Source organism: Cyrtonyx montezumae, unplaced genomic scaffold, assembly GCF_038088225.1.
Source record: "Cyrtonyx montezumae isolate F1298 unplaced genomic scaffold, pur_monq_1.0 scaffold_109, whole genome shotgun sequence".
In the NCBI taxonomy this organism is placed as follows: Eukaryota; Metazoa; Chordata; class Aves; order Galliformes; family Odontophoridae; genus Cyrtonyx; species Cyrtonyx montezumae.
The window spans coordinates 1-105,000 of NW_027071836.1; the positions used below are offsets into that span (position 1 = coordinate 1).

General features: G+C 63.5%; 13 protein-coding genes across 24 annotated transcripts; 9 read left to right on the plus strand and 4 right to left on the minus strand.

Annotated features, from left to right (window-relative positions):
• Positions 1-1,484: 1,484 nt before the first annotated feature.
• Positions 1,485-14,069, plus strand: MAST1 (microtubule associated serine/threonine kinase 1). Its single transcript, XM_065729150.1, is given in 29 exon segments — positions 1,485-1,547; positions 2,053-2,141; positions 2,601-2,620; positions 2,622-2,677; positions 3,076-3,154; positions 3,634-3,797; positions 4,055-4,130; positions 4,980-5,207; positions 6,139-6,240; positions 6,866-6,896; positions 6,899-6,994; positions 7,228-7,254; positions 7,257-7,294; positions 7,414-7,499; positions 8,393-8,601; positions 8,710-8,848; positions 8,954-9,086; positions 9,255-9,420; positions 9,633-9,734; positions 10,058-10,180; positions 10,420-10,529; positions 10,615-10,742; positions 10,910-11,067; positions 11,145-11,306; positions 11,428-11,657; positions 12,091-12,213; positions 12,892-13,028; positions 13,110-13,279; positions 13,480-14,069. Coding segments are annotated over 29 exon segments (3,825 nt in total). The 5' UTR covers positions 1,485-1,494.
• Positions 14,070-15,127: 1,058 nt separating this feature from the next.
• GCDH (glutaryl-CoA dehydrogenase) lies at positions 15,128-17,998 on the plus strand. The gene is made up of 11 exons (XM_065729173.1): positions 15,128-15,143; positions 15,279-15,365; positions 15,682-15,816; positions 16,197-16,259; positions 16,513-16,683; positions 16,759-16,888; positions 16,960-17,179; positions 17,247-17,350; positions 17,492-17,617; positions 17,683-17,843; positions 17,915-17,998. The coding sequence occupies exons 2-11, from the start codon at positions 15,284-15,286 to the stop codon at positions 17,995-17,997; spliced, it is 1,275 nt and encodes a 424-aa protein (XP_065585245.1). The 5' UTR covers positions 15,128-15,143; positions 15,279-15,283; the 3' UTR covers position 17,998.
• A 369-nt stretch (positions 17,999-18,367) lies between these two features.
• Positions 18,368-20,730, minus strand: SYCE2 (synaptonemal complex central element protein 2). The gene is made up of 3 exons (XM_065729172.1): positions 20,621-20,730; positions 19,209-19,386; positions 18,368-18,590 (listed from the first exon to the last, which is right to left on the minus strand). The coding sequence occupies exons 1-3, from the start codon at positions 20,728-20,730 to the stop codon at positions 18,396-18,398; spliced, it is 483 nt and encodes a 160-aa protein (XP_065585244.1). The 3' UTR covers positions 18,368-18,395.
• A 1,714-nt stretch (positions 20,731-22,444) lies between these two features.
• On the minus strand, positions 22,445-25,094 carry FARSA (phenylalanyl-tRNA synthetase subunit alpha). Its single transcript, XM_065729153.1, has 13 exons — positions 24,939-25,094; positions 24,727-24,864; positions 24,539-24,637; positions 24,330-24,448; positions 24,167-24,259; positions 23,968-24,096; positions 23,772-23,887; positions 23,615-23,699; positions 23,422-23,521; positions 23,164-23,332; positions 23,019-23,096; positions 22,634-22,748; positions 22,445-22,551 (listed from the first exon to the last, which is right to left on the minus strand). Exons 1-13 carry the CDS (start codon positions 25,092-25,094, stop codon positions 22,446-22,448), a joined length of 1,503 nt encoding a protein of 500 aa, XP_065585225.1. The 3' UTR covers position 22,445.
• An 870-nt stretch (positions 25,095-25,964) lies between these two features.
• CALR (calreticulin) lies at positions 25,965-28,703 on the plus strand. Its single transcript, XM_065729151.1, has 9 exons — positions 25,965-26,129; positions 26,755-26,856; positions 26,939-27,142; positions 27,219-27,313; positions 27,391-27,600; positions 27,679-27,792; positions 27,873-28,016; positions 28,092-28,184; positions 28,341-28,703. The coding sequence occupies exons 1-9, from the start codon at positions 26,033-26,035 to the stop codon at positions 28,530-28,532; spliced, it is 1,251 nt and encodes a 416-aa protein (XP_065585223.1). The 5' UTR covers positions 25,965-26,032; the 3' UTR covers positions 28,533-28,703.
• A 397-nt stretch (positions 28,704-29,100) lies between these two features.
• Positions 29,101-32,086, plus strand: RAD23A (RAD23 homolog A, nucleotide excision repair protein). The gene is made up of 9 exons (XM_065729154.1): positions 29,101-29,187; positions 29,323-29,484; positions 29,574-29,764; positions 30,158-30,213; positions 30,551-30,678; positions 30,755-30,830; positions 31,125-31,255; positions 31,326-31,481; positions 31,660-32,086. The coding sequence occupies exons 1-9, from the start codon at positions 29,116-29,118 to the stop codon at positions 31,771-31,773; spliced, it is 1,086 nt and encodes a 361-aa protein (XP_065585226.1). The 5' UTR covers positions 29,101-29,115; the 3' UTR covers positions 31,774-32,086.
• A 39-nt stretch (positions 32,087-32,125) lies between these two features.
• Positions 32,126-33,269, minus strand: GADD45GIP1 (GADD45G interacting protein 1). The gene is made up of 2 exons (XM_065729174.1): positions 32,952-33,269; positions 32,126-32,575 (listed from the first exon to the last, which is right to left on the minus strand). Exons 1-2 carry the CDS (start codon positions 33,263-33,265, stop codon positions 32,245-32,247), a joined length of 645 nt encoding a protein of 214 aa, XP_065585246.1. The 5' UTR covers positions 33,266-33,269; the 3' UTR covers positions 32,126-32,244.
• Positions 33,270-34,800: 1,531 nt separating this feature from the next.
• NFIX (nuclear factor I X) lies at positions 34,801-49,613 on the plus strand. 5 transcript variants are annotated; one of them, XM_065729170.1, is made up of 11 exons: positions 34,801-34,919; positions 40,272-40,803; positions 43,474-43,536; positions 43,630-43,704; positions 43,907-44,027; positions 44,525-44,658; positions 44,980-45,102; positions 45,282-45,469; positions 46,011-46,134; positions 47,084-47,172; positions 47,935-49,613. In XM_065729170.1, the coding sequence occupies exons 1-11, from the start codon at positions 34,893-34,895 to the stop codon at positions 47,947-47,949; spliced, it is 1,491 nt and encodes a 496-aa protein (XP_065585242.1). In that variant the 5' UTR covers positions 34,801-34,892; the 3' UTR covers positions 47,950-49,613. The 5 variants fall into 5 exon arrangements, with proteins under 5 accessions (XP_065585242.1, XP_065585240.1, XP_065585241.1 ...); XM_065729168.1 differs by lacking the exon at positions 46,011-46,134 and having other exon boundaries at positions 45,389-45,448; XM_065729166.1 differs by lacking the exon at positions 46,011-46,134 and having other exon boundaries at positions 34,802-34,919; positions 45,282-45,448.
• Positions 49,614-50,147: 534 nt separating this feature from the next.
• ACP5 (acid phosphatase 5, tartrate resistant) lies at positions 50,148-52,602 on the plus strand. Its single transcript, XM_065729171.1, has 5 exons — positions 50,148-50,266; positions 50,355-50,600; positions 50,923-51,050; positions 51,410-51,761; positions 52,284-52,602. Exons 2-5 carry the CDS (start codon positions 50,355-50,357, stop codon positions 52,518-52,520), a joined length of 963 nt encoding a protein of 320 aa, XP_065585243.1. The 5' UTR covers positions 50,148-50,266; the 3' UTR covers positions 52,521-52,602.
• A 581-nt stretch (positions 52,603-53,183) lies between these two features.
• Positions 53,184-53,764, plus strand: ELOF1 (elongation factor 1). Its single transcript, XM_065729156.1, has 3 exons — positions 53,184-53,352; positions 53,447-53,517; positions 53,602-53,764. Exons 1-3 carry the CDS (start codon positions 53,237-53,239, stop codon positions 53,664-53,666), a joined length of 252 nt encoding a protein of 83 aa, XP_065585228.1. The 5' UTR covers positions 53,184-53,236; the 3' UTR covers positions 53,667-53,764.
• A 449-nt stretch (positions 53,765-54,213) lies between these two features.
• On the minus strand, positions 54,214-56,848 carry CNN1 (calponin 1). Its single transcript, XM_065729155.1, has 7 exons — positions 56,639-56,848; positions 55,808-55,929; positions 55,650-55,716; positions 55,423-55,560; positions 55,004-55,114; positions 54,764-54,910; positions 54,214-54,663 (listed from the first exon to the last, which is right to left on the minus strand). The coding sequence occupies exons 1-7, from the start codon at positions 56,699-56,701 to the stop codon at positions 54,433-54,435; spliced, it is 879 nt and encodes a 292-aa protein (XP_065585227.1). The 5' UTR covers positions 56,702-56,848; the 3' UTR covers positions 54,214-54,432.
• An 867-nt stretch (positions 56,849-57,715) lies between these two features.
• Positions 57,716-60,142, plus strand: ECSIT (ECSIT signaling integrator). Its single transcript, XM_065729157.1, has 7 exons — positions 57,716-57,775; positions 58,179-58,533; positions 58,617-58,840; positions 59,155-59,209; positions 59,290-59,438; positions 59,564-59,666; positions 59,762-60,142. The coding sequence occupies exons 2-7, from the start codon at positions 58,191-58,193 to the stop codon at positions 60,013-60,015; spliced, it is 1,128 nt and encodes a 375-aa protein (XP_065585229.1). The 5' UTR covers positions 57,716-57,775; positions 58,179-58,190; the 3' UTR covers positions 60,016-60,142.
• A 130-nt stretch (positions 60,143-60,272) lies between these two features.
• On the plus strand, positions 60,273-68,794 carry LOC136044088 (ELAV-like protein 3). Of its 8 annotated transcripts, none has more exons than XM_065729159.1 (10): positions 62,077-62,219; positions 62,729-63,050; positions 63,121-63,220; positions 65,582-65,834; positions 66,117-66,220; positions 66,346-66,499; positions 66,998-67,214; positions 67,458-67,496; positions 67,601-67,890; positions 68,220-68,794. In XM_065729159.1, exons 1-10 carry the CDS (start codon positions 62,162-62,164, stop codon positions 68,279-68,281), a joined length of 1,599 nt encoding a protein of 532 aa, XP_065585231.1. In that variant the 5' UTR covers positions 62,077-62,161; the 3' UTR covers positions 68,282-68,794. The 8 variants fall into 8 exon arrangements, with proteins under 8 accessions (XP_065585235.1, XP_065585230.1, XP_065585231.1 ...); XM_065729161.1 differs by having other exon boundaries at positions 67,622-67,890; XM_065729163.1 differs by lacking the exons at positions 66,117-66,220; positions 66,346-66,499; positions 66,998-67,214; ... (1 more) ...; positions 67,601-67,890; positions 68,220-68,794 and adding exons at positions 60,273-60,720; positions 60,989-61,032; positions 61,113-61,328; positions 61,538-61,966 and having other exon boundaries at positions 62,042-62,219; positions 62,729-62,840; positions 62,936-63,050; positions 65,582-65,667.
• Positions 68,795-105,000: the final 36,206 nt, after the last annotated feature.

A 105,000-nucleotide genomic window follows, 5' to 3' on the forward strand; every position in this document is an offset into this window, starting at 1 on the left:
CACAGCAGTGATGGGGGATGGGGCAGAACCCCCCCCCCCCACGCACACATTATGTTCCTGTACCCCCCCCCCCAGGGCTGATGATGAGGACCCATCCCAGGACCCCTCTGCTCCCCCCTCGGTGCTCTCCTACTTCGCCCGGAGCCACCCCCCCGCCGCCCCCCCACCGCTTCTTCCAGGAGCGGAGCCTGAAGGCCCTGACCGAGCTGTGACCCCCCCCCCAACCGCCCCCCCCCAATACGATCTGCCCTCAATAAGAGCGTTTTCCTTAAAACAATCTCAATTTCTTTTTTTTTTGGGGGGGGGGCAGTGACAAAGGGGTTGGCTTCTGGGGGGGCGGCACTTCGGACTCCCGGGGTGTAGGGGTGCGTTGGGGGGGGGGGGGGAGGGGCTGCACATCCCCCCCCCCCCCCAACATGTTTGACACCTCCCCCCCCCCCCCACCATGAACCCGAGCTGGCGCTGGGCGCCCGGAGTGCACCATGGCCTCAATCCGGGGGGGATTACGGCCGTAATCCTGGGGGGGGGTGTCGGTGAGGTGGGGGGGTGGGGTCCATGTGTGGGGGGGCATTGATGTGGGGGTCCACGCGCACCGCCGCCCCCCCCCACCCCCCCAATACCCGCGTCCCTTTCGGGTGCGTTTTGGGGGTTTTTTGCAGCGCAGTGACGTCACCGAAGAGTGCTGAGCTTTTTTGGGGGTGGGGGGGCAGTGTCGCACAGGTTTGGGGGGGGGGGCTTCGCTGAATTGCCGCCCGGGTTAATTAATTATTTTGCGGGAGGGGAGCCGTGGAACAGCGAACGCTTCAGCACCACGGACAGCGCCCGGGCGGGCGGGGCGGGGGGCGGGGCCAAAAGGTGGGCGGGGAAAGTGGGCGGGGCCTCGCGGGGGGTCCCGCGCGGCGGAGGATTGCAGAGGGCGGCCCGGGGGGGGGACGGGGGGGCGGCAGTGACCCCCCCGGAGCGGCCCCACCATGGACGATTCGGGCGTGATCCGGCGCGGCGGCTGCAGGTACGGGGGGGGGGGGGGGCAGGAATTTGGGGGGGTCCAGGGGTGGTCATTCCTGTGGGGAGGGGTGTAAGGCAATGCAGCCCCGATATTCCGGGGGGGGGGGTGGGAGCAGAAGGGATGATTGAGGTTTCTTTTGGGGGGGGGCGTCGGTTGCCTATAGGGACTGATGTTTTGGGAGGGGGTTGGGGTCTGCCCCCCCCTCCCCCACGTTTTGCAGAAGGAGCTGCCTCTGCCGAGGAAGAGCAGCAGGTGAGGACCCCCCCCCCCCCCACCTCCATCCCCCCCCCCACCTCCATCCCCCCTCCTCGTGTCCCCCCCTCCCCCCCCCTCCTCTGCCGGGTGGGGCCGCACGCGCACGGAGCGCACCCCCTCCCCATCCCCCCCCAAACGGCCCCGCCCCGGCCCCGCCCCGCGCGCTGCGGCCGCTGCCGCGTTGTCCCCCCCCCCCCCCGCGGCGCAGCGTGGACCCCCCCGGCCCCCCCGCGATGCCGATCCCGGTGGGCAGCGGCAGCGGCACAATGTTCCGCCGCACCAAGAGGTAGCGCGGCCTTCATCGCCATCCTCATCCTCACCCCCCCCCCCCCCCCACCGCCGCATCCTTCGTCCCCAGCCCCCGCCCTCCGCGGCCCTCCTCATCCTCCGCCTTCATCCCTCATTCCCGCCATCCTCACCCCCTCCTCCTCCTCATCCTCCGGCCTTCATCACCGCACCCTTCATCCCTCCTCATCCTCAGCCTTCATCCTCGTCTCCGTGTCCCCCCCCCCCCCCTCCTCCCCCCCCGCGGCCTCAGCCTTCATCCTCCCGGTCCCTCCTCATCCTCCCCGTCCCCGTCCGCCGTCGCTCCCTTCATCCTCAGCTTTCATCCCTCCTCCTCATCCTCCATCCCCTTTTTCCCCGCCCCACCCCATTGCCCCCCGATTTTTCCTTTTTTTTTTGGGGGGGGGGGGGGGCTGTTGTGCGCACGTTTTCCGTACGGGAGGGGCCCCGCTCCGCCCTCACGCCCCCTCCCCACGGTGTCCCCCCCGCCCCCCCCCCCCCCCCAGCTGCCGAACCAACAACCGGAAGAGCCTGATCCTGACCAGCACATCCCCCACCCTCCCGCGGCCGCACTCACCGCTGCCCGGACATATCGGTGAGACCGGACCCCCCCCCGAGACCCCCCCGGACCCAAAGGAGTGCCCCAAATCCCCCCTACAATCACACTGACCCCACAGCCCCCCCCCCCCGGTTTGCTGAGACCCCGAGGGACCCATTGTCCCATCCCAGAGCCCCAGTTGTGACCCCCCCCCCCCCCGAACCTCTGCGGGACACAAACCCCCCCATACCCAGAAAAAAAATCGATGTGGGCCCCTCCAAGACTGCTGCCCCCCCCGCCCCCATCAGAGGGACACATCTTCCTCCCCCCCCCCCAAATAAACCTACTTAGGGACCACCCCGACGCCATCATAGGGCTGAAGAGGCCCCCCCCATTCCGCGGGGTCTCTCCTGATGCCCCCAACCCTTTTCCCGTGGGTGTGGGTGGGGTGACTGTCGGGGTGGGGGGGGGGGGGTGATGTCATCCCCATGTCCCCCTCCGTGTCCCCCCCCCCAGGCAGCAGCCCCCTGGACAGCCCCCCGCAACTTCTCCCCCAGCAATCCGGCGCACTTCTGCTTCGCCTCATCCCGCAGGTGGGGGGGGGTGGCAAGGCGGGGGGGGGTCCTCGGGTGGGGGGGGGGGGCAAGGCGGGGGGGGTCCTCGGGTGGGGAGGGGGGAAGGCGGGTGGGGGGGGGGCAAGGCGGGGGGGTGGTCCTAGGTTGGGGGGGGGGTGGAAGGCGGGGGTGGGTCCTCGGGTGGGGGGGGGGGCAAGGCGGGGGGGTCCTCGGGTGGGGGGGGGGGGAAGGCGGGGGGGGGTCCTCGGGTTGGGGGGGGGGAAGGCAGGGGGTGGTCCTGGGGTGGGGGAAGGGCCCACGGCTGGGGGGGGGGCACGGTGAGATGGTCCCCTATTGGGGGGTGGTCCCAGGGTTGGGGTTCGAAGGGTCGGGGGGGGTGGTCCTGGGGCGGGGGGGCTCACTGAGGTCGCCCCCAGAGCCGACGGGCGCCGGTGGTCCCTGGCCTCACTGCCCTCCTCGGGATATGGCACCAACACCCCCAGCTCCACCGTCTCGGTGAGTGCGGGGGGGTCCCTCGGTGCCCCCAACATCGGGGGGGGTCCCCTCACCCCCCCGTGTTTCCCCCCCTCCGCAGTCGATGTTGGGGGCCCCCCCTCTATGAGAGTCCCACCAACGTCGGGGGGGTTGGAGCCTATGGGGGGGGGGGGGGAGGGGGATGAGGTGGTCCATGGGGTCTGTGAGGGGGTTCGTGGGGTGGGCGTCCGCTGGAGGGATCCACGCGGGGGGGGTCCGTGAGGGGGTCCACGGGGGGGGGGGTCCATAAGGGGATCCACAGGTGGGGGTCCATAAGGGGATCCACGGGGGGGGGGTCCATAAGGGGGTCCACAGGGGGGGGTCCACGGGGGGGATATATGAGGGGATCTATGGGGGTTCCACGGAGCGGGCCCATAGGGGGAGGTCCTTGAGGGGGGGTCCACGGGGGGATCTGTGGGGTGGGCCCGTGGGGGGGCCCTGGGGGTGACGCGGGCGCGCAGTCCTCGTGCTCGTCCCAGGAGCGCCTGCATCAGCTGCCGGCACAGCCCACCCCGGAGGAGCTGCGCTTCCTCTCGCGACACTTCGGCAGCTCCGAGAGCCTGGCTGAGGAGGAGGGGGGCGGCCGGGGGGGCACGGCCCCCCGCCCCAGGTCCCGCAGCCTCAGGTGGGGCCGGGGCCGGGGTGGGGTCGGGGGGTGATCCGGAAGAGATGGGGGGAGTGGGGGCGATGGGGACCGCGGGAGCCACTCGGAGGCGATGCGGGGTTGGGGACACCGTGAAGGGACCGTGGGGACAAAGCGGGAGGGATTGGGGTTCCGGGGGGGGGTGGGGACATCGGGGGGTGGGCGATGTGGAGTTGGGGCATTTTGGTGCTGGGGGGGGGATGCTGGGGGTCCTGCAGGTGCCGGCGTTGTACCCCCAGCCCCGGGCGCTCGCCCTCATCCCACGACAACGAGATCGTGATGATGAACCACGTGTACAAGGAGCGCTTCCCCAAGGTGGGGGGGCTGGGGGGGGGCTCAGGGAAATGGGATGGGGGGGCTGGGGGTGGTCCAAAGAGGGGGGGTCCTGGGTCCTGGAAGGGATTTGGAGGGGGGGAAACAGGGGTGGCTGGACTTGGGTGGTTGTAAGGGGAGTCTATAGGGCGCTGGGGGGCATATGGGCTCCTAAGGATCTTCTGGGGGGGGCTATGGGGCACTGGGGGGGGTATATGGGATCTTTGGGATCTTCTGGGGGGCTATGGGGCACTGGGGGGGGGTATATGGGGTCTTGGAGGCCTTCTGGGGAGGCTATAGGGTGCTGGGGGAGCATATGGGATCTTTGGGATCTTCTGGGGGGGGCTATGGGCACTGGAGGGGCATACGGGCTCCTAAGGATCTTCTGGGGGGGGCTATGGGGCACTGGGGGGGGGTATATGGGATCTTTGGGATCTTCTGCAGGGCTATGGGGCACTGGGGGGGGGTATATGGGGTCTTGGAGGCCTTCTGGGGAGGCTATAGGGTGCTGGGGGAGCATATGGGATCTTTGGGATCTTCTGGGGGGGGCTATGGGGCACTGGAGGGGCATACGGGCTCCTAAGGATCTTCTGGGGGGGGCTATGGGGCACTGGGGGGGGGGTATATGGGATCTTTGGGATCTTCTGGGGGGGGCTATGGGGCACTGGGGGTATATGGGATCTTTGGGATCTTCGGGGGGGGCTATGGGGCACTGGGGGGGGGGCATATGGGGTCTTGGAGGTTTTCTGGGGGGGCTATGGGGCACTGGGGGTATACGGGCTCTTGAAGTTTGTGGGGGCCGCGGCGGGGCAGCCGCGGGGCTCTGGGGGTCCCGGGGGGCGGCGGGGGCAGCGTGGGTCCCGGCCCCGCAGGCGGACGGCGCAGATGGAGGAGCGCCTGGAGGAGTTCGTGCGGAGCTGCGGCCCCGGGGGAACGCCGCTGGCCGACGGAGCGCTCAGCTTCATCCAGCACCAGCTGGCCGAGCTGGCGCGCGACTGCCTGGCCAAGGCGCGCCACGGCCTCATCACCGCACGCTACTTCTGCGAGCTGCAGGACAACATGGAGCGGCTGCTGCAGGACGTGAGCGGGCCGGGGGCCGCGGCGGGGGGCGCGACAGCCGGGCACCCAGCGGGGACACGACGGGGGTGTCAGCCAGGGGTGTCAGCCGGGCCACCCAGCGGGGACACGACGGGGGTGTCAGCCGGGCACCCAGCGGGGACACGACGGGGGTGTCAGCCGGGCACCCAGCGGGGACACGACGGGGGTTGTCAGCCAGGGGTGTCAGCCAGGGGACCCAGCGGGGACACGACGGGGGTGTCAGCCGGGGGTGTCAGCCGGGCACCCAGCGGGGACACGACGGGGGTGTCAGCCGGGCACCCAGCGGGGACACGACGGGGGCAGTGTCAGCCGGGCACCCAGCGGGGACACGATGGGGGGCAGTGTCACCCAATGGAGGTCAGTGTCACCCAATGGGACCCAACAGAGGTCAGTGTCACCCCAACAGAGGTCAGTGTCACCCAATGGGACCCAACGGGGGTCAATGTCACCCAATGGAGGTCAGTGTCACCAATGGGACCCAATGGAGGTCACTGTCACCCAACGGGCACCCAATGGGGGTCAATGTCACCCAATGGAGGTCAGTGTCACCCAATGGGACCCAACGGGGTCAATGTCACCCAATGGAGGTCAGTGTCACCCAATGGGACCCAACAGAGGTCAGTGTCACCCAATGGGACCCAACAGAGGTCAGTGTCACCCAATGGGACCCAACGGGGGTCAATGTCACCCAATGGAGGTCAGTGTCACCCAATGGGACCCAACGGGGGTCAATGTCACCCAACGGGCACCCAAGAGGAGCCACTGTCATCCAGCGGGACCCAGCAGGACCCAATAGCACCCAGTAGTTCTCATTCGGTCCCAAGAGGCCCCAGTGGCACCCCGTGGGCGACCCAACAAGTCGCCCCACCCCTGGGTGCCACCGGGACCCCTCAGCACCCTTTACACCCCCCAGGCCTACGAGCGCTCGGAGTCGGAGGAGGTGGCCTTCATCACGCAGCTGGTGAAGAAGCTCCTCATCATCATCTCCCGCCCCGCGCGGCTGCTGGAGTGCCTGGTGAGAGCCGGGACCCCCACCCCACCCCAAAGAGCCCCCAGACGCCCACCCCACCCCACCCCAAAGAGCCCCCAGACGCCCCCTCCCACCCCACCCCAAAGAGCCCCCAGACGCCCACCCCACCCCACCCCAAAGAGCCCCCAGACGCCCCCTCCCACCCCACCCCACCCCAAAGAGCCCCCAGACGCCCACCCCACCCCACCCCACCCCAAAGAGCCCCCAGACGCCCCCTCCCACCCCACACCACCCCAAAGAGCCCCAGACGCCCCCTCCCACCCCACACCACCCAAGCACCCATGGGACCCACCCTTCCCCGCTCACCACAGCGGCACCCCCGCCAATCTGGATGGGGAGGCGGGGCTTCCGTTGCCATGACGACAGCCGTGATGTCCCAAATACCACTGCAGGCAGAGGGATGGGGCACACGGAAACACACGCGTGTGCACGAGGCCATCGGTGCGAGCCGGCACACGGCACACGCACACACACATGCAGAGCTGAGTTTGCACACGCGTGTGCACACTGGCGCACGCTCTCCCTCCCACGCAAGACCCGGTGGCATATCGGCGTGCCAGGGCGTGCGCACACGCGTGACACACGCGTGACACAGCCCACGTGCCCGCAGGAGTTCGACCCGGCCGAGTTCTACCAGCTGCTGACGGCGCGGAGGGGCAGGCGCGCGAGGGGCTGCTCAAGGCCGACATCCCGCGCTACATCATCGCGCAGCTGGGGCTGGCACGCGACCCCTTCCCCGGTACACGCGTGTGCGAGCGTGCGTGGGGCGGCGGGGACACACGTGTGCCTGCTGCGAGCGCACCGCGGGGGAGCACACGCGTGGGTTTTGTGTGGGGAGCACACGCGTGGGTTTTGGGGCCGTGTGGGGAGCACACGCGTGGGTTTTGGGGCCACGTGGGGAGCACACGCGTGTTGCAGCACGCCGGGCGTGCAGAGCCGTTGCACACGCGTGTGACGTCCCGTGTCCTGCAGATGTGGTGCACCTGGAGGAGCCCGACAGCGCGGCTGCAACACGCCGGAGCCCGAGGAGGGGGCTGAGGTGGGCACAGTGTCCCCACGCGGCCCACGTCACCCCGTGCCCCACGCGGCCCCACGTCACCCCCCGCCCACGCGGCCCCGCTTCACCCCCGCCCCCCCCGTGCCCCCCGTGCCCCCCAGGCCCGCAGTGCTGTGCTCAGGCCCAAGAAACCGCCGGGGGAGGGCGACTTCGAGACCATCAAACTCATCAGCAACGGCGCCTATGGGTGAGAGCCGTGGGGCAGGGGCTGGGGGGGGGCGGGGGGGGGCCCGGGGAGGTCCCAGAAGGGGGTCCTGGAGGGGGGTCCAGGGATGGGGTCCTGGGGGGCGTTCCAGGGGGGCCCGGGAGGTGGTCCTGGAGGGGGGTGGCAGAGAGGGTCCCAGGAGGGGGTCCTGGGAAAGGTCCTGAGGGGGGTTCTGGAGGGGGGTCCCGTGGGGGGTCCCGTGGGGGGTCTCGAGGGGGGTCCAGCTGGGGGGTCCCAGGGGGCGGTCCCAGGGGTTCCTGGGAAGTTCCCGAGGGCGGTCATGGGTGGGGTCTTGGAGGGGATCCTGAGGGGGGTGCCGGAGAGGGGTCCCGGGGAAGATCCCGGGGGGGGTGTCCTGGGGTTTTGCTGGATGGGGTTTCGGGGGGGCGTCCTTGGAAGGGGGACCCGGGGGGGTCCTTGGAAGGGGGACCCGGGGGGTGTCCTTGGAAGGGGGACCCGGGGGGGTCCTTTGAAGGGGGTCCCGGGGGGGTGCTTGGAAGGGGGTCCCGGGGGGGTCCTTGGAAGGGGGTCCCGGGGGATCCTTGGAAGGGGGTCCCGGGGGGTTGTCCCGGGCTTTTGATGGAGGGTGGGTCCCGGGGGGGTCCTTGGAAGGGGGTCCCGGGGGGGTCCTTGGAAGGGGGTCCCGGGGGGGTCCTTGGAAGGGGGTCCTGGGGGGTCCTTGGAAGGGGGTCCCGGGGGGGTCCTTGGAAGGGGGTCCCGGGGGAGTCCTTGGAAGGGGGTCCCGGGGGGGTCCTTGGAAGGGGGTCCCGGGGGAGTCCTTGGAAGGGGGTCCCGGGGGGGTCCTTGGAAGGGGGTCCCGGGGGGGTCCTTGGACGGGGGTCCCGGGGGGTCCCGCCTGACAGCGGTGTGCGCAGGGCGGTGTACCTGGTGCGGCACCGCGCCACGCGGCAGCGCTTCGCCATGAAGAAGATCAACAAGCAGAACCTGCTGCTGCGCAACCAGGTGCAGCAGGCCTTCGTCGAGCGCGACATCCTCACGTTCGCCGAGAACCCCTTCGTCGTCAGCATGTTCTGCTCCTTCCAGACCCGCCGCCACCTCTGCATGGTCATGGAGTACGTGGAAGGTGCGGCGTTCTGTCGCGATACGGCCGGGGCTGGGATCCGCGCCCCAGCCCGGGCTCCTCATGTCACGATATCTCGTTGGCCACGCCCCCTCCCCTCCCCCCACGCAGGCGGGGACTGTGCCACGCTGCTGAAGCACATCGGGGCGCTGCCGCTGGAGCTCGCGCGGCTCTACTTCGCCGAGACCGTGCTGGCCCTGGAGTACCTGCACAACTACGGCATCGTGCACCGCGACCTCAAACCCGACAAGTACGGGGGTCCCGGGGGGGGGGGGAGGTCCCGGGGCGGGGGTGGGAGGGCAGCGGGGCGGTCCGGGGCTGTCCCATCCTCCCCCTCCCCCTCCCCCCCCCGCAGTCTCCTCATCACGTCGCTGGGCCACGTGAAGCTGACGGACTTCGGGCTGTCCAAGATGGGGCTGATGAGCCTCACCACGAACCTCTACGAGGGGCACATGGAGAAGGACGCGCGCGAGTTCCGCGACAAGCAGGTGGGCGGGGCCCGGGGGTGGGCGGGGCGGTGGGCGGGGCTAACCCCTGGCCCCGCCCCTCAGGTGTGCGGCACTCGAGTGTCGCGGCAAGCAGGTGGGCGTGGCCCGGGGGAGGGGGCGCGGCCAACGGGGCGGTGGGCGGGGCTAAGCCCTGGCCCCGCCCCTCAGGTGTGCGGCACTCCCGAGTACATCGCGCCGGAGGTGATCCTGCGCCAGGGCTACGGGAAACCCGTGGACTGGTGGGCCATGGGCATCGTGCTCTACGAGTTCCTGGTGGGCTGCGTCCCCTTCTTCGGGGACACCCCCGAGGAGCTCTTCGGGCAGGTCATCTCGGGTACGGGGGCACGGGGACGGAGCACCCCGGGGACATGGGGACGCGAGGATGGGGTGCGGGGTGGGGGTGGGGACACCTCCGGCTCAGGGACGGGCGTGGGGCCACAGGGAGGGGGCTGCTCACCACGTGTATGGGAACGTGGGGCGGGGGCTCACGTGTCCCCGTGTCCTCCCGTGTCCTCCCGTGTCCTCACGTGTCCCCGTGTCCTGCAGATGAGATCCTGTGGCCGGAGGGGGACGAGGCTCTGCCCCCCGACGCGCAGCACCTCATCTCCTGCCTGCTGCAGACGGACCCCCTGCGGCGCCTGGGGGCGGGTGAGACCCGGCCCCTCTGCCCCCGTGTCACCCCCACTTCACCCCGTGTCACCCATGACCGCCACCCACTGTCCCCACACCTCCTCATGTCCCCACTGCCCCCACGTCCCCTCGTGTCCCCGTTGCCCCCACATCTCCTCGTGTCCCCGTTGCCCCCACGCCCCCTCGTGTCCCCACTGCCCCCACGTCCCCTCGTGTCCCCACTGCCCCCACGCCCCCTCGTGTCCCCACTGCCCCACGCCCCCTCGTGTCCCCACTGCCCCCACGCCCCCTCGTGTCCCCACTGCCCCCACGTCCCCTCGTGTCCCCGTTGCCCCACGCAGGCGGAGCGCAGGAGGTGAAGGCTCACGGCTTCTTTGCGGCTCTGGACTGGACCGGGCTTCTACGGCAGAAGGCCGAGTTCGTCCCCCACCTGGAGTCTGAGGAGGACACGAGTTACTTTGACAGTGAGAGACCCCCCGGGGCCCCCCCGGGGCACTCATGGCACCTCCCGGGACCCCCCCCCATATACCTTTCCCCCTTCGGTCACCCCTGGGAACCCTTAGAACCTCCCTATGCTTCCCCACAATGGGAGCTTCCTGAGGGACCCCTTCCAATGGGAAATTCCCTGCCCCCCCCTTAAGGACACCCCCCACATCCTCCCCCCCTCACCTTTGTTCCCCCACGCCCCCTCCCCACCCCACAGCGCGCTCAGACCGTTACCCCCACGTCACCTCCTATGAGGACGAGGACACAACGGAGGACGAACCCGTGGAGATCCGGCAGTTCTCATCCTGCTCCCCCCGCTTCAGCAAGGTGGGGGCACGGGGGGGGCAACGAGGGGGCACGGGGAGTCGGGGGAAGCTGGCACGATCCCGCCGCCCCCGTTCCCCCCCCCCAGGTGTACAGCAGCCTGGAGCAGCTCTCGCAGCAGCCGGAGCCGAAGGCGCCCAAGGGACGGCCGCGGGATGAGGGGCGGCGAGAGGGCATCGGCCGGGAGCGGGGCTGGCGCACGGCGTCCCCCGAACTGTGAGCCTGGGGGGGACGGTGGTCCCTGGGGGGGTACACCTGCGCCCTCGGGGGACACCTCTGTTCCCAGAAGGGGGGGACGTGGGTCCCGGAGCCGCCCCATAGGGTGTTCTGCAGGGGGGGTCTGCAGGCACTCCCCTCCCCCCTCAGCTCTCCACTCTCTGCAGGAAGCGCCCACCGGCGCCTGAGCCCCCCCCAGCAGAAGGGGACAGCAGCCCCCCACCGGGGGCCCGGCGCCGCTTCTCGGCCCTTCTGGAACCGGGACCCCCCCGCAATGGGGTCGCACCCCGCGACGGCCCCACCGAGAGCACCCCCGAGGAGCCAGGTGGGTGCAGGGGGGTCCCTGTATGTCACCTCCCCTCCCCCCCCCCCCCCCATGTCACTGCCACGTCCTCTCCCTAGGCGACCGAGTGCAGCCCCCCCCCCGCACGGAGCTGGGCCTGCGGCGGCCGCGACACCCGGGGGTGGCCCCCGAGGGGGGGGGTGACAAACGCAGCCCCCGCGGCCCTGGGAAGGTCACCAAATCGGCGTCGGCCACTGCGCTGTCCGTCATCATCCCCAGCGGTGCGTGCTCCCCGCGGGGCAGTGTCCCCGGGGGGGGCGGGGGGGGGGTGGCGGCGGTGGCGTCCCCGGGGCGGGGGTCCCGGTGTCCGCCGTGGCGGTGACGGTGGCACCGCGGGCGCAGGGGAGGCGGCGGGCTCCTCGCCCCTGGGCAGCCCCATGTCCCCGCGCTCGCTGTCCTCGGACCCGTCGTCGCGGGACTCGTCCCCCGGGCGCGAGTTGGCCCCCGCCGTGGCCGCGCCCCGCTCGCCCATCGCCATCCCCCGGCCCGGGAAGAAGTTCGGCTTCACCCTGCGCGCCATCCGCGTCTACCTGGGGGACAGCGACGTGTACAGCGTGCACCACGTCGTCTGGGTCAGCGGGGACGGGGGGTGTGGGGGGACGGGGGGGGACGGGGGGAAGTGGGGGGACGTGGGGAAGTGGGGGGGATGTGGGGAAGTGGGGGGACGGGGACAGCGGGGGGATGGGGGGAGTAGAGGAGACGGGGGGGGTGTGGGAGTGTGGGGGGATGGGAACGGGGGGGTGTGGGGGTGTGGGGGGGATGGGGGGAGTGGACGGGAAGTGGGGGTGTGGAAGGGACGTGGGAGGAGGCGGGAGGAAATGTGCGTGGGGGGGATGTGCAGAGGGGACGTGGGGGATGAGGAGTGGATGTAGGGGGCACACGGGGGACGTGGAGGGCCACGCGGGGACACAGGGAGGGTGGGGACGTGGGGACGCGTGGGCACTGCGGTGTTTCGGTGCCCAGGGTCCCCGTGGGGGCGATTGGGTGACGGTGCTGTGGGTGCAGCACGTGGAGGAGGGGGGCCCTGCGCAGGAGGCGGGGCTGTGCGCCGGGGACCTCATCACCCACGTCAACGGGGAACCCGTGCACGGGCTGGTGCACACCGAGGTGGTGGAGCTCATCCTGAAGGTCAGCGGGAGCGTGGGGAGGGGAGGGGGCCGGGGGGGGAGGGGTTAGGGGCGTGGATGGGTTAGGGGCGGGAATGGGTTAGGGGTGGGAATGGGTTAGGGGTGGAATGGGTTAGGGGCGTGGATGGGTTAGGGGCGGGAATGGGTTAGGGGCGGGAATGGGTTAGGGGCGTGGATGGGTTAGGGGTGGGAATGGGTTAGGGGCGGGAATGGGTTAGGGGTGGGAATGGGTTAGGGGCGTGGATGGGTTAGGGGCGGGAATGGGTTAGGGGCGGGAATGGGTTAGGGGCGTGGATGGGTTAGGGGCGTGGATGGGTTAGGGGCGGGAATGGGTTAGGGGCGGGAATGGGTTTAGGGGCGTGGATGGGTTAGGGGTGGGAATGGGTTAGGGGCGTGGATTGGGGGTCGTGCGGGTTGTGCGGGAGAGGGTCGTGGGGTTATGGGATGTGCGGTCACGTGGGTTCGTGGGGTGTGAAGTTATGGGCTGTGAGGGCGGGGTTATGGGGTCTCGGGTTGGGAGGGGGGGCAGTGGCTGTGGGGTCACAAAGGTTACAGAGGCCAAAAGCCGCCAGGGGTGAGGAGGCAGGGTGGGGTCAGAGGTCGCGGCTGGCTCGTGGGTCGCGGTGGCGTTGCGTGGGGTCACGGTGGGGTCAGAGGTCACAGCCCCGTCGCCCCACAGAGCGGCACCAAGGTGCTGGTGAGCACCACTCCCCTGGAGAACACCTCCATCCGCCTCGGTCCCGCGCGGCGCCGCAGCGCCCGGGCCAAGATGGCGCGCAGGAACCGCCGGGGCGGCACCGGGGGCGGCCACGAGAGGTGAGCACGGACACGGGGGGGAAGCGCGGGGGGGGGGCCCGGCACGGCGCAGTCCCTGCAGTGAGTCCTCCCCGCCGGCAGGCGGCGCAGCGCGCTGTTCCGGCACCTGGCGCGGCAGGCGTCCCTGCTGCACACGAGCCGCTCGCTGACGTCGCTCAGCCGCTCGCTCTCCTCGTCCGACAGCCTGCCCGCCTCCCCCACCCACGCGCGAGCGCGGGACCCCGCCCACCCGCCTCGCGCCGCCGACACAGGTACCGGGGGGGGGGGGAGCTCCGGCGGCGGGGCGGAACCGGAAGCGGGGGGAGCGCCGTACCGCGGGGTGGGCGGGGCTCCGGAAACGGAGTGGGTCCGGAGAGGGCGGGGCGGGGAGGGGCTCAGGGATCGGAAGTGGGTCCGGGAGGAACCGGAAGGGGCGGGGCGAGGGCCGCGTAGCGACGCCCGGTCCGGGCAGGGCCGTCCCCGCCCAGCAGCTCCCCGGGCTCCAGCGCTCCTCCGTCGCCGGCTCCGGGCCCGCACCTCCGGCCCAGCTCGCTGCAGGGGCTCTCCCCGAAGCTGCAGCGGCAGTACCGCGCGGCGCGCTGCAAGTCGGCGGGCAGCATCCCGCTGTCGCCGCTGGCCCACACGCCGTCGCCGCCCGCCGCGTCGCCGCCCGCCTTCCCCGCCAAGCTGCACGCCAAGCCCGCGGACTCCCCGCGCCTCGCCCGCCGCCCCGGCCCCGACAAGGCCGCCGCCCGCAAGCTGGGCCTCGAGCCCCGCAAGGACTTCCCGCCCGAGCCGTCGCTGCACAGCTTGGCCGAGTGGGACGGGGAGAGCCCCGGCGACGCCCCCCCGCCGCCCGCCCCCGCCCGCCGCCTGGGCCGCCAGGAGCCGCCGCTGCTGCTGGGGAGCGCGGGGGCCGAGGCCGTCCCCAAAGCGCTCAGCCCCGTGCAGGAGCACCGCGCCGTGCCCCCGGTGCCCATCGTGGTGGTGGGGTCCGGGTCCGCTCCCCCCGCTGCCGCCTCCGCCCCCGGCGATGGGGAGCGGACCCCCGCGAGGCGCTGAGCCCACCCCCCCACCCCCTGCAGCCACTGTACATAATGGGCCCCCCCCACCCCCAAGCGTCGCAGGCACTTCTGCACCCCCATGTACACAAAGGGTTAATACTGTGACACCCCCCCCCCCACAGCCCCTGTGCTTCCCCAGAGTGTTGCCCCCCCCCTCCCCCCATTCTTGCTATGCAAACGACCCTGGGACGCTGCGGCCCTCTGGGATGTGGGGCTCAGGGGGCGCGGGGATCAATAAAGTGTACAGATCCGCACGGCCCCACTGTGCAGGTTGTGGGGTGCTCTGGGGGACGGGACCCGGCTGTGTGTGTGTGGGGGGGGGGGTTACAGCGCAGGCGCTGCCATGGGACCCCACCCCTCCAGCATCTCCCAGCTCCACTCATTCCTCCGAATCCCTCCCGAGTTCCCGAGGACGTGAGGTGCCCCCCAGACCTCCAGATCCCCCCCAGACCCTCAAATTACGGCATCCGTAGACCCTTTAAGGACCCCGAGACCCCCACGTCCAACCCACGGCCGCCCCCACCGAGCTCATCCCCCATTGCCACATCTCCGCGTTTCTCAGTCCCCCCCGGGGGCGGTGGCGCCCCCCCCCGGTACCCAATGTCCCACCGCTCCTGAGAAACGTTTCCTCGTGTCCCACCTGATCCCCCCAATCCCATTAGCGCGTAATTCCCATTTCACACAGCGTTCCAGGTGCAGCTGCACAGCGATGGTTTCCTCACCCCCCCCCGGCCCCCCCGGACCCCTTTGGGGTCCAAAGGTGACTCTGTATTGTTTCAAACTCACAAATCCTTTCAGATGTCGGTATCCCATCGTGGGTCCGGGACCCGTGAGCCATCAAACTTAAATCCCCCCCAGAATCCCCCCCCGGCACACCGTGCCCCCCCCCCCCCCCAACTCGGTTCTCCATTTCGTGTAACGCGGTTCGGGGGGGTCAGGATTTGGGAGTGAGCGGTTCGGTCCCCGCACTGTGGGCAGGAGGGGGTTAATCCCGACGTTGCTGCCAAGCCCTCCTCCCCCCCCACCCCCTGGCAGTCCCTCCCCCCGTGACGTCACACCGGTGCTCCGCGGGGTCCGTTCGCCGCCGCGTTGCTCGCACGGTGCGGGGGGATATCGGTTATCGGTGGCTCCGGGGGGGTCCCTGGGGGGCTCCGGCTCGGCTCCTTACCACGTTGTCCGCCCCCTCCCCCCCCCCCCCCCCCCCCAGGCCCCATGGCGCTGCGTTTCGCCGCCCCATTGCTGCGCTCAGCGCTGAGCGGTGTCCGCTGGGGGGGAACGGCCGCCCCCACGCGTGGTGAGTGGAGTTGGGGGGACGCAGAGCGTGTGGGGTGAGTCCTCCAAGAGTGGGGTCCCATTGGTGCTGACCTCACGAGTAGTTACTGAGGCTGAGGGGGTCCGAACTTTGGAGGGGTGGCAAAGCGGGGGGGGCACGAAGCGTGCGGGGGGGGGGGGGGGGTAATCAAAGGGTGCGATCCCCAGAGCGTGGGTGGGCCCAAAGCGCGAGGTGCCCCCGGTGCTGACCCCGCGCGTGGGGCTCCCCCTGAGTACTGCCCCCACCCACGCGGTTCCCACGGGGACTGATCCCCCCCCCCACACCCACCCCCCCGCAGCCGCCTTCCACTGGGGGGACCCCCTGGCGCTGGAGGAACTGCTGAGCCCGGAGGAGCGGATGCTGCGTGATGCCGTCCGCAAATACAGCCAGGAGCAGCTGCTGCCCCGGGTGCTGCGTGCCAACAGGCACGAGGGTACGGCTGCCCCCCCCCACTGCCCCCGAGGGTACGGCTGCCCCCGCCCCACTGCCCCCGAGGTCCCGTGTTGTACTCCAAAGCTGGGGGCTGGGAAACCGGCGCCCCGCTGCCCCCTTGGCACTTCTCTGACCCCCCCCCCCCACACACACCCTTCAGTACTCCTCTGATACCCACAGAACGTCCCTGATATTCCCCTATATCCCCCATTATCCTCAGGCTCCCCCGTAACGTCCCCAAGACCCCTCTCACTGCTCCCCTGTTACTGCCCACTGTGGGGGGCAGCAATGGGGGCAGCCCCTTGCCGGGGGGTCCCCGCTGCCTGCCCCCCTCCCATCTCGGCAAACCTCACGTCTTTCTGTCCCCCCCCACCCCAAAAGTCTTTGACCGGGAGATCGTGAATGAGATGGGAGCTCTGGGGTTGCTGGGTCCCACCATACAAGGTGAGGGGGGGCTGTGGGGGGCGCTTATGGGGTGCGGGGGCAGGTGGGGATAAGGGAAACTTTAGGGATGGTTGTGGGGTCTCCGGGTGGGGAAGAGATAAAGGCGTGGGGGGGAAGGGGAGTTCCAGGGGTGTTGGGACCACCGGGAGTGGGAGGGGCAGGGGTGGTCCCATGGAAATGAGTTCTGAGGGGTGCGGTCCTCTGGGGGGGTCCCTCGGGGGGAGCAGTGCGACAGAGGTGTGGGGGTCCACAGGGTACGGCTGCGCGGGGACCACCTCGGTGGGCTACGGGCTGGTGACGCGGGAGTTGGAGCGCGTGGACAGCAGCTACCGCTCGGTGCTCAGTGTGCAGTCGTCCCTCGTCATGCACCCCGTCCTGGCCTACGGGTCCCCCGCCCAGCGAGAGCGCTTCCTGCCCGCGCTGGGTGAGCAGGGGTGGGGGGCGTGGGGGGGGTTGTGTGGTCGGGGGGGCGTGGGACCCCCCTGACCCCTCCGTGCAGCACGGGGGGAGATGCTGGGCTGCTTCGGGCTGACGGAGCCCAACCACGGGAGCGACCCCGGGAGCATGGAGACGCGAGCACGCTACGACAAAGCCACCAAGAGCTACCGCCTGCGGGGCACCAAGACCTGGTGAGCACCCCCACAGCCGGCCGGGGGGACAGCCCCACCCGGGGCCCCGCTGACCCCCCCCACGCCCCCAGGATCACCAACGCGCCCGTGGCGGAGCTGTGCGTGGTGTGGGCGCTGTGTGAGGAGGACCGGCAGATCCGGGGGTTCCTGCTGGAGCGCGGCATGGCGGGGCTCAGCACCCCCAAAATCGAGGGCAAGTTCTCACTGAGAGCCTCCACCACCGGCATGATCGTGATGGACGACGTGGAGGTGCCGGAGGAGAACGTGCTGCCCAACGCCAGGGGGCTGGGGGTAAGGGCTCTGAGGGAGTGAGGGGGGAGACCCGGCAGTGGGGTCCCCATGGATGGCCGCCCCCCAGGGACCCTTTGGCTGCTTGACCCACGCCCGCTATGGGATCGCGTGGGGCGCGCTCGGCGCTGCGGAGGCGTGCCTGGAGACGGCCCGGCAGTACACCCTGGATAGGTAACGCGCTGTGCAGAGCGGGGGCACAGCTGCCCCCCCCCCCGTGCTGCCCCCCAGCTCCCCGTGCTGCCCCCCAGCTCCCCGTGCTGCCCCCCAGCTCCCCGTGCTGCCCCCCAGCTCCCCGTGCCCCCTGTGCCGCAGGAAGCAGTTCGGGGTGCCCTTGGCCCGCAACCAGCTGGTGCAGAAGAAGCTGGCGGACATGGTGACGGAGATTGCGCTGGGGCTGCACGCCTGCCTGCGGCTCGGCCGCCTCAAGGATGAGGGCAGGTGGGTGCCGGCCTGAGGAGGGCCGGGGGCTCCAGGGGCAGAGCTGAGCGCCCGCGTCCCCCCAGGGCCGCCCCCGAGATGGTGTCCATGCTGAAGCGCAACTCGTGTGGCAAAGCGCTGGACATCGCCCGGCAGGCGCGCGACATGCTGGGGGGGAACGGCGTGTGCGACGAGTACCACGTCATCCGGCACCTGATGAACCTGGAGGCCGTCAACACCTACGAAGGTACCCCCGGGTCAGGGCTGGGGGCTGCGCCCCCCCGCGGCCGCCCGCTCACGGCCCGCCCCACTCCGCAGGCACCCACGACATCCACGCGCTGATCCTGGGCCGGGCCATCACCGGCATGCAGGCGTTCACGGCCGGGGAGCAGCGCGGGTAGGGCTGGGGGCCACGAAGGACCGTGCAGGAGGGGGCCGTGTCACGCGGGCGGGACTCTGGGTCCGGTCCGCCACGGCGGCACCGGGCGCACCAATACAGGGCGGTGGTCAGCGCTGCGTGGGGCCGCGTGTGGGTCGGGGCCGCGTGTGGGTCGGGGCCTCGCGGCAGCACGGGGCACAGAGCGCAGCAGTGCGGACCTCCGCTGCGTTTGGGTCTTTTATTTTAACTGCATTAAAAACCGAACACCGACAGCCTGCAGCGGCTTTGCTGATATCCCCGCTTTCTGCTGACGGGGGGGGGGCGGCCGGCCCGGTGTATTGCTGGTGGCCGTGCTCCCCGTGGGGGGCTCTGGGGGCTCCCCGTGAGTTTGAGGGCTCTCCGCGGGGCTCGGGGCCGTGCTCACGTCTCGGGCCGCAGGCACAGCTCCCGGTAGGCCGCCTCCACGGTGCGGCAGACCTGCTGCAGCTCGTCCTCAGCCCGCCGGACGCGCTCCATCACCTCCGCCAGCTCCTGCAGCCGCTCCTGGATCAGCTCGTTGTGCACAGCGTAGAGCTGGAAGAGCCGCTCCTCCAGCTGCTCGGCCAGGTTGGACACCTTCGGGAGAGGGGGGGGAGGAGCGCGCTGCCGGGCGCGGGGGGGCTCGCGGGGCACAGCCGGCGCTGCCCCCCGGGGTGGGGGGGGGGGGGGGTGGCAGCTGCGGCCCAGCGCTGGCGCGGCTCCCGGCCCGGCTTGGCCGGCGCTGCTGCCAGCTGCGCCCGCGGTTGCTGGAGCGGCGGCCGCGGCACCGCGGAGCGCAGAGTCCCCGCAGCCGCAGCTGCCCCGGCCCGGCCGCCATCTGCGCGCGGGGAGGGGCGCAGACATCGGGAAGCCCCCCCCCCCCCCCCATCGCCCCACCCCCTCCCCATCTGCCGGCGCTGTCCCCTGGCTGCGGGGACGCCGGAGGAGCAAAGTCCAGCGCGGCACGCGGCCAAGCGGCGGCACGGGGACGGGGGGAGGGCACCGGGTCCCCTCTGCCCCCCGCAGCAGAGCTGGAGGCAGCTGCGGCCACCCCGGAGGGGCCCGGACCCCCACCCCCCGCAGCCGCAGCCGGGGTAAACGCACAGCAGGCCCTGCAGCTGGCGCCGGCGCCCCGCAGCACCGCGGCTAATTCGGTCGGAATAACGCGATTAAACGCGCGGAGCAGACGCGGGCGGCCGCGCTCCCCCCGCCCACCTTCAGCTGCAGGCTGTCGCGGAAGCCGCTCATGGCGGCGTGGTCCTCCTTGCGGCTCTCGTTCAGTCTGTCTATCGCGCCGTGCGCCCGCTGCCGCAGCTCCCCCACGCGCGAGTCCAACGCGGCGAAGTACCGGGACGCCGTCCCGTCCAGCACGGCCGCGCCCGTGGGGTCCGCCCTCGGCACAAACGCGGCGCCCCGTGTCACCGCCACGCGGGGACGGGCGGGGAACGCGGCTCCCGGCGCCGAGTCCCGCGGCCGGTGCCCAGCTGGGTTAAGGAGCTGGGAAATCACAGCGGGGACGGGGGAACCGCGCTGACCGTGAGACGTGGGTGGGTGGGAGACGTGGGTTGGAGGGCCCTGAGACGTGGTCCCGTTGTGTGCCACTGAGCACAGTCTGCCTGAGGGGCCCTCGTTCCTCACGCACAGTGTTTTCTCCTCTTTTTTCCCCGATTTTAAGTCAGGAGACAGCAGCGGGGCCGAAGCTGAGAAGCGCTGAATCGCTTCGTTGGAAAAGACCCCCAAGAGCTCCAACTCAGACCCCCCCCCGTGCCCACTGACCGTGTCCCCAAATGACGCAGTCCCTCCAGGGACGGGGACTCCACGGCCCCTTCCAACACCTCTCCATCTTTCTGCTGCGAATATCCAACCTGAACCTGCCCGTGCCCACCTGGGGGCCACCACTGTTATCCTGTGCCCACCTGGGGGCCATCACTGCCATCACTGTTATCACTGTTATCACTGTTATAACTTATCACTGCCATCACTGCCATCACTGCCATCACTGTTATCACTGTTATCACTGTTATCACTGCCATCACTGCCATCACTGCCATCACTGCCACCACTGTTATCACTGTTATAACTTATCACTGCCATCACTGTTATCACTGTTATAACTTATCACTGCTATCACTGTTATCACTGCCATCACTGCCATCACTGCCATCACTGTTATCACTGTTATCACTGTTATCACTGCCACCACTGCCATCACTGTTATCACTGTTATCACTGCCATCAGTGCCATCACTGTTATCACTGTTATAACTTATCAGTGCCATCAGTGCCATCACTGCCATCACTGTTACCTGGCAGCAGAGGCCGACCCCGCCCACCCCAGCATCCCTTTGGGTGATTGCCGGGAGCAGTGAGGTCTCTCTCCCCTGAGCCTCCTCCAGATGAAACTCCCCGCCCCTCGGCCACCGCCTCAGGGTTTGTGCCCCAGGCCCCTCCCAGCCCCGCGAGGAGGGCCGACCTCAGCTGCTCGGCCGTGGCACTCCGGGACAGAGCAGGACCCCGCTCCCGGCCCCCGGGGCGTGCTGCAGTGCCGCGGTCACGCCCGGCTCCTTCTGCGCTGCCCTACACCCGCGGAGCTGTGAGCGAAGCGCAGCTCAGCGCTGTGCTCCTACCGTGAGCCGTCCTCGGGGGCCGCATCCCCGCCCGCTGGAGGGCAGCCGGCGCTGTCTGTCGGGGTCTCCTCGGGCTCCAGCACTGCGGCCTCGTGCTCCCGGAGCGCCATGTGGGGCTGGGGGGACGCAGCACTGAGCTGGGGGGTGCAGCACTGAGCTGGGGGGTGCAGCACTGAGCTGGGGGGACGCAGCACTGAGCTGGGGGGGTGCAGCACTGAGCTGGGGGGATGCAGCACTGAGCTGGGGGGGACGCAGCACTGAGCTGGGGGGTGCAGCACTGAGCTGGGGGGTGCAGCACTGAGCTGGGGGGACGCAGCACTGAGCTGGGGGGACGCAGCACTGAGCTGGGGGGGTGCAGCACTGAGCTGGGGGGTGCAGGACTGACCTGGGGGGACGCAGCACTGAGCTGGGGGGGACGCAGCACTGAGCTGGGGGGGTGCAGCACTGACCTGGGGGGGTGCAGCACTGACCTGGGGGGACGCAGCACTGAGCTGGGGGGGTGCAGCACTGACCTGGGGGGGTGCAGCACTGACCTGGGGGGACGCAGCACTGAGCTGGGGGGGTGCAGCACTGAGCCGGGGCTGCTGTCCCACTCCGTCCTCAGCAGCCTGCAGGGAAAGCAGGAGGCATCCCGGCAGCGTTACTATTATGGGATGTCTGTGAGAACCGAGCCGTGGGGCTGCAGTGATAGTATTATGGGATGTCTGTCAGCACCGAGCCGTGGGGCTGCGCTGTTACTATTATGGGATGTCTGTCAGCACCGAGCCGTGGGGCCGTGACACCGTGGGGTTCCCTCCATGGAAGCACAGGGAGCAGCCCAACACCCGGGGCACAGGAGACCCAACGTCCCGTTGGGAAATTAAGGACAAACGCATTGAAAGAGGACAGGGAGGTGTCTGGGGACAGATATTGGGGTATTTTGGCCAACTTCTGCGGGGTTTCAGCCGCTATTCTGGTGTTTCTCAGCACACTGCCCTACGCTCCCACCCCACAAACAGAACTGCAAGGGGGGCTGACAGGGCCACGCGTGGGCACATCGCTCAGGGCAGGGCCCTGCCGCAGGCCCAGGGACGTGGGAGCTGCGAGGGCACATCCTGGGACGCACAGGGACGCGGTAATGGCACCGAGGGCCCCGGGCCTCGCACCGCCTCACCCCGCACCGCCGCCATTCTTCCCGCGGCCTCGCTGAGGTGAGCACGGTGGGCGGAGCGGCGGGTGACGGGCAGCCGCGCAGGCCAATGATCGCGCGCCTTCACCACCGGCTAGCCAATGGGTGACGGAGAAAGTAAAGGCGGGAAGGGCTGGGCTGTGAAGAGGCGGGGACGCGAAGCTGGCGGCCGGCCGGTCGCGGTGAGGGCCGCGATGGGAGGAGGAGGAGGAGCGGGGATCGGCTGAAGGAGTGAGGAGGGCTCCGGGAGGCGGTGTGAGCAGGGCCAGGGGCTTCGCTCAGGGCTCGGGAGAGGTGTGCGGCGCTGCTGGTGTCGTTTTGCAGGGCGGTGCTGCCGCTGAGGCCTGGCAGGAGGCAGGAGCAGATCCGCGGTGCTGCGCCAACCTGGTGAGGCCCGGAGTGTGAGCCCAGCCTGCAAATACAGAGCGGCCTTCCTCATCCGCTCAGCGGCCTCCAGCCCTTCTCCGACCTCACCCACGCTTCAGGTGCAGCTATCCCAAAACCGTGCGGAGGCCGTGGGGGTCTTTCTTCCCAAATCCAACTCCTAACACCGCATGCCACCATAAAGCCTTCCCTCAGCCGCCGTCCCCCAGCAAACGCAGAGGCATCCAGCTGCACAAAGGGAGTTTATTGGGTGAGGCTGCAGTGCTCCAGGACTCAGACGTCGAGGCGGCACAGGGGGTTGTCGTAGATCATCTGCAGGTTGACGCGGTGCCCCACCAGATCCCGGATGTTGTTGATGCCGTATTTGATCATGGTAGGGCTGGAGAAAGATTGGGGTGGGGTGGGGGGGTTCAGAAGGGCGTCCCCTCGGTGCTGGGACCCCCCTCTCCCTCCTGACTCACCGCTCCAGTGAGAGCCCCCAGGCGATGACGGACACGTTCTCAGGCAGCCCCATGGGCAACAGCAGCTCAGGGCGGAAAACGCCCGAGTTCCCCACCTCCACCCACTTCTTCAGCCCTACGGAGCGAGAAGCGTGGGGCCCCCACCCCACAGAGGGGTGAGATGGGGACTCCTCACCACTGGGGCACCCCAGTTGTCTACTGTGCACGCCTCTGCACACTATGTAGAAGGTCAGGGGCCAGGCCCCACTCCCCACAGGTGCCCATTGCCCCCAACCTCATGGGAGACAAAGAGAGAGAGAGAGGCCAAGCACCCTGCACCCCGAAAACACGCCCCAGAGCTCCCCCACCCCTTCCTGCTCGACAGCAGAACCCAGGGTCCCCGCACCCTCGTGGTAGCTGAAGACCTCCATGCTGGGCTCTGTGTAGGGGTTGTAGGCTGGCTTGAAACGCAGCTTGCTGATGCCTGAGGGGAAGATGGCAGTGAGGGCGCGCCCCAGCCCCCCGTCCCGCTGCCCCCAGCCCTCCCGTACCTAACTTGGTGAAGAACTGCTGCAGGGTGCCCATCAGGTGGCCCAGGGTGAGCCCGCGGTCGGCCACCACCCCCTCCACCTGGTGGAATTCAGCGAGGTGCGTGGCGTCCAGGCTCTCGTTGCGGAAGACCCGGTCGATGGAGAAGTATTTCACAGGGGTGAACTTACCCTGGAACAGGAGACGCGGGGAATGAGGTGAGGCACCGGAGGGGGGGAGGCGTCCACAGGACCCCCTGCGCTCCCCTGCCCTCGGTTCACCTGGCAGGCCAGGTGGTACAGCGCGCGGGCGCTGGCCGACGTGGTGTGAGTGCGCAGCAGGTTCTTGCGTGCCTCCTCCACCTTCCACTCGTATTTGTACCTGGTGGGGGGGTGCTCAGGTCAGCTTAGGGGCCCCCAAACCAGCTAGGGAGGCACAGGGCCCTGATCCCCCGCCCCGTCCCGCCGTGCTCACCCCTGTGAACCGTAGCCTCCCTGAGAGTGGACCTTCTTCACCCTGGCCACGTAGTTGGTGGGCAGCTCGGGGGCTTCGGCGGGGTCTGGGGGAGGATGCGGGCGTTAGGGGGTCGGTGGGGCTCGCAGCGTGTGCCCACCCTGGGCTCTGCACCCACCCCGCAGGAAGAAGGTGTCGTGCTGGTCTCGGGCTGGGTGCTGCTGCGGTTGGAAGAGGGCATCGAAGTTCCAGAAGGAGCTCTCCACAAAGTTGTCCGTGGGCATCTCCGTGAACCTGGGGGGGGTCTGCGGTGTCACCGGTGGGAACCGCTGTGCGTCCCCCCCCCCCCCTCGAGCGTTTCTCCCCCCACTCACCCCATCTCCAGGAAGATCTGGCGGAGCTGCGAGCGCACCTTGAGCAGGGGGTGCAGGTGGCCGCAGGCGGGCGGCAGCCCCAGCGCCGAGAAGTTGTACGCCTTGAAGGGGAGCTTCCTCCAGGAGCCCCTGCGGGGACGGGAGGGTCGCAAGGGGCTGCGGGGGCCCGGGGGGGGCCGCTGGGTGCCCCCACACTCACGTGGCGATCATCTCCGGCGTCAGGTCGGTCTCCTGCCGCACTACGGCTGTGCTGAAGGCGCTGCCCTTGCGGATCCAGTACGACTTGAGAGTGCTGGAGAGGACGCAGGGCTCAAGGGCCGCCCCCGACCCCCCCGCCCCGCGCCGCCCCTCCCCCCACGCACACTTCCAGCAGCAGTTTCCTTCTCTTCAGGTCCGCGCGCTCGCGCTCGGGCAGGTGATCGCCACGGCCGTCCTGAACCTGGCGCAGGCTGCTCTGCACCGCGTCCTGCACCGCGTCCACCTGCCGCATCCCACGGTGAGTCAGAGCCCGCTGCCGGCGGGGGGGGCGGGGGGGGACAGGCCCACGGCCCGGGGGGGTGGGGGCACTCACGGCACGGAAAACGCGCGGGCCGCCGGGTGCCCCCTTGTCGAGGCGCAGCCACTTGTTGGCCATGGCTTTGCTGAAGCCCACGTGGGCGCCGGGCAGCTTCTGTGGGGCGAGGGGGAGAGCGGTGGGGGCCGCGCGAAGACCCCCGGGGCCCCTCACCTCCCCCGCCCCCCGCCCGTCCCAGCGCTAACCATGGCGTCGCTCTGGGGCAGCCCCTCGGCGGGGACGCTGCGGAAGAGCCGCACCTCGGGGCTGCCGTCCCGCAGCACTTCCGCGCCCTCGGCGCTCAGCTCCCAGCGCGTGGTCGCCCGCGTCTCCGCCTCGATCACCTGCGAGGCGGCACCGGGCTCAGGCACCGCGGTCGGGCACGGAAACCGCAGCGCCGGGCCGCGCTCCCCCGCACCTCCCCGAGCGCCTGCAGGCTCTTGACGGCTCCCACGAGCGTCTGGTGGTCGAGGCCGAGCGCGGCGGCCGCCTCCAGGCTGCACAGCCCGCCCTCGGGGCCCGGCGCCGTCCGCTCCAGGCGCTGCAGGAGCAGCTCGGCCACGCTCGGCGACATCGCGGAGGCCGGAAGTGCTACGGCGGCCACCCGGAAGTGCTCCTGCTGCAAGGCTGCCGCTGGGGGCGGCGCCATCTTGAGTGCGGCGCGAGGGATGGGAAAGGGGGGGGTCCGTACGAGGGGGCTGTGACGTAATGAGGCCGAGGAGTGACGTCACTACTGGGTGCTCGTTATCCCGAGGCCCACGGCCTCCCGAGGCTCCCGCTCTTGGCAGTCAGGGGTTCCCGGGGTTCTCGCAGCCCCGTTACAGCCGCGCGTCGTCATGACGACAGCCCCGTTTCAGGCAGTGCCTAAGCCCCGCCCCCTCCCGTCACTCGGAGGGCATCGCTGGAGCCTCATTAGCGCCCCTTCATTTAACGCAGCCCGCGGAGCGGCGTGCAGGGCGGCATACTGAGGGCGCGCGGCATCCCCGCTCCGTACGGCGCCCCCGGGTGCTGTGACGTCGCCGGGAAGGAGGCCACTGCCGTTACATCGCAGATCCGTTCCGCGTCCCCGCGCGCGGGGCTGTCTCGCGGACCCCCTGCCCGCACTCCGCGCCCTTCCCCGCTGTCCCTCCGGGAGCCGCAGGCGCGCGCGCGCTGCCTCACGTGACCGCGCCGTCGCCCCGCGCTGAGGGCGCGCGCGAGAGGCGGAGGAGTGGGGGGGGGGGCGTCTCCCTCCGAACGCGTGGTCGCTCCTGATTGGCCGCCCCATTCAGCCAATAGGAAGCGGCCATCTGGGACGCAAACGTTCGGGGGCGCCGCCGCCGCCGGCCAGCGGGCGGGCGGCCAATGGGAGCGGGCGTAGCGCGGGTTTGGGCCAATGGGATGGCGAAGAAGGCGGGACCAAGGGCTGCGAGCGGATAAAATGGGGGTGCTGCCGCCGCCCCCTCCGCAGTGCCGGGCGCCGCCGGGCTGGGAGGGACCGTGTGAGCGCTGCTGGGTCGTGCGACCGCCGCCATGAGCCGCCTCTGCCTCCCGCTCCTGGTCGGTGCTCTCCTGGCGGTGACGGCGGCCGGGCCCGCCCAGTTCTTCCGGGAGGAGTTCTTGGATGGAGGTGAGGGGGGGATGCCGAAATGGGGAGGGGCTTGTGAGGTGGGGGGGGGCTTTGAGGCACCTTGTGGGGTGAGGGGGGATGCCTGGGGGAAGGAGTGGTTTTGGGGTGGGGCGGTCACGGGGGGGGATGGGGGGGAAATGGGGGAAAGCGCGGGGCTGTCCTCAGGGTTTGGGCGTTCGAGGGGGGGTGTAAAATAAGCGGCCTCTTGTGGGAGTGGGTCAGCTTGGGTCGGGAGACAAAGGGCTGCGGGGCTGCCGGGAGTGCCCCCTCCTCCCCACCCCAAAAGGTGGGAGCTCTTCAGCGGGGGCAGGAGCGCTGTGGATGAGCGTCCCCCTCCCACAACGAAGAGAAAGACGGGAAGAGCCTCGCGCTGCGAGCCCCGGGCCTGCAGCGCTACAGCACCGTGCACTCCTGCAGCCTCAGGGCTGCCCTTGGGGGGTCCCCAGGTGGAGGGGGCTCCCCGTAAGGGGGGGGCAAAGGGCTCCCCCTTAACGGCGGGGGTGGAGCCATGCAGGTGTCTCTGAGCTGCTCCGCTTCCGGCTGTGGGGAGGGGCAGAGCCGTTTCCCCTGACGGTGGGGGGAGGACAGCAGGGGGCACGGGCTGCTCAGTGCCTTCCTCCTGCAGACTCGTGGACCCAGCGGTGGGTGGAGTCGAAGCACAAATCAGACTACGGCCGCTTCGTGCTCACGGCTGGCAAGTTCTACGGCGATGCCGAGAAAGATAAAGGTGAGGACCCCCCGGCTCTGGGAGCCACCAGTGCTCGCCCTGGGGGATAGTGGCTCAGGGCAGTTTCTGGGTGCCCCTCCAGGGATCCAGACCAGCCAGGATGCGCGCTTCTACGCGCTCTCCTCCCGCTTTGAGCCCTTCAGCAACCGGGACAAGACGCTGGTGGTGCAGTTCACTGTCAAGCACGAGCAGAACATCGACTGCGGTGGTGGCTACGTCAAGCTCTTCCCCTCCAGCCTGAGCCAGGAGGACATGCACGGCGACTCTGAGTACAACATCATGTTTGGTGCGGCCCTGATCGCCCCCTGCGGCCCCCAGGCGCTGCCAGGCCCCCTCCATAACTTCCCTGTGCCCCCTCGCAGGCCCCGATATTTGCGGACCCGGCACAAAGAAGGTTCACGTTATCTTCAACTACAAAGGCAAGAACGTGCTCATCAACAAGGACATCCGCTGCAAGGTGGGTTGGGGGGCTGCAGGAGGGCCTGGTCAGCTGGGGGTCACGTCCCAGCCCCACTGAGCATCTGCTCCCTGCAGGATGATGAGTTCACCCACCTCTACACGCTCATCGTCCGCCCTGACAACACCTATGAGGTGAAGATCGACAACAGCAAGGTGGAGTCGGGGAGCCTGGAGGATGACTGGGACTTCCTGCCTCCTAAGAAGATCAAGGACCCCGAGGCCAAGAAACCCGATGACTGGGATGAGCGGGCCAAGATTGACGACCCTGAGGACTCCAAGCCTGAGGTGGGGGCAGCACTGGGGCCGGGGGAGCTGTGGGGGGGGCCGTGGCCGTACCCTGAACCCTTCTGCTGCCCTCTGCAGGACTGGGACAAACCCGAGCACATCCCTGACCCCGACGCCAAGAAGCCGGAGGACTGGGATGAAGAGATGGATGGGGAGTGGGAGCCCCCAGTCATTCAGAACCCCGAGTACAAGGTGCAGCCCCCTCCCCTGCGAAGGGGGTGTCCCTCTGGAATGAGGGGGCTGTTCCTCATCGCCCCCTCTGGATCCCCCAGGGCGAGTGGAGACCCCGACAGATTGACAACCCTGACTACAAGGGCAAATGGGTGCACCCTGAGATTGACAACCCTGAGTACACCCCAGACCCCAACCTCTATGCCTATGACAGCTTCGGGGTCATTGGCCTCGACCTCTGGCAGGTATTGGAGAGGACGGGGTGGGGGTGGGTGCCCCCGCGCCCTGAGGGCTGTCCCTGAGCACCCCCTGTCCTATAGGTGAAATCTGGAACCATCTTTGACAACTTCCTCATCACTGATGATGAGAAGTTTGCCGAGGAGTTTGGCAACGAGACCTGGGGGGCCACCAAGGTATGGCGGGGGCCGCTTTGCTCCAGGAGTGCGGGGGGAGGGGGGCCCTGTTACAGCATAGGGGCAGGATGGGGGTGGAGGCGATGGGCGATAGTAAAACATTGAGGGGGTGATGGGGGGGGCGGTGGGAGCTGTGCTGAACCCCCGGCCCTGCAGGAGGCCGAGAGGAAGATGAAGGAGCAGCAGGATGAGGAGCAGCGCCAGAAGCAGGAGGAGGAGGACAAGCAGCGGAAAGAGGAGGAAGGGGACGAGGACGGTGATGGGGACGAAGAGGAGGAGGAAGAGGATGAAGAGGACGAGGCTGAGAAGGAGGAGGAGGCCGGGGGGGCCCCCAAGGACGAGCTGTAAACCCCTCCCTGGCCCCGGCCCCGTGTAATGTCTCTGTGAGACCTGGACTTTGTTTTTTTACGGGCGTCCCGGCCGCGGTCCCTCCCCCCCCACCCCACTCCACCCCCCGGCGCCGGCTCCGCCCCCCGGGACCGAGGACTCAGGAACGGCACCGGGCCGGGGGGGGGGGGGGGGGGGGGGGAGGTGGTGGGGCCGGGCTGAGGGCCGGGCCCGGTGCCGCGGGGGGTGTTGGGAGGGGTGGGGCGTCTCCGGCGGCCGCACGTGACTGTACGGGAGACGCGTTCCGATTTCTATTAAATTAAAGCTCGTCCCGACCCCCGACGCCGCTGCGCTCCGTTCGCTCTGCGCCATTTCCCCCCCCGCGACCTCCGCGCCGCCATTTTGTGTCGCTGAGGGGGGGGCGGGTCACGTGCCCGAAAAACGGTCCCCCCGTCACGTGACGAAGGGCGAGGGCGGGCCCCCCTGCGGCGTGACGTCACTTCCGCCCGCAGATCACATGGCCGGAAGCAGCGGGGCGCGTAAGATGGCGGCGGCGTGAGTTGCATGTTGCGGGGCCGCCGGGAGCATTCTCCGCCGCCGCGCCATGGCCGTGACCGTGACGCTGAAGACGCTGCAGCAGCAAACGTTCAAAATCCGCATGGAGCCGCACGAGACGGTGAGCGCGGCCGCGGCGCGGCGGGGTGCGCGGAGCGGAGCGGACCCGGGGATGAAGGGGGGGTGGGGGGGGGCGGCGCGGGGTGAACGGCGGTGAACGGCGGTGCGGCCCCTCCCCCCCCCCCCTCCCCCCCAGGTGCGGGCGCTGAAGGAGAAGATCGAGGCCGAGAAGGGCAGTGACGCGTTCCCGGTGGCGGGGCAGAAGCTCATCTACGCGGGGAAGATCCTCAGCGACGACGTTCCCATCCGCGAGTACCGCATCGACGAGAAGAACTTCGTGGTCGTCATGGTGACCAAGGTGCCCCTCACCCCCCACCCCCCGCGCCCCTCGGCTCCGTCCCCCGGATCCGCTCACTCCCTCTCCTCCCTTCCCCCCCCCACCCGCAGGCCAAGGCAGCGCTGGGCACCGCAGCGCCTGAGCCCGCAGCCAATGCCGCTGCCACCGCAGAGCCCACCCCCACCCCGGCGCCCCCTCCCGCCGCCGACGCCGCCCCCACCCCCGCCCCGCCGGCCGCCCCCAGTGAGGAGCAGCCCCCCCAGGACCTCCCCCCGCTCTCCCTCACGGAGCCTACAACGGGGTAAGGGGTTGGAGGCTGGGGGGGGGCAGGGTGTGTCCGTTTTGGGGGCACGTGTGTATTTATTTGCTTGCGTTGTTTTTGGTTGATGTGGTTTTTGAGGAGGGGGAGGGGCAAAGGGAGATGAAGAGTGGGGTTTTGGAGGTGGGGGGTACAGGGAAATTGAGTTCAGCCACAGAGGGAACTTAGAAGAGACCTGAAAAACATAGGGAGATACAGAGCGGAGCAGCAGTGAACGGGATTTGGAGGGACTGCAGGAGGGGGAGGGGTGGGGTTGGGGGTAGCACTGAGTTTTTCTTGAGGGGGAGGGAGGAGGGGTTTGGAGTTTGGGGGCTGCTGCACCCCCAGAGCTCCCACAGGGGACCCGGCTGCCATGTCTCTCTCTTGAATTCGCAGCTCTGTTCCCACCCCACGTGGTGCGGGGCGCTCGGCCGACGCTGCCTCCACCCTCGGTGGGTGCTGGGCCACTGGGATCCACAGGATGGGGGGAGGGGGGCGGGATGGGCTGGGGGTGTCGGAGGATGGAAGGTGGAAGGATGGGAGGCTGTGTGTGGGGGGGGGGCAATACGGAGCGAAGGGGGGGGGAGGTTTTGGGTGGGGATGGGGACGCGGGGGTGTCTTGAGAGGGGTTATGGGGTCGGCGGGCGAAGACGCCGCAGTGCGGGATGGGGAAAGGCAGGCAGGTTTTGGTGGAGCTACGGTGGTTTGGCTGAGCATGAAATGAAGCAGGTGGGAGGGCAGTGGGGGTCGGGGCCCCCATGGAGGCTGGCACTGACCTTCCCCCGGCAGTGACGGGCTCGGAGTACGAGACGATGCTGACGGAGATCATGTCGATGGGTTACGAGCGGGAGCGGGTGGTGGCTGCACTGCGTGCCAGCTACAACAACCCCCACCGTGCTGTTGAGTACCTGCTGACGGTGAGAGCAGAGCTGGGGGGGGGACAACACCCACGTGAGGGGAGAACCAGGTCTCATTCAGCCCTCTCTGCCCCAGGGCATCCCGGGGAGCCCTGAACCTGAGCGCCCACCTGTGCAGGAGAGCCGACCCCCGGAGCAGCCGCAGGTTGAAGGTCAGCGAGGTGGGGCCACAGGGGGGACCTGCCCCATGGGGTGGGCTGTGGGTTGGATCACAACCCTGGGGGGGCAGGGGTTGTTCCCTTTGGGGATTGGTACTCTGTGGGGCTCAGCACTGTGGGAGGGTACAGGCTGGGGTTCCCAACCCCCCCTCCCATGGGTGTGGCCTCCCCCGTCTCCATTTGCTCAGGGGGTGCAGCCCCTTTCTGGCTGTCCCTCGTGGGCAGGGCCTGGCTCCGTGTTTCATTGCTGTGGGGGTGTGGCCTGGGCTGATTCCCACCCGTGCACAGGAGAGAACCCACTGGAGTTCCTGCGGGAGCAGCCCCAGTTTCAGAACATGCGACAGGTGATCCAGCAGAACCCGGCTCTGCTGCCCGCCCTGCTCCAGCAGCTGGGCCAGGAGAACCCGCAGCTCCTGCAGGTACTGCTGGACCCCCCCCGACCTTCCCGAGCCCTCCTGCAGCCCCTTCTCACCCCGCCTGCCCCTCCAGCAAATCAGCCAGCACCAGGAGCAGTTCATCCAGATGCTGAATGAGCCGCTGGGGGAGCTGGGGGACCTGGAGGGGGAGATGGGGGCCATTGGGGACGAGTCCCCCCAGATGAATTACATCCAAGTGACGCCTCAGGAAAAAGAAGCCATAGAAAGGGTAAGTGAGCCCCCCGCGTGGGGGTGCTATCAGCTTCCAGTCATCAGCAGGATCAGAGCGAACGGAGATGCGAGAACAGTCTCTCTATAGTCGTCATTACGGGTCAGAATGAATACTGGTGAAAAAACTGGCAGGACGGCGGAGTGAACGCTCCCCTTCCTAATCTGTGTGCCCACAGTTGAAGGCACTGGGCTTCCCCGAGAGCTTGGTCATCCAGGCCTACTTCGCCTGCGAGAAGAACGAGAACCTGGCAGCCAACTTCCTGCTCAGCCAGAACTTTGATGATGACTGAGGGGCCCAGGGTGGACTCCTCCCACCCTGTGGGGGGACACGGGACTCCCCTTCCTCCTCCCTACATCTCTGCCCTCAGGGGATGGTGGGGTGCGGTGGGGCCCAGCGGGGCCCGTCCTCACCCCCAGAGAGAGGGACAGTGATGGGTGTGCATCCCCAGAGCCTGCCTGCTGCCCTCGCGGCCAGGTGTGCTCTGGGTGGCCCCATCCCTGTTCCCTGACCCCCTTTTTCCTCCCTGTTCCTCCCCTCGTGGGAGGGCAGAACATGGGACAAACCCGGCTTGGGAAGAGATTAAATGCAGAATTTTAAACCCATTCTGGTCTTAGTGTGTATTTGGGGGCTGTGGGGGGGGGAAGGGTGGAGGAGGGGTCGTGCCGGGGCAGTTCGTGCTGAATGTGTGCAGCCTCAGTAGTCCCTCTGCAGGGCGTTAAGGGAGCAGCCCACTCCCCACCTTTGCTCTGGGGCGGTGGCTTTACTTGGGGGGCTCAGAGGCCCCGGGGGGGGGCTGCGATGCAGCGGCAGCCTCAGCAGCAGCCAAAGCACTGCGGGCTGCTTCCTCGTGCTGCCGCCTCCGCTGCCGCTTCTCCTGGCGCCGCCGCTCCCGTTCCAGGTCCTGCATCAGCGCCTGAACCCGGGGATCTCCGGGCCGGGCCGGGCCCCCCAGGCGCTCAGCTGCCTCTGCCAACAGCCGCTGCCGCCGCGCCGCGTCCTGCCGGCTCTGCTCCCGCTTCTGCTCCCGCTCCTGCCGCCACGCCGCGATGCGTGCAGGCATGGCCGCCAGGCTGCGTGCCACCAGCTGCTCCCTGAGGGACGGGGCAGCGTGAGCTCAGGCGGGGGGCACCAGGAACAGGCAGACGGCACATAACCCCCGCCCCGTTCCCTCGTCCAGCGACCATCTCGGTGCCCTCCCCCACAAAGGGCTCCTTCATTCTACCCTAAACCCCCACACCCCCGTGTCCTCCCAGCACTCCCGCTACGCTCTCCGTCCCCAGAGGTGTTCCCATCGCTGCTGTATCCCCCCAAAAGAGGTTCCGGTGTTCATCCTGAAGGGGACCCTCCCACCTCAGTGCCACCCCTCGCCCCAGGACCCCCCCCCAGCGTTCCCGTCATTCCAGGCCGCCCCCCGCGTTTTCCGCGGTGCCAACGCCCCCCACCCCGGTGCCCACCGCCTCCCCCCACCTCTCCTCCCGCAACCGCCGCTCCTCCCGCTCCTTCCGCTCCAGCTCCGCCTCCATCTCCCGCAGCGACGGACACCACTCGCGCTCCTCCGCCTCCATCTCCCGCAGCCGCTCGGGGTCGGGCCACAGCCGCTCCGCCGCCACTCCCGAGGCCGCCCCGAGCCGTCCGAAGCGCTTCGCCGCCGCGCGTTGGTCCCCCGGGTCCGTGAGGGGCGGAGGACCCACGCGGCGCCGCAGAGGGAGCGCTCGGTACGGCCGCAGCGCGGCCCACGCGCCGCGGCACGGCCCCACGCACCGCGGCGTGAGCGCCGCCATCTTGTGCGGGATCGGAAGTGACGTGTGTGGGGGGGGAAGAGGGGCGGAAGTCTCGTCAGTGAAGGCGCGGGCGGAAACCGAAAGAGGAGGTGACGTTGTGGGGGGGGGGTGGCTAAAATAAAGTGGGGAGGGGGAACGAGGAGCGCGGGAGGTCCGCACGGGGCTGTGGTAGTTCTGGGGAGAGGGGATCGCGGGGGCTGCGGGAAGGGGCGGCCTCCAGGAGGAGCCCAACGCCGGGGGTTGGGCCCGGGGGGGGGGGAGGGGCTCTGGGCCCACCCCACTGCCTCGCAGCCCCCGCCCCCCTCCCCCGGGCTCTGCCCCCTCCCGCGCCCCACAGCAGAGGTGGTTGTGGGGGCGGAGCCGCGATGCCCTCCCCCGGAGGGGGGGGGGGGGCCGTAATGGTTTCCAGGCGGCGGCGGGCGGTGAAAACGCTCCTTCCCCGAGCCAAAATCCTCCGAAATTGTCCCAAAATCCTCCCCGTGGCCTCCCCGGCCCCTCCCCCAGCGGCCCCAGGTGTTGGAGGGGTGGGGGAGGGGCTGGAGCGCCGCCCGCCTTTTGGGGCACTTCTGGCGGATTTTGGGGCCGCCTTTGTTCTCCCCGTGACCCGGGGGGGGGGGGGGGGGGGCGGTGATCGGGGGTCTCAGACGTTCACGGCCGCTCCTGCGCGCTGTCCCCGTGTCCTGGGGGCGGCGGGCGCGATGTCCGTGGCCCTTGGTGTATCGTCCCGGTGTATCGCAGCGTGTCGCGACACGTCCTGGCACGGCACGTGGCTGCGCGTCCTGCCGTGTGTCACCGCATGTCGCCGTGTGTCTGTCGCGCTATGTCGCTTTGTATCGCGGCGTGTCACCTCGTGTCGCCGTGTGTGTGCTGTCCCCGGCTCGCAGCTCCCATCCTTCTGCCTTTCCACACAGCTGCGGGGGGGGGGGGGGCAGCGACCCCTCCCCACGTTCCCCTGAGGTGGGGGGGGCACTCCATTTGGGGCCGCTTTCCCCCTTCTCAATGCCGCAGTCCCCCTTGGGGGGGGGGTTGGCAGCAGCGGGGCTTTGTGCCCCCACGGGCAGTGCTGCGCCTCCGGCAGCGAAGGGGTCCCAGCGGCAGTGCCAGCGCTGGCACCGGGCGGTGACAGATGGTGGAGGGACGTGGCTGCAGCCGGAATGACAGATGAGGTGCCACCGCCGCCATCACCGAGGTGCCGCTGTGACGGCACTGTCATGACACGGCCACCAGAATGCCGCTGTCACGACACGGGCGCTGCCGCGGTGCCGCAGTGTCCCCGCGGTGCCACCGCCATCGCCACAGTGCCGCTACCGCCGTCCCCGCGCTGCCCGCCCCCAGGGGACACCGAGGGGACAAAGACCCCCCGCCGCGCCCCCCGCCCCCCGCCAAGGGGCGGGGTCTGTGCCCGAGGGGGGCGTGGCCACCCGGCGCGGGGCGTGGCCGAGGCGGCAGTGGGTGTGGTCGGGCGGTGGGCGGGGCCAACGCGGCGCTTCCCGGCGGCAAAAGTGCGGCGGGCGCCGAACTTCGGCCAAACTTTCCCCGCTTCGTCGCCCGCCCGGTCCCGGTCCCGGTCCCGGTCCCGGTGCCGGTTCCCTGCCCGCCATGCCCCGCCGCGGCTGACACCGCCGCCATGTACTCCCCGTACTGCCTCACCCAGGTATGGGCTGGGGGCGCGGGGCCGGGGCCGGGGCCGGGACCGGGCGGAGCGGGGCCGGTACCGGGGGGGCTGTCCGGGGCCGGGAGGGCGCCGGTACCGCGGGGCGGGGATTTGGTTGCGCGGCGCGAGCGTTTGGCTGCGGTCACTGTAAGCGCGATGGGAGCGCTGGGGTCCGACCTCGGTACCGGAGGAGCGGCGGCGCCGTTCCAGCGCTCGGTACCGGCGGGGACCCCGCAGGTGGCAGCTGCCGTGGGGCGCTGGGGAGCGCCGGTTCCGCTCCCGCGGGTGGGGGACGCTGCGACCTCGCGGACGGCCGCTGAGCGCCGGTTCGCCGACCGCTTCCCGCTGCAGCCCCGTTATCTCCGGTCCCGCGCCGCCTCCCGGCGGGGGCTGCAGCCGCTCCCGGGACATCGCCTCGCGAGCGAGCGCAGCAGAGCGGCCCCGGCGCTGCCCGGTGGGCGGCTGAGCACTCCGCGGCCCCCGATTTCTGCAGCGGTGTTCTTGGTTTTTTTTTTTTGGGGGGGGGGGGGGTGTCGGGATCGTAGCAGGGATTCCCAGACTTGTTTTTGCAGGGGTGGGGGGGACTCGGTCTCGAGGTGGGAATGGAGTCGGGGTGCCCCCATAGGAGTGGGGGGGCACCATAGGGGAGCGGGGTACGCAGTGCTGGAGGGGCTCCAGGCTCGGTCCTGCCGTTCCAGCCCCCCCTTCCCCCGGGGGATACAGTTTGGGGACTGTGTCGCTGTAGAGGGGGCTCCTCCAAAACCCCCCCCTCACTTTCTGGGGCGCGCCCCCCCCCCCTCCCCCCCCGGCTCTTGCAGCCCCCTGGTTCGTGCATCGCATTCGGGGCTCATCTGGGTTTCGCCCCCCCTCCCTTTGCCCTTTTCTCCCGCTTTTCGGGGCGGTTTTGGCGGCCGGTTGTGTCTGGGCGGACGGCCAGCGGCGCTTCTCGCAGCTTCGGCGCCCGCCCCACACACGCGTGTGCACGCGCCAGGAGCACGGCATTGCACATGCGTGTGCCCCTGCCCGCACATGCCAGCGCACAGAGCTGCGCTGCAGCGTGGGGGCTCACCTGGGCACGGCCGCCGGCGTGCTGCACACCTGCGCGCCCCTGCAGCGCTGCGTTGCGTGCACCGCGGCCCTGTGGCACGGCCTCGCCTTCCCCGTGCTCGCGGGCACGGCACACGTTTGCACACGGGTGTTGCACGTTCACGCGTGCTCCTTGTGCAGAAGCGCAGGCACCTGCACACGCGTGTGCGCCCGTCCCTGCCGCGGCTCTCTCGGCCCTGTGGCTGTTTCTGGGCGGTTTTGGGTCCGTGCCACAGGTTTTGGCACGGATCGTGGCACGTATAGCAGCCGCTCCCGCCGGGCCCTGCTTGCTCGCCGCGGGCGCCCCGAGCACCGCTCCCATCGCAGCTCCTCCACGAGCACCGTGAGCAAACCCGCCGTGCCGGGAGCACCACCGCTGCCATAGCGGGCCGTGCCCCAGTGCGTCTGTGGGGAGGACCCGGGCACTGTGCGCTGCTCTGGTGCCAGCGAGGCGGGCGAGCGGTGGTCCCTGCAGTGTGCCTCTTTCTGCCCTCATGCGAGGCGTTACCAGCCCAGCCTGCAGCCCCCCGTGGGGCAGGAAACCCACCTTACATCCCGCTGTGTGGGGCGTTCTGCCCGCCTCCCAGCATGCTATGGGGCTTGCGGCAGCCCTCTGTGGGGCATGCTGCCTGCCTTGCAGCCAAGGCGGGCGAGCACGCAGCCTGGGTAAACCTGGCAGCACAAAGCGCCTGTGGCCATTTTCTCTCCGAAGCGGAGGAGGAAATATCCAGTGGCACCCCACGTATCCGTGTATTCACCATCCCCGCCCCCCAAACTGTGCCCGGACCCCTCGTGCCCCTGCCCCGACCCCTCGGCAGCGCCGTGCCCCGTGCTGTGGGGCGGCAGTGGGACGCATGGCACGGCAGCGCCCGACGCCTGCGTTGCGTGAGGGGAGCAGGGCTGGACGCGCGGTGTGGAACGGGTGTGCACATGTATGTAACGGAGCAATGTGCACACGTGGCAGCTGCGTGTTTTGCGTGTCCCGCGGAGCATCTCTGAAGCGTGTGCTCACCGCATGCCCACGTGCCGTGGCTGTGAGGACCCCCCCGCTACCCGTGGATGTCCCTGAGGCTCTGCCACACGCGTGTGCGGGCTCCACGCGTGGCCATGGCTGATGCAATCGATGCAGGGAGGGTGGTAGGAAGGGCCCCCCCGCCACGTGCGAGGTGCCCGGAGTGGGGCAGGGGTGGTAACACGCGTGAGCACGGGGCTGGGGGTGCTGCACGCGTGCCGTGCCGTGTCTTAGCTGTGTCGTCCCTGTCTCCCCCCCCTACCACCCCCCGGGCTGCGGGGCATCAATAATAGAGGAGCCCTCGGCCGGCCTGGGGGGGTCGGGAAGCCCTGAATTATTGATGTGCCACAAAAAGCTTTCTTGGCCGCTGCAGCACCACAGGGCCCCCCCGGCCCGGGCTGGCAGGAGGCCATGGGGAGGGGGGGGGGGCTCCGGGGTCCTGCCGTGCCAAACCGCATCCCTGCGTCCCCTCGAGTGGCTCCGGGACCTCCACGTGGCCGCGGGTGGGCGATGTCCCCGTGTCCCCTCTGTGGCCACCTGCAATCCCTGGACCCCCCCAACCCCGACACCATCCCTCCGGGCTGCCTGCACCCCCCCCCCCCTCAGCCTCGGGGAAGAGCTGGGGAAGGGGTTTGGCAGCCCCGAAGGAAGGGGCCGCAGGCAGGGGGGGATTTTTGGCGGCTTTTTGGGTTATTTTCTCTCGCGGCGAAGCTGAGGGGCCGAGGGGGGGAGGCTGCTGGCAGCGGTGCACGAAGGCGGGCGCTGCTGGGGGGGGGGGGGGAAAGGGGGGGGGAGAGAGAGAGCACGGGGGCTGCGATTTTTTTTGTCTTTTTTTTTTTTTTCCTTTTAATTTAATTTAATTTTATTTTCTGTCCCCCTCCCTTTTTTTTTTCGGCGGCATCTCCTCCCCCTCCGCCGCAGCCGGGCGCTGGCGCTTTGCCGGGTGCTTACAGCTGCGGACGCGGCAACGTGGCTTCGCCCAAAGACTGCAGCTCAATGCGGGGCCGCGCAGCCAATTGCAGCCCAGCTGCACCCCGAAGGGGACCCCGGCATGGGAGGGGACCCCCACACCGCTGCCACCGCCGTCACCGCCGTCGCTGCCGGGCGAGAGGGCGCAGGCGTGCGGGCGGACCCGTCCAGGAGACTCTAGATCCTTCCATGGCGCCGCGGCCACCTGGCACGGCCCCAGCGTGCAGGAGGGGACACGGGGGTGTCACTGCCGCCCGGAACCACTGCCAGCTCTGACCCCGAGGCGGCTGCGGGGGTCCCGGGGCTGAGGACCCGGACCGTCCCGTGCCCCCCCCCCCCCCCCTCCGTCCCATCCTCACGGCTGTGCCATCGAGGTGGGCAGGATCGGGACGGAGGCGGCCGTGGGGGGATGGAGGTGGTCGGGAGGGGTCCGTCCATCCCAGCCACACCTGGTGGCTTTGTCCTCGTGCAGCCCCGCTGTCACCACCCCGAGGTAGCGAAAGGGACTCAGCTGTGTCCTGCGCGGGGGTCCGCTCTTCGTGCCCCCCCTGCCCCCTCCCACGGTGCGGATTTGGAGCTTTTTGCAAAGGAAAAACGAATTTAAAAAAAAAAAAAAAAAGGAGAGAAGAGAGCGGGGAAGAAAAGGGTCTGGAGAGCACGACCCCCCCACCCCGAGCCCCCGCTTTTTCGAGGTGGAAGCCGCTGGTTGGGGTTTGGGGTTTGGGGTTGGGTGCCTCCCCCCGGCCCCGCTCCCGTAACTCCCGATTTTTTTTATTTTTTATCTTTTTTTTTTTTCTTTTTTTCCCTTCGCACAGAGGGAATTAATTACGGCGGGGGGGGGGGTTGGGGGGGGTGGGGGGAGGGTGAGTGACGGGGGGGCATTGGCTCGGAGCGCTGCGCGGGGATTTGAGGGCAGAATTGGAGCTTTTGGGCCGTTCCGCACCGCCGCGCGCTGGGGCCGCTCCGGGGTTGGGGAAAGCAGCCAAAATCCGGGGTTTTTCCCCCCAAAAAAGGGCGTGCCGAAGGGCGCGGGACCGCTGCGGGGGGAGAGCCCCGCGTCCTCGCGCGACCCCCACCCCCAAAAAGTGCGTGGCTTGCCGCCCCCCCCCCCCTCTCCCCGCGTGGCTTTGGCTCCGCGCGCGGAGTTTCCCGGGGTCCGCCCGGAGCCGTCCCGCGCCGCCCCCCCCCCCCGCCCCGCGTCCCGTCCCCGAACTCCGCGATCCGCCCCCCCCCCCTCTCCCCGAACCCCCCCCCCCCCGCACCCCTAACCGGTCCCTCCCCCCCCAGCCCAGCCAATGGGGCGGCCGCTCCCCCCGCGCGCTGCGCTCCCATTGGCCGACGCCGCGCCGGTCCCGGTGCCAAAAGGGGCCGCGGCGGCTCCGCGCGCTCCGCGCCCGGCGGCGGTGCGGGGCTGCGCTGGGGCTCTCCGGTGCGTGCGGCTCCGCGCCCCGTGCCCGGCCCCCACACCCCCAATTCCCTCCCCCTGATCGGTGCCCGGCAGCCGCCGACTCTCCCTTCTCCTCCGGTAACCGGGGACGCTCCGGTGCCCGCCCCATTCCCCCGTTAACTTCTTATCCTCGGTGGTCAGCCCTCCACCCCACCCCTCCCCGGGCTGCTCTGCCCCTCCCCGTCCCCGGTTATTGTCCCTCTCCCTCCCGGTTCTGCCCCGCCGGGGCCCGACTGGCAGCTGCCCACAGCCGGGATGCGCCGCAATGGTACGGATGGGGACAGGGATGGTGGCACCGGGGACGGGGACCGGGTGCTGGTGGCGCTGGGAGCACGGACACGGTATGGGAATGGTGGAACTGGTGATGGGAATGGGGACAGGGGTGGGAGTAGGGATTGGCGGCACTAGGAATGGGGACCGGGGTCGGCAGAACTGGGAGTGGGGACAGTGAATGGTGGCACCGGGAACGGGGAGCAACCGGCGAGAATGGGGACAGTGATCGGCGGCGCCGGGAAAGCGGAGACGGTGACCGGGGGCACTGAGGATGGATGGCACTTGAGGTGGAGAGCAGAGACAGGAGCGAGATGACAGTGGGTCAGCGCTGGGGACCGGGATGAGCAGCTCGCGGATGTCCCCGTGACCGCCTGGTCCCCCGTGGCAGCGGGGCTGTGCCGCCACCAGGGCTGAGCACGAGGCCTGAGCAGGGCTGGGACAGACCGCAGCGGGGACCCGAGCTGCGCCGTCCCTGTGCCATCGCGTCCCTGTCCCTGGGGATGGCTCCCGGGGCTGCGTGGAGGTGCTGGCAGCGTGCGTCGTGCTGACACCGTTCCCCCCGCAGGATGAGTTCCACCCCTTCATCGAGGCACTGCTGCCCCACGTCCGGGCCTTCTCCTACACCTGGTTCAACCTGCAGGCCCGCAAGCGCAAATACTTCAAGAAGCACGAGAAGCGGATGTCGAAGGAGGAGGAGCGCGCCGTCAAGGACGAGCTGCTGGGCGAGAAGCCCGAGGTCAAGCAGAAGTGGGCCTCGCGCCTCCTGGCCAAGCTGCGCAAGGACATCCGGCCCGAGTGCCGCGAGGACTTCGTGCTCTCCGTCACTGGCAAGAAGGCGCCGTGCTGTGTCCTCTCCAACCCCGACCAGAAGGGGAAGATCCGCCGCATCGACTGCCTGCGGCAGGCCGACAAGGTGTGGCGGCTCGACCTGGTGATGGTCATCCTCTTCAAGGGCGTCCCCCTGGAGAGCACCGACGGCGAGCGCCTGGCGAAGGCACCGCAGTGCGCCAGCCCCGGGCTCTGCGTGCAGCCCCACCACATCGGCGTCACCATCAAGGAGCTCGATCTCTACCTGGCCTTCTTTGTGCAGGCGCCCGGTGAGTGGGGCCCGTGGGGACTGGCGGGGCCGGGTCGGGCTGCAGGTGGCCGACAGCATCCTTGTGCGTGCCGGCAGCTCCCGGTTCTGCCCCTTTTCCCCTCCTCGAGCGCTCGGCTGCGACCGCGCCGGCGCCACGCAGCTCTGGGGGCAGCCACGGTGGCCTAAGGGGGTCCCTGTCCCTGCAGCCCCCTCCCTGTGCCCGCACCGGGCAGCCCCGAGCTGGGGGTGCGGCCCCCACGCTCCTCGCACAAAGCAGCACCGTGTGCCAAAGTGCGCGCAGCGTGCCGAGCCGTGCCATGCGCAGTGCCAGAGCGGGCACGGTGCTGAGCCGGGCGCCGTGCCGTGCACCCATCTGAGCCGTGTGCCGTGCACCGAGCCGTGCTGTGCTGAGCCACGCACCGTGCACCGTGCCGAGCTGGACGTCGAGCTGATCCGGGCACCGTGCACTCATCCGAGCTGTGTGCTGTGCACCAGTCCGTACTGCGCACCACGCTGAGCCCGGTGCCGGGCACCAGTCCACGCCGTGCACGGAGCTGAGCTGTGCACTGCATTGAACCGAGCACTGATGAGCACTGAGCCCTGAGCTGAGCACCGTGCTGAGCTGAGCTGTGGTGCTGAGCTGTGGTGCTGAGCTGTGGTGCTGAGCTGTGGTGCTGAGCTGAGCACCGTGCCCTGAGCTGAGCCGTGCCAGAGCTGTGTGCCACACAGGTGCCTTTGTCTCTGCTGGGGTGCAGGCGTGCAGCAGGGACGTGTGTGTGCAGGGGGCACATGGGCACAGCCCCCACACTTGTGCTTGTGTGGTGTAGCAGGAGTCTGCTGCGCTCCCTGCCTGGACACCTGGATCCTGCTGCCTGGGGGGGGGGAGGGGGGTCAGAATTTTGGGGCTGGAATGAAGGATTTGGGGGTCACTGTTGTTGCTTTGCGCTGGCTTCTCGTGTGCTGCGGGAGGGGACCGTGGGCAGTTTGTGCCCCACCCCCCTGTGCAGGGCTCCCCCCCCCCCCACCGTGCCAGGATCTACTCACCAAAGTGGGGTTTGTCCCTGGGGAGGGGTCCCTGCAGCTCCCTCTGCTCCCCCTGGGCAAGGCCGGGCAGAGCTGAAAGCCCCGAAACGCAGCTCCTGCCCAGCGCCGCCAAAATGGCCCCGGTTGGCACCGTGCCCCCGTGCGCTGCATGAGGCCCTGTGCACAGCCCTGGCCTCCCCCTCCCCCGGAACCCCCCCCTCTATTATCCCCCTCCTTTGCTGGGGGCCCTTTGGCTCCTGCAGGCCCGGGGGGGGCGCGGTGCCAACCCCCTCCCCATGTAAGATGGCGGCGCCTGTTGGCACCCGAAACGCTCTGCGGCACCGCAGCCCTGTGGCCGGGACCCCTGCCGTGTGATGGGAACCCCCCAAGCCACTAAATGGCCCCCACCCCAAATAATGCCCCTGGACCACAGTGCCCCTCCCAAGCCACGGTGCCCCCCCCGTGCCCACCTGCCTGCCCCCAGCACTCCCACAGCAGGTTCCAGCAGCCCAGCACCCCCAGCCCACTGTTGGTGAAGGAGGCGCATGCCTGGTACCCCCCGCCCCCCAACAAGGGGCTCAAGCCTCACACTGAGGGGGGTTCAAACATTCCAAGGCTCTATTGTGTGTGGGGGGGGGATGCGGGGGAGGGGGGGGCAAATGTGGTTCTGGGGGTGCAGGTGGACTCATAGCTCCTGGGGGCTGGGGGCTGCACGAGTGCTGTGTGCACAGTCACTGCTATTCCCCCCCCCCCCCCGCAATGCAGCTGAGTCTGAGGGACGCAGGTGTGCATGGGGGGGGGAAATCCCTCTGAGGGGGCCTGGGGTGCAGCTGCCCCACAGCACCTGGACCCCATGCTGGGGATGGGGACACTAAGAGTCGTGGGGGCTCTGGGGTGGGGGGGAATCGCTGAGGCCAGGGGACGAGGACACAGCTGTGTGTGTGTGGCACGCGCCCGCCACGTGTCCCCTTCCTCAGAGGTCACAACCTGGCGGGCACCCTGCTGACCTCTGACCCCATGGGGGATGCGGCTGAAGGGGGGGTCCTGTCCTCCTGCCTCCCCCCTTCTGTTTGGGACTCTGGCATCTGGGATAGAGTGGGTTCAGGGTGTGGGGGGGGAGTGAGAGCTTGGAGCTGGGGGGATCCCATAATGTGGGGGGCGGCGGGGGACCCTGTTGTGCAAGGGGGACACCCTACTGTGGGGGTGGAGGTGCAGGGGGGGGGACCCAACTCCCCCGCCCGGCACAGACAATGGCCGCTTTGTTGGCGCTGCCCGCTGGCGGGGGGCCAGCACATTCCTGGCCCCCAGCCCAGCCCCACAGTGGCCTCCAGCCCCCCCCCAGCCTGGCCCGGCCCCTGCCAGCCCCACAGCTCCTCCTGCTTTCCTGAACACCCCCTATCTGCTGGGTCCCCCATCATCAGCCTGAGGGGGTCCCAGACTCTTGGGGGGGGGCACCCCTGGGGGGCAAATGCTGGAGTACTGTATGTATGGGAGGTCCCTGGAGTGGGAGAGAGGCGCAGGTGAGGTCACAGCAGATGTTCACCTCAGGTGACCCCATGGGAATGTGGCTGGTGGGGATGTGGATGTCACACGGGGGTGTCACACAGGGACAGGAGGGGCCGGAGTGGTCCGGTGGGGGTGTGGATCTGACCTCTCTCTTCTGCAGACTCCGGACAATCCGACAGCTCCAACCCCCAGGGCGATGCAGACATCAAACCTCTGCCCAACGGTGAGTGCTGCTGCCACCCCCCAGCTCCTTCTGCCACCCCCATTCCCACCGTGTTCCCACCCCATGTCCCAGCATCCCGTGTTCTGTCCTCAGGGCACCTGAGCTTCCAGGACTGCTTCGTGACGTCGGGTGTCTGGAACGTGACGGAGTTGGTGAGGGTGTCCCAGAGTAAGTAGGGACGTGGAGGGGAACACGGGGGGGAAGACAGCAATGGGCATGGGATGATGGAGGGGGAGGGAAGTGGGGATGGAGGGGCGCAAAGGAGGTGGGGATGGTGGGGTGGCACAAGAAGGCCCCCATGAGGGACCTGTGCCACCCCCCCCTCCCCTGCTGCCATGCACATGGTCCCCAAGTGCCCCCACCTCCCCAGCCCCTGTGGCTACGGCGTCAGGCCCCAACTTCTCGCTGGCTGACCTGGAGAGCCCGGGGGGCTACTACAACATCAGCCCCGTCACCCTCGGCCGCCGGCCTCTGGGACCCCCCACCGCCAGGTACCCCCTGTAACCCTCCCCCAGGACCTCCTCCCCAAAACCCTCATTGGACGCTCCTAAGCCTCCCAGGACCCCCAGCCCCACCCTTAGGACCCCTATAACCTTCTCCAGGGCCCCCAGTACTTTCCCAGAACCCCTATCCCCTCCCTCGGGGCCCCCAGTACTTACCCAACATCTCCTCAACCACCCCAGGGCCTCCAGCACACTCCCCTTCTAGGCCACCCATGAACCCCACCAGGAGCCCTATAACACACCCAGATCCGCCCCGCAGTGACACCCCCTAATTCTCCCCTGTCCCTTGAACTGCCCTCCCCACACCATACTCCTGTCTGTCCCCCAGCTCCCATGCACGTCCCCATTGTCCCCACATATCCCAGTGTTCCCATGCCCCCATTAAGTGAGTGGATGACCTTACTATGCATGGTAGGTGTCACCCACCCCTGGCCAAGGGGGGGTGACACCCCTGTCCCATGGGGATGACACTGCTGTCCCTGCAGCGGCCCAAAGCGTCCCAAGGCACTGGACGAGGGGGACCTGGAGGGTCCTGGGGATGACGTCTTCTACCCTGGGCCAGGGCGGTCCCCAGCCCCTGGCAGCAGCCAGGGGCCCTGGGGGGGGGATGTGGACACTGGTGAGTGACGTGTAGGGATGCCTGGGGGATGTGGTGTGGGGGGCGGGAGTATGGGGCTGTGTGCTACAGGAGTGGGAAGGTTTGAGGGGGGAGTCTGTGCCATGCAGGAGCCCAAGGAGAGGTGCTGTGGGGGGTGACCAAGGCCATGGAGGGGTCCAAAGGGAAACAGTGGGGGAGGTCGGTGCCATGGGGGGGCTGAGAAGAGGCACCGGCGGGCGGGAGGGGGCACAGTTTGCAGGGAAACGGGGAGTGTCCCGAGGGGAGTGTGGATGCTGCCGGGGGCTAGAGCACCCCCTCACGAGCCCCACCCCCTCCCCCCAGGCCCAGCCACGCTGAAGAAGTCGGGGAAGTTGGATTTCTGCAGTGCGCTGTCAGGCCACGGTGCCAGCCCCCGCATGGCCTTCGGCCACCACCCGCTGCCTGTCCTGGCCGGCGTCCGCCCCGGTGAGCCCCCGGGAACCCCTCCAACCCCCCCGTCCACCCGGCATCCTCACATTCCTCACCCCCTGGGACCCGCCTGGGTTGGGGAGGGGTTGGGGCGGAGGTGCCCCTCGGGTGGGAGCGGTCTGGAGGTGATGGGGGGGCCCTGAGCACCGGCCCCCCCGCGCTGAGGGTCCCTGCAGGCAGCCCGCGGGCCACAGCCTCGGCGCTGCACTTCCCGTCGGGCTCCCTCCTGCCCCAGTCGGGGCCGTACTTCGCGCACCCCACCATCCGCTACCACCACGGGCAGGACTCGCTCAAGGACTTCGTGCAGTTCGTCTGCGCCGACGGCGCCGCGCAGGGCCCCCAGGTGGGCGGGGCGCGGGGGCGGGTCCATTGTATGCAAATCGGGGAGGGGGGCGTGGTCGTCGTGCAAATCGCAGCGGGGAGGAGCGTTCTGGACGCAGGGCGCGAAGCTGTGCAGGGAGGGGTGTCTATGCAAACCAGGTGGGCGTGGCCGACAGGTAAATCGTGATCGAGGAGGCGTGGCAGGGTCAGGAAGGGGCGGGTCTTGCGTCCTCGGAGGCGGGGTCTGTATGCAAATGAGGACGTGGAGGCGGAGCCTGTCGGGGAAAGGTGCTGGGGGGGTGGCACTTGTATGGAAATGAGGCAGGAAAGAGGTGGGGCCATGCAGGGACCGCCCCGGGGGCGACCCCTGCGTGCAAATGAGGCCCGAGCGGCCTTGCTGGCTGCAGCGATGGGGTCACCTGTTCCCCCTCCCTCTCCGGGGTCCCTCTCCCCACTGGGTTTGGGGACCCCATGCCACATTCAGTGTCCCCCCTCGATGCCACCCCATGTCCCTGGTGCCGCCCTTTGTCCCTGTGCGCCACCCCCAGGCATGCTGGGTGCCCGTCACCGTGTTCTCGTTGCAGCCGTGTGGGGCGCAGGGCCGGGCTGGGGGGTCTGCAGGGGCTCCCCTGGCCCGGCCCCTGCCCCTGCCCCCGCCGGAGCCCAAAGCCCCCAACGCCCCCCAGGGCGGAGCGCCCGCAGCACCCCGTAAGTCCCGGCACCAGTGTCCCCACTGCGCCCCACTGTGCCCCACTGCACCTGCAGCCGGGATCCGGGCCATGGGGATGGGGGAGGGCGGGCACAGGTAAGGGGAGGGGCGTGAGGAGTGTTGGGGAAAGGGAGGCAGCGGTAGGGTATGATGGAGAGTAGGATGCAAGGTGGGGAGAGTAGGGAGAATGGGGTGAGGATGGGGTGCCAGGGGAGGGATGGGATGTGAGGGAACAGAGTGGGGTGAATGGAGGGTTGTGGGCTGAATGAAACTGTGGGACTGGGGTCGAGGATGGGTCACGAGAGGGCCAACAGTGGGGCATGGGGTGTGGACAGCAATGGGGCGGGGTGGGGAGCTTACAGGGTTCAGGGGGGTGTGGTTATGAGGTGCAGGAGAGCAGTTCTGGGGCATGGGAGGGCAGTAATGGGACGCGGGGGACTGCTTGAGGGTTGCAGGGGAGCGCTTGTAGGGCCCGGGGGGAGGCTATAGGGCACAGCAGGGGGGTGCAAGGGTGCCACAGTGGAGTGCAGTGGGGTGCAGGTGCCGGGCAGGGACCTCCGGGTGCCGGTGGCACGAGTGGCAGCGGTGACCTGGCGGTGGCACAGGCAGACGCAGGGCAGCACCGGTGACACGGGTGGCACCAAGGTGACCCCAGGGAGGCGGGGGGGGCTGGGGGGACAGGAGGTGACAGGGTGGCCCCCCTGGCCCGGCTGCCCGTGCTTCATCACCTCCTCTCCATCCTCATCGCCGTCCCTGGGCACGTCCCCGCCCCCCCATCGACAGTTTTTTTTTCTTCCATTATTCCTTTCCTTTTTGCCCTATTTCCAGAAGCCTGGGGAGAGGGTGGGGGTGGGGGAGCTGGGGGGGCCACAGGTAAGTATCAGTGTAGTGTTGTGGGAGGGGGGGGTCCGTGCACAGGTCCCCCCCCTCACCCCACTGTCCCCGCAGCATTCACAGCGCCCGGCACCGCCACTGCCCCCCGCTTTGTCGGCCTCGGACCCCGCGACAGCAACTTTCTGAGCCTGCCCCAGCAGCAGGTACGGACCCCCCCGGCACTTCCCCCAGAACACACCGCCTCAGACCCCTCTGGAGCCCCCCCAGGACCCCTCCAGAACCTTCTGGAACCTCCCATGAGGCCTCGGGGACCCCCCGGGCCCTTTGAAACCTCCTCCCAGAACCTCACCGGTACCTCCCGCCCCCCCCAGGACCGTTCTGGTCCCTCCTTCAGGAGTTCCCCTGTCTGCTTATGACGACTCCCCCGCTCCGTGTTCACTAATTGGGGTCCTTAATGAGGCCTAGGCCTTCATCGCCATCACATCGGCCCTGTTGCCGTGGGCAACAAACCATGACGTCACTGCCGGCCTGGGGAACAATGGGGGGCGTGGCACCGTAGCAGCACCCCACCCTCACACTCTGCCCCCCCCCCCCCACCCCGTGGGGCCCCCATTGGCCCCCAAACACCCGTGGCACGACGCCCGATTGGCTGCCTGCCCCCGGCGCTGGCGGCTGATTGGCTGGCAGCGGAGGAGGTGATAGCGCCGGCCCCGAGCCAATGGGAAGGGGGGGGCTGCGGGAGGGCGGCTCTTGATTGGCTGGCAGCTGGCGGCACTTGGCAGGCTTCGGGCGCTGCGGCGGGATGGCGCGCGGTGATTGGGCGAGCGTTATGGTGCGGTGGTGAAGCAGCCAATGGGAGGGGACAGCGGTGGGCGGGGTTTGGAGCGGGCACGTGGGAGATGTGTGGGGTTGGGGGGGGATCCGATGGTGACGCCCCCACCCCCCCTCCCTCCCCCCTCCTCCAGTCGTGGTTCCTCTGATGGTGCCCCCGAAGAGGAGCCCGTACCTGGCCGAAAACGTGGAAGAAAAAAAAAAGGAAAAAAAAAAAGCTGCACTCGCCCCCCCCCCCCCCCCCTTTCCCCAAAGGCTGCCCCCCCTCCCCCCCAGAACCGTCCAACACCCCCGCTCCCCCCGCCGGACGTGGACGAGGCCTCAGCCTCTCCGAATCGCCCCTTCCCGCCCCCCCCCCCCTCCCCCGGCAAGGACAGGGTTAACCCGGGAACAACCCCCCCACATGCGGGGGTTTGGGCCCCCCCCCAGTTTTTTTTTTTTTGGGGGGGGGTGAGCCCCCATCAGCCACGCCCACGCGCATGTGTCACATGACCCTTCCTGTGTGTGTCATGTGAGATGCGTGTGGCCCCCCCCCCCCCTTCCCCCACACGTGTGTGCCCCCACCACCAGCACCACACCCCCCACACTGCACACGTGTGCGCCCCCCCTTGCTGCAGGACAGCGAGAGGGGCCAGGGGGCCCCCCCTTTCTCCCCCCTGGCCCCCCCATTTTTTTAATTAAGTGCAATTACCCCTGGGCAAGGCCCCCCCTCCCACACACATTTTGGGGTCAAACTCCCACGTTTTGGGGTCAAACCCCGCCCCCCATCCCGGGTTTAGGGTCAAACCCCCCCGCGTTGGGTCAGCCTCTTCCCCCCCCCACCATGCAAGCCCTCCTTCCCTTTTGGGGTCCAGCCTCTAATTTGAGGGTCAGCCCCACCCCCATTTTGGGCTTCCCTCCCTTTATTGGGGGGAACTGCCCCCACTTTGTTCCCCCCCCCTTCACTTTTCTGCGTTTTGGGGTCACCGGGCTGGGGTGGGGGGGTGGTGACTATCCCAATCCAGGCGGGTGGGGGGGGCAGCAATCTGGGGGCATTTTGCTCATTTTTGGGTCTTTCCCACACCTTTGGTTGATTTCTGTGGGGGGTGTGGGGAGGTTAGGAGGAGGGGGGGCCCACCGCCTCATTTTTGGGGGGGCTCCGAGGGACCAAACCTGCTCCTGCCCCCCCACGCCCTCCCGTGTGCCTTTCCCCAGAGTCTGGTGATACCCCCCGACACAGATTTTGCCCCTCCCACATTTTTGGGACACCCCACCCCACTCCCCCTCCAGCCCCCGCTTCCCCCACCAGCAGTGCCCCCACCCCCCCACAATTTTTGGGGTCCTCCCTATCTTGGGGTCCCCCACCAGGAGACCCCCACCAGCATTGGGCCCCCAACATTTGGGGACTCCCCCCCCCCCAGCCCCCCACCAGCAATGTACCCCCCCCGGTTTAGCCCCTCCACTCTCCCCAAGTTTTGGGGATCCCTTCTTTTGGGACACTCCCTCCTTTCTCCCTCCCTCCAGCCCTGGGGGAGGGGCTGTGATTTTTATTTTGGGGGGGTGGGGGTGGTCGTTTTTTGCCCCCCCCCCCCCCCTTCCCACTCACACATCGGCGTTGCACATTTAGGGACCCCCAAACCGCCCTCCCCCCCCCCTCCCCCGCCCTGCACGTGGCAATGACGTCATCATTTCCCCTTTGGATTGGATCAGCCCTTCCCCCCCCGCCCCAAAACGCGCCGCCCCCCTCCCCGCCCCCTCGAGAGCGCGGAGGAAAAAGTCCGCGGAAAAGGGGCAAAAACACACACAAAAAATGGAAATAAAGTGTTGTACCCGTGCTGCACCCGTCGGCTCGGGGGGGGGGGGAGGGAAAGGGGGGGGAGGGGGCGTGATGCGGTCCCTATGGCAACGGCGTGATGGGGATGGGGCGCCAGGAGAGGGGTTATAGCGCGGGGGTCCTGGGGGAAATGGGTCTTCAGGGTGAACGTCTGGGGAGGGCTCTGGGCGAGGGGACACGGGTGAGGGTCTTTGGGGGGGGTGGGTTATCCAGAAGGGTCCCCGAGGGGCGGGGAATCCGGGGGGGAAAGTCTAAGACCCCTGGGGGGGTCCTTGGGGGGGGGGGGAGGCAGCATTCCTCCAACCCCCGTCTGTTCCCGTTCCGGTGGAGCGCTGCCCCCGCCCCACGCCGCGGCCAAAGGGCATTGTGCCCCCACAGCCCCACCCGGGGGGGGTCACGGCCACGCGCAGCGCGCAGTGGGAGCGGTGCTCTCCTCCGCCCCACCCCCCCGGCCCCACTGCGGAGCGGATTTGGGGCATTTCGGGGATTTCCGCCCTCCCCCCATTGTCCCCGCTGCTGCCCTCCGCGGCGGCCCCGTGTCCCCGCGCGGCCGTCAGGTGACAGCGGGGCGGGGGGGGGTTGACCCCGCTTCCCCTTTTGGCGCCATAAAGGCGCGGCGGGGACACGCGGGGACGCGCGGGTGACACACGAGGGTGAGTGGCAGCGGGGAAAGGGGCTCTGGGCCGGGACACCCCTCGCGGGGATCCCCGCAGTGCCACCGCGTTGTCCCCCCCGCTTCAGATGCTGGTGCTGCTGGCGGTGACGGCGGCGGTGGCAGCCGGGGCGGGCCCGGGGAGGGCGGTGCAGTTCCTGGCGGTGGGTGATTGGGGGGGGGTCCCCGAGCCCCCCTTCGCCACCCCCCGGGAGGTGGCCACGGCGGCGGCCATGGGCCGCGTGGCCGTGGGGCGCGGCGCTGACTTTGTGCTGGCGCTGGGCGACAACTTCTACTACGATGGGGTCCGGGATGAGTGGGACCCTCGCTTTCAGGTACGGGGAGGCACGGGGGTCTGCAGAATCTGGGACGGTCCCTATCAGGTGGTGGTGGTGGGGGGGGGGGGTCCTCAAAATTTGGGAGGGGGGAACTCTGTAGGGTGGTGTCAACGAAGTGGGATCTTTAGGGGGTGGGGGTCCGCAAACGGAGGATCAAGGTCCCTATGGGGGTGGCTATCTCCATCATCTCCAGGGTGTCTGGGAGGGATATGCCTGGCGGGGGGGAGGAGTGATGATGTCCCCAGAGCCGCTCAGCTCCCCTGGACCTCAGTCCAGGGTCCCCCCACCCCATGGACGCACCAAAACCCCCTGCCCCCAGGAGACCTTTGAGCGCGTGTTCGCAGTGCCAGGGCTGCGGGCTCTGCCCTGGTTCGTGCTGGCAGGGAACCACGACCACCACGGGAACGTCAGCGCGCAGCTCGCCTACAGCCGCCACTCGGACCGATGGTGAGGGACAGCGGGACCCCCACCCAGGGATAGGGGACGCGGATGGTGGTTCCCGGCACAGCCACCCACTCACATCCCCAGCACGTTCCCACATGTCCCCTGGGTATCCCCTCAGGTATCCCCAAGCTGTCCCCACGCGCGCCCTAGCTGTCCCCAGTCCAAACTCACGTCCTCTTACCCCATCCGCCCTTCCCACAGCATTACTACGTCCTGCGAGTGCTCCTGGAGTGTCCCCAATTTTCTGTGTCTCGGGGCTCATTGCACTGGTACTACACCAGTGTCTGGTGCCGGGAGTCCTTGGGCTGTTCCCCAGCTTGTCCCCACGTGTCTCTTCTCAAACTGTCCCCACATCCCCGCAGGCACTTCCCACACTACTACTACAGCCTGCGCCTGCACGTGCCGGGCACCAACGCCACGGCGCGGCTGCTGGTGCTGGACACCGTGCTGCTGTGCGGGGCCACTGATGACTTTGGGGTGGGGGCATCCCCTCGAGGCCCGCTGGATGCCGCTGCAGCTGAGGCACAGCTCTCCTGGCTGCAGGGCCGCTTGGCCTCCGCACGGCACGACCGCTACGTGCTGGTGGCCGGCCACTACCCGGTGTGGTCAGTGGCTGAGCACGGCCCCACGGCCTGCCTGGTGCGGCTGCTGCGGCCGCTGCTACGGCGGCACCGCGTCACTGCGTACCTCTGCGGCCACGACCACAACCTGCAGGTGAGTCCTGGGATGGGGAGGGACGCGGGGAACTCCTCTGGTTTGGTGAGCCTCTCTCCCACACACACATTTTGCGGTTGAACGCCACACTTTAGAGTCAAGCTCCACCCTCATCCCAGGTCTGAGGTCAAACCCCCCCAGTTTTGGCCAAGCGTCCCCTCCCCTTTTAGGGTTACTCCTCCCCATCTGAGTCTCCTCCTTTAGGGTCACACATGTGGGGTCCAGCCTCTCATTTGAGGGTCAAACCCTCCTGATTTGGAGGCCCTCCACTTTTGCGTCCCCTCTCTTTTTAACGGGGCTGCTGTTTTGTCATCCCATTGGGGTTACAGGGGGGGGAGGGCAGCAGCAATTTCCAATACAGGCTGAGGTGGAGTGGGGGAGGCAGTAATCTGGGGACAATGTTCCCATTTTCGGAGCTTTCTCCAAGCTGATTTCTGAGGGGGGATCAGAGGAGGGGATGGGAGGGCCTGGCACCCCCCAGTTTTGGCGGCTGCAGAGTGGCAGCCGTGCACTCCCCTACAGTTCCTCCAAGAGGACGGGGTGGGCTACGTGGTGAGCGGAGCCGGGAACTTCATGGAGGCATCACAGAGCCACAAGGCAGCTGTGCCCCCCGGCACACTCCGCTTCTTCTTTGGGGCTCCACAATCACCCGGGGGCTTCGCTCACCTCCGCCTCGACGCCACTGCTGCCACCATCACCTTCCTGGAGGCCACCGGGCGCGTGCTGTACCGCGTGGCACTGCCGCCCCGCGACTTCTGACCCCCTCCCTGTGAGCCTTGACCCCCCATGACCTCTGACCTCGCGGCCGGAGACCCCTGGCGGGAACTGGGGAGGAAGCACTCGTCGTTCCTCTCTCCGGAGCTCCCGTTGGGCGCCGGCCCGCCCCGAAACCTCCGGCGCGGCCTCGGGCTGCCCCGAGGCCCAACGTCGAAGCCCTCTGCAGTCACGGAGACCACATGACCGCGGCTCCTGCGGCCCCCGCCCCCCATCAATAAAGGCCTTTGAGTGGAAGCGCTGTCGCAGCAGTCCCCAAACCGCCCCGTTTCGCCCCAAACCCGACGGGGCGGAACGGAACGACGACGGGGACCGCCCGCAGCGCCGAGGCCCTCCCCGCCGCTGGTTGGACAGGAGTGCCGTCCGTCACGAGAGGCCGTCCAATGCTTGCGGGAGTCGGGCGGAAGAGGCAGAAGTGGGGCGGGCTTAAGGAGCAGCTTCCGGTCGGCGCGGCAGGAGCGGCAGCTCCCGGGGTAAGCGCGGCCTGGGGCGGACGGGCCGCGGCGGCTCCCGGAGCCGGGAGGGGGGGCTCGAGGTCCGGGCAGGAGCAGGGAGGGAGGGCCTGGTCCCCCGTCCTCTCGGGCCTGGTCCCCCGTCCTCTCGGGCCTGGTCCCCCCGCTTCCTACCGTGTGTTTTCGGGGGCCCGGTACCCCTCCTTTCGGTGTCCGTCGTTGTCCGCCCGCCCCTCCCCCTCTCTCGCCATGGGGCGCCGCAAGTCGAAGCGGAAGCCGCCCCCCAAGAAGAAGGTGACGGGCACGCTGGAGACGCAGTTCACCTGCCCCTTCTGCAACCACGAGAAGTCCTGCGACGTGAAGATGTGAGTGGGGCCGGGGGAGGGGCGCAGGGCGGCATTCTGGGGACCCCCTTCTCACCCGGCACCCCCTTACCCCTCCGTGCCGCCCTTCTTGCAGGGACCGCGCCCGCAATACGGGTGTTATCTCGTGCACCGTTTGCCTGGAGGAGTTCCAGACGCCCATCACCTGTATCCTTCACGCGGACCCTCCCCCCCCACGCGTAGTTTCCACATCCCCCTCTCCTCCGTTAGTGCCTTAACCCGTGCCCCGAGATCTGTCGGAGCCAGTGGATGTCTACAGTGATTGGATTGATGCCTGTGAAGCTGCCAACCAATAGCAACAGGGCCTTCCCGACTCAGGAGGGTGCACGACTCTGCCACCTCCCACCACCCCAAGCATATTTTCTTATTGTTATTATACGATTTCTTCACTTTTTCTCTGTTTTATCTCCCCGTGTTGGGGGTACAGCAGCTCACAGGCCGCCTCAGGCCAGGGAGGGGACCCCTGCCCATGGGTGGGGTTCTGGCACAGCCTTGTCCACGTCCCCACTCAGCTGAGCCCCCAGGGTCAGCCACAAATAAACGCTCGCATGGGACAGCAGCACCGCTGGGGGTCTGTGGTCGCTGGCAGCAAGGGGAAGCATTCCCCTGTATGTCGTCCCCTCTGTGCCACCATCGCTGCCCTCGTCCTTGTGTCCTTTAACCCCCTCAGTGCCTTTACATCCCCCTGTCGCCTTTGCTTTCCCTCTGTCTAGCCCCGTGCCTCGCTATCCTTCTGTTCCTTTAGCTGTCCTCTTGTCCACACCCTGTGTCTGTTCCTCCTCTGTGCCACAGCGTCCTGTTCCCCTATACCCCCTTCATTCCTGGGCCAGCGGAAGCGGTGGGTTTGCGTGTGGGTTTTATTGTGCCTCGGTGGCTTCACATGTGTGGGGCAGCAGCGGGGCCAGGTCAGGGCCCCCCAGCTCAAGGTTCCCTGCTCCGGGGCCCCCCCACTGGCCCCTTCCCAGCAGCCCCGGGCGCGCGGTGAGGCCGGTGCGGTGCATCCCCAGCACGGGGAGGTGCAAGCGGCCGTGGGGAGGGGGCGTGGGGTGGGCTCCAGAGGGGTTATTGGGAGTTGTAGAAGCTGTGGTTGAGGCCGTCCTCGCCCAGCAGCCCAGGCGCGTCGCAGTACTTGGGGTCGTAGACCTGCCGCGGCAGCCCGTACACCGTCATCCCCTGCTGTGAGGCACCCTTGTTGCTGCCCATCTGCAGCCCAATGATGTTTGTGTCGCAGCGCTCCATGCCCAGTGCCGGCTCGAAGATCTGCCGCTTGGTCCCTGGCGCCGTCATCCCCGCCTGCGCGCCGTGGGTCAGCGCGGAGGGGGTGTGAGGCTCCCCCCGGTCCTTCCACGCCCCCCCCTCCCCAGCCCCGCCGTGCCATGGGGCATGGTGGTACCTGGCTGGCCCCCTTGTTGGTGCCCATCTGAAGGCTGATGGTGGCCTGGTCCAGGGGCTGGTCTGTCCCCAGCTTGGGGTCGTAGAGGTGCCGCCGTGTGCCGTATGCCGTCATGCCTTGCTGGCTCGCAAACTTGTTGGTGCCCATCTGGGGATGTGAGGATTGGGGTCAGGCAGGGGCTGTGTGGCTGCGTTCCCCCCCTCCGCAGTTCTGCCAGCCGTGATGTCCCCCCAGTGTCACCTGGAGGCCGATGATGTTCCTGCCCTCACGCAGCTTCTCAGGCTGGAAGCGACGCTGCTGCTTCTCCGCATACTTCACTCCCAAACCTACGTTGTTCCCCTTCGTCTTGGCCTGCATGATATCCAGATTTGGGGGGCGGGGGGGTGGGGCTTGGATTGTGCACAAAAGCCCCTGTCCCTCTCTGCGAGCCCCCAGATCCCCTCTTTCACAGTTTTCTCCAGAACGAGCACACCCGCCCCCCCAACCCACTGAGACCCCCAGGACTAGCCCCAGACTCCAGCCCTCTGTGCCCCTCTCGCTCCAGCTGCTGGGAGCAGCTCTCTTCTGTGGGGAGACCTCAAAAACTGCTTGGGATCCCCTCAGCACCCCAAAGACCCCTCCAGCCCACAAAGTCCCCCAAGGCCACTGCCTTGCCTCACCTGGCTGGCGAGGGCGATGAGGGTAGACTGAACCTGCGTGTGGTTGGTGTTCTCGAAGAGGTCGTTGGCCTCAAAGATGTCGTGGGGCTTCACTCCGTAGTGCTTGATGGCCCGCAGGAAGTTCCCGATGTTCTCCAGCTGCCACAGATGTCAGCCCCGGGCTCGGCCCTTACGTGAGCCCTCCCCCGCCCTGCTGTAGGAGCCCCCCCAGCCTGTTCCCCCCTCACCTTGTGCCAGTTCTGGACGGGATCATTCACCTTCTGCACCGAGCCAGGCTGCAGCTTGTTGATGAGCCTGGGAGAGGGGTCAGAGGTCACAGCCAGGCTGTGCCTCTAGAGGGTGACCCTGGGGTTGGGGATGGAGTCAGGGAGTTAGGGGGTCGTACTCGCAGAGGATGACACCATCCTTGAGGCCGTCCATGAAGTTGTCCCCAATGCGACGCCCGGTGGCTCCTTCGATCCAGACGCGTAGCTGACGCTCTGTCTGTGGGTCGTACTTCTGTGCCAGCTGGGGGAGGACAGCAGTGTGGGGGACAAAGGGTGACGTGGGAGTATGGGGATATCTCTAGTTAGGATGTGGGGGGACAGAAGGTGACAGAGGAGCACGGTGACATTCCTGGGGAGCCATGTGGAGAACAGAGGAATGACGTAGGGAGCATACCTTGGGGGGAAGGGGAATGTGGATGGAGACAGGTCCAGCCTGCTGCCATGGATCTGGATGGTTGCATTCCCCCAGTGCTGTGAGGGGTTGGGGTTCGGGGAAGGATGGTGGGGGGGGTGAAGGGAGAAGGAACGGAATAGACTCATTGCTTCTACCCCCCCCACCCCCCCCCCTTACACACACCCCACCCCTACCCCCCCCCCCCTTCGTAGGCCCGGGCCCGCCGAGCCCTTGCCCATATATAGCCCCGGGGCTGCGGCTGCCCGCCCGCCACACTCTGACACCTTATAAGGGCTCGCGGCAGGGCCGGGGGGGCAGCGGGCCCCCCCCGGCACCCCCCCCCACCCGTTAACCCTTTCCGGGGGCGGGAGAGGGAGGGAACGGAGCGGCGCGGGCCGCCCCGAACCCCCCGAATTCGTTCCCCACGGGGAAACTGAGGCACAGCAACGAACCCCGACAGCACCACGGACAGCGCCGGGCGCCGCCTATTGCGGCGCGGGTTCGAGTACCGCCCCCCCCGCTCCGGTGCGGCGCAGCCCGGTTCAGTTCTGCCTACCTTGTTCTTCACCTCGGCCGACAGCCCGTAGGCCGGCCCGCGGTTGAAGTTCGCGCTCGACATCGGTTAAGATCGAGGCTGGCCCGCGGCGGTTCTGTTCGGGTTTGGGTCCTGCTGGGCCCCGGCTCCGCTATGGATGGGTTCGGCTCGGCTCGGCTCGGCTCGGCTCGGTTCGTCCGGCCCCGGCCCGGCGCCGCCGCCACTTTTAAAAGTCGGCGGAGGGCGCGGAGCCCCCCCCGGCTCCAGGCTGCGACAACCAATGGGATCCCCCCGCCGTGCTGACGTCACCGCGGGGCGGGCGATGGCGTCATTTTTTCCACATTTAGCGGGGGGATCCCGGGGTGGGGGACATAGCGGGGGGTCTTTCCAACACCCCCCCCCTCCCCACCCTCGCCTCCCGCCACCCTTCCCTCTCCGTCCATCCCTACTACTGTGCATCGCCTTATCCATCTCCTCATCTCTCCCCCGGTCCCCCTGTCCCCCACACTCTTCTTAATCCCAACCTCCCGCCCCCCTGCCGGTGCCGTCACCGCATCGGACTCCGTAGCGGGGGGGGGGGGTGTGTGTGTGAGGGGCGGTTCGTCACAGGCAGGGAATGCGTCCCTGGGGGGGGGGGGCGTCCCGCCCCCGGGGGGGCTGGGAGCTGGAGGATTTGCCGACATCCCTGGGTGTTCTCCTGGCTCACGAACTGCCAGGAGGAGACGGGGGTCGGGGTGCGGATGCCCCTCCCACGGCCGGAGCCGCCGCTACCGTTTATAGCAGCGGCCGCGGCGCTGTTGAGGTGCCACCCCGTCCCTCTTGTCGTCACCGTCAGCCTCGGGTTCCGGCGTCACCCCCCGGGCCCGAGGTTATCCCCATCCCCTGCCTCTGACGTCACCGCGTATCCCCGGCTCTGCCATCACCGCTGGGGCGCGCTGTGACGTCACAGGGAATCCCCCTTCTGCCCCGCCCCGCGCAGGGCGTGGCCGCGGCGGACCCCGCCCCCTGACCCGGAAGCGTTTTCCGGCGGGGTCAGCGCAACGGCGGCGCCCGACGGCCGCTGAGCGGTGTGGGGGGAGGCCCGGCGGCGGTGCCATGAGGCTGAGCTGGGCCCGGGCACTGCCCCGGGGGCTGTGGGGGGGCTGCGGGGCCCCGAAGGTGCGGGGACACGCGGGGACAGCGTGGGTGCGTGGGAGAGGGGGAGCGGGGAGGGACGTGGGTGTGCAGAGGGAACACAGGGTGACCCGAAGGGAGGAGGGTATAGGGGACACGGGGAGGACACGAGGGGAAGGGGAGACGCCGGGACACGGGGAGGACACGAGGGGAAGGGGAGATGCCGGGACACGGGGCAGCAGGGGGCACAGGAGTTCGAGTGAGGAGAAAGGAGTAGGGAACGTGAGGGTGCTGAGGGGACGTGGGAAGAGAGGGGAGCGGGAGTTGCAGGGAGACGTGGAAGGGACACGGGGATGGGAGGCAGAGTGACCATGGCGGGGGAGATAGCAAGGGAATGGGGCCAAGGAGAGGGCCGTTTGCCTGCCTTCACCCTGTGCCCCCTCCCCAGGCTGCTCGCCCCATGTGTCACCGGAGCGGTGGTGCACCAGACCCGTCGTCCGATCACGGCCCCCAGACCACACCACGGGATGAGGAGCAGGGAGGACCCGCAGCCTTTGCGGCAGCACTGGCAGAGCTGGAGCGGACCCCAGGCCGGCGCTTGGGGCGCCTGGAGCTGGTGGAGGCAGCGCTGGCAGCTATGCCGGCACTGGGGGTGGCCGGGCAGCGGGATGCCTACAATCGGCTGCTGCGCCTGCTGCCCCGTGGGCCCTGGGTGCCACGAGGGCCCTTCCATCGCCTCTTCGCCCCTTTTCCACGGCAGCAGGAGTGCGGCCTGCAGGTTCTGGAGCAGATGGAGAGATATGGTGAGGGCGGCTGTGGTGGGCCGCTGGGGGGTAGCAGGAGTCCCTGCACGCTCCCAGACGATGTTCCCCCCTCCCTGGTGCAGGCGTGGTGCCAGACGCGGAGACGCGTTTCCTGCTGCTGGCCATCTTCGGGCCCCGCAGTCGTCCTGTGCGCAAGTGTCAGCGGATGCTGTACTGGCTGCCGCGGATGCGCCATGTCAACCCCTACCCGCTGCCTGACCAATTGCCCCCTCCTGGCCTGGCCGCTGCCTGCCTGGGACTGCGCCGCATCGCCAATGACCCTGACGCCCGGCTGAGTGTCTACCAGGTGGGGGACACCTGCGTCACGTGGAGGGGGCAGAGAGGGGGCACAGGGGAGCACTAGGGGAGGAGGGGATTGAAGACGTGGGAGGGACATGGGGTGGTAAAGAGGGACATTGTGGGAAAAGGAGAAGGGGAACATGGGTGGGGGAAGAGAATGGGAAAAAAGAGGGGAATACAGTAAGGACGTGGGATGACAAGGAAAGACACAGGGGGAAGAAGGGGATGGGGATTATGGGGGGACACAGGGTTGAAAGGCAGAGTGGACACAGGAGGAAAGCCAAAATGACCCCAGGATGTAACCGTTATCCATTTTTACAGGAGCCCCAGCCTGAGCAGGAGGACAGCGAGGGTTCTATGCAGCCCTACATCGTCGGTGAGTTCTAGGGAACACCAAGGGAAATCTGGGGCACGAGCATCGCAACTCAGCCCTGTGCTCCCTTCTCTACCTTGCAGGCATCCAGAGTGCGGAACAGCAGGAACTGCTGGCCCGGCACGGCCCAGAGCGCCCCGTCTTTGTGGAGGGACCGTTCCCACTGTGGCTGCGCAGCACCCGCCTGTTCTACTACGTGCTGCGGGGGGACCCTCTCCCCCCTCATCTGCGAGTGAGCTGGGGCATGGGGTGGGATAGAGCCCCTTTACTGGGAAAGGGAAGGAATAGGAGACCCCTGTAGCCCCAGATGAGACCAGATGGACCTCCCCCCCCCCCATCAGCCCTGTATCTCCTCAGGATCCTCCCCCTGACCCTGAGCGCAGCCTCTACTATCCCCTGTACCTCGACCTGGACCTGGAGCGCGGCCCATGGGATGACGATGAGTTTGATGTGGATGAGGGTAAGGTGTGGGGGCATGGGGTGGCAGCCACGTGGAGACCCTTCTGGCTCCCTCGAATGTGCCTCCCCACCCCAGCCCCTCTCCTCCCCACACAGTGGAGGAGGGCCCCGTCTTTGCGCTGTGCATGGCAGGGGCTGGTGACCAGCGCACTTTGGCCAAGTGGATTGCTGGACTGCAGCAGACCAACCCCGTTCTTGGACAAACACCAGTACTCTTCCGCCTGGGGGAGGGGGATTCCTCTGCTGGATCCCCCGGAGAAGGGGATGCACTGCACCTGGAAGGGGCAGGGGAAGCCAAGCTGGAGGCCCCCAAGGTGGCGTGGGGCCACCGGGCACAGGCAGAGGGGTGAGAGGGTGTGAGGGCATTGTGGGGGGTAATTTGGGTGCCTCTTTCCTGGGTTGTGGGTCAATAAATGGAGGTGGTGTGGACGGGGAGAGCTGTGTCTTGTCTGGGGAGCTCTGAGGGGAGACTTGGTGTTAACCTATTCACCCTGGGGGCCGCAGTCTGGTCCTGGTGGCAGAGGAAAGGGCTGAGGGTGGATACAGAGGTTAAGGGCGGGGTCGAGGTTAGAGGCAGGGACTGCGGGCGGGGGAAGGGCGAGGGAAGTACGCGTGCGCACTGCACGCCGTGAAGGCTGTGAGGGCAGAGCCGGGCGGAAGCGAGCTCGCGCCTGTACTGTTTGCCATCCCGGACGGGGACTTCCGGCGCACGGTGCTTTCGTCATCGGCGGCGCGCCGGCGCTCCACGGGGGTACCGGGCTCGGCATGAGCGCGGCCCAGAGGGACGCGGTCACGGGTGGCGGCCCCGCGAGGGACGCCGCGGCCGAGCCGGGCGATGCTGGCAGCCGTAAGGCGCGGGGCCGGCCGCGTCTAACGGAATCGGACCGGGCGAGGCGGCGGCTGGAGTCGCGGAAGAAGTACGACGTGCGGAGGGTGTACCTGGGCGAGGCGCACGGGCCCTGGGTCGATCTGCGGCGCCGAAGCGGTTGGAGCGACGCTAAGTTGGCGGCCTACCTGCTGGGGCTGGAGCGGGGGCAGCGCGCTGGGCGGCGGGGGTGAGCGGGGAGCGGTCCTGGGAACCGCGAAGGGGCGAGCCTGTTTGGGGGGGGAGCCGGAAGCAGGGCCGGGAACTGAGGGTGAGCGTGGGGAGTTGGGGGCTGGGATCCGGGGTAGGGAACCGGGGCTGGGGGTAGCACGGTCACGAGGGATCGAGGGGGCCACGTAGAGGCCTTTGCAGCCCTGAGGACTGTCCCCCCTCTTCATCCTACCGTGATACCACAGCTGCTGGAACTGCCCATACCTCTGCCACTCTTCTCCCCTTAGGAAGCCCTGGGAGCAGATTCCTAAAAAGCCCAAACGGAAGAAAAGTGAGTGTCACGGGGCTGGTGAGCGAGCAGGGCACCCCGAGCCACAGGGGGCACGGGCTGCCAGCAGCTCCTTCCCACAGGGCGGAGGCGCAACGTGAACTGCCTGCGGCATGCCGTGATCTGGTATGAGGATCACCGGCAGCGCTGCCCCTATGAGCCACGCCTGGCCGAGCTCGACCCCTCCGTGGGGCTCTACACTACAGCCGTGTGGCAGTGTGAGCGCGGCCACCGCTACTTCCAGGACCTGCATTCTCCCCTGAGGCCGCTCAGTGATTCCGATGGGGACAGCGACACTGGTGCGGAGGGACAAGGGCTGAGTTGGGACTGGGGCCAAAGGCAGAGGCTGGAAATGCTTGGGATGCTGGGGCATGTTTTTCTGGTGGGGAGGGGTAGAAGGGACTTTTGGATGGGGTCTGAGTTTGGAGGGTGGGGTCGTAGGAGGTTGTCTGGGGGTGGGGTGCTTAGGGCTCACCATTGGGGTCTCTGCCATTTTCTCTTCCTACAGCAGTGGCTCCCAACAGTTCGTCGTCCTCCTCCTCTGGGAGCTGCAGCTCAGGCTCGGAGACAACGCAAGGAACAACGCAGGGGGCTGCCCTGTCAGCGCTGGGGGGGGCCACAGCGGTATCCCATCCTGCAGGGCCAGGCCCACCAGTGGAGGGGCGTGTGGCAGCCCTGGAGGCGGTGGTCTGCGTGCCGCTGCCCCTACCCCTACGGTTGGGGGCAGGCCGGGGGTCACTGACTGAGGAGGGGACCTCCACCTTGTTGCAGGGAGGGGCCCCGGCACTGCTCCAGGCCCCCCCGCTCCTCATCCTGGCTGGCCCTGGCTATGAAGGTCTGGAGGGCCTGCAGTTGGATGTAAGGGGGAATGAGATGTCCTGTGCGCTGCTGGAGGGAGAAGGTGCATTCCCCCTGGACCCTCCTCTGCCTAAGACAGGTACAGGGCAGGGATTTGGGGTGTGTGGCACGTGGCACCTTGTCTCCCCTCACTCCTTCTCTCTGCTGGCGGCAGAGGAAGATAAAGCACTGGGGTTGAAGCAGGAGGAGGTGCCACCCCCTGCAGCAGCTGAAGACTGTCTGGACCCGCCTCTGGAAACCCCTCGAGAGCCCTCCCCACCTCTGCCAGGAGAGGATGCTGACGGCAGTGACATTTCAGCCATCATCTATGAGATCCCTAAAGAGCCTGAGAAGTTGGTGGCAGCGGGGGTCAGGGATCCTTGGGGTTCTTGGGACTGTTATGGGGTATCTGGGGTGCAAGAGAGAGTTTTCTTGAGTGGGGCCCTGGAGAGGAAGACTGAGGTTGGAGGGGGCTCTAGTAGGAGCTGTAGGGTTACATGAGGGCTGCGAACGCAGGGTTCTGGTTACAGGGAACTGGGCTTTTCTTGGCCTGTGGGAGCTCCCTGGGGAATCTTTGTAAAGAATTTTACAGGTGGGGTGTTCCTTTGGGGTCTCTGGGGGAATTCGGTGGATGGGAGCTGGAACTTCTTTGTGGATACTGACTGGTTTTATTGGGTGGGGGGTGGGGACAGTGTATTCTTACAGGATGTTGTTGGTATACTCAGACTCCTTATGGTTCGTGGGGGCAATTAGGGCTCAGGGGTTCTGCAGGCGTGCTAGTGGGTTTGGATGGGTGTCCTCAACACTGTGGCCCCTGGGGGAGGGTGCTCACTTCAAACCACAGCTACTGCCCCCCCTGCAGGCGACGGCGAAGCCGTCGGGGCCGTTCACCTGACCCTGAAGGGCTCCCAGAGCCAATCCCCTGCCCCTATGCAGGATGTGGGCAGGTCTATGTGGCCCTCAGCAGCTTCCAGGTACGAGTGTCTGCCCCGTTCTCCGCCCCCCCCCACCGTGCAAGCTCTGTGCTCCTCTCGCTGCTTTGCCCTCTACTCTCCCCCCTCCCCAACAGAACCACATCAATCTGGTGCACCGCAAGGGCCGGACTCAGCAGTGCCCCCAACCTGGCTGTGGAAAGAAGTTTTACTTGACTCATCACCTGCGCCGGCACATGGTCATCCACTCTGGTGAGCCTCCCACCTTGCACTGTGGTCTCCTGGGATCTTGGGACCCCCCCCTCACTGTCCTTGTCCCCAGGTGTGCGGGAGTTCATCTGCGAGAGCTGCGGCAAATCCTTCAAGCGCAAAAACCACTTGGAAGTGCACCGGCGGACACACACCGGGGAGACCCCTCTTCAGTAAGTGATGGAGGAGGGGGCAGCTGTGAGCCGTCCCACGGACTCTGCCAACCCCTCCCCATGCCGTTCTGTCCCCCCCTCCCCCTGCAGGTGCGAGGTCTGTGGGTACCGATGCCGCCAGCGTGCCTCGCTCACCTGGCACATGCGGCGGCATGGCGGGGGAGGGCCAGCGGCGCACCCCTTCCCTTGTGAGCACTGCGGGAAGCACTTCGAGCGACTGGATGGCCTCAAGTGCCACACGCTCAAGAGCCACCCCGAGCCTCGGGGCACATAGTGGGGGGGCCACGAGCAGCCCCAAGCCTGTTCCCCACGTGGGATAAGGAGGCCTAGGGGGTGTGGCATTAACCTTTGCCCCCAGAAACAGTATAAGCTATGGCACATGGAGGTGAAGGAATTAACCCCGAGTGTCCGTGTCCCCACCTCGGTGCACAATGGGGGCATCCAACCCTTTGTCTGCCACCAGCACTGAAAAGGAACTCTGCCCCCTCCAAACCCCCTCCCCACTGATCTCCCCTTGCCCCAGATCCCCTTAGCCATACTTTATTTATTTCCCAAGTCTTTGTCCTCTGCTCCGTAGGGTACCTGGGTCCAAAAAGTGTGTTATAAGAGGGGGTGGGCAGCTGGTGCCCCACTTTTTCTGTGGGTAGCGGGTCTGGCCTCTTCCATCCCCCCAGTCTCCCCCGTCCCCCCCCATTAAAAACAATTTTAATTCCTGCTTTTTCCTCCTTTTCCGGGGCAGGGATTCAAAGCCCTCTCTCCCTCCTCCCTCTCTCCCACCCATTGGGGAAGGGGGTGTGGGGGGGTGCTGGGGGGCGCTGTCCTGGTACTGGAAGCGCGGCCCGGAGCTGTCCCTGGTGCTGAACGCGGCAGCTCTTTCCCTTCCACCGCGAGTCTCGTGGGGACCCCAGAGTGTTGGGGGGGGGGGGGGGGGGCGGGCCGAGGGGCGGGCCGAGGGGCCCCGCCTCCATCACAACCAATGAGCTTCGGCGGGGTAGGGGTGGGGGGGCGCGAGGGGGGGGGGGGCTGATCCATTATGGAGGGGGGGTGCCGGATCACCCCACCTGCGGGGTGGGGTGGGTTGCAGGGTGGTTCGGGCTGTTCAATTGGAGGAGGCGGAGGGTGCTGTAGGCCAAACCCTTCTGAGGGGCTGCGGAACGAACCACTGCTGGAGTGGGGAGGGACAGAAGGGGGCTGGGCTGCACCCACCACAGCGGTTTTGGGGGGGGGCTCCGCCCCGGCCCGCCCCGCCCCGCGGCCGCCCAAGGACGTTTAAAGGACCGACGGGGGCTGCCGCTCTGCAGCGCCAACAGCCGTGACTGCGCCCCTAACACCTCCAGCCCCCCCTCCCCCCCGCTTCCCACGCCCTAGGGACCCCGCCCTCCCCTTCCTTCCCCTCCACCCCCCAGCACCATCGCCCCCCTCCCCCCCATTGGGCCGTGCGGGGGGGCCTGGACCCCGCAGCCCCACACAATGGTGACGGTAGGAACAAATGATGGGGGTGTGTGGATGGGGTGGGGGGAGTGGGGGGGAGGAATGGCCGGGTCCCCAGCAACATCCATCCCCTCAGCATCTGTACTCCCTGGCATTCCCTTCCATCACTATCCTGTGCCTTCCCCCCCAGCCCTCCCCATGGACCTACTCGCATCCATCCACCCCATCCCCAATCTTTGTCCCCCCCTTCCTTTTACCTGCAGCTACCATCCCTGCGTCACCCCCACCGTGTCCCTGTGCTCTCAGCATCTTCTCCCCCCTCAGCCCCCACCCTTTGTGATGTCCCTCTGACCGTGTGACATGCTTGGGCAGGGATGGGAGTGCCATGGGTGTGAACATGTGTATGCATCTGAGTAATAGAGCGCACATACCTGTGTGGGTCAGGGGCACACGTGTGCCCTGTGTACAGGACACGTGTGGGGCTGTGGGGGCACTGTGGCTGTGCGCACATGCGTGTGCACAGTCTGTGCATAGGGCGGTGCATGAGTGTGTGGGAATGGATGTGTGCAACCTGCCCCTGCCCCATAAGTCCCATTTGCTCTTTTTCACCTTCTCTCTCTTTTCGCACTGTAGATGGGTGCATTGCTCCGTTCTCAGCCACTGTGCCTCCCCCCCACCCCGCAGCCCGTGGCTGGTGGCTCCGGGCACCCAGTCCCTGGCCACAAAGGGCCACAAAAGGCCATTGTCCCCTGCTCTTGTGCAGTGGGCGGGGCAGGCGAGGGGGCTCCAGAACAAAGGGGTTTTATCTCTGTGCTGACTGTCATCGTATCGTCCCCACATCCATCCCCATCCATGTCCCCACAGTGTTGTCACCCTCCTGAAGTCCCTGCATGGTGGCATCCCAGTGACGCCTGTCCCCGTCCCCTGCAGATCCTGAGCACGGTGGAGGCGCAGGCTCCCAGTGCTGCGGGGCCGTCAGGCTGTGGTCCCGTCCCCGTGGCTGTCCCCGTTGTGGCAGTGGTGCCCAACGGTGTCCCCCCTGGACCTCCCATGGCTGATGACTGCAAAACCAATCTGATTGTTAACTACCTACCCCAGAGCATGAGCCAGGAGGAGCTGCGCAGTCTCTTCGGCAGCCTCGGGGACATCGAGTCCTGCAAGCTTGTCCGCGACAAGGTCACTGGTACGGGTATGGGATGGGGAACACAGGGAGGCGGAAGATGGGAGCCCCTATACCCCTTGGGGATCTAGGTGTTTGGGATTCCCCTACCCCATGGAGGTACCGGTGTTCAGATCTGATTGTGGGGATGGGGGCAGCTTCAGGGACTCCCTTTGGCTGCCACCAAAGGGATGTTGAGTCCCAGTGGCTCCGCCACCAGATCACTGGGGTGAATGGGGATGAGGATGGAAGTGACAATGTGCAGGGGACAGAGTCAGCCCCAGTCGCTCACCCTCCCTGCCCCAGGGCAGAGCTTGGGCTATGGCTTCGTCAACTATGTGGAGGCAGGCGACGCTGACAAGGCCATCAGCACCCTCAACGGCCTCAAGCTGCAGACTAAGACAATCAAGGTACCGGGGGGCCATGGGGTGCAGATGCTGGGAGGAGGGGCAAGAGCATAGCGGGGCAGTTATGCTGGGGGGGGGGGGGGCACGGGAAGGAGGGGACTCTGGCACCCAGATGATGCCCACCTCAGGTGTCCTACGCCCGGCCCAGCTCGGCCTCCATCCGCGATGCCAATCTCTATGTGAGTGGCCTCCCCAAGGCTATGGGGCAGAAGGAGATGGAGCAGCTCTTCTCCCAGTACGGCCGTATCATCACCTCCCGCATCCTCGTTGATCAGGTCACCGGTGCGCCCACATGCACGGGTCCACACCGTATGGGGACTGCTGGGTACCTGGGTCCCTGTGGTCTTGCAGGGGAGGGTAAACAGGGTTAGGGTTCCCAAACACTTGGGTCCCCATGGAGTGTGTGGGGCTTGAAGCACTTGGGTTCCCTTGGGGTGTGGTGTGGGGCTGAACAGGGGTGGGGGAGTCCTGAATACCTGGGTCCCCATGGCTCATGGGTGGGGCCTGAAGGGGTGGAGGAGGAAGGGGCCTGAACAGCTGGGTCCACAGAGGTGGGGTTTCTGAACACCTGGGTCCCCATGGGGTGGGGGGCAGCATGAACAGGATTGAGGGGGGTTCCAAAAAACATCTGTGTGTCCAGAAGTGGGAGTCCCGAACACCTGGTGCCTGGGTCCCTCGGTGGTCAGGAGGAGCTATGGGCGGGCAGAATGGGCCTTGGATGCCTGGGTCTCGTGGGTGGCCTTGCACAAGGGGATTGCTGCCATGTCCCTCCCCATGCAGGTATCTCACGGGGGGTGGGCTTCATCCGCTTCGACAAGCGTGTGGAGGCGGAGGAGGCCGTGCGGGGGCTGCACGGGCAGAAGCCGCTGGGGGCTACCGAACCCATCACAGTCAAGTTCGCCAACAGCCCAGGGCAGAAGTCAGGGGGGGCCCTGCTCAGCCTCTGCCCCAGCACCCGCCGCTACAGTGCCCTGCACCATCCCCCCCAGCGCTTCCGGTGCGCCCTGATGCATGGTGCGGGGAGAGGGAGGCAGGTTGGGATTGGAGACACCCCTGGATTTGGGGACACCTCTGGATATGGGAATGATCCCTACTGTATGGGGATACCTCTGTGTCTGGGGAGGGGGGGGAGGAAGAAGGCACCTCCTGACTGTAGGGGCACAGCTGTGCATGGAAATCCCCCCCACCAGCCCACCAGGCTCCCTGCACATCTCCTCTAACAGAGCCTCCTCTCTTCCAGCCTCGACAATTTGCTGAATGTGGCCTATGGCGTGAAGAGGTAACCCCCCCCCCCCCAACTCTTCTTGGTTCCTTTCCACACCCTCAAACGTAGGACTTACGCTGCCTCGTGGCGGGGTCCTGTGGCCCCTGACTCCAGCACAGCCCCCTGTCACTGCTGCCCAGGTTCTCCCCATTGGCAATTGAGGCTGTACCAGGGCTGGGGGCTGGCGTGGGGCTGGGAGCCCCTGGGTGGTGCATCTTCGTGTACAACCTGGCACCCGAGGCAGATGAGAGTGTCCTGTGGCAGCTCTTCGGGCCCTTTGGTGCCGTCACCAATGTCAAAGTTATCCGTGACTTCACCACCAACAAGTGCAAGGGCTTCGGCTTCGTCACCATGACCAACTACGAGGAGGCAGCCGTGGCCATCGCCAGCCTCAACGGGTACCGCCTGGGTGAGCGCGTACTGCAGGTCTCCTTCAAGACCAGCAAGCAGCACAAGGCCTGAGCCCCCCCCCCACCCCAGCCCTGACACCTCACCTGTGCCCTCCCCCCCCCACCTCCCCCACATCGTTGTGGGCTTCTAGAGGCAGCTGGACCTCTCCCAAACTGGGGGGAAGCGTGGAGCATTGAGGATGGGGGAGGGAACCCAAAGATGCCCCAGGGCATATTCCTTCCCCTTCCCCTTCCCCCCCCACCCCCCACACATTCCCCAAACAGACAGATGGGACATTGCAAACTACATTCTCTTGGAATACTGTGGCGTGTCCCTCTCACTCCACAGGCACTGCAGCAAAACCGGGAGGGATGGGAGGGGGGAAAGACAACGCTCAGAGGCTGCAGTAAATGCTGGTACCCGGGGGACCTCTCCGCGCTCCCCTGGGGGGTGTCAGCCCCTCTCTCCGGGTCCCGCAGCGCTTGACCACGCCCCACAAGGGAGGCCACGCCCCCACATGCTTTGGCCACGCCCCATCGGGGCGTTCTGGCGGTGGCCGGACCACCGAGCGGTGCCGTGGGACCGCGGGTTCGAGCCCCGGCTCCAGCTGCTTTCCCCGCCTCCCCCCAGCCCCAACCCGCCCCGAGTTCGGCTTCGTTCACCAAGCTGGTGCAAAATGGAGGCCACTCCAATCCCTTCCTGCTATCTCCACTCTTTTTATTCATTTTTTTCGTCCCCTCGGGGAGGGGGTTTGTGGGGGGGTGGGGGTGGTGGGAGGGCAGAAGGATGTGCAATAACAGCAATGGTAGCGTTAACAGGAGGGGAGAGAGAGGCCAAGGTAGCGAGCAGCAGCTCCCTGGCACGACAAACACAAAACCATCTATTTTTGTAAAAGAATAAAAAAAACCCCAAAAAACAAAAAACCCAAAACCCATAACAAACAAACAACTGCAACCCTTCCTTGACAACACACTTCTGTGGGAAGTATTCTGGAGGGGGCAGGGGGGAACAGTTTGGGACCATTCACCTCATGTGGGGACCATGGGGAGAGGTGTTGGGTAGTTGGGAGCAATGGAGTGGCTTAAAGGAGGATCTGCTGTCTTCAACCCAACCATCTCCCAGGGCTGCGACTTCTGCTTGTCTGGTTCTGACCTCTGGGGCAGAGCAATGCCCCTCCAGTTTCCCCCCAGTACCCTCATTATTATTGTTATGATTATTGTTATTGTTGTTTCTATTATTAATTATGACTATTATGATTGCTACTCCCATTATTTATTTTTCCTTCTCCTTGGGACAGCTCTGTGCTTTTTTGCTGTTTGGTTCTGGTTCTGATTCTGCCTCCACTTTGTGTTGCATCATTCCCATTTCCCTCACTCACCTCAGCGTGTTCCCATTCCCGGGGCTGCAGAGCCCCCATTCCGGTATGTAGGGACCCCTCCCCCCCCCACCCACCAGTAGCAATAAGAGCTGCACCCACTGGAGGGGGGTATTGCCTGGGTCTCCCCTCTGTTACTTGAAGAGGGGACACCCCAAAATTAAGAGAACACACTTGGGAAAAAGGAAAGTCCCCACGCTGAGTTCCCACCCCCCAACATCTCAGACACTTTGTACTTTTCATGGCAGAAATAATAAAATATGAACAAATGTTAGAAAATGCCTGGTCTGTGGGGGCTGGGGGGAGGTGAGGGCAGCTGGCTCTCCTATTTTTGGAGGTGAATGCAGTTTTTGTAACCTAAAAGGAACTATGCATTTCTTTACAGGAAATCAAAACACTTCCGAGTTTCCATGTGATGTGACTCAATAGAAATTCCTCTACACAGCCTAAAAAATACATTTGAGACAGGTTCTTAAACATTTGGGGCTTTGCTTAACTGTCTAATGCAGAGATAAATCTGCTTTAATGCATGGTGTAAAACTACAAAGACATAAATGGCAATGGTTCACTTCTAGACTGCTGAAGGGTGCACTGAAAAGCTTCTGAGAAACGCTAGAGCACCCCAAGGGAACTCAGGGAATACTGTAAGCTGTCCCACTGCCCCCCCCGGCACCCTTGGGAACCGGCCACTTTCGTTCCCATCCACCCCTGCACGCGTCGCCGGCACTCGATTGGCTGGGCTCCGCACGTGACCCACCAGGAGCACACCCCGGCTGCGTGCACGCGCACTACCGCGTCGGTGCTCAGTGCTGCCGCCAAGTGGGGAGAATTCGGTACTGCAGGCACTACAAAGAGAAAAAAAAAAAAAGCACCGTCCCTATTTTACCCCAAACTCCAGCCCCATATCCCCACTCTTTCATACCAAACACCAGACCCAATTTCTCTTTCGTCCCAAATTCCAGCCTCAAACCATCAACTATTATGCCCCAAATGGCATTCCCAAATTCTTGCTATTTCAACCCCAAACTGCATTCCCATATTCTTGCTATTTCACCCAAACTCCAGCCTGAAATCCTCAGTACTTCACCCGAAACCTTCACTATTTCACCTCAAATTCCAGGCTCCGACACCCAACACTCCATTCTGAAATCCTTGCTATTTTAGTCCAAACTTAAGCCCCATATCCTCATTATTACCCCCAAACTATAGCTATTTCACCCCAAACTATACTACCAAATCCCCACTTTCACCCCAAACTCCGTTCCCAAATGCTCACTATTTCACCCCAACTTCCAGCCCCAAGCCCTCACTACTTCACCTCAAACCCTCAGCCTTTCCTCACTATTAGCCCTCAGCATTGCCCCAGCAACATTAACGCAGCGTCCCCCCCAGCATCACTCCCTGCTGTTACGTCCTGGTGATACCCAACATTATCCCCCATAGTCAGTCAATAACATCACCCAAATATCTCCCCCACAAAGTCATCACCAGCATCACTCCCTGCTGTTCCCTCCCAGTGATACCCAGCAACGACCCCCTGATTTCACTTCCTAGTATCACTCCCTTAATGTCACTTCTGAAGTACCACCCTAACCCTGTCACCCCAGTGTCATTCCCTGATGGCACCCCATATCTCTTCACAACACCACACCCAAATATCACTCTAGCACCACCACAACAATGCCACTGCCCAGCATCACTCACTGATGTCACCCCCCATGATGCCCCAACATCAACCTCGTGTCACCTCAATGTCACTGCAGTCGAACCACGCAGTGTCACCCCATCATCTCTCCCTGATGTCACCCCCTAGTGATACTCCAACTCCCCAACATCATTCCCCACAGTCACCCCCAAATATCACTCCAGCTTCATTCCTTGACTTTAACTCTGAAAGGTATCTCAGTGTCAGCCCTACATCACTTCAGTGTGCCCGTCTAATATCAACCCAGTATCACTCGGGGATGGTAAATGCTGGTGATACCCCAACATCACCCCGCAGTTTCACTCCCCTGAATCGCCTCAGCATCACCCAACAATGTAACCCCCGTGTCTCCTCCCCAGTGTCACGCCTTGATGTTAAACATAATATTCTCCTCCTTAACAGTCCCTGTAGTGCAAGTACAGTATTACTTTCCAACCCTCGAGACGGCAAATGGCCAGATAGGAGAGAGCAGGAACACAGTAGCGGTGGATGTGACAGGCAGTGCCAGCAGGGCGTCCCCTGCTTCAAAGGGCACTCAGCCTCTCTCCCCACCACAGCCTCTCTCCAGCTTTGATTCTCCCAGGATCAGCAGGGTTTGTTCCATTGGCACACCGCACCTGCGTGGCCAGTGCATGAAACGGAGCCCAAGTGGAACACCTGTGTGTAAAACAAGTCTTTGCCCAAACAAGTTCAACTACCAAGGTCTGCTCTCTACAAGACAAGATCCTTGAGGCTATGGTCACAAGTACCAGCTCTCTTAAGACTTTCAGGATGCTTTGTTCCATCCCAGGATCATTCTTAAGTCAGGAGCCTTTAGGTCTCTGACACAGTTGCCCGACAGTCATCACAACATTACTCCCTGATGTCCCCCCAACAGCGACACCCCACAAAACCACCCGATGTCACTCACCAATATTATCCACCAACAAATGTGTCCCTGACAAGAGCTCTCTAACAACATCACCCCAAAATGTCACCCAAGCATTACTCCCTGACTTCTACCACCATCGATTCTCCAACATCACTTCCCAACACAACCACCTGGCATCACTCTCCAGCATGACTCCCCATCCACACCCCACATCACCCCCAAACAACGTCCCCAACAACATCTCCCAGCATCACTCCCCAACATCACCCTGCAGCGACACACCAAAATCATTCAATTCAATCACATCAATGTCACTGCATCACACCAGGGTCACCCCAGCATCACTCCTTGATGTTAAATCCCAGTGATACCTACACACCACCACACAACTTCACTCTCACATCACCCCCAAACTCTCTTCTTATTATCACTACAGTATCACCCCAACAATGCCACCCCCCAGCATCGCACCAATATTGTCACTCTTTGATGTCTCCCCCTCAGAGTACCACAACAACACCCCCCAGCATCCCTTCCCAACACCACTCCGGAGTCACACCTGAAGAACAGCACCCCAATTTTACCTCCTGACGCCCCAACATCACTACCTAATAGCACCAGTGTCACTCCAGCATCAATCCATTGTCGCCTCCAACAACGTCACTCTTTGACACCACACACAGTGATGCGCCAATATCACCCCAACATTTCTCCCTAATTATGTCCTTCTCATATTCACTCACATTGCCCCCACCACCTCCCACCCCTCCTTTGTCTTTCACCTCCAACCCACAAATATCTCCCCTTGGTGTAACTCTCTGATGTCACCCCCTCCGGTGACACCCCAGCATCACCCCAGCGTTGTCCCCCAGCGTCTCTCAAACATCATCCCAGTGTCACCCCATCGTCAACCCAGCATCATCCCCCAGCATCCCTCTTAGACATCACCCCACTGTCTCCTTAACAGTGTCACTTCCTTGACTTCAACCCCCACTGATATCCCAACATAACCCATAACGTCACTGCCTTATACCACCCCAGTATCACCTCTTGACGTGACACATAACAGTTCCCATAGGGCAAGTGCACTATAACTTTATGACCCTCGAGAGATGGCAAACCGCCAGCAAGGAGAGAGCAGGAACACAGCAGCGGTGGATGTGACAGGCAGCGCAGCAGGGCGTCCCCTGCTTCAAAGTGCACTTTGCCTCTCCCCCATCACTGCCTCTCTCTCACTTTGGTTTTCCCCAGGGTCTGCAGGGTTTGTTCCATTGCTGCACCGCATCTGCGTGGCCAGCGCAGGACACGGAGCCCAAGTGGAACTCCTGCTCGCACAACAGCTCTTGGTTTGATTCCCTGACACAGCTCCCAACAGTGTCACACCAAAATGTCGCCCAAGTGTTACTCTCTGATTCCCCCCCTCAGTTGTTCTCCAACATCACTCCCAGCATGACCCCATCATCCACACCCCACGTCACCCCAAACCAGAGCCCCCATAACGTCCCCAGCATCTCTCTCCTAATTCCCCCCCCAGTGTCACTTCCCAACATCACACCAATGTCACTGTGTCACTCGGGGGTGTCCCCAGCAGTGACACCACAGCTTCACTCCTTGCTGTTAAACATCAGTGGTACCCCAACATCACCGCCACACTTCGTTCACCAATGTCTCCCCCAGTGCAGCCCCAGTACCATCTCTGAGTGTCACCCGTCAGTGCCACCCCCCCACCAACACCACCAACAGCATCTCCCCCCCACCAACAACAGGAACAGAATCTCTCCCCCCAGCCAACACCACAAACAATTGCATCGCCCCCCCACAACCAACAACAGGAACAGCATCTACCTCTAACCAACAGCATCTCCCCCCCCAACCAGCACCACCAACAGCATCTCCCCCCCAACCAGCACCACCAACAGCACCTCCCCCCCAACCAGCACCACCAACAGCACCTCCCCCCCAACCAGCACCACCAACAGCACCTCCCCCCCCAACCAGCACCACCAACACCACCTCCCCCCCAACCAGCACCACCAACACCACCTCCCCCCCAACCAGCACCACCAACACCACCTCCCCCCCAACCAGCACCACCAACACCACCTCCCCCCCAACCAGCACCACCAACACCACCTCCCCCCCAACCAGCACCACCAACACCACCTCCCCCCCCAACCAGCACCACCAACACCACCTCCCCCCCCAACCAGCACCACCAACACCACCTCCCCCCCCAACCAGCACCACCAACACCACCTCCCCCCCAACCAGCACCACCAACAGCACCTCCCCCCAACCAACAACAGGAACAGAATCTCTCCCCCCAGCCAACACCACAAACAATTGCATCGCCCCCCCACAACCAACAACAGGAACAGCATCTACCCCTAACCAACAGCATCTCCCCCCCCAACCGGCACCACCAACAGCATCTCCCCCCCCAACCGGCACCACCAACAGCATCTCCCCCCCCAACCGGCACCACCAACAGCATCTCCCCCCCCAACCGGCACCACCAACAGCATCTCCCCCCCCAACCGGCACCACCAACACCACCTCCTCCCCCAACGCCACCTCGCCCCCCAACCGGCACCACCAACGCCACCTCGCCCCCCAACCGGCACCACCAACAGCATCTCCCCCCCCAACCGGCACCACCAACACCACCTCCTCCCCCAACGCCACCTCGCCCCCCAACCGGCACCACCAACGCCACCTCGCCCCCCAACCGGCACCACCAACGCCACCTCGCCCCCCAACCGGCACCACCAACGCCACCTCGCCCCCCAACCGGCACCACCAACGCCACCTCGCCCCCCAACCGGCACCACCAACGCCACCTCGCCCCCCAACCGGCACCACCAACGCCACCTCGCCCCCCAACCGGCACCACCAACGCCACCTCGCCCCCCAACCGGCACCACCAACGCCACCTCGCCCCCCAACCGGCACCACCAACGCCACCTCGCCCCCCAACCGGCACCACCAACGCCACCTCGCCCCCCAACCGGCACCACCAACGCCACCTCGCCCCCCAACCGGCACCACCAACGCCACCTCGCCCCCCAACCGGCACCACCAACGCCACCTCGCCCCCCAACCGGCACCACCAACGCCACCTCGCCCCCCAACCGGCACCACCAACGCCACCTCGCCCCCCAACAGCATCTCCCCCCCAACCGACACCACCAACAGCATCTCCCCCCCAACCGACACCACCAACAGCATCTACCCACAACCCTTTAGTCTCCCACCCCCACTGTCACTCCCACTTCCGTCTTTTCTCTCAGTGTGACTCCCTGATGTCACCCCCAGTGACACCTCAACATCACCCCAGTGATAGCAAAAAATTTCCCCCAACAACGTCATCTTCCAGCATCACCCCAGTGTCACTCCTAGACTTCAGCCCCCACTGATATTCTGACATAACCCCCTATGTCACTGCTGTATGTCACCCCCACACGTCCCCCACATCTCTCCTCGATGTGACCTATAGCAGTCCCACAGTGCACTATTACTTTATGAACCTCGGGAGGCGGCAAAGCGCCGGAAAGCAGAGAGCAGAACCCAGCAGCGGTGGGTGGGACAGGCAGTGCCAGCAGGGCGTCCCCTGCACCAAAGGGCACTGTGCCTCTCCCCCACCTCTGCCTCTCTCCAGCTGTGCTTCTCCCCAGGGTCTGCAGGGTTTGTTCCATTGCTGCACTGCAACTGCGTGGCCAGCGCAGGACACGGAGCCCAAGTGGAACTCCTGCTCGCACAACAAGTCTTGATTTGCATGCCCAACACAGCCCCCCAGGTTCAGCCCCAAAATGTCACCCCAACCTTACTCCCTCATGTCCTCCCCCCACCTGAGGCCTTAATGTCATCCCCCACCATCCATGCCCCACATCACCCCAACAACATCAGCCCAAAGCATCACTTCCCTACAGGAACCTAATGCTCTCAGCCCCCAGCATCCTCCCCCAACATCCTTTCCTAATGTCACCTCAGCATCACCCCACAGCATTGCCCCATAACAGCATCCCCCCATAACGGGATGAACAACACAGCATAACAACATAACAATCAACTCCCATCAAATGAGAACAATGCCCAAATACAACAAACAAGGACACAGGAATCAAAGAGAAAAACTACCCTACCTTGGAAGATCTCCGGTACGTAAAGAGCTCCAGGAAGAACTGCTCAGCTCCACTTCCTGCCCTTAAATGATGGCTGGGAAGGGGTGGTCCTGGCCCCTCCCCTTCCTGTCGTCAGCAGCATTGCACACACCTGAGCTCCCCCGGTTTGGCCCCGCCCCCCCACCACGTGCGGCATCGCTGCTCCAAGTCCTCACTCAGCATTTCCACTGCACCCCCAGCATCACCCCAACATCTCCCCAACAGCGTCACCTCAATAGCGTCACTCCAACATCACTCCAACAGCGTCACTCCAACATCACTCCAACAGCGTCACCCCAACATCACCACTACAGCATCACCCCAACATCACCACTACAGCGTCACACCAACATCACTCCAACAGCGCCACTCCAGCATCATCACTACCGCGTCACCCCAACAGCATCACCCCAACATCACCACTACAGTGTCACCCCAACAGCATCACCCCAACATCATCACTACAGCGTCACCCCAGCATCATCACTACAGTGTCACCACAACAGTGTCACCCAACAGCGTCACCCCCACATCGCCCTCCCAGTGTCACTCCTCATCACCCAAATGCCATCTCAGTGTCACTCCCTGGCATCACCCCAATTTCACCCGCACTGTCCCTCCCTTGTGTCACTCCCCCAGCATCACCCCAACATCACTGCTGCTGTCACCCCACACCGTCTCCCTGTCCCCCAATCCCCACACTGTCACTCCCTGTCCCTCCATCCCTCCCCAGCCCCCATCCCTGCTGTATCCCCCCCGTCCCCCCCATGTCCCTCTGGTCCCACCTGCTTACTCTGACCCCCAACTGCAGTGCAGTGCCCCATGAGTGGTTCTGTGTCACCTTCGGTGTCACCTCCACCAGCATCTTCAGGGACAGTCCAGTGCTGTGTCCCCTGTCTCCTATGTTGCCACGTGCGCCCCACGTCCCCCCATGTCTCCGTGTCCCCTCTGTGCCCTCATGTACCACCATGACCTCACCGTGGCTTTGGCACACAGCATGGGGTGGCCCACATGGCACAGCAGTGTCCCCACCTCTGTCCCTGCTGTCACCAGAACTGTCACCACCACCTCCACACAATTGATGGACACCGGGGATGTGCCTCTGGGGGATGTGGGGACACTGGCTACACTGGGGGTGACACTGGGGACACACTGACATTGAGGACAGTGGGGAGATGTTGAGGGGACATTGTGGGTAAGCTGATGGTGTGGCGACATTGGGGCATGGGGACATGGAGAGGGACACTGTGGGGATCCAGGGGGATGCGGGGACACTGTGGATGTTGGGGAGACACTGCGGATGTTGTAGAGACATCGTGGAGCAGTGGGGGATGTGGGGACATTGGGGCAGTAATGGGGGAGCTCATCCGTCGGTCATCCCCCCCTGCTGGACAGGCAGACCCGGTTTATTTTAGTTCATTCACAGCTGTATGGGAACTGTCAGCCATTACTTACACCTGTATGGGAACTGTCAGTCACAGCCCGAGCTGTGATGGAGCACCTGGTGAGGGGGCGTGGCCAGCCCTGGGAGCACAGGTGGGAGCAGTTGAGCCGTGGGAGGGGATAGGAGGAGATCCCTGGCTCCACCCCCCCCTGCCCTCATTTAAGGGCCGGCAGCCGCAGGGGAAGCATCTCAGCCTGGAGCTGCTCTCTATGGAGCCTGTGGGTGAATGCTGCTCCTTGGAGTAAGGTCAGTGATTTCTGTTTTGCTTTTGGGTTATGCTTTTTGTCGTTTTGGGGATTTGATTCTGGTTTAAGGGAGCTATGTTTGTTCTCTGTGTTCTCTCTATGCCCTTCCTTTTTTCTGTAAGGGAGGTGCTGGGATTACTTCTTTTTCTCTGAACTGGTGATGGAGGAGCTGCTGTTTATTTTGTTCTTTCACTACTGCCTCACTTCTGGAGTGCTTCAATCAGCCCCAGGGTGACGCTGCTCAGCCGATGGAGCACTGCAACTCTGGGGATGCCTGGAGCTTATGCCCTTTTCTGTAAAGGGGCTCAGTATTCTCACAATCTTTTTTGTGCTTCTTTTTAAAGCTTTTTTTTTTTCTGGTTAAGCCTTTGTTTCTTTTTTTACAGTTTTCATCTCGTCATCTCCACCTTGGGGTCCTGAACTTTGCTCCTGCATCATCCCAGCCTGTTTTACAACTGTGGTAAATGGCGCTCTACATCAGCTCAGGTGGAGTATTGTTTAAAGGCATTTTGTGACTCGTTAGCACGTAATGAATTACGTGTTTCTTTGTTCTGATCTCTTTTTACAGCTCAGTGGTGTTTAAGGCTTGCTGGGACTCCTCTAATTGATGGTGTAAGTATTCTGGGATCTGCAGAGCAGGAAAAGGAACACCGTGAACCCCTTGTTGGTGCATCACTCGTATGCAGGCAGGTCTTCTGCTGGCCTTGGTAAGAGACGAAGTGGGGTTACTAGTGCTCCTTTCTCAGAGGAGCACGTTTGTGTAAGAGGTGCTGCTCTGTACGTGTGGGGCAGTGCCTTCATTGCTGTTCTGTGTCCAACAGGTGGCCATGGGGAGCTGCACTGAGGAACGTGGGGTGCTCCACGAAAGCAGTGAGGAAACCAAAGCTGCATCTGCTGGGATGGCTCAGAACCGGACTCTGCTGACTGGTAACTGGTCACCCACACAGGTAAGGACAGCACACACTCACTGCTGCTTTTCTATCACCTAGTATCGCACAATGTAGTCCTCCCAGAGCTTTTCCCTGTGCTTTAGGGTACCCAAAAGCTGCCTGTCCTTTTCATTTTTCTCCTGGGTGTTGTCCTTGCCCTTTCCCTTGTCTTTCTTTGCCTTGTTCTTCTTCCCTTTGTGCTGTCTCCTTACTTTTGCTCGGTCTTTCTCCTGGCATCGTTCTCTTGGCCCCTGAGTGCATTTCTTGCACTGTTCCCCTTTCATTCCCTGTGCTTTCCCATTTTTCTTCTCCTTGTCTTTTGCCCTTTCCCTGGGCATTTTAGCGCCGTTCTCCTGTCCCAGCTCTGGGCCTTTTGGCGTCGCTCTGTTGTTCCTGTAGTGCATTCCTTGCACTGTTCCCCTTCCATGCCCTGTGCTTTCCCTGCTTCTCCTCCTTGTCCTTTGCCTTTTCCCTGGGCATTTTAGTGCCATTCTCTCATCCCAGCTCTGGGCCTTTTGGCGTCGCTCTCTTTGCCCCATAGCGCGTTCCCTGGGCTTTCTCTGTTTCTCCTCATTGTCTTTTGCCCTTTCCCTGGGCTTTTTAGCGCCGTTCTCTCGTCCCAGCTCTGGGCCTTCATTTGGCGTCGCTCTGTTGTCCCTGTAGCGCATTCCTTGCACCGTTCCCCTTCCATGCCCTGGGCTTTAGTGCATTCCTCGTGCCATTCTCCTTGCCCTCATCTTTGCTGTGTCTTTCCCTGGTTCTTCTCCTTCCCTTGGCCCAGCTCTGGCCCTTTTCTTTGCACTGTTCTCTTGGCCCCGTAGTGCAGTCCTTGCGCCGTTCCCCTTTCATCCCCAGGGCGTTCCCTGTGCTGTTCTCCTTTGTTCTTCCCTTGCCTTTCCCTGCACCATTTTCCTTGTCTTTCTTTTGCTTCATCTCTCTCTGGGATTTCACTTTGGCTTTTCCTTGCCTGGGTGTTCCGCTTACCTTTGCCTCCCTGGGATGCGTTGGAGGCAGCTTTGATTTTAATCATCACCTGAACTGTAATCTTAATGGGAGCTCTAAAGGTAATTGTAATCATGTGCAGTGTAACCCTAAACCCAATGCTAATTGTCTTTTTCCTACTTATCTCTGTTAACCCTCTTTAACAATATCTAGATCCTCCAATAACACCGCTTGCCTGGAGCACTGCAGCCAGAGTCCAGCAGCCGGACCTCGGCCTACAGCAGTCAGCATCAAGACCCTGCACTTCCTGACTCTACTGAGCCTCTGTATCCCTGCTGCCCCCACCCCTCTCCCTCCCATCTCCCAGGCCCTATTTTGAAGGGGGCTGTGCAGCTGCGGGACTCGGCGGCCCACAGAAGGTAATTCCTCAGAGCCCCGCACGCTGGGATGGAGCTGTTCCACTGTAGGTGCAGTAGAGCCCGGGGATCGCACCAACAGGAGCACTTGGTGAGTTTCCTGGGAGCTGTCAGCAGGCAGACTTGTTGGTTCTCCCATATCGCATCCTGACCTTCCATGTGTCTCAGCAGCGCTTCTGAGGATCCGCTGCACCCTCTTTCCCAGCACAGAGGTGAGTTTGAGGGGTCGGTGGTTCCTGGGGTCATCCTGTGTCTACGTTTTCCAAAGAGGTGTAATGCTGCCTTTATTCTTCTCACCAGGGACTTCACCTGATTGCTCTGACTTCAAACACCATTGAGAGCAGCTCTGCGACTCCATCAGCTCGTTCCTCAGGACTCCAGGATGCGTCTCATGGGGACCCATAGACTTTGGGATGCTCCGGTTCCCCAGGCGGTTTGGTACCTGATCTCGGCTCATGGTGGGGGGTGGGCGGCATTGCTTCCCCAGTCCCCATATCCCAAACTAAAGCAGCTGAGGGTTGTGCGATGAGCAGTCATCAGAGGGGACAAGCAATAAAACTGAGCACCGAACCTTCTCCTTGTGCTCTGTTACAGCTGCAGCACTGCTCCTGGTGAGCAGCATTGTGCACAGGGTTCAACCACGTTGCTCTGGGAAAGGAGCACTGCTGTGTGTGTTTGTGTAAGAGACGTTGTCCTGTATGTGTGGGACAGTGCCTTCATTGTTGTTCTGTGTCCAGCAGGCGGCCATGGGGAGCTGCAGCACTCCTGGGGATGGAATGCGGAAGCGGCGAGGAATGGGAAGCTGCATTTCCTGGATTGTTCTGGAACCGGACTGTGTTGACTGGTAACTGTTCCCCCATCCAGGTAAGGGCTGCGCACACCCACCAGTGATTGCCCATTGTGCCGTGCAGTGCTCCCAGAGCTTGTTCCAGTGCTGTAGGGTACCTAGAGCTGCCTGCCTGTTTCCTTCTGGCTGTTTTCTTTGTCTTTACCCCTTAGCTTTCCCTGTGGTGTTTTCTTTGCCTTTCCCTTTTGCTTTTCCCCTCACCTTTCCCTGTTTCTTCTCCTTGCCCTTTGCCTTTCCCTGCAGTGTTCTCCTTGCGTTTGCCCTAAGTTCTGCCCTGACCTCCTCTTGGCATTGTTCTCTGCCCCCCATTGCTTTCCCTGCGCCGTTCCCCTTCCTCACCCTTTGCTTTTGTCTCTGCCTGGGCCTTTATGCGCTGTTTTCTTGGCCCATTTCCAGGCTCTCTCTTGGCATCATTCTCTTGGCCCCTTCGATGCATTCCCTGCATCATTCCCCTTCCTTGCCATGGCTTTCCCTGCAGTGTTCTTGTGTTTGCCGTTAGTTTTGCTGGGGCCTTGTCATTGTGCCATTCTCTTGGTCCAGCTCGGGGCCTTCTCTTGGCACTGTACTCTTGACCTCCATAGTGCTTTCTTTTTTGCGCCGTTCCCTCCCTCCCTTTCCCTTTCTTGTCTTTTGCACTGCTCCCTTGTTTTTTCTTTGTGTTGCTCTGGCTCTGTGTTGTTTTTGCTGCCTTTGCCCTTTGTTTTGCCTTGGCTTTCCCTGTGATGCTGTCCATGCTCTTTTCCTGGCACTGTTCTCGTGGTGCTGCTGTGGTCCTTCTCCTCGTGCTGTTCTGTTTCCTCAACATCACCTGTCAACATCAACATCACCTGTCATCGCAAACAGTGTCACCCCACATCTCTCCTTGATGTGACCCATCACTTTATGACCCCCGGGAGGCGGCAAAGCGCTGGAAAGCAGAGAGCAGAACCCGGCAGCGGGGGGTGGGACAGGCAGTGCCAGCAGGGCGTCCCCTGCCCCAAAGGGCACTGTGCCCCTCCCCCACTGCTGCCTCTCTCCAGCTGTGCTTCTCCCCAGGGTCTGCAGGGTTTGTTCCATTGCTGCACCGCATCTGCGTGGCCAGCGCAGGACACGGAGCCCAAGTGGAACTCCTGCTCGCACAACAAGTCTTGGTTTGCGTCCCCAACACAGCCCCCCCCAACAGTGTCACCCCAAAATGTTGCCCCAGTGTTACTCTCTGATTTCTCTCTCAGTGGCTCTCCAGCATCACTCCCAGCATTACCCCATCATCCACACCCCACGTCACCCCAAAACAGTGCCCCCAATAACGTTCCCAGCATCCCTCTCCTAAGCCCCCCCAGTGTCACTTCCCAACATCACCCCAATGTCACTGCGTCACTCGGGGGTGTCCCAGCAGCGTCACCCCCACATCACTCTTTGCAGTTAAACATCAGTGGTACCCCAACATCTCCGCACCACTTCGCTCTCCAATGTCCCCCCAGTATCACCTCAGTACCTTCCCTCAGTGCCACCCCCCCAAGACAACCAACACCACCAACAGCATCTCCCCCCAAAACACAAGAGGAACTGCATCACCCCTCTAACAACAACACCTCCAACAGCATCTCCCCCCAACCAACACCAGGAATTGCATCTCCCCCCAACCAACACCAGGAATTGCATCTCCCCCCAACCAACAACAGGAACAGCACCTCCCCCCAGAAAAAACACCACCAACAGCATCTCTACCCAAACCAACACCAGGAACAGCATCTCCACCCCAACACCAGCAACAACAGCATCTCCCCCCAACAACAACACCAGCAACAGCATCTCCCCCCAACAACAACACCAGCAACAGCATCTCCCCCCAACAATAACACCAGCAACAGCATCTCCCCCCCAACAACCACACCAGCAACAGCATCTCCCTCCCCAACAACAACACCAGCAATAGCATCTCCCCCCCAACAACAACACCAACAACAGCATCTCCCCCCAACAACAACACCAGCAACAGCATCTCCCCCCAACAACAACACCAGCAACAGCATCTCCCCCCCAACAACAACACCAGCAACAGCATCTCCCCCCCAACAACCACACCAGCAACAGCATCTCCCTCCCCAACAACAACACCAGCAATAGCATCTCCCCCCCAACAACAACACCAACAACAGCATTTCCCCCCCAACAACAACAGCAGCAAGAGCACCTCCCCCCAACAACAACAGCATCTCCCCCCAACAACAACACCAGCAACAGCACCTCCCCTCCGAACCAACACCGCCAGCAACAGCATCTTCCCCTCATCACCAATACCAGGAACAGCGTCTCCTCCCCAACCAACACCAGGAACAGCATCTTCCCCCCACAACCAACACCAGGAACAGCATCTCCTTCTCGCAACCAACACCAGGAACATCGTCTCCCCCCCAAACAACACCAGGAACAGCATTTCCCATCCTCAGCCAACATCAGGAACAGCGTCTCCCCCTGATCAACACCAGCAACAGCATCTCCCCCCCAATCAACAACACCAGCGACAGCATCTGCCCCTCAATCAACAATGCCAGCAACAGCACCTCCCGTCCCAACCAACACCGCCAGCAACAGCATCTTCCCCTCATCACCAATACCAGGAACAGCATCTCCCCCCCAACCAACACCAGGAACAGCGTCTCCTCCCCCCACAACCAACACCAGGAACAGCGTCTCCTCCTCGCAACCAACACCAGCAACACTATCTCCTCTCCCAACCAACACTGCCAGCAATGGCATCTCCCCCGCCATCCAACACCATCAGCATCTCCCCCCCAACCTCTTGGTCTCTGACCCCCACCTCCATGCCTATTCTCAGTTTGAATCCCTGATCTCACCCCCAGTGATACCTCAACATCACCTGTCATCGCAATCAATGTCTCCCCTACTACGTCATCTTCCAGCATCATCCCAGTGTCACTCCTTGACTTCAGCCCCCACTGATACCCCAACATAACCCCTCGATGTCACTGCTCAATGTCACCCTCCCAACAGTATCACCCCACATCTCCCCTAGCATCTCTCTTGATGTGACCCATCGCAGTCCCACAGTGCCCCATTACTTTATGACCCCTGGGAGGCGGCAAAGCGCCGGAAAGCAGAGAGCAGAACCCGGCAGCGGTGGGTGGGACAGGCAGTGCCAGCAGGGCGTCCCCTGCCCCAAAGGGCACTGTGCCCCTCCCCCACCGCTGCCTCACTCCAGGGTGCTTCTCCCCAGGGTCTGCAGGGTTAGTTCCATTGCTGCACCGCATCTGCGTGGCCAGCGCAGGACACGGAGCCCAAGTGGAACTCCTGCTCGCACAACAGCTCTTGGTGTGGTGCCCAGCACCGCCCCAACAGTGTCACCCCGAAATGTCACCCACTGTTGCCCCGATTCCCCCCTCAGTGGTTCTCCAACATCACTCCCCGCTCGAACCCACCATCCACACCTCATCCCAAATCAATGCCCCCAGTAACGTTCCCAGCATCCCTCTCCTGGTGCCCCCCCAGTGTCAATTCCCAACATCACCCCAATGTCACTGCGTCACTCGGGGGTGTCCCAGCAGCGTCACCCCACAACACTCCGTGCTGTTAAACATCAGTGGTACCCCAACATCTCCGCACCACTTCACTCTCCAATGTCCCCCCAATATCACCTCAGTACCATCCCTCAGTGTCACCCATCAGTGCCACCCCCACAACAGCCGTGAGCATTACACCACCACCGTCACTCCTTAATGCCACCCCACTGTACCCCAACATCACCCCCTACATCCCAACATCACCCCAGAGTCACATCCACAGAACGTCCCTCCAACCACCGAGTGATACCGCAACACCTCCCCCCAACAACACCAGCAACAGCATCTCCCCCAAACAACAACACCAGCAACAGCATCTCCCCCCCAACAACAACACCAGCAACAGCATCTCCCCCCAACAACAACACCAGCAACAGCATCTCCCCCCAACAACAACACCAGCAACAGCATCTCCCCACAACAACAACACCAGCAACAGCATCTCCCCACAACAACAACACCAGCAACAGCATCTCCCCCCAACAACAACACCAGCAAGAGTATCTCCCCCCAACAACAACAGCAGGAACAGCATCTCCCCCTCAACAACAACACCAGCAACAACATCTTCCCCCCAACCACAACACCAACAACAGCATCTCCCCCCCAACAACAACACCAACAACAGTATCTCCCCCCAACAACAACACCAACAACAGCATCTCCCCCCCAACAACAACACCAGCAACAGCATCTCCCCCCAACAACAACAGCAGCAACAGCATCTCCCCCCAACAACAGCAGAAACAGCATCTCCCCCCCAACAAGAACACCAGCAACAGCATCTCCGCCCCAACAAGAACACCAGCAACAGCATCTGCCCCCCAACAACAAAAGAAGCAACAGCATCTCCCCCCAACAACAACACCAGCAACAGCATCTCCCCCCCAACAACAACAGCAGCAACAGCATCTCCCCCCCAACCAACACCAGGAACAGCATCTACCCCCCAACCCCTTGGTCTCCCACCCCCACCGTCACCCCCACCTCCATGTCTTCTCTCGGTGTGACTCCCTGATCTCACCCCCAGTGATACCCCAACACCTCCCCAGTGACAACAAACAATGTCCCCCAACAGCGTCATCTTCCAGCATCACCCCAGTGTCACTCCTTGACTTCAGCCCCCACTGAATCCCCAACGTAACCCCCCAATGTCACTGCTGTGTGTCACCCCTCAAAAGTGTCACCCCACATCTCCCCTCGATGTGACCCATAGCAGTCCCACAGTGCCCCATCACTTTATGACCCCCGGGAGGCGGCAAAGCGCCGGAAAGCAGAGAGCAGAACCCGGCAGCGGGGGGTGGGACAGGCAGTGCCAGCAGGGCGTCCCCTGCCCCAAAGGGCACTGTGCCCCTCCCCCACTGCTGCCTCTCTCCAGCTGTGCTTCTCCCCAGAGTCTGCAGGGTTTGTTCCATTGCTGCACCGCATCTGCGTGGCCAGCGCAGGACACGGAGCCCAAGTGGAACTCCTGCTCGCACAACAGCTCTTGGTGTGGTGCCCAGCACCGCCCCAACAGTGTCACCCCGAAATGTCACCCACTGTTGCCCCGATTCCCCCCTCAGTGGTTCTCCAACATCACTCCCCGCTCGACCCCACCATCCACACCTCATCCCAAATCAATGCCCCCAGTAACGTTCCCAGCATCCCTCTCCTGGTGCCCCCCCAGTGTCACTTCCCAACATCACCCCAATGTCACTGCGTCACTCGGGGGTGTCCCAGAAGCGTCACCCCACAACACTCCGTGCTGTTAAACATCAGTGGTACCCCAACATCTCCGCACCACTTCACTCTCCAATGTCCCCCCAATATCACCTCAGTACCATCCCTCAGTGTCACCCATCAGTGCCACCCCCACAACAGCCGTGAGCATTACACCACCACCATCACTCCTTAATGCCACCCCACTGTACCCCAACATCACCCCCTACATCCCAACATCACCCCAGAGTCACATCCATAGAACGTCCCACCAACCACCGAGTGATACCGCAACACCTCCCACCAACAACACCAGCAACAGCATCTCCCCCCCAACAACAACACCAGCAACAGCATCTCCCCCCAACAACAACACCAGCAACAGCATGTCCCCCCCAACAACAACAGCATCTCCCCCCAACAACAACACCAGCAACAGCATCTCCCCCCCAACAACAACACCAGCAACAGCATCTCCCCCCAACAACAACACCAGCAACAACATCTTCCGCCCAACCACAACACCAACAACAGCATCTCCCCCCCAACAACAACACCAACAACAGCATCTCCCCCCCAACAACAGCATCTCCCCCCAACAACAACACCAACAACAGCATCTCCCCCCCAACAACAACACCAGCAACAGCATCTCCCCCCCAAACAGAACACCAGCAACAGCATCTGCCCCCCAACAACAAAAGAAGCAACAGCATCTCCCCCCAACAACAACACCAGCAACAGCATCTCCCCCCAACAACAACAGCAGTAACAGCATCTCCCCCCAACAACAGCAGAAACAGCATCTCCCCCCCAACAAGAACACCAGCAACAGCATCTCCCCCCCAACAAGAACACCAGCAACAGCATCTCCCCCCCAACAACAACACCAGCAACAGCATCTCCCCCCCAACAAGAACACCAGCAACAGCATCTCCCCCCAAACAACAACACCAACAACAGCATCTCCCCCCCAACAACAACACCAGCAACAGCATCTCCTCCCAAACAACAACACCAACAACAGCATCTCCCCCCCAACAACAACACCAGCAACAGCATCTCCCCCCCAACAACAACACCAGGAACAGCATCTCCCCCCCAACAACAACACCAGCAACAGCATCTCCCCCCAACAACAGCAGCAACAGCATCTCCCCCCCAACAACAACACAAACAACAGCATCTCCCCCCCAACAAGAACACCAGCAACAGCATCTCCCCCCCAACAAGAACACCAGCAACAGCATCTCCCCCCCAACAACAACACCAGCAACAGCATCTCCCCCCCAACAACAACACCAGCAACAGAATCTCCCCCTCAACAACACCAGCAACAGCATCTCCCCCCCAACAACACCAGCAACAGCATCTCCCCCCCAACAATAAGAGCAGTAACAGCATCTCCCCCCCAACAACAACAGCAGTAACAGCATCTCTCCCCCAACAACAACACCAACAACAGCATCTCCCCCCCAACAACAACACCAACAACAGCATCTCCCCCCAACAACAACACCAGCAACAGCATCTCCCCCCCAACAACAACACCAACAGCAGCATCTCCCCCCAACAACTCCATGAACAGCATCTCCCCCCAACAACAACACCAGCAACAGCATCTCCCCCCAACAACAGTAGCAACAGCATCTCCCCCCCAACAACAACACCAGCAACAGCATCTCCCCCCAACAACAACAGCAGCAACAGCATCTCCCCCCAACAACAACAGCAGCAACAGCATCTCCCCCCCAACAACAACTCCAGCAACAGCATCTCCCCCCCAACAACAACAGCAGCAGCAGACTTTTCCCCCCCAACAACAACAGCAGCAACAGCATCTCCCGCCCCCAACAGCACCAGCAACAGCATCTCCCCCAACAACAACACCAGCAACAGCATCTCCCCCCCAACAACAACACCAGCAACAGAATCTCCCCCTCAACAACACCAGCAACAGCATCTCCCCCCCAACAACAACAGCAACAGCATCTCCCCCCCAACAATAAGAGCAGTAACAGCATCTCCCCCCCAACAACAACAGCAGTAACAGCATCTCTCCCCCAACAACAACACCAACAACAGCATCTCCCCCCCAACAACAACACCAACAACAGCATCTCCCCCCAACAACACCAGCAACAGCATCTCCCCCCCAACAACAACACCAACAGCAGCATCTCCCCCCAACAACAACTCCATGAACAGCATCTCCCCCCAACAACAACACCAGCAACAGCATCTCCCCCCAACAACAGTAGCAACAGCATCTCCCCCCCAACAACAACACCAGCAACAGCATCTCCTCCCCTCCCCTTGGTCTCCCACCCCCACCGTCACCCCCACCTCCATGTCTTCTCTCAGTGTGACTCCCTGATCTCACTCCCAGTGATACCCCAATACCTCCCCAGTGACAGCAAACAATGTCCCCCCAACAGCGTCATCTTCCAGCATCACCCCAGTGTCACTCCTTGACTTCAGCCCCCACTGAATCCCCAACGTAACCCCCCAATGTCACTTCTGTGTGTCACCCCTCAACACAGTCACCCCACATCTCCCCTCGATGTGACACATAGCAGTCCCACAGTGCCCCATTACTTTATGACCCCTGGGAGGCGGCAAAGCGCCGGAAAGCAGAGAGAAGAACCCAGCAGCTGGGGGTGGGACAGGCAGTGCCAGCAGGGCGTCCCCTGCCCCAAAGGGCACTGTGCCCCTCCCCCACCGCTGCCTCTCTCCAGCTGTGCTTCTCCCCAGGGTCTGCAGGGTTAGTTCCATTGCTGCACCGCATCTGCGTGGCCAGCGCAGGACACGGAGCCCAAGTGGAACTCCTGCTCGCACAACAGCTCTTGGTGTGGTGCCCAGCACCGCCCCAACAGTGTCGCCCCGAAATGTCACCCACTGTTGCCCCGATTCCCCCCTCAGTGGTTCTCCAACATCACTCCCCGCTCGAACCCACCATCCACACCTCATCCCAAATCAATGCCCCCAGTAACGTTCCCAGCATCCCTCTCCTGGTGCCCCCCCAGTGTCAATTCCCAACATCACCCCAATGTCACTGCGTCACTCGGGGGTGTCCCAGCAGCGTCACCCCACAACACTCCGTGCTGTTAAACATCAGTGGTACCCCAACATCTCCGCACCACTTCACTCTCCAATGTCCCCCCAATATCACCTCAGTACCATCCCTCAGTGTCACCCATCAGTGCCACCCCCACAACAGCCGTGAGCATTACACCACCACCGTCACTCCTTAATGCCACCCCACTGTACCCCAACATCACCCCCTACATCCCAACATCACCCCAGAGTCACATCCATAGAACGTCCCTCCAACTACCGAGTGATACCGCAACACCTCCCCCCAACAACACCAGCAACAGCATCTCCCCCCCAACAACAACACCAGCAACAGCATCTCCCCCCAACAACAACACCAGCAACAGCATCTCCCCCCAACAACAACACCAGCAACAGTATCTCCCCCAAGAACAACAGCAGGAACAGCATCTCCCCCCCAACAACAACACCAGCAACAGCATCTCCCCCCAACAACAACACCAGCGACAACATCTTCCCCCCAACCACAACACCAACAACAGCATCTCCCCCCCAAACAACAACACCAACAACAGCATCTCCCCCCCAACAACAACACCAACAACAGCATCTCCCCCCAACAACAACACCAGCAACAGCATCTCCCCCCCAACAACAACACCAGCAACAGCATCTGCCCCCCAACAACAAAAGAAGCAACAGCATCTCCCCCAAACAACAAAAGAAGCAGCAACAGCATCTCCCCCCCAACAACAACACCAGCAACAGCATCTCCCCCCAACAACAACAGCAGCAACAGCATCTCCCCCCAACAACAACACCAACAACAGCATCTCCCCCCCAACCAACACCAGGAACAGCATCTACCCCCCAACCCCTTGGTCTCCCACCCCCACCGTCACCCCCACCTCCATGTTTTCTCTCAGTGTGACTCCCTGATCTCACCCCCAGTGATACCCCAACACCTCCCCAGTGACAGCAATGTCCCCCAACAGCGTCATCTTCCAGCATCACCCCAGTGTCACTCCTTGACTTCAGCCCCCACTGAATCCCCAATGTAACTCCCCAATGTCACTGCTGTGTGTCACCCCTCAACAGTGTCACCCCACATCTCCCCTCGATGTGACACATAGCAGTCCCACAGTGCCCCATCGCTTTATGACCCCCGGGAGGCGGCAAAGCGCCGGAAAGCAGAGAGCAGAACCTGACAGCGGGGGGTGGGACAGGCAGTGCCAGCAGGGCGTCCCCTGCCCCAAAGGGCACTGTGCCCCTCCCCCACCGCTGCCTCTCTCCAGCTGTGCTTCTCCCCAGGGTCTGCAGGGTTAGTTCCATTGCTGCACCGCATCTGCGTGGCCAGCGCAGGACACGGAGCCCAAGTGGAACTCCTGCTCGCACAACAGGTCTTGGTGTGGTGCCCAACACAGCCCCAACAGCGGCACCCCGAAACGTCGCCCACTGTTACCCCGATTTCCCCCTCAGTGTTTCTCCCACATCACTCCCCGCTCGACCCCACCATCCACACCTCACCCCAAATCAGTGCCCCCAGTAATGTTCCCAGCATCCCTCTCCTAAGCCCCCCCCAGTGTAACTTCCAACATCACCCCAATGTCACTGCGTCACTCGGGGGTGTCCCAGCAGCGTCACCTCCACATCACTCCGTGCTGTTAAACATCAGTGGTACCCCAACATCTCCGCACCACTTCACTCTCCAATGTCCCCCCAATATCACCTCAGTACCATCCCTCAGTGTCACCCATCAGTGCCACCCCCACAACAGCCGTGAGCATTACACCACCACCATCACTCCTTAATGCCACCCCACTGTACCCCAACATCACCCCCTACATCCCAACATCACCCCAGAGTCACATCCACAGAACGTCCCTCCAACCACCGAGTGATACCGCAACACCTCCCCCCAACAACACCAGCAACAGCATCTCCCCCCCAACAACAACACCAGCAACAGCATCTCCCCCCAACAACAACACCAGCAACAGCATCTCCCCCCAACAACAACACCAGCAACAGTATCTCCCCCAAGAACAACAGCAGGAACAGCATCTCCCCCCCAACAACAACACCAGCAACAGCATCTCCCCCCAAAAACAACACCAGCGACAACATCTTCCCCCCAACCACAACACCAACAACAGCATCTCCCCCCCAAACAACAACACCAACAACAGCATCTCCCCCCCAACAACAACACCAACAACAGCATCTCCCCCCAACAACAACACCAGCAACAGCATCTCCCCCCCAACAACAACACCAGCAACAGCATCTCCCCCCCAACAACACCAGCAACAGCATCTGCCCCCCAATAACAAAAGAAGCAACAGCATCTCCCCCCAACAACAACAGCAGCAACAGCATCTCCCCCCCAACAAGAACACCAGCAACAGCATCTCCCCCCCAACAACAACACCAGCAACAGCATCTCCCCCCCAACAACAACACCAGCAACAGCATCACCCCCCCAACAACAACACCAGCAACAGCATCACCCCCCCAACAACAACAGCAGTAACAGCATCTCCCCCCCAACAACAACACCAGCAACAGCATCTCCCCCCCAACAACACCAACAACAGCATCTCCCCCCAACAACAACACCAGCAACAGCATCTCCCCCCAACAACAGCAGCAACAGCATCTCCCCCCCAACAACAACACCAACAACAGCATCTCCCCCCAACAACAACTCCATGAACAGCATCTCCCCCCAACAACAACACCAGCAACAGCATCTTCCCCCAACAACAACACCAGCAACAGCATCTCCCCCCAACAACAGTAGCAACAGCATCTCCCCCCCAACAACAACTCCAGCAACAGCATCTCCCCCCCAACAACAACAGCAGCAACAGCATCTCCCCCCCAACAACAACAGCAGCAACAGCATCTCCCCCCCAACAACAACAGCAGCAACAGCATCTCCCCCCCAACAACAACACCAGCAACAGCATCTCCCCCCCCAACAACACCAGCAACAGCATCTCCCGCCCAACAACAACAGCGGCAACAGCATCTCCCCCCAACAACAACACCAGCAACATCATCTCCCTGAACAACAGCAGCAACAGCATCTCCGCCAACAACAACAGCAGCAACAGCATCTCCCGCCCCCAACAGCACCAGCAACAGCATCTCCCCCCAACAACAACACCAGCAACAGCATCTCCCCCCAACAACAACACCAGCAACAGCATCTCCCCCAACAACAACCCCAGCAACAGCATCTCCCCCAACAACAACACCAGCAACAGCATCTCCTCCCCTCCCCTTGGTCTCCCACCCCCACCGTCACCCCCACCTCCATGTCTTCTCTCAGTGTGACTCCCTGATCTCACCCCCAGTGATACCCCAACACCTCCCCAGTGACAGCAAACAATGTCCCCCAACAGCGTCATCTTCCAGCATCACCCCAGTGTCACTCCTTGACTTCAGCCCCCACTGAATCCCCAACGTAACCCCCCAATGTCACTGCTGTGTGTCACCCCTCAACACAGTCACCTCACATCTCCTCTCGATGTGACCCATAGCAGTCCCACAGTGCCCCATTACTTTATGACCCCTGGGAGGCGGCAAAGCGCCGGAAAGCAGAGAGCAGAACCTGGCAGCGGGGGGTGGGACAGGCAGTGCCAGCAGGGCGTCCCCTGCCCCAAAGGGCACTGTGCCCTTCCCCCACCGCTGCCTCTCTCCAGGGTGCTTCTCCCCAGAGTCTGCAGGGTTTGTTCCATTGCTGCACCGCATCTGCGTGGCCAGCGCAGGACACGGAGCCCAAGTGGAACTCCTGCTCGCACAAGAGCTCTTGGTGTGGTGCCCAGCACCGCCCCAACAGCGGCACCCTGAAACGTCGCCCACTGTTACCCCGATTTCCCCCTCAGTGGTTCTCCAACATCACTCCCAGTACGACCCCACCATCCACACCTCACCCCAAATCAGTGCCCCCAGTAACGTTCCCAGCATCCCTCTCCTGATGCCCCCCCAGTGTCACTTCCCAACATCACCCCAATGTCACTGCGTCACTCGGGGGTGTCCCAGCAGCGTCACCCCCACATCACTCCGTGCTGTTAAACATCAGTGGTACCCCAACATCTCCGCACCACTTCACTCTCCAATGTCCCCCCAATATCACCTCAGTACCATCCCTCAGTGTCACCCATCAGTGCCACCCCCCCACAACAACCAACACTATTAAGAGCATCTCCCCCCAAAAAACAACAAGAACAGCATCACCTCGCTAACAACAACACCAACAGCATCTCCCCCCAATAACAAAAGCAGCAACACCATCTCTCCCCAACAACAACACCAGCAACAGCATCTCCCCCCCAACAACAACACCAGCAACAGCATCTCCCCCCAACAACAACACCAGCAACAGCATCTCCCCCCAACAACAACACCTGCAACAGCATCTCCCCCCCAACAACAACACCAACAACAGCATCTCCCCCTCATCACCAATACCAGGAACACTGTCTCCTCCCCAACCAACACCAGGAACTGCATCTTCCCCCCACAACCAACACCAGCAACAGCGTCTCCTCCTCGCAACCAACACCAGCAACACCATCTCCTCTCCCAACCAGCACTGCCAGCAACAGCATCTCCCCCCCAACCTCTTGGTCTCCGACCCCCACCTCCATGCCTATTCTCAGTTTGACTCCCTGATCTCAACCCCAGTGATACCTCAACATCACCTGTCATCGCAAACAATGTCTCCCCTACTACGTCATCTTCCAGCATCATCCCAGTGTCACTCCTTGACTTCAGCCCCCACTGATACCCCAACATAACCCCCCGATGTCACTGCTCTATGTCACCCTCCCAATAGTATCACCCCATATCTCCCCTAGCATCTCTCTTGATGTGACCCATCGCAGTCCCACAGTGCAGCATTACTTTAAGATCCTAGAGAGACGGCAAAGCGCCGGCAAGGAGAGAGCAGAACAGGGCAGCGGGGGGTGGGACAGGCAGTGCCAGCAGGGCGTCCCCTGCCCCAAAGGGCACTGTGCCCCTCCCCCACCGCTGCCTCTCTCCAGCTGTGCTTCTCCCCAGGGTCTGCAGGGTTTGTTCCATTGCTGCACCGCATCTGCGTGGCCAGCGCAGGACACGGAGCCCAAGTGGAACTCCTGCTCGCACAACAAGTCTTGGTTTGCGTCCCCAACGCAGCCCCCCCCAACAGTGTCACCCCAAAATGTCGCCCCAGTGTTACTCTCTGATTTCTCTCTCAGTGGTTCTCCAACATCATTCCCCAACATTCCTGCCCGGCATCACTCCCCGCATTACCCCATCATCCACACCCCACATCATCCCAAAACAGTGCCCCCAAAAATGTTCCCAGCATCCCTCTTTTAAGTCCCCCCCAGTGTCACTTCCCAACATCACACCAATGCCACTGTGTCACTCTGGCATGTCCGCAGCAGCGTCACCCCCATATCACACCTTGCTGTTAAACATCAGTGGTACCTCAACATCGCAACACTTCGCTCTCTATTTACTCCCCCAATATCACCTCAGTACCATCCCTCAGTGTCACACATCAGTGCCACCCCCACAAAAATACCACCAGGAGCAGCATCTCCCCCCCCAACCAACACCAGGAACAGCGTCTCCTCCCCCCCCAACCAACACCAGGAACAGCGTCTCCTCCCCCCCCAACCAACACCAGGAACAGCGTCTCCTCCCCCCCCAACCAACACCAGGAACAGCGTCTCCTCCCCCCCCAACCAACACCAGGAACAGCGTCTCCTCCCCCCCCAACCAACACCAGGAACAGCGTCTCCTCCCCCCCCAACCAACACCAGGAACAGCGTCTCCTCCCCCCCCAACCAACACCAGGAACAGCGTCTCCTCCCCCCCCAACCAACACCAGGAACAGCGTCTCCTCCCCCCACAACCAACACCAGGAACAGCGTCTCCTCCCCCCACAACCAACACCAGGAACAGCGTCTCCTCCCCCCACAACCAACACCAGGAACAGCGTCTCCTCCCCCCACAACCAAGACCAGGAACAGCGTCTCCTCCCCCCTCAACCAACACCAGGAACAGCGTCTCCTCCTCGCAACCAACACCAGGAACAGCGTCTCCCCCCCAACCAACACCAGGAGCAGTGTCTCCCCTCCTCAACGAACACCAGGAACAGCGTCTCCCCCCCAACCAACACCATGAACAGCATCTCCTCCCACCACAACCAACACCAGGAACAGCGTCTCCTCCCACCACAACCAACACCAGGAACAGCGTCTCCCCCTGATCAACAACACCAGCAACAGCATCTCCACCCCAATCAACAACACCAGGAACAGCATCTCCCCCCCAATCAACACCGCCAGCAACAGCATCTTCCCCCCATCATCAATACCAGTAACAGCATCTCCCCCGCATCAAACAACACCATCAGCAAAAACTACCCTACCTTGGACGATCTCCAGTACGTACAGAGGTCCAGGAAGAACCGCTCACCTCCACTTCCTGCTTTTAAATGAGGGAGAGGAAGGGGTGGTCCCAGCCCCTCCCCTTTCTGTCATCAGCAGCATTGCAAACACCTGAGCTCCCCCGGTTTGGCCCCGCCCCCCACCACATGCGCCATCTCTGCTCCAAGTTCTCACAGCATTTCCACTGCACCCCCAGCGTCACCCCCACATCACCTCTACAGCGTCATTTCCACATCACCCCAACATCGTCACTACAACAGCATCACCCCAACATCACCACTGCAGCGTCACCCAAACATCACCAATACAGTGTCACCCCAACATCACTCCAACAGTGCCACTCTAGCATCATCACTAAAGCATCAGCACTGCATTACCACTACAGTGTCACCCCAACATCATCCCAACAGCGTCACCCCAACATCATCACTACAGCGTCACCCAACAGCGTCACCCCAACATCGCCCCCCAGTGTCACTCCTCATCACCCAAATGCCATCTCAGCGTCACTCCCTGGTGTCACCCCAATTTCACCCCCACTGTCACTCCCTGGTGTCACTCCCCCAGCATTACCCCAACATCACTGCTGCTGTCACCCCACACTGTCCCCCTGTCCTCCAATCCCCATGCTGTACCCCTGTCCCTCCATCCCTCCCCAGCCCCCATCCCTGCTGTATCCCCCCCGTTCCCCCATGTCCCTCTGGTCCCACCTGCTTACTCTGACCCCCAACTGCAGTGCAGTGCCCCATGAGTGGTTCTGTGTCACCTTCGGTGTCACCTCCACCAGCATCTTCAGGGACAGTCCAGTGCTGTGTCCCCTGTCTCCTATGTTGCCACGTGCGCCCCACGTCCCCCCATGTCTCCGTGTCCCCTCTGTGCCCTCATGTACCACCATGACCTCACTGTGGCGATGGTGCACAGCACGGGGTGGCCGACATGGCACAGCAGTGTCCCCACCTCTGTCCCTGCTGTCACCACCACCTCCCCACAATTGATGGGCACCGGGGATGTGCCCCTGGGGGATGCGGGGACACTGTGGATGTTGGGGAGACATTGCGGATGTTGTAGAGACATCGTGGAGCAGTGGGGGATGTGGGGACACTGGGGCAGTAATGCGGGAGCTCATCGGGGAGACATTGCGGATGTTGTAGAGACATCGTGGAGCAGTGGGGGATGTGGGGACACTGGGGCAGTAATGCGGGAGCTCATCCGTCGATCATCCCCCCCGCTGGACAGGCAGACCCGGTTTATTTTAGTTCATTCACAGCTGTATGGGAACTGTCAGCCATTACTTACACCTGTATGGGAACTGTCAGTCACAGCCCGAGCTGTGATGGAGCACCTGGTGAGGGGGCGTGGCCAGCCCTGGGAGCACAGGTGGGAGCAGTTGAGCCGTGGGAGGGGATAGGAGGAGATCCCTGGCTCCACCCCCCCCTGCCCTCATTTAAGGGCCGGCAGCCGCAGGGGCAGCATCTCAGCCTGGAGCTGCTCCCTATGGAGTTTCTGTGTGAGTGCTGTTCCTTGGAATAAGGTCAGTGGTTTCTGTTTTGCTTCTGGTTTATGCTTTTTGTCATTTTTTATGCTGTTTGTTGTTCTGGGGCTCTGATTCTGGTTTAAAGGGGCTGTGTTTGCTCTCTGTGTTCTCTCTATGCCCTTCCTTTTTTCTGTAAGGGAGGTGCTGGGGTTATTTCCTTTTCTCTGAACTGGTGATGGAGGAGCTGCTGTTTATTCTGTTCTTTCACCACTGCCTCACTTCTGGAGTGCTTCAATCAGCCCCAGGGTGATGCTGCTCAGCTGATGGAGCACTGCAGCTCTGGGGATGCCTGGAGCTTATGCCCTTTTCTGTAAAGGGGTTCAGTATTCTCACAATGTTTTTTGTGCTTCTTTCTTAAGTTTTTTTTTTTTTCTGGTTAAGCCTTTGTTTCTTTCTTTACAGTTTTCATCTCATCATCTCCCCCCTGGGGTTCTAAACTTTGTCTGCTCCTGCATCATCCCAGCCTGTGGTAAATGGTGCTCTACATCAGCTCAGGTGGAGTATTGTTTAGAGGCATTTTGTGACTCGTTATCACATAATGAATTATGTTTTGTTTCTTTGCTCTGATTTGTTTTTACAGCTCAGTGGTGTTTAAGGCTTGCTGGGACTCCTCTAATTGATGGTGTAAGTATTGTGGGATCTGCAGAGCAGGAAAAGGAACACCGTGAACCCCTTGTTGGTGCATCACTCGTATGCAGGCAGGTTTTCTGCTGGCCGTGGTAAGAGATGAAATGGGGTTACTAGTGCTCCTTTCTCAGAGGAGCGTGTTTGTGTAAGAGGTGCTGCTCTGTACGTGTGGGGCAGTGCCTTCATTGCTGTTCTGTGTCCAACAGGTGGCCATGGGGAGCTGCACTGAGGAACGTGGGGTGCTCCACGAAAGCAGTGAGGAAACCAAAGCTGCATCTGCTGGGATGGCTCAGAACCGGACTCTGCTGACTGGTAACTGGTCACCCACACAGGTAAGGACAGCACACACTCACTGCTGCTTTTCTATCACCTAGTATCGCACAATGTAGTCCTCCCAGAGCTTTTCCCTGTGCTTTAGGGTACCCAAAAGCTGCCTGTCCATTTTCCTCCTGGGTGTTGTCCTTGCCCTTTCCCTTGTGTTTCTTTGCCTTGTTCTTCTTCTCTTTGTGCTGCCTCCTTACTTTTGCTCGGTCTTTCTCCTGGCATCGTTCTCTTGGCCCCTGAGTGCATTCCTTGCACTGTTTCCCTTCCATTCCCTGTGCTTTCCCTGCTTCTCCTCCTTGTCTTTCGCCCTTTCCCTGGGCATTTTAGTGCCATTCTCTCATCCCAGCTCTGGGCCTTTTGGCGTCGCTCTGTTGTTCCTGTAGTGCATTCCTTGCACTGTTCCCCTTCCATGCCCTGTGCTTTCCCTGCTTCTCCTCCTTGTCCTTTGCCTTTTCCCTGGGCATTTTAGTGCCATTCTCTCATCCCAGCTCTGGGCCTTTTGGCGTCGCTCTCTTTGCCCCATAGCGCGTTCCCTGGGCTTTCTCTGTTTCTCCTCATTGTCTTTTGCCCTTTCCCTGGGCTTTTTAGCGCCGTTCTCTTGTCCCAGCTCTGGGCCTTCATTTGGCGTCGCTCTGTTGTCCCTGTAGCGCATTCCTTGCACCGTTCCCCTTCCATGCCCTGGGCTTTAGTGCATTCCTCGTGCCATTCTCCTTGCCCTCATCTTTGCTGTGTCTTTCCCTGGTTCTTCTCCTTCCCTTGGCCCAGCTCTGGCCCTTTTCTTTGCACTGTTCTCTTGGCCCCGTAGTGCAGTCCTTGCGCCGTTCCCCTTTCATCCCCAGGGCGTTCCCTGTGCTGTTCTCCTTTGTTCTTCCCTTGCCTTTCCCTGCACCATTTTCCTTGTCTTTCTTTTGCTTCATCTCTCTCTGGGATTTCACTTTGGCTTTTCCTTGCCTGGGTGTTCAGCTTACCTTTGCCTCCCTGGGATGCGTTGGAGGCAGCTTTGATTTTAATCATCACCTGAACTGTAATCTTAATGGGAGCTCTAAAGGTAATTGTAATCATGTGCAGTGTAACCCTAAACCCAATGCTAATTGTCTTTTTCCTACTTATCTCTGTTAACCCTCTTTAACAATATCTAGATCCTCCAATAACACTGATTTCCTGGAGCACTGCAGCCAGAGTCCAGCAGCCGGACCTCGGCCTACAGCAGTCAGCATCAAGACCCTGCACTTCCTGACTCTACTGAGCCTCTGTATCCCTGCTGCCCCCACCCCTCTCCCTCCCATCTCCCAGGCCCTATTTTGAAGGGGGCTGTGCAGCTGCGGGACTCGGCGGCCCACAGAAGGTAATTCCTCAGAGCCCCGCACGCTGGGATGGAGCTGTTCCACTGTAGGTGCAGTAGAGCCCGGGGATCGCACCAACAGGAGCACTCGGTGAGTTTCCTGGGAGCTGTCAGCAGGCAGACTTGTAGGTTCTCCCATATCGTGTCCTGACCTTCCACGTGTCTCAGCAGCGCTTCTCTGAGGATCCGCTGCAGCATCTTTCCCTACACGGAAGTGAGATTGAGGGGTCGGTGGTTCCTGGGGTCATCCTGTGTCTACGTTTTCCAAAGAGGTGTAATGCTGCCTTTATTCTTCTCACCAGGGACTTCACCTGATTGCTCTGACTTCAAACACCATTGAGAGCAGCTCTGCGACTCCATCAGCTCGTTCCTCAGGACTCCAGGATACGTCTCATCGGGACCCGTAGACTTTGGGATGCTCCGGTTCCCCAGGCGGTTCGGTACCTGATCTCGGCTCACGGTGGGGGGTGGGCGGCATTGCTTCCCCAGTCTCCATATCCCAAACTAAAGCAGCTGAGGGCTGTGCGATGAGCAGTCATCAGAGGGGACAAGCAATAAAACTGAGCACCGAACCGTCTCCTTGTGCTCTGTTACAGCTGCAGCACTGCTCCTGGTGAGCAGCATTGCGCACAGGGTTCAACCACGTTGCTCTGGGAAAGGAGCACTGCTGTGCGTGTTTGTGTAAGAGACGTTGTCCTGTATGTGTGGGACAGTGCCTTCATTGTTGTTCTGTGTCCAGCAGGCGGCCATGGGGAGCTGCAGCACTCCTGGGGATGGAATGCGGAAGCGGCGAGGAATGGGAAGCTGCATTTCCTGGATTGTTCTGGAACCGGACTGTGCTGACTGGTAACTGTTCTCCCAATCAGGTAAGGGCTGTGCACACCCACCGGCGATTGCCCATTGTGCCGTGCAGTGCTCCCAGAGCTTGTTCCAGTGCTGTAGGGTACCCAGAGCTGCCTGCCTGTTTCCTACTGGCTGTTTTCTTTGTCTGTACCCCTTAGCTTTCCCTGTGGTGTTTTCTTTGCCTTTCCCCTTTGCTTTTCCCTGCACCTTTCCCTGTTTCTTCTCCTTGCTCTTTGCCTTTCCCTGCAGTGTTCTCCTTGTGTTGGCCCTAAGTTCTGCCCTGACCTCCTCTTGGCATCGTTCTCTGCCCCCCATTGCCTTCCCTGCGCCGTTCCCCTTCCTCACCCTTTGCTTTTGTCTCTGCCTGGGCCTTTATGAGCTGTTTTCTTGGCCCATTTCCAGGCCCTCTCTTGGCATCATTTTCTTGGCCTCTTAGATGTATTTCCTGCATCATTCCCCTTCCTTGCCATGGCTTTCCCTGCAGTGTTCTTGTGTTCGCCGTTAGTTTTGCTGGGGCCTTGTCATTGTGCCATTCTCTTGGTCCAGCTCGGGGCCTTCTCTTGGCACTGTACTCTTGACCCCCATAGTGCTTTCTCTTTTTTGCGCCGTTCCCTCCCTCCCTTTCTCCTTCTTGGGTTTTTGCGCCGTTCCCTCCCTCCCTTTCTCCTTCTTGGGTTTTTGCGCCGTTCCCTCCCTCCCTTTCTCCTTCTTGGGTTTTTGCACCGTTCCCTCCCTCCCTTTCTCCTTCTTGGGTTTTTGCGCCGTTCCCTCCCTCCCTTTCTCCTTCTTGGGTTTTTGCGCCGTTCCCTCCCTCCCTTTCTCCTTCTTGGGTTTTTGCGCCGTTCCCTCCCTCTCTTTCTCCTTCTTGTTTTTTGCACTGTTCCCTTGTTTTCTCTTTGTGTTGCTCTGGCTCTGTGTTGTTATTGCTGCCTTTGCCCTTTGTTTTGCCTTGGCTTTCCCTGTGATGCTGTGCACGCCCTTCTCCTGGCACTGTTCTCGTGGTGCTGCTGTGGCCCTTCTCCTCGTGCTGTTCTGTTTCCTCCTGTTTTCCCCTCGCCATTCCTTGCACAGTTCTCCTCGCCTTTGCCTTTATCCCATTGTCTTTTCCTGAGATGTTCTTGAGTTTGCATGCCCTGCCTCTTCTCATTTCCTTTTCTTTGTTTTTTCTCTTGGGATTTCACCTTGCTTTTGCCTGCCCTGGGTTCTTGCTTGCCTTTGCTTCACTGGGTTTGGTTGGGTGGCAGCTTCATTTTTAATGCTGATTTGAACCCCAAGCTTAATGGGAGCTCTAAAGATAATTGTATTAATGCACACTGTACCTGTAATACTAACCCTAACTGTCCATTTCCTATTGATTACTGTATTAACCCCATGAAAAACCATCCAACCTTGGTGATGGTAACGCCCAACCCTCCAGTCTCTGTGATCGCACAGAGACATTCCCGCACTCCCAATGGCATCAGATCACCAAACTCCTTTGTGTCACCATGTCTCTTGGCCCCAGGCGTCTTGAGCAGCGCACACAGTGCAGCCCCCGTGGTTCTGAACAGCGCACTCACTCTTTGTTGCGTTCCGCAGGTGGGAGCGGAGAACTGCGCCGCAAAAACCACACGGAGGGATCCATTGTTCTTCACAGACTCGGTGAGAAACGGTAAGCTGCAACTCCTGGAATGGCACTTTGCTGCCCAGCTGCCTTAAGAGGTAAGGACAACGTGTGCGCACCAATGTTTATTTATGAATAAATTACTGCGTTTCTAGAAGATGGTTATCCCGTTGTGTTGTACTGCATCACTTTGTGCCCTGGATTTCAATCTGGGTCACCGTAGCGTAGAAGTAGAGTGTGCATGTGTGTGTGCATGTGTAGTTGTAACCTAAGAACCGTACAGCAGTATAGGCATAACGACAGAACTCTACACCTCAGTTGTGCATTGTGACCATCTATGACCTTCAAAGTCATATCTCAAACAACTCTGAAAGTTCTTTGTAATAACGCTAACCTGACTCTTGCACCGTTTACAGGGCCGGGCTGACGGCGAGCTCTACTTGTGTCTTTGCGTTTGTAGAGTTACCAATGTCTCTTTCTAAATGATGTCTCTTGTTGTTACAGGTGAAGGTCTTTTCAGCACTGCTCAGTTCCGGCCCATAGTATCACCTGCAGTTGTAAACACACCGTGTGGGATGCAGCACTCACATCGATTGTACTTCGTTTCATCGTCCTCAGCCCGGCGATCGAATGCATCCACGTCCGTCTGTCCACATCTCTTCTGTGGCAGCTGATCGACGCTTCCTTCAGCCGCGACGCCGTCTCCAGACTTGCACAGGTGCACTCGGTCCCTCACCCAGTTCATCAATAAAGATTTTGGACAGGCCCGAATTCCACTTGGGACATGACACTGGTTATAGTACCACCCTATGGGCGCAGCCATGGCACTTGTTCTTTACGCAGCCAATAGTGTCCCCGTCCCAGCACCCCCCTGTACTTATCTCCTGGAGAATCCCATGGCTCATCATGTCCAGTACTTTGCCTCGCTTACGGGGTCGGGTTAGCTTTGCTCTGAGTTTGCTTGTCCAGCAGGCCGACCCAAACCCGTAACCAACACCCAGAGTTTGCAAGGAGTCCTTTTGCACTCCTTTCCAATTGGATTAAGACTTGTGCCGGTTTGCGGCCGATTGGAGTTCGGCGCTGATTTCAGCGCAGCAGGGGCTTTTGCCTCTCCCAAATTGAATTGAGTTAGGCCTTGCTTACGGGGTTGGGTTAGCTTTACTCAGTTTTTCCTTGTAGAGTAGGCTAACCCAACCTCGTAACCAACGCACGGCCGTTGGTCGGAGACCTTTTGCTCCTTCCCGGCCACTTTGAGACTCGTGCCGGTTTGCGGCCACACTGAGACGGATGCCGATTTCCGCTCACGCAGCGATTTTTGCCACTTCCAATTTGACTTTAGCCATTGCTTATGGGGTCGGTTTAACTTTGCTCTGAGTTTGCTTGTCCAGCAGGCTAACCTAACCCCATAACCAACACCTCCATCTCACACAGAGTCCTTTTGCACTCCTTTCCGATTGGATTGAGACTCGTGCCGGTTTGCGGCCAGTCCAAGATGAGCGCTGATTTCAGCGCAGCAGGGGCTTTTGCCTCTTCCAAATTGAATTGAGTTAGGCCTTGCTTACGGGGTTGGGTTAGCTTTGCTCAGTTTTTCCTTGTAGAGTAGGCTAACCCAACCTCGTAACCAACGCACGGCCGTTGGTCGGAGACCTTTTGCTTCTTCCCGGCCACTCTGAGACTCGTGCCGGTTTGCGGCCAGTGCAAGATGAGCGCTGATTTCAGCGCCGGCCATGATTTTTGCCTCTTCCAAATTGAGTTTAATTAGAGTAATTGGCTTGAACTAAATTGACAAATTAAGTTTCAAATTGAGTTAGGCCTTGCTTACGGGGTTGGGTTAGCTTTGCTCAGTTTTTCCTTGTAGAGTAGGCTAACCCAACCTCGTAACCAACGCACGGCCGTTGGTCGGAGACCTTTTGCTTCTTCCCGGCCACTCTGAGACTCGTGCCGGTTTGCGGCCAGTGCAAGATGAGCGCTGATTTCAGCGCCGGCCATGATTTTTGCCTCTTCCAAATTGAGTTTAATTAGAGTAATTGGCTTGAACTAAATTGACAAATTAAGTTTCAAATTGAGTTAGGCCTTGCTTACGGGGTTGGGTTAGCTTTGCTCAGTTTTTCCTTGTAGAGTAGGCTAACCCAACCTCGTAACCAACGCACGGCCGTTGGTCGGAGACCTTTTGCTCCTTCCCGGCCACTTTGAGACTCGTGCCGGTTTGCGGCCACTCTGAGACTCGAGTTCTGTCCCAGACGCCCTGAGGTCCGTGTTGGTTTTGATGTGGCCCCGGTCCTTTGATTCCCTGCGCCCAATTAAGGCAAGCGTTTGGTTTTTTGTATATCGGGTATGTGGATTGCGTGCAGAACGCGGTGTTTGTGTACCCAAATGATACTGAGGCCTCGTGACCCTTGTCTAGTCGGTCTGATATGGATTATGTATATAAAGTGAGTTTTGGACTGTCTGTATACACTATGGCTGTAAAACATGTCTGGGACCCGCTCTGATGCTGTGTACCATGATGTCTGGGACCCGCTCTGATGCTCTGTACCATTTGTGGCCCCGCTCTGATGCTGTGTACAGTGACGACGATGTCTGGGACCCGCTCTCATGCTGTGTACAATTTGTGGCCCCGCTCTGATGCTCTGTACGCTGTGGCTGTAACCGTTTCTCAGACCCGCTCTGAGTTTCTGTATAACAAAAATGTCTGGAACCCACTCTGTATTTGTATTTGCTGTGGTTGTAACTTGTACTGATGCAGACGCTGTGTATGCTGTACCTGTAAAGTGCGCCTTGTATCGTGCCCATGTGTGTGCTCTGTATGTTGATGTGTATTGTTTGCACTGCTCTGTGATATCACAGCATGCACTAAACATTGCTCACTATGCAATAAAGGAATATTTGTCACACAGAACTGAGTGTTGTGTTGCATTTTCTGCACCAGGAGCATCTCACCATACAAGGTAGGTGTGACAGGTAAGTGTGGGGCTAGTGTGGTTAGATTTAGGTTCTAGTTGGACTTAGTGCCTAGTTAGTTGGGGTAGGACTTAGAGGTTGCAGTAGAATTTAGTGTCTAGTTCGTTGCTGTAGGACTTAGCAGTGGTTGCGGTAGGACTTAGCGGTGGTTGCAGGTGGTTGCGGTAGGACTTAGCGGTGGTTGCTGGTGGTTGCGG

Coding starts and splice junctions, on each gene's coding strand:
- GCDH (XM_065729173.1), top strand. CDS start 15,284: ATGGCGCTGCGTTTCGCCGCCCCATTGCTGCGCTCAGCGCTGAGCGGT. Junction 16,684..16,758: donor GCGCTTCCTGCCCGCGCTGG/GTGAGCAGGGGT, acceptor CCCTCCGTGCAG/CACGGGGGGAGATGCTGGGC. Junction 17,180..17,246: donor CCAACGCCAGGGGGCTGGGG/GTAAGGGCTCTG, acceptor GCCGCCCCCCAG/GGACCCTTTGGCTGCTTGAC.
- SYCE2 (XM_065729172.1), bottom strand. CDS start 20,730: ATGGCGCTCCGGGAGCACGAGGCCGCAGTGCTGGAGCCCGAGGAGACC. Junction 19,387..20,620: donor GCCCCCGAGGACGGCTCACG/GTAGGAGCACAG, acceptor GTTTGTGCCGAG/GGCGGACCCCACGGGCGCGG. Junction 18,591..19,208: donor GCGACAGCCTGCAGCTGAAG/GTGGGCGGGGGG, acceptor CCTCTCCCGAAG/GTGTCCAACCTGGCCGAGCA.
- FARSA (XM_065729153.1), bottom strand. CDS start 25,094: ATGTCGCCGAGCGTGGCCGAGCTGCTCCTGCAGCGCCTGGAGCGGACG. Junction 23,888..23,967: donor CAGATCTTCCTGGAGATGGG/GTGAGTGGGGGG, acceptor GACCCCCCCCAG/GTTCACGGAGATGCCCACGG. Junction 22,552..22,633: donor TGGGGGCTCTCACTGGAGCG/GTGAGTCAGGAG, acceptor ATCTTTCTCCAG/CCCTACCATGATCAAATACG.
- CALR (XM_065729151.1), top strand. CDS start 26,033: ATGAGCCGCCTCTGCCTCCCGCTCCTGGTCGGTGCTCTCCTGGCGGTG. Junction 27,601..27,678: donor CTGAGGACTCCAAGCCTGAG/GTGGGGGCAGCA, acceptor TGCCCTCTGCAG/GACTGGGACAAACCCGAGCA. Junction 27,793..27,872: donor TTCAGAACCCCGAGTACAAG/GTGCAGCCCCCT, acceptor TGGATCCCCCAG/GGCGAGTGGAGACCCCGACA.
- RAD23A (XM_065729154.1), top strand. CDS start 29,116: ATGGCCGTGACCGTGACGCTGAAGACGCTGCAGCAGCAAACGTTCAAA. Junction 30,679..30,754: donor CTGTTGAGTACCTGCTGACG/GTGAGAGCAGAG, acceptor TCTCTGCCCCAG/GGCATCCCGGGGAGCCCTGA. Junction 31,482..31,659: donor AAAAAGAAGCCATAGAAAGG/GTAAGTGAGCCC, acceptor GTGTGCCCACAG/TTGAAGGCACTGGGCTTCCC.
- GADD45GIP1 (XM_065729174.1), bottom strand. CDS start 33,265: ATGGCGGCGCTCACGCCGCGGTGCGTGGGGCCGTGCCGCGGCGCGTGG. Junction 32,576..32,951: donor CGGCGGTTGCGGGAGGAGAG/GTGGGGGGAGGC, acceptor CCCGTCCCTCAG/GGAGCAGCTGGTGGCACGCA.
- NFIX (XM_065729170.1), top strand. CDS start 34,893: ATGTACTCCCCGTACTGCCTCACCCAG. Junction 34,920..40,271: donor CCCCGTACTGCCTCACCCAG/GTATGGGCTGGG, acceptor TTCCCCCCGCAG/GATGAGTTCCACCCCTTCAT. Junction 44,028..44,524: donor CTGGGACCCCCCACCGCCAG/GTACCCCCTGTA, acceptor CTGTCCCTGCAG/CGGCCCAAAGCGTCCCAAGG.
- ACP5 (XM_065729171.1), top strand. CDS start 50,355: ATGCTGGTGCTGCTGGCGGTGACGGCGGCGGTGGCAGCCGGGGCGGGC. Junction 50,601..50,922: donor AGTGGGACCCTCGCTTTCAG/GTACGGGGAGGC, acceptor CCCTGCCCCCAG/GAGACCTTTGAGCGCGTGTT. Junction 51,051..51,409: donor AGCCGCCACTCGGACCGATG/GTGAGGGACAGC, acceptor ACATCCCCGCAG/GCACTTCCCACACTACTACT.
- ELOF1 (XM_065729156.1), top strand. CDS start 53,237: ATGGGGCGCCGCAAGTCGAAGCGGAAGCCGCCCCCCAAGAAGAAGGTG. Junction 53,353..53,446: donor AAGTCCTGCGACGTGAAGAT/GTGAGTGGGGCC, acceptor CCCTTCTTGCAG/GGACCGCGCCCGCAATACGG. Junction 53,518..53,601: donor GTTCCAGACGCCCATCACCT/GTATCCTTCACG, acceptor CCGTGCCCCGAG/ATCTGTCGGAGCCAGTGGAT.
- CNN1 (XM_065729155.1), bottom strand. CDS start 56,701: ATGTCGAGCGCGAACTTCAACCGCGGGCCGGCCTACGGGCTGTCGGCC. Junction 55,115..55,422: donor TCATCGCCCTCGCCAGCCAG/GTGAGGCAAGGC, acceptor GATATCATGCAG/GCCAAGACGAAGGGGAACAA. Junction 54,911..55,003: donor GGAACATCATCGGCCTCCAG/GTGACACTGGGG, acceptor TCACATCCCCAG/ATGGGCACCAACAAGTTTGC.
- ECSIT (XM_065729157.1), top strand. CDS start 58,191: ATGTGTCACCGGAGCGGTGGTGCACCAGACCCGTCGTCCGATCACGGC. Junction 58,841..59,154: donor CCCGGCTGAGTGTCTACCAG/GTGGGGGACACC, acceptor CCATTTTTACAG/GAGCCCCAGCCTGAGCAGGA. Junction 59,210..59,289: donor TATGCAGCCCTACATCGTCG/GTGAGTTCTAGG, acceptor TCTACCTTGCAG/GCATCCAGAGTGCGGAACAG.
- LOC136044088 (XM_065729158.1), top strand. CDS start 60,431: ATGAGCGCGGCCCAGAGGGACGCGGTCACGGGTGGCGGCCCCGCGAGG. Junction 60,721..60,988: donor CAGCGCGCTGGGCGGCGGGG/GTGAGCGGGGAG, acceptor TTCTCCCCTTAG/GAAGCCCTGGGAGCAGATTC. Junction 62,220..62,728: donor ATCCCTAAAGAGCCTGAGAA/GTTGGTGGCAGC, acceptor CCCCCCCTGCAG/GCGACGGCGAAGCCGTCGGG.